The following is a 144,179-nucleotide window of genomic DNA, read 5'->3' on the forward strand; positions in this document are numbered from 1 at the left end:
CGTAACTTGCGCCGACCAATGATATCGTTTTACTGGAACATTAGCTTCCGCCTAGTTACTTTACGCTTTTTACGTTGTTATCGTTACGTCGAATCCAATTTCTTGCGTAAGAAATGCTGTGTATACATGTATAGGTAACACATGTATTACTTAATAAGCAGAACAAAATTGAAAGATAGATAATGATATTAGGGTAAATTAAGAAATAGTTTTATGTCAAATTTATTATTTATAATAGCTATTCTGTAATAACATTCTGTCATATCCAATTTTCTTGCGATATGTTGATACAAAATTTTAAGGTTATAGTTGTACATTCCCTAACAGCACAAAGTCGACTTTAAGTCGACTATGAGTCGGCCATAACTGCTAGACGTCTGGAAAATGGACGTCCATAAATCGACTTTAGACGACTTAAAGACGTCTATAAGTCATACAATGTCCCACTTTAATCGACAACTATAAGTCGACTTTTAAAGACGTCTTTAAGTCATACATTTGAAGACAACTATAAGCCGACTATAGTTAGCCATCCTACAGACATTCTATGCAGTTGTAAAGGAAGGAATATTGAAATTGGGAAAATATGTTATAACATTTTTTACTTGTTTGATTCGTTTTATTTAAAAAAAAAAAAGAAAATTGTTATAATATGTAAAGCAAATATAAATGTGTATATCTGTGTATATGTATTGTGCGCATTTGTTTAACTTTGTGTGTGTATATGTATATCACAATAACTTAATGTATATAAAATTATCTCGCATAATATTACTATTGTATACAGATGCATTTGTTAAGAAAAATAATAATAAAAATAATAAAAACTTTTAACTATATTATATTAATGGACGTCACATAAGAAAAAAAATCTTTATTTCTCACCTCTCGTTAAATATCCTGTATACATGTATAGATTCTAAATTTATACAATGTCAATGTAAAATGTTCTTTCTATATAAATTATAGAACTTAGCTAACTTTTTAAGAAATGGATCCTTTGTTGTAGATGCTGCAAAGATAAAATATTCTTTTTTATTTTGCATTCTGCAACTCGAATCTCTAGTGGATAAAGAATGTCACTTTGTTTTACTCAAGATATTGAGGGATAATTTGTTTATCTTGATTGCTGGTACATTCCTTGTGTTCTTTTCTGCAATTAGAATGCACAAATTGAAAGTGATATTATTAAAAAAACAATTGAATCAATCATTTAAAAAATAATTCAACTTAAATAAAAAAAAAATTAATTGAGCGTCAAAATCAAAATGTTAATATCTATAACAATATTTAATTAATATCAATTTTTAATTAATTTTAGTGCTGCAGTTGTAAAAACTAAACATCTTTAATTCTCTAAAAGTGAGAGTTGTTGACGTATGTTGTTTTTCAAATGAACAAATTAATTTTTGTTTTGAAGACAAAGCTCACTTGTAGTAAATATGTTCAGTTGTAGCTTCTTTTCTCCGTCACGTAAAGTTCTTTATGACTCTGCCAGTTTTCGTGCCACTCAACCTCGACACCGACATAAATACCATGGATTGGAAATGCTTTGGCAGAGAAATCTCGATACACATATCTCCAGTGTTTTTAACTGCTTCGGCACCACTGATCTCAAAACTAAAATATTCGCAATTGATCGTTTAAATATTCGGATTTATATCTAATTGATATGGTTTTACAAAAAAATACATACTATAGTCCTACTTCACGACTCGTCTGTCCCTCAACAACGGCTCACAATGGCAATCGCATATGACCGGTATGGCTGCACACGCTCCAATGGATAATAAAAAATAGCGGAGAGTACAAGAGAATTTTGTATGTCCGAACGGCTGCAGCTAATAGTCTTTATTCAATAAGCACAAGACCCGACAGACGGGTAGGATTACAACAACGCGGATTGACTCTTGCAAGAAACTTGATGACTCTCGCTTGGCGCTACATGCAGCAGCGGTGACAGCGGTGCTCGCTCACTACAGTGGCGCTCAGTCGAGTCGATTTCAAAAAGTCTTTTTCTAGACGTCTTAAAGTCAACTTTTGAAAGACGTCTGCAGACGTCTATGCAAAGTCGACTTGCAGTCAACTCTGAAAGCCTGACTTAGAAAAGTCGACTTATAGTCGACATATGAATGGTTTTGCTGTTAGGGTTAATAGATACTTCCGTGTTGCTTGAATTTCTTGCATGTAAAATGCTTTCATTTTCTTAAATGCCTAACATATATTTATTTTGTTTTACATATATAAATTTTTGAAAATTACAAGGAACAGGAATATATGCCCGCACAGGTTAGATTCGCACATAGATGATTCACACATACTAGTGTGCAGAGTATCAGTTCGGGCATGGTGGAAGTATAACATGGTGTGCTCAATTTGGCTAAACCACGCCCCTTTTCACGGCAAAGTGTCTCTTATTCCTGAAGGCTGCCAACTGTGAAAAAATGAAATATTTAATGTCGGAAAGTTGCTGAACCTAGATGGTCGCATCTTTGTCACACGTACGAGTGCGTGCATTGAGTCTTTTTCTGTCATACCAGCGCCGCCAGCGTCATTGCTCCAATTTCAGTGTCTTTGCTTCATAGCGTCCATAGTAACAACACGTGCTTTGAGGTTATTTTTTAAACTTTATTGTAAAATAAAGTGAAAATGGTACATTGTGTAGTGAAATCGTGTAAAAATTGCAACGAAACGTACTTGCCGGCGCAAGTAAGCTTTTTCCGATTTCCGGAAAATGCAGTAATGCGTGAAGGCTGAATTCAGAGAATCGGAGAGAGTTTTATGCCCAAAAATATTAAGAATGGTAAGTCTTATTAAATATTATTAGCCAATTTTTTGTAATGACATTATTTCCATTGCAATTTGTATTACACATACAGGCACACACACAACATTCCAATACTGTTCCAAAAGAAAATATTGTAAATATTTGTATCTTAATAGAGCAACCTAACCTAACACCAATTACTTGATATATATACTAACCAACAACTTTCTATTTAATTGTCTTAACTTTTGCAATAAATTTAAAGAATAGTATATTAAACTGATACAATATGTTTCAAGATAATTAAATGTACGTATCATGTATACATTTATACGTATTGTTGAAATTAAAATAATTTAATAGGAAGTTACATAGCACACATCAAGTGCTTGATGTAAACTAAGACAATTGTTAACTTATTAATTGTTAGTTAACTTAACTATTATTCTGTCATTTGAATTTTCAGCAAATATATGCTTAGCACACTTCACAGAAGATTTGTTTGTGAGAAGTAAAAAGATTCGACCTCCTATGGACATTCGAAGACAGTCGCTTTTGCCGAGTGCAGTTCCAACATTATTGTTACCAAAAACGGAAAATAGGTAAAAATGAATAAATAATAATTGATGTATTAATTACTGAAAAATACATTCCTTTTTTTGCATAACATTATCAAAGTAACATTTATATTTTCTATTTTAGTAACAATGAAAGTAATATGGACTTCAAAGTCATAGCCGAAGATTTTCCGCTTCCCGTCATCCACGAAAATGTACATGTAGTCTTCCGAGTTACTCGTCAGCCCTGATGATCCATCGAATATACAGGAATGTATGATAGATGCAGAATCACCGAAGGGTCTATTTAGAAGGTAAGAACAACATTGAACGATTACTGATGATAGTAATTTGCTATCTTAATTTACCACAAAATTCTTGGTATATACAATAAACAATGATGTTTTGTTTTATTATTACAGTAATCGAAGGCTGGAGGAAACATATGCAATGTGTTGAACGCCACCAAAAACAAGAAAAAAATGAAAAAAATCAAATAGAATTTTTAGCTCTTAGTTTTTTAACTTTGAAATGTATAAAATAATAAATAATTATGTGTATCTAAAAACTGTATAATATAAGAATTGTGTATAATAAATTATTATATTTATCATGAAACTTGCATAAAAAATAATGACTTATTTCTTCACATTTTGTCGGTAGAGATTGTCTTAGTCAGTTCATTCAAAAACACCAACACGTGGCTCAAGCATAAAATCAATGAATATTATTTAATTCAATTTAACTATCTTAACTATTTTTTTCTTTTCATTTTTAATGAAAAAATATCTTCAAATTTCAATAATTTTTTATTTACAAAAAATTAATATTCTGTAATGATTTGTGGACTTAATAATTCTATTTATTTCTTGTTTTGGAAAAAATTCTTGTATATCAATAGTTGTTTTTTAAATTTTTAAGAACTTTATTTTTTATTATTAAAATTACCGTAAAATTTATTACGATATTTATATTTGTAGTGTTATTTCAAATATTATTTTATTATTCAATACTATTAATCTTTATATTTTACACAAACTGTTTAATTTTTATTAATTTTTTACAATGAGCGCAATTAGTCTTTTGTGTCGTGTTGTATTTAATAACATTTATTTACAGCGGTAACTATCTGCAAGAAAAGAGATAGAGTGAAAATAGAAAACGTCCGACAAAGACAGTTATATCAGGTGTACAGACTTTAGAAAGTGAAATACTTCAACTTTTCACAGTTGGCAGCCCTCTGGAATAAGAAGCAGAAAAACGACGGAGAGCGCAGATTTTAGAGAAAGAAGGCTGCAAATTGAGCACACCATGCTATCCCTTCCACCATGAGTTCGGGTGACACTCTTTTGGACACAGCACGATTGGACACCAACCAATCATCTTGACTTATCTAACCAAACCAACGGAAAAACTCTAGGCATCGGCCGCTGTGAGTGGTGGTGTCCAATCGTGCGGTGTCCAATCGTGCGCACCCCTATCAGTTCCACATGAGACGTACCACACGCGTCTCGGAAAGTACGTCTCATGTGGAACTGATACTCTGCACAGTGTGCAGTGCACACTAGTATGTGTGAATCATCTATGTGCGAATCTAACCTGTGCGGGCATACATTCCTGTTACTTGTAATTTTTTAAAATTTATTTTTTTTAATTTAAAAATTTTAAAATTTATATTTAAAACAAAATAAATATATGTTAGGCATTTAAAAAAAAAAAAACATTTTACATGCAAGAAATTCAAGCAACACGGACATATCTATTAATGTACAACTATAACCTTAAAATTTTGTATCAACATATTGCAAGAAGGTTGGATATGACAGAATGTTATTACAGAATAGCTATTATAAATAATAAATTTGATATAAAACTGTTTCTTAATTTATCCTGATATCATTATCTATCTTTCAATTTTGTTCTGCTTATTTAAGTAATACATGTACCTATTACCAATACATGTATTATTACATGTATACAGCGTTTCTTACGCAGAAATTGGATTCGACGTAACGATAATAACGTAAAAAGCGTAAAGTAACTAGGCGGAAGCTAATGTTCCAGTAAAACGATATCATTGGTCGGCGCAAGTTACGCTTACGCAAGTTACGCCCCATGTGACGGCACCCTCAGCGGCTTTTGCGGATTGATGTCCGGTGAGTAGGTATTCTATACGATTCATAAAGAAAAGCGCGCAACAGCAGTTTAGAAACTGCTGGAGATTACATTAATTATTCATTTTAATGCCTTAGGTCAAGCTATCTCTGTTTTCTGCAAAAATTCTACCATGGCGTATTTCTGTGCGGCTGGAAGCTTTCTCATGCTATTAATGGTTAGCGATAAGTCGTCATCTGTTTTATGAAAATTGCTATTATACTTCAATTTAATATTGCTAAATAGTAACAAGTCGTATCAATTATTAAATTTATTAAATTTATTATTCTGAATTCAAATTCTTTTATCATACGTAGTGATACATTGCATTAATAATACAATAGCAACATAAAAAATTGTAACAAATGTTAGTGAAAATTAACATTAAGTACAGTTCGCTAAAGACGGTTTTACGTTAACCAAGTTTTTATTATATGTAGAGGAGAAGAGGGTATTATGGCCACTGTGGACATTATGGCTACCCCATTATCTCCGTTATTATTAAGAGGATGCTATAGTGACCGAAGAACTTCCTCGACGTCGGCATTGCAGATTATTTTTCGAGGGAGACCAGGCTATCGCTCTTTGTCCAACGCATAGATCTGTCTTTGTTTTTCGATTATTTCGCCATCTGCGAAAAGACCTATCAACTACAGCCACTGCTCTTCTTGCCATCGTTTACGGCCCAGTTTCACAACTTTGGGTTTAACCCGAGTTTAGTTGAACTACCGTCAAGTTTAACGCCACGGTTAAACTTCTATCGCGTTTCACAACCAGATTTTAACTCTAGGTTACGTAAACCTATAATCTATGCGAAGAAACTTCAACAGACTTATCTTTCTTCTAGAACAAGTAGTGTGATTGGTTGTTACCGAAAATAGGGAATGAGATATTACAGGTTCTATACACCAAGGCAAAAAATAATGAACAAATTTAAAAGTTTTAAAGTTTTCTTCTTACATGTTTTCAAATCAGTTTGAACTAAACAATTAAATTCAATTGTTACTGTAAAAATTTACACTTTATTAAGTACATTAAACATTGGAACACTAATTAGAAAAAAATTTCTCATAAAATAAAGAACAACAGATTAGAATAAAAGACAAAATTGAGTTTTGAAAAAAATAAATAAATCTAAAAGACAGCCACTCGAAATAAAAAAAAACTGTTCTTTGGAAAAACACATATATGGTCATCGTAATCATAGTATGTAATCTATAAGTACTAATTTAATAATATTACAAAACTATTTTTACTGTTCTGTTTTATGAGAAATTTTTTCTTTGATTTCTCTTAAGACTGCAGTAACAGATTCCTTGGTTAAGCGAAATCGAGCATAAAAATCAATGTCATCAAATTCTTCAAAATATGACGGTCGTCTTCTAATTATTCTCGGGCGTCGATTTATTATTTGCACAAAATCTTCATCGTCAGATGACGATAACATATATTCCAGAGCCATATCTTGCAACATAACCTTTTTACAATTTCGTGGAGATATCAGCCATGAAGTACAATACTCGAAAGATTATTGAAAGCAGTGGCGCTGCAGTATTAAACCTCGGTTATCTACTTTAAACGCCCGAATTTCGCCGTTCAACTTTAACCGCAGTTTAACAACGTTAACCGAGGTTTAAGACAGTTGTGGAACACAATATTTACCGTAAACCAAGTTTAAAGGTTTAAACTCCGGTTAAACTAAGTTGTGAAACTGGCCCTACGTGTGCTAAGCGAAATTTGGACACGTACAGCTGTTCACCTATTAAACTTTTTTGTTAGGTTGTTGACTGAAACGATACACAGTCAATGTTGTGTGTTACAGTTTTCTGAAGTTCGCCCTGGTCTCATTTTATACATACGAGCTACAGAACGTCAATAAATAACAAAAATTAACCTTGGTTGACAGATCCACGAGACGAAAATAAATGAATTTTTAACTTTTTGATCGATTTTCTCATAAAATTTACCAGAGCAGACTTTGTTTTGGTGCGTACTTTTATTTTGTAAAAGGATTTTGTGATCTGTAAAGCTAATTCAAAAATTAATGAACACTGTAATGGTCGGAAATTTCCGTCAGTATAGCATCCTCTTAAGTAATAAGTTCTAACAATTGTTTATGGAATAATTTAATTAGTAGCCCATGGCTTTTTTAGCATGGTGTTAATATGCCTATTGTGTATTCACAATAGCTAACAATTGTTATAAAGCATTTTTACTTTTGAGCATTTCTAAATTTTTTCAAGGTACACCCAGCGACTTTGATTCTGTCCATGGGGAAATTTTCCAAACTAAGAAGTCACCATCCTTCTACATACTCGCACTTCATGATTAACGTAACGTCAGGCTTACGATTGATCCCGGCCGCTTACGACTGCATTTGACACAATTTGACATGAGGTTAAGTAATTTGACATGAGGTTAAATAATTTGAGATTTGCGACTTGAATTCACTGGGCAAGAAGATACTGACGAAATCTCAGATCTGGCTGCAGTGCAACAAGTGTAAATACACCACGCATCATGATTCCTTTATGATGCATCGCATGAAAGATCATAACGATGAAAGGGCAGCTGACGAATACATCTTCGAGAGCTAGCAGAAAAGTGAAAGACATAGTTACAACAAAGTGAATGACTTGGAGAACAAGAAGAATGAAACAGATTGAGTAGCGCTAAATCCAAGAGAAATTGTTCAGATGCATTCTTGCTATCTGTTACAATTTTTATAATTATAGGTGACACTGTTGATATGTTACAGATAATTCTGACATTGTTATCAAGGATGATAAAGCGATGGAGGTAACACTTTTGAAGCCGATTCAGTCAGTTTTCCCTATTACTCAATCCACCCCACTACCACTGTTGGATTTATCAAATTGTAATCATTTATATGCTTCCGCTACATTACCAGCGAGTAGGTATTATTTACTGATTAGTTAATGCATTACTGTAAATCTATCTTAAAAAGGAATTTTTTCTTACGAAAGGTGTTTCCACGTTGTCCCAAGAACAAATGTATGTTCTGCAGCCGATTGACACGGCTGATATTGAAAACTTGAGGAAGATGATAAGATTGGACTTGTATACTGAGCAGAAAATGGAAATGAAGAGCGAAAGTAGAAAATGGATAACCTTGAAAAAAGATGGAAGTCTAGAACTGGTAGAGATGCCTTGGAACGAGACAGAAGGATCGAATATTGACGATGGTGTTTGATTAACTGTGCAAAAATCAAAGACACTTTAGTATTACATTTGGTTGCTTTAACTGTTGAAAAACTCAGTGTAATATACAGAAATTTATTATAATTCTAATGTTATAAATGAAGTAACTTTATTCGCCATACTTGAATTTCCGCATGACACTCGCAATGATGTTTATTTTGCTGATCAAAGCTGTGTCATGTTGACAATACATCGATGTCAATTGACTCACGGTTGGAAAAATCGCAGTTTCGCTCTTTCAATTTTATTTATATTGCTAATTGTTATTCCTCTTAATCGTATGTTACTTCGTAAACAACCGTCGTTGTTTGAATAATGCATACTTTCATTAATTGTAATTTAAAGAAAAGAATTATAATAAAAAAATTTATCCCACGGAAAAAACAATGTTTTTTTATTATTTCATACAAACTTCTTTTACAAATAAAAACATTAATTTGTTTAATGATCCATATTATAATTGTTTTGAATAATTTAACTTTAAAAACTTATGCACTAAACTTGCGCGCCAATTTCTTAGATTGTATATATTTCCAGCGTCCCAGAAAAAATGTACAAAATGTATAATATAAAAAAAAAGTATATATATATATATATATATATATATATATATATAAATTATACGTTATATTAAAATAAAAAATAAAAAGAAATTTTCTTAAATTAAATTTTATTACGTTTTTCTTTCTTTACCAATTTTGTTATATATTATTTATTCACTGTATTATAATAAATTACATTTATAATAATTTATATTAAATATTTTATTTGCATTTATTATTAAATTTTCTGAGTAGGTTTTCATAAATAAAAATAGTTAAAAATTAAGTTAAAAGTTAATTAAAAAAATATTATTTATTTTAAATTAGAAATTTATAAATTTTTAAAGTTAAATTACTCAAAACAATTATAATATGGATCATTAAACAAATTAACCTAATGTTTTTATTTGTAAAAGAAGTTTGTATGAAATAATAAAAAAACATTGTTTTTTCCGTGGGATAAATTTTTTTATTATAATTCTTTTCTTTAAATTACAATTAATGAAAGTATGCATTATTCAAACAACGACGGTTGTTTACGAAGTAACATACGATTAAGAGGAATAACAATTAGCAATATAAATAAAATTGAAAGAGCGAAACTGCGATTTTTCCAACCGTGAGTCAATTGACATCGATGTATTGTCAACATGACACAGCTTTGATCAGCAAAATAAACATCATTGCGAGTGTCATGCAGAAATTCAAGTATGGCGAATAAAGTTACTTCATTTATAACATTAGAATTATAATAAATTTCTGTATATTACATTGAGTTTTTCAACAGTTAAAGCAACCAAATGTAATACTAAAGTGTCTTTGATTTTTGCACAGTTAATCAAACACCATCGTCAATATTCGATCCTTCTGTCTCGTTCCAAGGCATCTCTACCAGTTCTAGACTTCCATCCTTTTTCAAGGTTATCCATTTTCTACTTTCGCTCTTCATTTCCATTTTCTGCTCAGTATACAAGTCCAATCTTATCATCTTCCTCAAGTTTTCAATATCAGCCGTGTCAATCGGCTGCAGAACATACATTTGTTCTTGGGACAACGTGGAAACACCTTTCGTAAGAAAAAATTCCTTTTTAAGATAGATTTACAGTAATGCATTAACTAATCAGTAAATAATACCTACTCGCTGGTAATGTAGCGGAAGCATATAAATGATTACAATTTGATAAATCCAACAGTGGTAGTGGGGTGGATTGAGTAATAGGGAAAACTGACTGAATCGGCTTCAAAAGTGTTACCTCCATCGCTTTATCATCCTTGATAACAATGTCAGAATTATCTGTAACATATCAACAGTGTCACCTATAATTATAAAAATTGTAACAGATAGCAAGAATGCATCTGAACAATTTCTCTTGGATTTAGCGCTACTCAATCTGTTTCATTCTTCTTGTTCTCCAAGTCATTCACTTTGTTGTAACTATGTCTTTCACTTTCCTGCTAGCTCTCGAAGATGTATTCGTCAGCTGCCCTTTCCTCGTTATGATCTTTCATGCGATGCATCATAAAGGAATCATGATGCGTGGTGTATTTACACTTGTTGCACTGCAGCCAGATCTGAGATTTCGTCAGTATCTTCTTGCCCAGTGAATTCAAGTCGCAAATCTCAAATTATTTAACCTCATGTCAAATTACTTAACCTCATGTCAAATTGTGTCAAATGCAGTCGTAAGCGGCCGGGATCGATCGTAAGCCTGACGTTACGTTAATCATGAAGTGCGAGTATGTAGAAGGATGGTGACTTCTTAGTTTGGAAAATTTCCCCATGGACAGAATCAAAGTCGCTGGGTGTACCTTGAAAAAATTTAGAAATGCTCAAAAGTAAAAATGCTTTATAACAATTGTTAGCTATTGTGAATACACAATAGGCATATTAACACCATGCTAAAAAAGCCATGGGCTACTAATTAAATTATTCCATAAACAATTGTTAGAACTTATTACTTAAGAGGATGCTATACTGACGGAAATTTCCGACCATTACAGTGTTCATTAATTTTTGAATTAGCTTTACAGATCACAAAATCCTTTTACAAAATAAAAGTACGCACCAAAACAAAGTCTGCTCTGGTAAATTTTATGAGAAAATCGATCAAAAAGTTAAAAATTCATTTATTTTCGTCTCGTGGATCTGTCAACCAAGGTTAATTTTTGTTATTTATTGACGTTCTGTAGCTCGTATGTATAAAATGAGACCAGGGCGAACTTCAGAAAACTGTAACACACAACATTGACTGTGTATCGTTTCAGTCAACAACCTAACAAAAAAGTTTAATAGGTGAACAGCTGTACGTGTCCAAATTTCGCTTAGCACACGTAGGGCCAGTTTCACAACTTAGTTTAACCGGAGTTTAAACCTTTAAACTTGGTTTACGGTAAATATTGTGTTCCACAACTGTCTTAAACCTCGGTTAACGTTGTTAAACTGCGGTTAAAGTTGAACGGCGAAATTCGGGCGTTTAAAGTAGATAACCGAGGTTTAATACTGCAGCGCCACTGCTTTCAATAATCTTTCGAGTATTGTACTTCATGGCTGATATCTCCACGAAATTGTAAAAAGGTTATGTTGCAAGATATGGCTCTGGAATATATGTTATCGTCATCTGACGATGAAGATTTTGTGCAAATAATAAATCGACGCCCGAGAATAATTAGAAGACGACCGTCATATTTTGAAGAATTTGATGACATTGATTTTTATGCTCGATTTCGCTTAACCAAGGAATCTGTTACTGCAGTCTTAAGAGAAATCAAAGAAAAAATTTCTCATAAAACAGAACAGTAAAAATAGTTTTGTAATATTATTAAATTAGTACTTATAGATTACATACTATGATTACGATGACCATATATGTGTTTTTCCAAAGAACAGTTTTTTTTTATTTCGAGTGGCTGTCTTTTAGATTTATTTATTTTTTTCAAAACTCAATTTTGTCTTTTATTCTAATCTGTTGTTCTTTATTTTATGAGAAATTTTTTTCTAATTAGTGTTCCAATGTTTAATGTACTTAATAAAGTGTAAATTTTTACAGTAACAATTGAATTTAATTGTTTAGTTCAAACTGATTTGAAAACATGTAAGAAGAAAACTTTAAAACTTTTAAATTTGTTCATTATTTTTTGCCTTGGTGTATAGAACCTGTAATATCTCATTCCCTATTTTCGGTAACAACCAATCACACTACTTGTTCTAGAAGAAAGATAAGTCTGTTGAAGTTTCTTCGCATAGATTATAGGTTTACGTAACCTAGAGTTAAAATCTGGTTGTGAAACGCGATAGAAGTTTAACCGTGGCGTTAAACTTGACGGTAGTTCAACTAAACTCGGGTTAAACCCAAAGTTGTGAAACTGGGCCGTAAACGATGGCAAGAAGAGCAGTGGCTGTAGTTGATAGGTCTTTTCGCAGATGGCGAAATAATCGAAAAACAAAGACAGATCTATGCGTTGGACAAAGAGCGATAGCCTGGTCTCCCTCGAAAAATAATCTGCAATGCCGACGTCGAGGAAGTTCTTCGGTCACTATAGCATCCTCTTAATAATAACGGAGATAATGGGGTAGCCATAATGTCCACAGTGGCCATAATACCCTCTTCTCCTCTACATATAATAAAAACTTGGTTAACGTAAAACCGTCTTTAGCGAACTGTACTTAATGTTAATTTTCACTAACATTTGTTACAATTTTTTATGTTGCTATTGTATTATTAATGCAATGTATCACTACGTATGATAAAAGAATTTGAATTCAGAATAATAAATTTAATAAATTTAATAATTGATACGACTTGTTACTATTTAGCAATATTAAATTGAAGTATAATAGCAATTTTCATAAAACAGATGACGACTTATCGCTAACCATTAATAGCATGAGAAAGCTTCCAGCCGCACAGAAATACGCCATGGTAGAATTTTTGCAGAAAACAGAGATAGCTTGACCTAAGGCATTAAAATGAATAATTAATGTAATCTCCAGCAGTTTCTAAACTGCTGTTGCGCGCTTTTCTTTATGAATCGTATAGAATACCTACTCACCGGACATCAATCCGCAAAAGCCGCTGAGGGTGCCGTCACATGGGGCGTAACTTGCGTAAGCGTAACTTGCGCCGACCAATGATATCGTTTTACTGGAACATTAGCTTCCGCCTAGTTACTTTACGCTTTTTACGTTATTATCGTTACGTCGAATCCAATTTCTGCGTAAGAAACGCTGTATACATGTAATAATACATGTATTGGTAATAGGTACATGTATTACTTAAATAAGCAGAACAAAATTGAAAGATAGATAATGATATCAGGATAAATTAAGAAACAGTTTTATATCAAATTTATTATTTATAATAGCTATTCTGTAATAACATTCTGTCATATCCAACCTTCTTGCAATATGTTGATACAAAATTTTAAGGTTATAGTTGTACATTAATAGATATGTCCGTGTTGCTTGAATTTCTTGCATGTAAAATGTTTTTTTTTTTTTAAATGCCTAACATATATTTATTTTGTTTTAAATATAAATTTTAAAATTTTTAAATTAAAAAAAATAAATTTTAAAAAATTACAAGTAACAGGAATGTATGCCCGCACAGGTTAGATTCGCACATAGATGATTCACACATACTAGTGTGCACTGCACACTGTGCAGAGTATCAGTTCCACATGAGACGTACTTTCCGAGACGCGTGTGGTACGTCTCATGTGGAACTGATAGGGGTGCGCACGATTGGACACCGCACGATTGGACACCACCACTCACAGCGGCCGATGCCTAGAGTTTTTCCGTTGGTTTGGTTAGATAAGTCAAGATGATTGGTTGGTGTCCAATCGTGCTGTGTCCAAAAGAGTGTCACCCGAACTCATGGTGGAAGGGATAGCATGGTGTGCTCAATTTGCAGCCTTCTTTCTCTAAAATCTGCGCTCTCCGTCGTTTTTCTGCTTCTTATTCCAGAGGGCTGCCAACTGTGAAAAGTTGAAGTATTTCACTTTCTAAAGTCTGTACACCTGATATAACTGTCTTTGTCGGACGTTTTCTATTTTCACTCTATCTCTTTTCTTGCAGATAGTTACCGCTGTAAATAAATGTTATTAAATACAACACGACACAAAAGACTAATTGCGCTCATTGTAAAAAATTAATAAAAATTAAACAGTTTGTGTAAAATATAAAGATTAATAGTATTGAATAATAAAATAATATTTGAAATAACACTACAAATATAAATATCGTAATAAATTTTACGGTAATTTTAATAATAAAAAATAAAGTTCTTAAAAATTTAAAAAACAACTATTGATATACAAGAATTTTTTCCAAAACAAGAAATAAATAGAATTATTAAGTCCACAAATCATTACAGAATATTAATTTTTTGTAAATAAAAAATTATTGAAATTTGAAGATATTTTTTCATTAAAAATGAAAAGAAAAAAATAGTTAAGATAGTTAAATTGAATTAAATAATATTCATTGATTTTATGCTTGAGCCACGTGTTGGTGTTTTTGAATGAACTGACTAAGACAATCTCTACCGACAAAATGTGAAGAAATAAGTCATTATTTTTTATGCAAGTTTCATGATAAATATAATAATTTATTATACACAATTCTTATATTATACAGTTTTTAGATACACATAATTATTTATTATTTTATACATTTCAAAGTTAAAAAACTAAGAGCTAAAAATTCTATTTGATTTTTTTCATTTTTTTCTTGTTTTTGGTGGCGTTCAACACATTGCATATGTTTCCTCCAGCCTTCGATTACTGTAATAATAAAACAAAACATCATTGTTTATTGTATATACCAAGAATTTTGTGGTAAATTAAGATAGCAAATTACTATCATCAGTAATCGTTCAATGTTGTTCTTACCTTCTAAATAGACCCTTCGGTGATTCTGCATCTATCATACATTCCTGTATATTCGATGGATCATCAGGGCTGACGAGTAACTCGGAAGACTACATGTACATTTTCGTGGATGACGGGAAGCGGAAAATCTTCGGCTATGACTTTGAAGTCCATATTACTTTCATTGTTACTAAAATAGAAAATATAAATGTTACTTTGATAATGTTATGCAAAAAAAGGAATGTATTTTTCAGTAATTAATACATCAATTATTATTTATTCATTTTTACCTATTTTCCGTTTTTGGTAACAATAATGTTGGAACTGCACTCGGCAAAAGCGACTGTCTTCGAATGTCCATAGGAGGTCGAATCTTTTTACTTCTCACAAACAAATCTTCTGTGAAGTGTGCTAAGCATATATTTGCTGAAAATTCAAATGACAGAATAATAGTTAAGTTAACTAACAATTAATAAGTTAACAATTGTCTTAGTTTACATCAAGCACTTGATGTGTGCTATGTAACTTCCTATTAAATTATTTTAATTTCAACAATACGTATAAATGTATACATGATACGTACATTTAATTATCTTGAAACATATTGTATCAGTTTAATATACTATTCTTTAAATTTATTGCAAAAGTTAAGACAATTAAATAGAAAGTTGTTGGTTAGTATATATATCAAGTAATTGGTGTTAGGTTAGGTTGCTCTATTAAGATACAAATATTTACAATATTTTCTTTTGGAACAGTATTGGAATGTTGTGTGTGTGCCTGTATGTGTAATACAAATTGCAATGGAAATAATGTCATTACAAAAAATTGGCTAATAATATTTAATAAGACTTACCATTCTTAATATTTTTGGGCATAAAACTCTCTCCGATTCTCTGAATTCAGCCTTCACGCATTACTGCATTTTCCGGAAATCGGAAAAAGCTTACTTGCGCCGGCAAGTACGTTTCGTTGCAATTTTTACACGATTTCACTACACAATGTACCATTTTCACTTTATTTTACAATAAAGTTTAAAAAATAACCTCAAAGCACGTGTTGTTACTATGGACGCTATGAAGCAAAGACACTGAAATTGGAGCAATGACGCTGGCGGCGCTGGTATGACAGAAAAAGACTCAATGCACGCACTCGTACGTGTGACAAAGATGCGACCATCTAGGTTCAGCAACTTTCCGACATTAAATATTTCATTTTTTCACAGTTGGCAGCCTTCAGGAATAAGAGACACTTTGCCGTGAAAAGGGGCGTGGTTTAGCCAAATTGAGCACACCATGTTATACTTCCACCATGGAAAATACTGATTTTATTACTATGTTTAAATTTGGATAAAATTAAAATCAGTATTATGTTCTGAGTATTAACACTTGTCAACTAAATGATCGACTTTAAATTTTAATTTAAAAACTGTTTATTTAACTGTAACAAACCGCTTCCGCGCGACCCCCCTCCCCCCCAACGGACCGGTCATCGTCCGTTAAACGCCGGCCGAACAACCGCCGAGCGTAGAACGTGGCGCTACGCGCCCACAAACAATTCCAAACGCGCCGACACGAGCAGTGAGGCATCCGCGCGCCGAGATATCTCTCCGCGCACGCGCACCGGCTCAAACCGGCACGCGCTAACGACGTGCTCGCTCGCCTCCATTTGCTCTCCGCGCAACCGATCTCGAGGTGGGGACGCTGGCGCCGAAACGAACCGAACCGCCACCGAGCGTTTCCGACGTCTTGAGATTCGGGTATAAAAGTACCGGAGCAGCGAGATGCTGAGCTTCTTCTCCGCCGACTTTTCGGACTGCTACTCCGCCGATTAGTCTTTGAAGAAGTCTCCCGAGGTAGTCCTGGGGTCAAGCGTCTTGGCCTCTGTCGAGCGTTATCGACGGCTACCGATCTCCCACCCGTCTCTCCTCGCCGAAGCTGGGCTCAAGCGTCTTGGGCTTTGACAAGCGTACTTGCCCGACCGGCGTCCTAGTACCGATCCGATCCTACCGCAACGGCTAAAGAAAAACGAGGTAAAGCGTCTTTGCCTCCGTCGAGCGTACTCGACATAGCCGTCGCATCCCGCCTGCGAACGATAGCGCTGTACGACCAGCGGATTTAAAGGGACGCTCAGCCGAGCGCCGCCCCGCGCTCCGCTACCGCACCGGCGACCGTGAAAGCCGCGCACGCGACCTCGCAAGGCCGATAAGCATAGGACCGGCCGTCGCGTCGAAAGAACGCCAGCGACGTCAACACGCACCTGCCGCACGAATAACGGCAACCGCGCCGACGACGATACGCGCACCGAATCCGGTGCACCCCTGTAACCGCGCCGTTCGATACCCGGATAATCGTCACCACGAGCGATACGGCCGACGACGTATCAACGGTGACGCTTTCAAAGAGCGACTCTGTATATAGTAGTAGTAGTAGTACATTGTATTTCGTCCTTTTCTCTCTACAATAAAACTGTACATATTTTACACGTCAAACCGCAGCCTAATTCTCTCTTAACCCGGATCGTGCCATGGAATTACCGACGAGCTACATCCATGCGCGATATCTAAACAAGAAATACAGGTTGTTACATAACGTTTTTAATTTTTGATGTAAAAGTCCAGTTTTCTTTTTAACAAAATTGTTAGAACGAAAGTAAGATTTATTATTGTATTATTAAAGTTAATTGTAATTATTTCACATAAACCTATCATATTTTTTCCGGAAATAATTTTTACTATCACGTCTTGCATTGAAAGAATATATACACTACTAAAAAAAAAATAAGGAACACTTTCCAGACACCAAAAATTAGGCTATTTTCAAATGACTGTAACTCGGTGAAAAATCATCGTAGATAAAAAATATAAAAAGCATTTTGAAGCTTGAAGATCGAGCTTTAACGATCTACCAGCAAATTTTCAAAATTCTTCTAACTTCCTTGTCTTATGCAGTAAAAAAGCACACCTTGTTTTGTTCGTTAAAATTTTGTCATTTTAACATTTTGCAGCTCGAACAACAAATTTTTTTTCAAATAATTCAAGTAAAGCTTCATAAACTACAACATTTTACCTACAAAATGCTTTTCTTAAAATTTCCCTACGATTTTTTTTTACCGAGTTACGCAACTTTAAAGCTAAACCTGCATTTTTTACAAATGATATCTGTACTCCGTGAAAAATCATCGTAGACAAAAAATCAAAAAATCATTTTAAAGCTCGAAGTTTCAGCTTTAACATGCTATTAATGGTTTTCAAAAATTTTCTCATTTTTTGGTATTATGCCCCAAAAAGATACACTGTCTTTCCCTTAAAATTACGTATTTTTAACAGCCTGTAGCTCAATAAAAAATTTTTTCTCGACAAATCCAATGCAAGTGCCATAAAGTATGACACTTTCTCTACAAAATGCTTTTTTTAAAATTTTTTCTACGATTTTCTTTGACCGAGTTACAAGACTTCGAAGAAATACATTTTTTACAGTACATTTTTCCGAAAAACGACGTCTATCGCCGACATTAGCATTACCCAATGTGCACCACGTGGAGGTCGCCGGTCGGATTTTCGCACATCGTGTGTGTGTGTGTGTGTGTGTGTGTGTGTGTGTGTGTCACAGCAGAGATAAGGACCCCACAGTTTGTCAATTCTGCAGTATTTAATGACTCCAAACCCTCTCTGCTGTGTGTGTGTATGCGCGCGCGCGCATGAGTGTTCAATAGTGTGTATTTCGTGTGTGTTCGTTATATCAACGATGTACTACGACCACACGTTTTGCTATTAAATCGAACCTGTCGAAACTTCATTTTCATGCAGAACAACGCTCGACCTCATACGGCGAATAAAACGCGACGTTTTTTTCAACGACACGCAATTAGACTGTTAAATCATCCCACTAATAGCCTGGAACTTAAATCCAATCGAGCACATTTGGGATGAAATGGAACGACGATTAAGGCGTCGCGAGGAACAGCCGCAAAATTTAGAAGATTTGGGAGAAATTTTAACGGAAATTTGGCACAACCTTCCGCAAGATCGTATTGCAAGATGTATAAATAAGCGAGAACGCTTGCAAGCAGTAATTGATCAGAGAGGAGGAAATACACACTATTGAACACTCCTGCGCGCGCGCGCATACACACACACAGCAGAGAGGGTTTGGAGTCATTAAATACCGCAGAAGTGACGAACTGTGGGGACCTTATCTCTGCTGTCATACACACATACACACACACGCGCACACACACACAAACACACACACGATGTGCAAAAATCCGACCGGCAACCTTCACGTGGTGCACATTGGCTAATGTCGGCGGTAGACGTCATTTTTCGGAAAAATGTACTGTAAAAAATGTATTTCTTTGAAGTCTTGTAACTCGGTCAAAAAAAATCGTAAAAAAAATTAAAAAAAACCATTTTGTAGATAAAATGTTATACTTTATGGCACTTGCATTGGATTTGTCGAGAAAAAATTTTTTGTCGAGCTACAGGCTGTTAAAAGTACGTAATTTTAAGGAAAAAAACAGTATATCCTTTTTCGGGTATAGTACTAAGAAATTGAGAAAATTTTTGAAAACCATTAATAGCATGTTAAAACTGAAACTTCGAGCTTTAAAATGGTTTTTTGATTTTTTGTCTACGATGATTTTTCACGGAGTACGGATATCATTTGTAAAACATGCAGGTTTAGCTTCAAAGTTGCGTATCTGGGTCAGAAAAAATCGTAGAGAAATTAAAAAAAAATCATTTTGTAGGTAAAATGTTGTAGTTTATGAAGCTTTACTTGAATTATTCGAGAAAAATTTGTTGGTCGAGATGCAAAGTGTCAAATATACGAAATTTTAACGAACAAAACAAGGTGTGCTTTTTTACTGTATAAGACAAGGAAGTTAAAAGAATTTTGAAAATCTACTGGTAGAGCGTTAAAACTCGATCTTCAAGCTTCAAAATGCTGTTTTTTTTTTATCTACGATGATTTTTCACCAAGTTACAGTCATTTGAAAATAGCCTAATTTTTGGTGTCTGGAAAGTGTTCCCTATTTTTTTTTTGAGTAGTGTATTATCAGACATATATGAAAAAATCTAAAAATTTCTGTGGTATACAATTAATTTCTTATAAAAAGGAAATCATTAAAAAAATGTAAAAGCTTAAAGACTTTAGAAATAAAAAATTGTGACTCTTATTTACATATTATATTAATTTAATAATTTTATTTTTAAAAAAAAGGTATATGTAAACCTTGAAGATGTTTGGAGAAAAAACGAGTTTCTCACATCTTTCATCTTTATGTAATTTAATTATTGTTTATTTTTGCAATAAATAGTCTGACATTTTTTGTTGCAATACGAAAGTCTACATTATTATTATAACATACCTTATTTCAACCGAATTTTGACCTTACTTCGACGTTGATTCAACTTCGAAACGATAGTTGAATAGCCGTTGATATTTGTTACGCTGTCGACGTCAAATCGACCGGAATTTCGACATAAGAATTTTGGTTCAACGTCGTATCAACTAAGCATTTCTGACTGGGAATGTAATATGTGACTGTAAAATAAACGTTGTGAACTTTGTTTTTCAGAGAAACTTAATTTTGTTATTATTTCAAAGAGAAATTTAATCGTACATTACATATATTAATCCAAATTGGGAGGAAACCCATATTTCTTAGGTGCAAGTAATAAAATAATGGGATGCGGGGGCCTACCGAAGGTATAACGTGTAACGACCGTACTTCGCGCACGGACGGTCGACGGTGCGGGGACGGGCGCGAAAGGTCGCCTGAAGAGGTTAGAAGGCGTTTTGGTTGGTGTGAACAAAATAACAGCGTTTATTGTGTATGCAGCGAGGCTAGCTTACGCCTCGTGAAAATATACAAATCTCTTATAAGACGGTCGGCGGTGCGGTTATCACAAACGTGCAATGATACGATCGGTCGGTGACAAATCACGGAACTTAGGCTAACGCGCGGACGGACGATATTTCGCGGACAGAAGCACGGAAATCTATATACACTTATTTACATGACGCACTTGCTACCCGAGACGCGTTTCGTGGAACGCTGTCGCGATATTTTCCCGGAAGCTGGGCGGCCTTGTTATGATGGCCGTGAAACCAGTGCGAGACGCGGTGCGTGGTGCGGTGAGACGGGGCGCGTACACACACGGATCCGTGCGGTCGGTGTCGGTGTTTCGCGCGGACAGTCGCGAGGCGGTTAATACCGCTGTCAAGATCGCCGGAGGACATTACCTCACGCCAAGTGCGCTTGGTAGAGGCACGGAGCACCGTACCCCCTTACGCGAGGCAGCGTCGAGCTTGGGCGGCGGAGAGGATCGCGCTGTCGTCAAGTAGCTTGACAGGGCCCAAGTTTCACTTGAGCCTAGGCAGCGAGTCGGAAAGCGGAAGCGGAATTGGAAGTGGAGTCGGCTGCGAGCCAAGTGTCTCAGCAGAGACCGAGGCGCTCGATCTCGGTCGCAACCTGGGGAGCTTTTGGTCGGTAAGCCGGCCAGGAGCGGACAAGGTGCTCGCCTCCGGCGAACGTCGCCTTATATACCCGAGGATCGAGGCACGGGGATGCGTGACGTGTCACGGCGGAGCGGTCCGGCGGCAGCATCCCCGCCATTCGATCTCGGGTCTTCCGTTTCGGGCCACGCGCACAGAGTGTGGCTGCGGACGGCGCGGGAACGAGAACGCGTGCGCGCGGAGATGCGAGCGCGGGAGCGATCGTGTATTTGTTCCGTTCTTAGAGTATTTATTAGGCGCTATGCGCCGTTAATTGCCGTCCGGCGGATGTTCGGCCGGACGGTTCGGACGGTTCGGCGGTCCGAGGAAGGGTCGGAAGGCAGTTCGTTACAAACGTATGGTCGATCCGGGGGCTCCCGTACATCCAGTGTAGATGCACATGCAGGGAAAGGTTTTTAGGGGGGTAGGCGATATTGGTAGAATCGTTGGCGATGTACCAACATCGAATCCTCCACATCCTGGAGTACGGACTCCAGGGAGTCTTCCACTTTTCGTGGGGGAAGGCCGTTACAGTCCCAGTCAGAAATGTCTAGTTGATACGATGTTGAATCAACGTCAAAAATCGAATGTCGCAATTCTGGTCGACTCGATGTCGAAAACGTAACAAATATCAATGACTATTCAACTATCACTTCGACGTCGATTCAACGTCGAAGTAATCCGATAAAAACGGGTACCTGAAATCCACGTTTTTTTATGTGCATAATCCAAGTAAAATCTACGTTAGCAAAATAATTATAATTTTTGTAATATTTAGAAAAACAATTTTCGCAAAAGATTCCATTCTTAGGAATTTTTTTTCAAAAATTCCTAATTTTTGGGGGCGGTCTCCCATCCAAGTCGCGACCCCGGTGCTTGTCCTGTGTGATCGCTGCGGACTGATCCCTTGTAATGACCTGTGAATACTTTGTGCTAATACATGTATGTAACTGGTAGATCAAGTCAATATATGTTATCGAAAAAAGAAAATATGTATAATTAAAGCACATTATTCATATTAACAAATATAAAATTATAGTTTTTTTTACTAATTTTACAAATGTGGAATAGCATCTAGAATAATTTTCTATAATTTTTTAAAAATAAGAATGCAATTAGAAAATATATGTCAATATAATACAATAATTAAATAAAATATAAAAAAAGTTTATTAAAAAAACATTGATAAAATTGTTAAAAAATAATAAAAAATGTTATTTGCTCATTGGGATGTTGATTGAGGTTTCTTCATTTATCGACCTATTTCATTTATCGATAATATTTATGTTTCTCAGCAGCACTATGTTCAAAAAAGAAATCTTAGACTTCAAAATTAAAAGAGCACAAGCATGGTTTCAAATAATCATTTCAACGTTGAATCAACCTTGAATCAATATGCTTCGAAAAGAAGCAATCGATATTGTAGGATTATCGACTTTTTTATCGACTTAACCAACTGTCAACCACACCGACGTCCAATCAACCTTGAATCAAGGTTACCATTCTGACTGGGAGTGATCTCCCAGGAGTGGGGTTGGTCTCGTCCGGGTTAATTCCGGTCGAGTCGGCCCTGCTTGGGGGGCCCGACGGTCAGTCTCTCCCCCCTTGTGTAGAGCAAGTTCTATGAAGATTTTCCTCTTCCTCGTGAAACACAAAAAATTAATTCTTATAATAGTATTTTAAATATTTATAAAATATTCAAATAATTATAAATATTTTGTAAATTTTTTATCAATATTGTATGCTATTGGATAGTCACCATATTAGCAAACAATTGCGAGAAGGTGAAAATTTTTCTTAAAACTTTTTATATAATTTTTCAGAATTTCTATATAATTTTATAACTTTCTCAAATTTTTTTTTATGAATTAGAACGCTTCTCAGAAATATTTAGAAAGCCTTTTTTCAAAATTTTTCATATATGTTAATTATAAAATACCTAAATATTTGTAAGATTTTTTTTTTAATTTCTAATTAAATGTTATAAAATTTAAAAGAATTAAAAGTTTTTTTTCAAAAATTATACAAAAAAAAATCTCAGAATATTTCAAAATTTACATGAAAAATTCTAAGAGCAGATGTAAACTTTGTGAGTATTTCTGAAAAATATTCCAATTTGCATAAATATGGTGAAAGAAAGTTTTTAGATTTTTGTAGGAGCAAATGTCACAGATCCATCACGGTGGACGCACATCAGAGCTGCATCTTATCCTCCTTAGAGAAGCCTTTAATGTAATTTTAATCGCAATATGTATCGTAATGTATACAGAGATTGAAGTGTACAGAAATATGTAGATTATGTACTTTTACATATAAGACAAAATGTACAGAATATTTAGTTTATAAAGTCGAAAAAGAAAGTTTACTGATTTCTTTCTTTACAAAAAGTATAAACTCTAAATTTTATTTCGATTTATAAATTCGTTAGCAATAGCATTTAGCAGTTTAAAAATTAAACTTAACTTTCTTCTTGTAGAATCTTATTTTAAGACAAAAGTCAATTAATTTATTTTGGTAGTGTTTCTGGAGAAACACCACCAATTTTTTGATAACATCCTGCTTAGTGATTTGCGGATTCTTCTTATTGATCATGTAATCAATCATGTACTCAAGTAGAGATGTTTTTCCAGTTCTTGGATCATTGAGGAAACCATTCTTTTGTAGAAATTCGTGCATTTCCTCCATTTTTTTAGAACAAAAGTCCAAAATTTATTAATGAATTAATGGACTTTTGTTCTAAAAAATGGACAAATCTCTACAAAAGAACGGTTTCCAAGAACAATAATCCAAGAACTGGAAAAACATCTCTACTTGAATACATGATTGAGTACATGATCAATAAGAAGAATCCGCAAATCACTAAGCAGGATGTTATCGAGAAATATTGCACCTTTATGTTGGCCATTACATGTACATATGAAAGAAACGATGAAATTAGATTTAAGTGCTATTGCTAACAAATTTATAAATCAAAATAAAGTTTAGCATTTTTCAGAGTTTGTCAGGTTTATAAAATTAATTTTAACAATTCTTATAACTATGTGTAGCAGAGACGGAGATTTCCTTATGGAGGGTGTGGAGTTTTCCACACTCAAAGCTCCCGTGGATGTGAAACTTCACACACAGAATTTGGGGTATTTTAAAAAAGTATTTTAATCTTTGATAAATTTTAAGAATTTTTGGTTTGACAAAAAACAATATTTGACTATGGTACCCACGCTGCATGCTACCGTCCTGCTTACCCAAAATTATAATACACAATTAGATAGTATAAGAGCTAGTTTTTGCGTGATATTAAGATAAAAGTAAAAGAAGGTTTATATTTGTAAAAAAATATATATGAAAAAAATTAAATGTAGAAAAAAATGTATACAAAAAATATATTTCATATATTGTCACGTCTAGCTATTATTGTTATGGTCGTTGGATAGATAGGAGGAAGGAAGCCTCGTAGCCTGGAGGATAGGTCGGCCTCCGCTGGTCGGCGTCGTCGGTGATTGGGCCAGATTTTTCTCGGTGGTTCACTGAGATTAATATTTTATTCTCGATATTGAAATTAACAATGAAATCGATGCTTGATCCGGCTGAATATCGCGAGGAGCTTATAACAAAAATAAAGAAAGAGATACGTGTTTCTGAATTTGAAACTTATTGTATAAGAATTGAATAATTCGATTGAAAAGAAAAGTTAACACGCGTATTAAAATGTTGTCGGATGATGACGACCGGACTTAATGAATTGCGGACAAAGAATGAATGAATCCGAATAGAAGAAAGGTACACCCAAGGACTTTGATTCTGTCCATGGGGAAATTTTCCAAACTGAGAAGTCGCTATCTTTCTACATACTTACAGTTCATGATTAAATTAATAACCAATAAACTCTAGTCGGTTCATTAATCATGAACTGCGAGTATGTAGAAAGTGGTGACTTCTCAGTTTAGAAAATTTTCCCATAGACAGAATCAAAGTCCTTGGGTGTACGTATGCCGCTCTTGGGCATAAGGGCGCTGTATCACTCCGCTGTGCGCGCTAACGTAAGACGTGCTGTGGCGCAGCCGCCCGGCGTTCTACGCACGATTTATCGCAGAAAGCGCTAACGCTCGGAAAGTCTTCCTTCGTTCCCTAACGCAACTTATTAATTAATCGCAGGTTAAAATTTACTCAACTTAAAATTAACGCAATTTAGAATTAGCGCAAATAGCAATATGTCTTAGTAATTAACGCACGCAGGGGGAGTTGAAAGAGAAATGAACAGATATATGATTTAGGAGTCGCGACTGACAGGGTCGGACGTATAACGAGCTGGATACAAAATGGTAACGGATTTCTAGAGAACAAGATTTAAAAGAATTGAATAATTGTCAGTACGAACAAAGGGTGTAAATTGTGAAGTTAATGTAAAATGTAGGTGTAGATTTCCCCCAACGCTCTTATATCTAATTAAGAAGTAACACATGCCCAAAAGAAAATGCGATCTAAGAACTTTTAAATCAACAAAAAAAAGGCTAGAAGTTATTTCTTAATTCTAATACACATTATCGAGTAATATAATATGCGTGTGAAGCCAAACGGCGAGCCATAGTTACTCACGGACATCCGATCGCCGGAGGCTTCTTAGAACTTTTATCGTGACTGTCGCGACTTGCAGACGGCACAGATTAACAGAAGTGACTTCTTTTCTTTGTTACGTTTAACGTTTGAAAAGTTGACGCTTAAAAGTATTCTATAAAGGTTTTGACGGTTTTGATTTAGGTTAAACAAAGATGTCCGACAATGGTACTCGCTGCTTGCTTCCTCACGCGTTAAATACAATTGTTAATTAATAAACTTATTGACTAATGAATAATATAGATGCGGTTGCGATTTACGTAATAAAAAAAAAGAAAGGGGAAGCGGGGTTGTGCTGGACGTTACAATATACAGGATGTCTGATGAAATTCGCCTGTGGTCTCAGGGGTTGATAAAGCAAACTGAACAGAACGGTCCTGTACCATTTTTCAATATTCGCAATAGTTAACCGAGGTAAAAATTAATAAAATTGGCGAATAAAGGCGTATCGACGAGTGGTCCCTGCGTGCGGTGGGTAGGGAAAGTACGCACTCTTTCGCCGACTTCAGTAATTTTTATCTCGGTAATTATTGCGAATATTGAAAAATACTACAGAACTTTTTTGCTCAGTTTAATTTGCTCTATCAACACACGTGAGAACATCTGACACCCTGTATAACAAAAGCAATGTTATTGAAACTGACTACACTCCCCCCCCCTTTGCTTTAATGAGGTACTCCACACTCAGAAAAATCAGAAGTCTCTGTCCCTGATGTGTAGGATTGCTTTGGTTTGTATTTATCATTCGCTTTTATTCTGATCCAAAGTCCGCCATGTGCTCTAATGGTTACGCGATATTGAGCTAAAAAGTTTTCCTTGCCAAGAACCGGTTCTAATTCACTATTCCTTAGAATAGCGCTGATGGTCGATTGCATCTGGTACATGGCAAATTGCTTTCCTAAAAAAGATACATAAATGGAACAATACATTTCTCAGATGTATTTTATATTCTATTGAATATTTGTTTTTCTCACCAATGCAGTTGCGACGTCCATAGCTGAATGGTATGTAGGCACATGGATGCATTTCTTTGGAGTTTTCAAGGCTAAATCGCTCTGGTTTGAAATCGTGAGGATCAGGAAAATGATGAGGTAATCGATGCGTACAATATGGCATTATAATTACATTGCAACCGGCCGGTATTACATGTTCTCCTGTATAATATAAAGATATTAAATAACAAAATGATAATAATTAAAAATTTTAAAAAATGCAAATAAAATAAAGTAATTATTGTGCAAAATTTTCTTCTTTAAATCTTACCTACTGTCATATCCTCCCCGAGTGTCCTCGCGAACAAAGGTACGGTAGGATATAATCTTAAAGACTCCTTAATGCACATTTCTAAATTTTTCATCTTTTTCAGATCTTCTATAGTTGGTAATCTTCTGTCTTCACCAAAGATCTCATTAAATTCCTCGATACATTTTTCTTGCCATTTCCGATTCTTTGCCAAATAAAAGAGAGTAATTGCAGTGGCTGTAGCGACTGATTCCTGGCCGGCCAACATAAAGGTGCAACATTGTTCGATAGCTTCTTGTTTAGTGATTGGCGGGTCGTTCATGTTGATCATGTACTTAATCATGAACTGAAGCAAAGATGTTTTTCCAGTTCGTGGGTCATTGAAAAAATCGTTTTTTTGTAAAGATCTGTGCATTTCCTCCATTTTTTTAGAACAATAGTCTATTAATTCATTTTGGTGTTGTTTCTCTGATTTGTTAGCTGCTGTCAATCGGTAAATCCAATTGATTAACAACCATGGACGCGCAAATCTATACGTCATCATAAACTGGTTCCTGTTTTTAAGATATTTGTAAGTGTTTACTGTAGTAATACCCAGTAAACACCAAGTTACATGTAATATAAATGTTAGTTGTAATTTTCCACTCAACAATGTACTGTTGTATAACTCGTTATATAACAATTACATTGTTGAGTGGAAAATTACAACTAACATTTGTATTACATGTAACTTTGTGTTTGTTGGGCAGTTTTCTAAAAAAAAAAAAACACATTATCACAGAAAACTTACTTTCTAAATTTATCCTCTCCGTCATTGTATGTTTGGCTTGCGGGGATGCCCAAAATCGTTTCTGAAATATTATTATGTTAGATGATTCTACGAGCAAACGCTATGGCGCGACGTACTATTAATATAGTACGTTTTACACTTTTATTACGTGATGTATTCATCTTCATTTTTACGTTTATCACGTACCTTTCACTATATCGTAGACCGAGTTGTTAACAAATGTAGTGATGTTTATATCTTCCCCATCTTTTTCGAGCAACTTGTCGACTAGGCGATCGGCGCACTCGCCAAACGTTTCAATAAATTTTTGTAACATATGGGACGTGAAGGCCGATTCTAAGATTTTCCGATGTACCGTCCATTTGTCGACATCTTGAGTGATGAGACCCTTGCCCAGAAAATCGTCGACCAGCTTGTAAAAAGATGCCTTTGCTATGTGTTTCTTGTTTTGCAATAGTATTTTGATATCCTCCGGCTCGATAAGCACAACGTGTGGCACAAACGTCATCCAAATGCGCATAATGCGACCATAATTCTGATGCTCGTCTGCTATTCTTTGAAGCACTAGGAAATCAAAGTTTTTTATATATGTTACATTACGTTACGAATAATTTATTACTTTCAATAAGATGGAAACCATTTTATTTACAGACCGATAGAACGTTTATAATCTCTTGCAAAAATAATATGTTTATAAGATGTTTGTTTAAGTGTGGATGTTTAATTAGAGTTTTGAAATTTTATTGATATATTCATGAGGTGGAAATTTAAACATGAAATTGTTTATGAGATTGTCACGTGCGGCGTAGGAGGTGTGTCTTTTGTTGTTTTTTTTTTCAACGAAATTTAACAGGAGGCCGAGCGGATGTCTCCTTGTTGAGTTTCCTGGCGCGAGAGTTTAATAGCGAAAAAGGAGGGCGCAATTACTGCTGCCCAATTCAAAGAAAATTTTTAATTGCTAATATCAATCTGCCAATTAACGTGGCAGCTCGCAGACAAATATCTCCGTTTTTTTTATACTTCTTTCTCTCTCTCCCTCTCTCTTGTCTCTACTCTACTAGTACGTTTATGAATATATATTTTTTCTCATTTTTTTTCTTCTTATTACTACATACGTTGAAGGCCACTGTGACGGGTTTAAAGGAAGGAAAAATGAGGGGAAAGGAGAATCCTCAGACAACAATTATAGAATCGTAGGAAACATTCAATACGATTTTACGCGTGGGATTTATCGACTCATTATTATTGAATTTGTTGAGAGAGAAATGGGAGAATTAATTGAAATTGTGGGAGGCACTGGAGTAAATTATTGATTAATGTTATTAGTTAACAGAAGGAACAGATATATCTGCCGAACAAGATTTACTGGTGGGTATATATATATATATATATAAAAAATATATTCTTACGACTTAGAGACTCCACTTTTTGAATGTTTATCAAATAGTTGTCTATCGAACATCTTATAAACAATTCTATGTTTAAATTTCTATCTCATAAACACTTCAATAAATATTTAATAAACTATTTTTGTCATGGGCATGATAATTAATTAACAATATTTATAACAATTGCAATTATTGTATAACTCACCATTTCCTTCAATAAAGAGGTTTGCATTGCCAAGAATGGGCACCGTTTTTGGCCCATCGAGAGTGAAAATAAACCTAATGATTCTGAAGTAATTCTTTTGATATGCGTGTAATATAGCCAAAATGACGGCTACAAGGACAATGTAGGCCCACATTTCTCCTGATGTGTGTGATGCAATTCAACTAATAAGAAATAAATAAGAAATATAATTCCATGTCAGTTTCATATAAGTAATAAATTATAGCGAAAGTAACAAAAAAGTTTTTGCCTAATAATAAATGCTATCAATCACTCGATTTATTTCTGCAATGTATATTTTTTGAAATGATAAAGACATTGAAATAAAATTTAATCTTTTACTACGTTTGTTAGACTAAATACTCTAAAAGTCTGTACAAATGAAAAAATTGGAATAATTTGTAATATCTGCTCCAACTATACGCGGATTCTGTACTTCTACTGTCTGCAATATTTTAATTCACTATTTTTAACACGTAAAAATACTTTTTTGATTTAATACTGTTTTCATATTGTACTAATTGCTGTTTATAATACCAGAAAAAAGTAAATTTTCAATTATCTTATAAGCGTACATAAATATGTGATGAATAGAAAGCTACGAATATAAAATAACACAATATAGCAAAAAAGAAATTAAGACAAATAGATTCGGTTTCCTCGCACATATCAAACTTTTATACGCTCGGTATAAAAAGACTATTTTCATTAAAGAATTTAAATGTAAGTGTGTGGTCAATTAAAGTGTATTCGTAGAAAACGATATGCCGGATATGTTTTGTTTAATTGAATATAGAATAAGATTGCCAAAATTACACCCTTGAAAACAAAGATTACGCATGTAATGAAAAAGTAAACGTATTATACATCGTACTATCTGGATATGTTTCAATCTCGACAGGCACGTGAGTAATACGAAAATTATGTTTAAAAAATTTAAAAATATATATCCACATATATCGTTGACGCAGAATTAATGAATTTCGGAATTTTTATCGACGTGACGGCATCTATTGGGTCTAGTTCTGATTTCTGTCATTACATAGAAGAAATTAGATCCCATATTTGTCGTTATTTATGTCGATAAAATTCCGAAATTTATTGATTCTGCGTTAACCATGTATGTGGATATATTTTTAAACACAATATTCGTGTTACTCACGTATCAAAATTAAAACTCATATCCAGATAAAGCACTGTTCATATGTTCACATTCTCGTTACATTTGTGAATTCTTGTTTCCAAACGTACAAAATACAGTTTAGTATTGGGGATAATATGTAACGCTGGTGCTTTTCGGCGGTGTCGGGAGAACTAGGACACGGTTACGGACGAGCTCGTCGGATTGCCGAGTTTGGTGAAATAATCGCACTCGGAGTTAAATAGAACAAAGTACTAGATATTTATTTAAGAGAGAGTTTAATAGTTATATGAAAAGATGTTTTGGTAATGACAAAAGCACCATAACAAAGAAACGGAAATGTGATTGGCTCTCGGTACTAAACTATAAAACGCCTCCGAGGAGCCGAAACACTAGTGTAACGACGCGAAATTCATATTGCGCACATGCGGATGCAATACGTGCATCATAACAAATAGGCGACGGTCGGACGGCGCGACATAATAAAGTATCAAAAAAGGAATACAAAAAAAACGAAAAAGCGAAGCTTGGACGGTCTCGAGCATTTCCGGGTTGCACGCGGTTATTACCCATCGATAAACATCATTCAGACAATGCGGCACCGATATTACAATTGCAAGGTGGTTGTAAATCACTGCCCTAAGACAATATCGGCGTCGCTAGTCCTGGGACCGTCGGCAATCGTTTGTCGGCCGATCGTTTTTATTCGCTGCGCTTGGAAACCGAAAATCCGAATCGCCCAATCGGAGCAAAGATTTCGGAAATTGGAACCAAGCGGGGTAAGAACGTGGCAATTCCTAAATTAATAAATAAGGATCCGGAAGGCTCTCCGGCATCTTTTTCTAGTCCGACTTCATCGCGGAACCGACGTTCAAGTATTCGCTCTCCCTGCCGCGCCTCTGCGAGCCGCAACACGAGCATACGCGAGTTTGCCTATTCGATATCTGCGAAGAGTCGTATCTCTGATACGAGCTTAGGCCGAAATATGCTCCTGAGCCGATAACTAAAGGGCAATCGTTGCACGGCGTTGTCGCCTCTCGCTCGGCAAGAATACTTGGCCCACACGACCGTTGTAACGCAATAGTGTAACGCGATAGCGTAACGCAAAAAATATATACTGTAAGTGACAATTATTAAAGTGAATAAACAAACGAAAACGCAGTGACAAAGATTAAGTTTTTCCCACTGAACAGCTAGTAAAAGCAAATATAAAGCGCTGCTCGAAGAAACAAAAAAAACGATATTCTAAATAGACACGATAAACGAGATAGTTGAGATAACGGAAAGTTAACAACAATTGTCTCTAGATACAGTGAACGCGCGGTTTAGACGGACGCGGTGTCCGTAGTGGTCAAGGATTCGCGAAACGCGTGGTCGGTGCGACGGTAATTGGATCTTTTTGGATTCGGCGATCCATCGAAATTGGCTTACGGTGTGTGCTTATATGCGGTCAGCAGTAATAAGCAAAAAAAGTAAACTTCACATTTGATATGTGCGAGATCAAGAATGGCGCCGCTCAAGGTCATTTCATTACCCAGATTGGAGCTATGCGCTGCCTTGTTACTGGCGGAATTGCTCAGGGTATTCAAGGAAGCCTGTCAAGAAAGTGTCGATCGTGTCTACTTTTGGAGTAACTCGACGATAGCACTAGAGTGGATAAAGACACAACCTAACTAGCTAAAGACATTTGTGGCCAATAGAGTTGCAAAAATTCAGGAGTTAACGTCGGAAGCGTGTTAGAATCATGTTCCATCATCAGAGAACCCCGCAGACCTCTTGTCGAGAGACATCACAGCGGAACAGCTGAAGGACAGCAAGTTATGGTGGGAAAGTCCAGGATGGATCACGTCTAAACAAGATTGGTCTCAGCAACCAAGTGCGTCTCAGGTGGAGCACCTCAGGAAAAAAAGGTGGTAGCGATGTCACGTCCCGGAGGTCAGACCTTCCGATCGCGCGTGTACCTCAGTCACGCGTGAAAGGGTTGCTGTCTTTTATTTAGGACTACCTGCTGGGCCGGCAATATCCTGGGATGCTGAGAGCTAGGTTTGGAGAAGTGTTTTGACTGCGGATAGATTTGGGACTTCTTAACGGACTTGTTCAGATGTGTTCCAACCGGTTCTAACCAATCTAGTTAGTATTACGTCGGTCTGTTGAAAGTAAGGTACTTTTCTAGAAAACTTTTAGGTGGGTGAAATGATTACGACGATGATTGTTTAATAGTGATGGTATTTGTATTTATTGGTTCCCACGATGGTTCCCACGATGAATAGTAATATTTGTGTTTAGTGATGCGTGATGCGCGCGTTGAAATGCCGGAATTCACTCCGAATAGAGTGTGAGCGAGAACTGCGTGAGCGATTAATTTTATCAACGCTCGAACTAGATACAGCCCTGAGCGCGCGATTCGAGAGCGAGTCCGACGCGAGAGCGCGAGCGACGACGATAGCGTAACTTCTGGTGTAATGAGAGAAATAGGAGGCGGGAAAGGAAGAAAAGGCGAATAGAGTGATCACTCGATATAGTTAAAGTTTCAATTAATCGTCTTTAATCTCAAAATGGTCGATAACATTTCTGTCTCGATGATTGACAAGAGCGTTCGCATAAGTTTATTCGATAAACGCGTGTCAAAAACAACCGCTCGCGCCTTATAACTCCCGACACTTTCCAAATTTTCGTCGCTCGGTTCCGGATATAGTGTGAACGTCTCGCGTCGCTTCTCGAATCTGAATCTGCGGATCTCTCGCAGAGAGAGCGAACTTACCTGCTCTGATTTAAGCGAAGAAAAGCCGGGAGAAGCAAATTCGGCGGGAAAATGTCTCATTGGCTCGGATAGCCTAATTACTGTATTGTCATCGACGATTTGAAACAGCAGCCGGACCGAACCGGTAAATTCGCTATTTGCTTGGGCCGACCTTTCCTTGCGTGTACGGACGACCACGACAAAAACTTATTTGCTTCGCATACAAAATATTATTATCTTTACCGTCGAAGTTTTTCGTATTCTTACTTTCGAATAACCAACGAGACAAAATATTCTCGACGAGATACAGCGCGTAGAACAAATGTTCTTAGGAATACAATAATATGATGATTTGCGCAATTTTCATAATTTTGAAGTTGATTAATAAAATAAATTGAAATTAATAAAATAAGAAAAAACAAAGTACAGTAACTTATAATTAATCTGACTCGACTATACGTGATTATTTTAACTTGAAACATCGCATAATTATTTGAACTCGAAACAATTTGAATAAATGCTTGTTTCCTTTTCTGAGGCGAAGAGAAGTTGGAGTAAATTCAATTCGATCTTAATTCACATGATTTAAACTAGCGTATGGATATTGTAATATCCATAACAAGAGATGAAACTCAGAGAATTATCAAGTTTAGTTACATTACTCAAGAAAAATCCGCGCAGGTGGACGTTTAGGGTAAAGGGCTTTCAAGAAATTTTCTGACAACTTAGTAGTCAGCAGAAAATTTATAAGTCATCTGTAATGAATAAAAATTTGGCCAGGGGGGCGTTTAGGGAGAAAGCAAAAATCCAAATTTCCTAATACTTTAGGAGGAAGAGAAATATGTAAGTATTTATCAGGCAAAAATCAACTGGCTAGGGATTCACCTTAGGGAAAAGCAAAAATCGAAATTTTCTAACACTTTATAAGGGAAAGGAAATTTTATTAGTGTTTATTAATTAAAAGTCGTCCGACCGAAGGGGACGTTGAGGGTAAAACAAAATCGAAATTCTCTACACTTTGCAAGAAAGGAAAAATTTATATTAATTATGCGAAAGGAAAATTAAGAATCAGTGGAAATTTATTTACAGGATTATTTAAAATTTAAAGTTATCAACAAACCTTAGTTGCAACAAGAAATTCAAGTTCAATTGCGACAAGATATTACAGCATGTAACGAAATTCAAGTATGTAATAATCTCTAACATTTAAATGAAAAATAGACTTCACGAAATCTGGCAAGTTAAAATTTTAAGTTGATTGCTTTTAGTTTAATATCGTTGGCGTCACCCAGGGGGGTATCTAGCCCTTAAAGGTCTAAAGGATTTAGAAGATTCAAGAAGAGAGACGTTTGGCATCACTCCGAAGAGTACCTAGCCCTTAAAGGTCTAAAGAGAATGTCAGATTTTAGGAGGAAAGTGTCTGGCGTCACTCCGAAGAGTACCTAGCCTCTTAAAGGTCTAAAAAGATTCAGAATTTAAGAGGGAAATGTCTGGCGTCACTCTGAAGAGTACCTAGCCTCTTAAAGGTCTAAAGAAAATATCAGATTTTAGGAGGGAAATGTCTGGCGTCACTTCGAAGAATACCTAGCTCTTAAAGGGCTAAAAAGATTCAGATTTAGGAAGGGAAATGTTTGGCAGCACTCCGAAGAGTACCTAGCCTCTTAAAGGTCTAAAAAGATTCAGAAAGAAAAGAGTGTGGTCTCAGGATTTACGAAACTGGATGCAAAATAATTCTAAGTTTTATTTGCAGAAAAAATTTTTGCCAGGGGTCTGTTTGTAGAGAAGCAAAATTAAAATTTCACTTGTCACTTCACTTGTCACTTCATTGCTTAATTACCTTCACATATCACTGATTCTATTCTTTCACGCAACTATTCAAAATTCAGAGTTAAATGTGATAAGAGTCAAGATAATTCAGATTATAAAGCAATGGATTCATCAAATTCAATAAATGATCAGAAATATAAGTAAAATGCGTAATACATGTATAACAATTCGATATACAGATCAATATAACATACACATTTTAAAAGAATATATCTTCATCGAAGCTTTCATAATTATTTTTATTTTTTTTCATTCATGCAATATATTTCATCAATTTATTTGGCTCGTCTCATTATAAAATATTTTAAATTTGCAAGAGTTATTGGAAAAGAGCGTTTTTTCTGGTATCACATATTCAAATTATTTTGTATTTTTTTATCAATATATATATATATATATATATATATATATATATATATATATATATATATATATCATCACATCCATTTAATTGTTATTGGCGAGTTTGAAATTTGAAAACCTTGTTAAAGTGTGTAAATTCAAGAGAAAAGAAGTATTTCGTTTTGATGTATATATTCTAAGGTTTCCGTTTAATTGCTTTCGCACAATAAAAGTATTGCGCGATTTCTCGATTATGACAGCTTCAATATAAATTCAATATTTCATGCACAATTTATAATTCGTACACAGTTAAATAAAATACATGGGCATAAATCAACATATGGTTAATTTATTTTGTTCAAGATTCAAAGTTCAAATTTCACAAAATTGTAATATTTTATTCTTAAATAAAATATTTTATTTAATATATTTTCTCTTTTTTTAGATCACCCGGTATATTATTCATCAAGTAAATCGTAACAATTACCGTATAATAAAGGTAAAATCGCATCAGATCAATTATTTGCATTTATTTCTTCAATTCGAAAAATTCAAAATTCTGTTTATTTAGAGACACCCTTTATAAATTGTTGAATTGGAAATTTCTTCTTTATTCAAATCACTAGTATAAGCAATTGTTGAAACAACTATTTGGTAATTATATTCAGCTTGGCTATTAATTTATTTTACTTTAAAGTTCAAGTGTTGATTTATTCAGCAGGAATTTGTATATTCAAATAAATCGTTAGATAGCTGTATTCACCTGTTAATTTCGGTCGATCCCTGTAATTAATAATCGTCAGATCCCCTATGTTGGAGAGGAGTGTATTCAGCAAGACCTTTGCTTTCAAAATTCTCAGCCGCAGAGGATATAGTATTCAGGCTCACGTAGTTCGTAGCAACGTACATGGGATGCAGGAAAAAGACGTATCACTAAAAAAAATTTCAGAGTTCAGTTTGCAAAATTTTGTCTTTTACTTCGATATTACAGCTAATAAGCAATTCAGAGATGGGCTCGAGAGTGCAAGACTCCACGGATCACCTCCAAAAAGCGTACAAATTTCTGCACTGAAGTTAACAGAGTTTGACGATACGCGTGAACGCACCGGATTGACGGGTAAAATACAATCGCACTGACTCTAATAAGATGTAACACCTTCGGAAGCTCACCCATCAATACGTTAATTAGATGTTAACTGTTCAAAACTAACCGCGCCAATAATACGCTAATTAGATGCTCAAAACCTACCGCGTCAATGAAGGAATGCTCCGCAAGCTTGCTAAAGTATGCTAGTTTATGGATAGCGGGGGGGGGGGTTACATCTTACATGTGTATCATATAATCTTGTAAAAATGTAGCTAGTAGTTTTCGAATAATTTAATGAAAAAGAAAATAAATTTTTACTATAGGTTTGCGCATAAGTGCGTCTCTCTCACTCTTACAGCGGAAGCGCAAAATAAAAGCTCAATTATTCGAAAATGGTTTGATATAGAGTTGCGAAATTTAAATAAATAAATAAATATATTATTGCGGTACAATTATGGTTGTTACGTTAGTATTATCTTGCTACCGGCGATTTATTATTTTAAAATTGGAGGTGCTTTCTCATGTGCCTTGTGCAAGTGAATTAAATCGCCAGGGCGCGGATGGTCTGACAATGTTCGGTTTGCAAGTCTCAAGAGAGTGAGTCTTCCCTGGGGATAGGACGGAGCTGATTGGCCAGGGATACCTAGCCTACGGTCTCGACGAGGATGCTCGTCGCGGGCGGTGATGTGATTCACCGAGGATGCTCACCGTGATTGGCTGAGGAGAAGGTGTTTGGTACGGAAGCTCGTGGTTAGCCGAGGATTCTCGGCTAGTCAGGACGACGAGGATTCTCGTCGAGGGTATGGGGCGAGGCGAGTATTCTCGTCCTCGAGGGAGTCGGAAGCGCGGTCGAGGATGCTCGACCCGTACGGTTCGGTGGACCGGGAAGATCTGCTCTCGGTGTTCCCATGATGTAAGAAGAAAGGTGAAACAAGTAACCAGATGCGCAGTAGACCATACTCTAGACCAATCAGAAGTGGGTCCAAATTTTAAGATTCAATATGGCTACGGCTCCGGTACTGAGACGTATTTATACTTGTATTTATACGTGAATTGGAAATAATCGGTGAATCGGAGAAATTCAAAGCTACTAAAAAAGGAAGAACGTGAAGATAAAGTTGAGACTTTGTACATTAATGAAAATTGTGATAATTGTTATTTCAAATTTTTTAAACTTGGATTAGAAGAAATTTGGAAAATTATAAGAATGAGCTTATGTCTATGGCTAAATTGTTGTATTTCATGTTTATAACAACAGTGTTTATTGAAACAGTAATTTGTGTTAAAGATAACAAATTTCAAGTATTTTTACATTTTTATATTTATTTTTTTTAACAACTACAATTATTATTTTTTTTAACAACTAACATCTACAATTTAAGTACGTGTGACTACATATAATTGTTTCGTATTCAAATTGCGCGGATATATTTGGACCCAAATTTCATTGGCTCACCACATCGAGCCACGCCTCTTACCGCGCATCGAGCCGCCGACGATGCGCGTTGTTTCATCTTGTTTCTTACATCATGGGTGTTCCCACTGCCGGCTTATATATTCAAACGCGCGGCTGGACGCACCAATCTGCGCGCTCGGTCGGCTGGCTCGAAGTGGGAACGTTGCGGAACGCCACGGACGGCGCGCGTGCTGCCGCATGATCGCGACGAGAGGTTAGCTGGGTGCGCGCACGTGGTTCTAGCTGTCGCGGTGCTCGGGTGTTCGGAACAGAGTGACGGCGCGCGCGAGGTGGAGGACAGACGAAACGCCAATTAAAAACAAGAGTTAGCGAACATAAAGCAGACATTAGGAAGGCCAGTTCTCCTTCAGTTATTTTGCTACACCGCATCGGAGAAAATCACGAATTCGATTGGGAGAACGTGGAAATTTTAGACAAGGAACCATCTTATGTCAAAAGATCTATATCTGAGATGCTACACATCAAAAATCAAATGCACGGACTCAATAAATAAAGCGACACGAAACTTCTCTCGGATGCGTAATGCGTATCTTCCGATCCTCGAGCGTATTCCCCCTTCTTAGGTTCATCACCCCTCCTCCTTCTATTCCTTTCGTTCTGGCCACCGAGGCTATCTCGTTTCGGTCCTTATTATTCGTATCTATTCTCACCAAGATGTAACATCCCATTTCAAGGCTATGACACGAGTTTTGGTGCTTAGAGGTATTTTGTATATAATTTTCGCTTATTTCCTTTTTTTCTCCCTTTTTTTGAATTTACATTAATTTATAAGGCGTTTTTTTTTTACAATTTCATATCTAATGACTTGTACAGTTTTCATTTTTATTCTTTTTTATTTATTTATTTAATTTTTTTTTATTGATCTTCTGTTTCTCCTTATTTAATTATTTAATTTTTATGGTTGTTTGCCGCAAGTTTTAAAGTCATCATTTTAATATCTTTCTCTTATTTATTTATTTATTTGTTAGCAACCAATCTATGTGGTTTCACAAAACTCTTGTCTCGGCACACGCTCTATGAGGTCTTTCATAATATTATTATTCTAAGACGTTTTAGTAAGATGTAATCTCTATCTATTCGGTAACTTGTTCTCGTTTCTTATTTTTGTTCTTTATTTGCTTGTTGTGACAAATTCATATCTTAATTAGTGCTATTGTTGTTTTATAGACTTGTATTATCACTGAGGAAAACCGTCATTAAAGGTCGAAACGTTTGCCTGACATTGGAGTTATTTGTTATTTATTTGCCCCAACATCCTGCGTGGCTCTTGAGCTCACTTTTCTCTAATTTAATTTAGTTATAAGAGCCTTAACTTTTGTTTTGTTTTGTTTATTTTTACTTTGTTTATAATTGATAGTAGTTAAAAGTTATATTTGATTTCTAGTCCTTATTTATACTTTTGAGCCATAAAATACTGTTTATAATAATTTATATCTTGCTTATCCTTTTTTATCTCTTTTATACATTGCTTACTAAGGAGATTTTATAGTTTTTTTATATTATATAAAAGTGAACCAAATTTTCAAAATAACTGTAATATGTTGGTTGTCCTGAAAAATATTGAATATCTTAAAATTTGTGTAAAGAGTATAGTTTTTGTAAATTTTCTAAAATAATGATTATATGATAGTAAATTTTTTGGAAATTTTTAAATATTTTAATTACAAATAAATTATAAATATTAAAAGTATTTATATAAAAGGATTATATTTATATAAAGGAATGTAATTTCAAGAACATTTTGGAATAATAAAAATCAAATTTTATATTTCTATATAAAAGTGTAAAATGCTCATTAATTATGCAGTTCTCTTTAAATATGTTACAATGAAAACTTGAGTATTAAAGTTTTATCAATAAAAGCATGTTTAATTTAAATTACTTCTTATTTGTTATTTAGAAAACGATGGTTAAGTTTCAATATTAAAGTTTTAGTATTAAAAGATATTAAAAATCAAATAGCTCGCCTTAGTCTTTTCAAGTTAAAGAATTTGTTTACAATAGGGTCGTTGCGTAAAAAAATTATATTTTATTATCTAAAAGACTTTTCCGTAACAAATTGTAGAAAACAAATTTTTTTCAAAAATATTAATAATTGACTGAGTTATAATAAAATGAAAATTAAGACCGTTTGAAACGGTACCTTCTTCGCGCGCTTGCTACGTGACGTCATATGCTGGTACGCACGCAGGCTACGACCGTACAGCACACACGAAGGATACATTTAGTTGGCCGAATATGGAAAATATTGCTACCAATTCAAAAAAAGAGTCGTATAAGTGGTGTTTTGTACCTAAGTGTACTAATACAAGTATCAAAACACCGAATAAAATATTTTTAACAGTGCCACGTGATATAAAACGTCGAAAAACATGGATGAGAATGGCTAGACGTGATGATGTGACGAATCCACCAACAAGTTGTTTGTTCTGCTGTGAAGATCATTTTAACGTAATTATGATATATTCATGATTTATATAGAATATACATAATAATAATATACATAATCAAAATTATATTTATAAAGAACATATTTTGTATATTCAATTAGTTGAACATTACATTTAATTTTTTGTGTTATATTAAATTAAATAAGAATGCCTTTAAATATTTACTTAAATGTATTCTTACTTTATTAAATCAATAAATATAAATAAATTTTAATTCAATATAAAAATACTTTTTTGTATTTTTTACATATTTATTACATATTAGTTACAGGAAGACATAGACAATTATTGTAGATTTAAAATAATGGGAGGACGAATTCAATTGAAAAAAGACACGGTTCCACATATTTTTGATTGTCAGGATAGACAGAATACAAGTGATAAAGCTGATATGAAACCGGGAGCTGCAAAACGGAAAAGAATACAAACTTTGCAGGATATGGAAAAGGAAGTATCAGAGAAAACAATGGCTAATGAAATAGATGCAGGATGTTCTATACAAACAGTGATGGATGCTACTGATGATGCTTTAATACAAGAAAGTATGGATATTGATGAGAGGGATAATTTCGAAATACGATTTAAAGATGTTGGTATACAAGCAAAGCCACGTTTCAGAAGTAAAGCTATTCTTTGCAAACCTATAAGTAAAGACATGGCCTGTTCTCCTATTAAACAAAATATAAATGCAGAAAAAAGTGGTATTGATAAATCCAGCAGTAATATTACTGATGATACTATCGATAATATTACATCGATAAGTGAGGATACTTTGAAGAGTACCGATGAATATTTTCCTTCGAAAGAATACACGAGTGAAGAATTAAAAACGCACAAAACAGAATCAGACAATATTACGAGAGAGTTGAAGCTTTCCATTATAAAAAAAAACCTAAAATGTATATAGGTATTCCAGAGCAGTTTTTATATGTCATAGATCTTTTGCACAACAAGACAGGTTTAATTTATACAGACATATATTTAACATTAACTAAAATTAAAATGAATGATACGTTTTCTCGTTTAGGCGATGAATTTGGCATGTCTGCTAGTCATGCAAATAGAATTTTTAATAAGTCTGTTCCATTAATAGCAAATTGTTTAAGGTCTCTTATTTTTTGGCCAAAAAAGGATACTATACAGTTTTTACTTCCTATACCATTTCGAGCAAGATATAGTAATGTACAGTCTATAATTGATTGTCTAGAAATAGAAATTCAAAAACCTTCTAATGCAGTATATCAAGCTCTAACGTGGTCAGATTACAAAAAATGCAATACTTTAAAATATTTAATATCTTCTACGCCAGATGGAATGATCAATTATATTTCTTGCGGTTATGGAAGAAGAACAACAGACGCGTTTATCGTGGAAAATTGTGGCTACTTAGATGTAATACCTCCGGGATGCGGAATTATGGCAGACCGTGGATTTAAACATATCGAGCATTTAATAACACAAAAGGAATGTGTATTGATTAGACCTCCCAGCGTTGCGAGTTCTGTTAAACTATCAAAAGCAGAAGTGATGCAAACTAAAAGGATTGCAAGTTTACGAATACATATTGAACGAGTAATAAGAAGATTGAGAGAATTTAATTTTCTTCAACCTCATTCCTGCATTCATCATGAAGCCATTAGTAAAACTGATAATATTATTATTATTGCAGCAGCACTTATTAATTTACAACAACCAATTATAAATCAGTAAGAAGAAAATATTAAAATGAGTTTTGTAACGCAATATTTTAATTATTTTATTCCCAACTAGCATATATCTTGCTCGAAATGATATTTTTCAATACATTCTTTTATATTTGATTACATGTTTTCTTTTCTATTTTTGTACAGATTCTAAAAGTAATGGAAAAATATTTTTTTCCCAGAATTTTGATGAATTGGATATTATATTTTTAGTGTAATCGGAATCATAATCCACCCATACAAGTTTCACTTCTTTGGATGTCTCAAAATCAAATTTCGCCACGCAAAATAAACCTTTAGTTCGATTGGCAAACATCATTTGAATTTGCATTTGGGAATAAAACTTCTTTGCTATTGATCCATTCTTACATATATATCTGTCTTCAGATTTTTCGGTTAACGGGCATTTAACCTCGACGATGTAATCTTTCGTATAAGAATCAGGAGACGCTCCAAATATAGGGTAATCAGGCAACAATATTAAACCAGTTGGGTAAAATTCCGTCCCCAACTTTTTCTCGACTACGTGTAAAACTTCTCGTTCAAGATTTCTTCCTCGTCTCATCGCTTCAGTCTCTATTAATTTTACTGCACCTATAACTCTTTCAACGTACGAACCGTTTGTAGTTTTACAGTTTGTAGCTTCATATATGGTCGAAGCTGTAATTCTTCCATAGCGTAGTTCATACCATAGCGAACAGGAACTTTGTTCTTTTGTAGCTTTCGCAGCTTCAATGCACAAATTTAAGCTCATGTGTTGCTTTGCAAAAAGTAAAAAGTCAGTAACATTTCTTTTATCTCGATCACTACAGCTACAATATTTTAAAAGAAGAAAATGTAATGATAATGATTTTAAAGAATTGTCGTAATTATGTATGAAATGACGCGTAATTTGACTGTCGAGTTTTCTTGCTTTAGCTATTTCGATGAAATCTTCCAAAAAATTTGTATTTAATACTGTAGATTCTTCATATTTGCTTCTACTCAACACCTTCGCAGTTACACATTTTAATGATGTTCCTATTGACGACATTGTGGGACGCTTCCAATAACATGCTATAGATGTTGGAGCAGGTTCTTCGCTTCTTCGATGTGCCCACATTAAAAATGCTATGGCGTGCTTGCAACCACCTAAAATTACCATATATTTGGAGCAACTTGTATAATAACATGAGTAAAATTTAAAATGATTGGTTCACTTCTTCATCGCCTGAAAAACTGTCAATAATTTCAAATAAAAAATATTAAAATTTATTTAACGTTATTTATTTAGTTATAATATAAAATAATTATTTATATATAGTTATAATTAACACGAAAATAATTAATAACAAATTTCTTTATTTTATTCAAATTATAGAAATGCCAAATGTTTCACTTCTATTTTAGTTAATATTTGTCGTTGGCTAGATCATTATTTATACTATTCAAAAAAATATCTCTTATTTATAATATTCATAAAAATATGTTATATTATCATAACTTGTTTCTAGCAAAAAGCAGTTATTATAATAAATTAATGCAGTAATAAAATCTACATTCTTTACACAGCCTAGCTAAAATCTTTTACGATGATGTTAGAGCAACAAACAAGTACTATGTTTTATATAGTTTTAATATAATATTTTTAGACAAATTTTGAGTAAAAGTAAATCTCACCTGAAGAAGCTGCACAATCAAAGCATTGTGCACTTTTAATTTCATTTTGTCTTTCATCAATTATTAATTCAACTGCGTATGCCTTGTTACGAACTTTGTGTTCAGGGCATATTTTAGCACGAATGGTACACATTCTTTTTTGACGACATATCTCCACATATCCAATTGCTTCGTCACCATACCTTTCCTGACTTGCTCTAACAAATAAAATAATACATATAATATTTAAACGTTTAAAAAATTATTGAGCACAATATGTCAGAGCTATTTGACAGGTGCAATAAAAAGTAAGGTTAGAATTCATTGTTCTAACAAAATAATCTATAGATTTTTCATTATACATTAATCTAAATATAAATCGAATAAGCTGGAGATTGTAAAAATTATTAGCACTAACCGTTTACATAATCTTATTAACCTATATTTTTGTCAGTTCGAATTCCTATTATTAATCTAAACATAGTTATAATTGATGAATGTTCATATAACAAATACTTAAAGATTCATATACCTATGCATTTTAACTCCTCGAGATTCAGCTATATTGAGTGTTGGGTTGTTAGCAAAGAAATTTGAAATCATTACTACATCCACACATGGTAAATTATCCGACTGAGCTTTAACGAAACCTGGCTGTGCCATAATTCACGATTACTGCAAATCACTGCAAATCACTTATTTTGTAATATGCCAAGAATTCCAAAAACTTGCGTACACAAGATGATATTTTGGTACGTTCACAGTCAGTCTCAAGGTCCGTGGATTGGCGTTGGAGGGGAAGGAAGGTCGTTGCATCCACTTCAACGATGTGGAACGAAAATGGCGGCGGCCATACTTTTACTGCACACTCGCTCACTCACACAACTAATAGCTGTAGTACCTTACTATCTACGTACATACACTAACACTGACTCGCTGTCTCGAAAATGGCGGCTATGCAACGACCTTCCTTCCCCTCCAACGCCAATCCACGGACCTTGGTCAGTCTCATACCGTTCGGCTCGATCGTCTACCAGCATTTGACGTCACGATGCAGCCGTCCAATCAGAACTTGTTTAAGTCACGTGGTTTAAATTCGTATTTTCCAGCGTTTTTAATAAATTATAATTAATTACCAAAGTATAAAATTTTGTTTTTAATGTCATATTCATATTTACCACCCCTAATTTAGTATAAAAAAAAAGTTTCAAAGAAAAAAAAAATTTGTGTAACGATCCTATTAATTATATTTGTTAACAGTTAATTATTTTTGTTATGATTTCTCTTGTATTTTTCTAGACATATCAGTCGTGGTGCTGTAACCTTATTCAAATTGAAATGTATGAGTGAAGAAGAAAATCCTGCAAATAAATGTTGATGGTTTGTTGTCCTATAATTGTACTGTTGATGATAATCACAATGGATCTTCATAATACTAAGCGAGTAAGTACTACTTTTTCAAGCTGTGTTATTTTGTTTTTTATATATTTGTCAGATAAATAAATTTGCACTTGAAATTTTTATTTAACATTTTATGAAAAGGTCTGTTTTATTTGTGTAAATATATCTACATATTTGCAGACTATGATTTTTATGCATAATTTTGTTATGGGTTATGACATAATTTTAGATACTTTAGCTTTCCCGATAGGACAACATTTATTAAATTAAATGTAATTTAATAAATATTGTCATATAAGGAAAGCTAAATTAGCTAAAATTATGTAAAATTTTCATTGCAAATGTATAAAGTATGATTTTATGTTTTGTACTGCTATATTTTACATAAATATTATGCTGCAGTATTATCTTACTTGCGCGCACCATCCATAAATATACACTACTCAAAAAAAAATAGGGAACACTTTCCAGACACCAAAAATTAGACTATCTTCAAATGACTGTAACTCGGTAAAAAATCGTAGATAAAAAATAAAAAAAGCATTTCGAAGCTTGAAGATCCAACTTTAACGCTCTGTCAGCAGATTTTCAAAATTCTTTTAACTTCCTTGTCTTATGCAGTAAAAAAACACACCCTGTTTTGTTCCTTAAAATTTTGTATTTTTGACACTTTGCAGCTCGACCAACAAATTTTTTTCGAAGAATTCAAGTAAAGTTTCATAAACTACAACATTTTGCCTACAAAATGTTTTTTTTTAAATTTCTCTACGATTTTTTTTGACCGAGTTACGCAACTTTGAAGCTAAACCTGCATTTTTTACAAATGATATCCGATACTCCGTGAAAAATTATCGTATACAAAAAATCAAAAAACCATTTTAAAGCTCGAAGTTTCAGCTTTAACATGTTATTAATGGTTTTCAAAAATTTTTTCAATTTCTTAGTACTATGCCCCAAAAAAGATACACTGTTTTTTCCTTGAAATTACGTATTTTTAACAGCCTGTAGCTCAATAAAAAATTTTTTCTCGACAAATCCAATGCAAGTGCCATAAAGTATGACATTTTTTCTACAAAATGCTTTTTTTAAAATTTTTTCTACGATTTTTTTTTACTGAGTTACAAGACTTCGAAGAAACACATTTTTTATAGTACATTTTTCTGAAAAATGACGTCTACCGCCGACATTAGCATTACCCAATATGCACTACGTGGAGATTACCGGTCGGATATTTAAACATCGTGTGTGTGTGTGTGTGTGTGTGTGTGTGTGTGCGCGCGCGCGCGCGCGCGTGTGTGTGTGTGTGTATCACAGCAGAGATAAGGACCCCACAGTTCGTCACTTCTGCGGTATTTAATGACTCCAAACCCTCTCTGCTGTGTGTGTGTGTGTGTACACGCGCGCGCGCATGAGTGTTCAATAGTGTGTATTTCCTCCTCTCTGATCAATTACTGCTTGCAAGCGTTCTCGCATATTTATACATCTTGCAATACGATCTTGCGGAATGTTGTGCCAAATTTTCGTTAAAATTTCTCCCAATTCTTCTAAATTTTGCGGCTGTTCTTCGCGACGCCTTAATCGTCGTTCTTGGCGTCGACGAAATAAACGCTATGATCAACGTTGCGTAATGCCAGTACGATCTTACAACGGTTCCGTGATGGTGTGGGGGTGTATATCACTTACAAGACAAAGTGATCTAGTGATCATGCCTCCACGTGCATATTGGGTAATGCTAATGTCGGCGATAGACGTCATTTTTCAGAAAAGTGTATTGTAAAAAATGTGTTTCTTCGAAGTCTTGTAACTCAGTCAAAAAAAATCGTAGAAAAAATTTTAAAAAAAGCATTTTGTAGAAAAAATGTCATACTTTATGGCACTTGCATTGGATTTGTCGAGAAAAAATTTTTTATTAGGCTACAGGCTGTTAAAAGTACGTAATTTCAAGGAAAAAACAGTGTATCTTTTTTGGAGCATAGTACTAAGAAATTGAGAAAATTTTTGAAAACCATTAATAGCATGTTAAAACTGAAACTTCGAGCTTTAAAATGGCTTTTTGATTTTTTGTCTACGATGATTTTTCACGGAGTACCGATATCATTTGTAAAACATGCAGGTTTAGCTTCAAAGTTGCGTATCTGGGTCAGAAAAAATCGTAGAGAAATTAAAGAAAAATCATTTTGTAGAATGTTGTAGTTTATGAAGCATTACTTGAATTATTCGAGAAAAATTTGTTGGTCGAGCTGCAAAGTGTCAAAAATATGAAATTTTAAGAAACAAAACAGGGCGTGCTTTTTTACTGCATAAGACAAGGAAGTTAAAAGAATTTTTAAAATCTGCTGATAGAGCGTTAAAGTTGGATCTTCAAGCTTCAAAATGCTTTTTTTATTTTTTATCTACGATAATTTTTCACTGAGTTACAGTCATTTGAAAATAGCCTAATTTTTGGTGTTTGGAAAATGTTGCCTATTTTTCTTTGAGTAGTGTATTTATATTTGATAATGAAATACAGTTTCCATATGAATCTTCTTTCAATTCCATATAAAGCAAAATTTTTTTATTGCACTTTGAAATTGCTTGAAACTAGGATTATTGCATCTACATCGCTGTCTTATAATACTAAACATAAGTTCTAAATGATCTTGACTTAATTCGTAAGTGCAAATATATTATAACAAAGAATTTGGTTTTTCGCAAAGCATAATTCCCATTAAATATTTAATTGAAATACAAGAACCTAAAAATCTAGCGCTTCTACGAGAATTAATGAGCATATTTCTATATGGAGTTTTTTTAAAATTGGAAATATATTCAAAACATTTATTTAATTTTGCATACATGGTGTTTCTACTTCTAAAATTAATTCGTGCCTTATAATCGTATTGTTTCATATTTCGACTATTCTACGCAGTCCACCGGTTGAGCACGAGGTTTAACTTAACTCAGGCAATACGATACAGCGTTGAGTTGTCATGAATCATGAAGGTACTAGAGAGAGTCACGCTTAATATTTTTCGGCCCTAGTGGAATCCAACTCAACTTGGGTTATCGTAAACACCCTGAGTCTTATGAATTGCGGTATTTTATTAATCTAGTGACTTTAGATGCAAGTAGGAACTAGCGCGTCTTGCGGATTTTCTGATCGTAAGGAGACATTCGAGGGACGCGTAAAAGCATAGCGAAGTATAAGTAATGTCACCGCCGTGGTTGCAACCTTTAGCTCATAACTGTATACCTGGTAAGTTTATGATTAGGGTGGGTTATGTTACTCTCAACATCGGCCCCCGGGCCCCGAGCTACTGCTGCTTTTCCCTCCTCACCGCGCCTCACGCTTGCTATGTGAAGACAGAATGAGATAGGAGGTTCGGACCAAGACGTAAAAAAAGTTTGAAATCTCCTCTTTCGATTGATATGATTGATCAACTTTTTTGGTCAACTAGAATTCGAACGGCACGGCAGCAAAGTTTTGTTAGGGTCAATGCGACCCATATAATGTGTAAGTGAAACTTTTTTTGTGAGTATTTTACATAAAATAGCCTGACAAAATACGTTTGAACAGGTCGGTTTGCAGATGTTACTCGCATATATTCTATCTAAAGTTGGAATACTATAAAATGCTGTAGAAAAAAAAGTTTTTCCGAAATATATCATGAAACACATCAATTTTCAATTTTAGACACGATTTAATGAAAAATACCTCATATTCGCCTTGTTACATAAGTACATTTTTTAATAAAAATGACAATGATATAATTTTTTGTTGAAAGTATGAATCTTTAGCTTTAAAACGCCGTATTGTAAAGTTTTTCAAAGTTTTTTGTTGCAAAGATATGATTTTTTTTTTAAGTAGATTTTTAGATGCCCAAAAATACCTCATATTCTCCATGTTACATAATTATACTTTTTAGAAGGAATGACTTTGCCAAATTTTATTTTGAAAGTGTGATTCTTTAGCTTTAAAACGCCGTATTTGAAAATCCTTAAACGTTTTTTGTTGAGAAAATATGATTTTTTGAAGGAAAAGTAGATTTTTAACCAATTTCTCATTTTTGCTTAATGGTTTTTTTTTATTACTTCACAAACTATCTTTCGGCAATGCCGATTGTGCAGTCACACTCCTGAGATTTTAAACTTTCGTTTTAAAAAGAAATTGTAGAAAAATATTGATTGTAATCAAAGTTATAGCTTCTCAAAGTTAGAAAAGTCTCCCAGACCCAAAAATGTGTTTTCGTATTTTACAGGATCGGTATGTTTGATTTGTCCCCCGGACAATATGGATTCCGAGAGGCGCGATCGACTGTCGATGCGATCAGACAGGTTCGGTCCCTCTCGGAGTCCATCACGGGGGACGGGGGGGGGGTGGCGTTGGCGATATCCCTGGATTCAATAGTATCCCTTGGGGCGAAGTAGTGGCGGCGCTTAGCGAGCATAACCGCCTGCCGCCCTACCTCGTCGCCATCGTTCGGGACTACTTCCGGGACAGGGTGCTGGAGTTCTGGGATAAAACCAGACTCCAGCAGCGGAGGGACATGTCGTGTGGCGTTCCGCAGGGGTCTGTGCTGGGCCCCCTGCTATGGAACGCCACGTACAGTCATGAGCTAAAAGGTTGCAACACATTTTCTTTGATGGTTTTTGGAATGTAGACTTGCTCATTGATCGGCGAACGTAATTGGTTGGATCCACAGGTAAGAACCAATTACGTTCGCCGTTTGATGAGCAAGTCTACATTTCAAAAACAATCGAAGAAAATGTGTTGCAACCTTTTAGCTCATGACTATACGACAAAGTGCTCCGTGTGGCCCTCCCCCTAGCTGCCACCTAGTCGGATATGCGGATGACACGCTCGTGGTGGCCAGGGGAGCCTCCTGGGGAAGGGCGGTTGCAATTGGCAACTGGGCAGTGGCCTGCGTCGTCGGCTCCATTAAGAGCCTGGGCCTGCGGGTGGCCCCGGAGAAGACGGAAGCCATATTCTTTCATGATGGCTTCTCCGGGGTACCGCGTGAGGCCTTCGTCCGGGTGGACAACACCCGAATCCGAGTGGGGGCAACCCTCAAGTATCTGGGGTTGCAACTGGACGGTCGCTGGGCCTTTGTCGAGCACTTCGACAAACTGGCCCAGCAATTGGGCAGGAGGACGGACGCCCTCCTGGGGTTGATGCCCAACCTCCGAGGTCCGGGAGTCGGTGCGAGGCGCGCGTACGCCTACGCGGCCATGGCCGGGGCCCTGTACAGAGTCCCGGTCTGGTTCCGCGAGGCGCTGGCCAGCCGCCGCATACGAGACGTGCTGCACGCAGAGCAGCGGCAGCTGGTGCGAAGGATTGTACGCTCGTATCGCACCGCCCCCAGCGCGGCGATCATGGTATTGGCGGGGCTCCCCCCGGCGGAATTTACGGCCGACGCTCTGGCATGGTCATATGCCAGATCGAAGACCGTCCGCCTGCAGGGGGGAGTGGTTACCCCCAGGGTCGCCGCGCTACTACGGGAGAGAGCACGTTGGCGGGGCATGAGAGCTTGGCGAGAGAGCCTCGTCAGCGACCCGCCGGCGGCAGGATCTCGGATCTTGGAGGCCGTCCTACCCCACTTGGACGAATGGGTGGGCCGCCCTTGGGGCGGCTTGTCCTCCCGGATGACACAGGTGCTCACCGGGCATGGCTACTTCGGTGAGTACCTGTGCAGGATACGGAAGGAGTCGACGACTCAGTGCCATCATTGCGACGCCGACAGGGACTCCGCGCAGCACACGCTAGAACACTGTCCAGCGTGGGAGGAGCTGCGCGGAGCCCTGAGAAGTGTAATCGGCGACGATCTCTCCCTGCGGGCCATCATTAACCAGATGGTCAGCAGGGAGAGCGCCTAGGTAGCGGTCTCCTCCTTCTGCGAGCAAGTAATGCGGCAGAAGGAGGAGGCCGAAACTATAAGAGAGCGGAGGCCGGGGGGGGACGAATGCCCTCCGGCGAAGATTACGATGACAGGGTCGGCGGGGACGGGGGTCATGACCAACCCTGGCTCCCTCCCCGACCGCCCAGAAGAAGAAGAAGGCCCGCCCCCCGGGCCGCAGCGAGCCCGTCTGCCAAAAGGTGGCGGGGGGGCGGACGACCAGTTGCTGTCGCCCCCTCCCTCCCCAAAATAGAGGAGGAGAGGGGGAACGGCAGCGCAAATATGGAGAGGAGGCGACCCTCCTCCCCTGCGGCTGATGGACCCGCCTTTGGGACACGCAGCCGTGGGAGGAGGGCTCCTCGCACTGACGAACCCGGCGAGGCAGACCCGACCTGACGGTCCAGGGGGGGCGACCCTGCGATGTAACGCGGAGTCGCCCCCCCACTGCCTCGACGGGCTGGTGGGAAGGATCTTCCTCCCCCTCCCTCAGGGTAGTAGGAGGACCGCGCCGCCATTTTAAAACGCGGCGCGAAGAGGCCCGTGGATACGGCGGGGGCCGGATCCCCCGTGCCTTACCCCCAAAATACCAGAGGAAGAGACGGGAGGGGGGATGGTGTCCCCCTCCCCCGACCTAGGGCAGACCAGGCCCTCAAGCCCAGCCAGGTGCGTCCATGGTTAGGAGTCGGCCTAGGCCGACCAGGTCCGGGGGGCTCCGGAAGCATGCTGCACGCGTTCCCGGAGCCCCCCAGTCGTGGACCAGGGCAGGACACCCGGAGAGGTTTTAGTGGGTAGGCCCTCGCCGGCACGTCGTCAGCGGGGGAGAGCCCCACATAACCACCAGGCCTCCCCCGGGGCCTGGGATATGCGGTAACGCATTTCCTCTTCGTGAACAAAAAAAAAACAAAAAAAAGATCGATGTGTTTAAGGGTTAAAATTCTGATCAAAAGTCAATAATATATTGTTTATTCTCTATAAAATGCATTTTCTTTATCTTACTTTTTAGTCATTTTAGATAACAAGCAGACGTAATTTGACGTTATTTTGATGTCAAAATAACGTTTTTGACATTTTATTAATGATATATTATTGACGTCAAATAACGTCAGTTTATTACCTGGGATATTAGAAAAAAAGTAGAGGTTTACTAACAAAGGATAGCAAATTTTTAAAATATGTCAAAATAAAAATATGCATTTTATCATAAACAATACATTTATGACTTATTAGAATTTTGAAAGTTATCTTTTTTTACACAAAAAAATTTAAATAATGTATATCATTGTTTGCACATTAAATCTTGATTATTTTGGAAATCGAACAATTGGCTTGAGGTGTTTTCAGTATCCAAAATTTTATATTGCGTGTACAACTTACCCAAGTAAAAATTTTATATATAATTATACCGGGTGTCCCAGACCACCCGTCCCACCCGATTTTTTCATAAACGCGACATTTTAAAGAAAAATGTTTCAGACAAAAGTTGTAGGGTTTTAAAAGATCTATTTACTGATTTTATCAGTTTGACCTTGGATGGCGTCGCCAAGGTCAGATCAAAATAACATTAACTTTTTTAAATAGGATACCTCATTTTTGGTTCCAGAATCTAATAGCTGGTGTCAAGACCTTTCCAAAACACTATAAGAAAGTTTATTTTTGTTGAGTACTTTCCGAGTTGTGAGGCTTGAAAGTTACGGTGTACTGTAACCTTCAAGCGTCATAACTCGGAAAGTCCTTAACCAAAATAAACTTATTTATAGTGTTTTGGAAAGCTCTCGAAATCGACTACAAGAAAATGCAATGAAAAATATAAGCAGAGGACACCGACTTCGCCCATGGTATCACGTCGAATAATGCTTTCTCTCTCGACCCAGCGTCGAGCGAGGAGGATGCACTATCGTAAAGCCCCCCACCACTTTCCGCCCGCACCCCGATCGTCGCCGCGCAGCCTAGACACACGTACGAGCGCGGCTCCGCGTGTGTGCGGCAGCCGAGCGCTAGCGTCGAGAGACACCATTTCTGCCGGTGCGTGTACCTATAGTCCTACGCGTAGAGTTTTGAAGATACCTAATTACCGAGATCTCTAACATTCGGTACAGCTCTATGATGCCGTTTATTCTTGATTTATTAATATTAATCTTCATTTAATGTTGATTATTGTAGCAATAAAGTAATTTTCACGAAAAAGCACCCTTACATACCACTCCTAAAAGTCATTGCTTAGAATTCATAATATTACGCAACTCGTCACCAATTCACGTTTTCTAATAAGCAACCCGGTCGTAAGCGTAATTTGTAGTTATGCCTTACCCGAACGAAGAAGCTGCGTTAATGATGTCAGTTTTGGGTAGAGCTGGAAGTTTTCGAGCAGCTGAAATAATGTGGCGAAATGAATATCCCGATCATACACCACATTCGCGCAAAGTTTTCAGTCGCTTACAACGTCGAATAATTGTAAAAGATATTGTTCAGCCGGATCATAATAAGGGAAGGCAAATTCATCGATCAATTCGTTCAGTAAGAGCACCTGATGTAATTGCATCTGCCTTTGTAACCCCGAATGATTCTTTAAAGCGACGAGCAAGAGATAGTGGAATAAGTCGAAGCACGATCAGTCGAATTTTTCGTGAAAATTCATTCCATCCATATCGAATGTCACTTCACCAGGCCATGACATTGAACGATCATAGACAAAGACTGATATTCTGTAATTGGATTACTCAACAATTACCTAATTTCCATAGAAGTATTTTATTTTCTGATGAGTGCACCTTTAAAAGTGACGGCGAAATAAACACACATAATTTTCGTTATTGGGCACAAGAGAATCCACATTGGTATCGAGAAATGGATCATCAACGTATCTGGAAAGTCAATGTTTGGTGCGGAATTGTTGATACGCATATCGTGGGACCATTTTTCTTTCAAGAGAATTTAAACCGTTTTTTATACGCCGATTTACTCGAAAACGAACTTCCACGTTTACTTGAAGATATTCCACTCCAATTACGTCTAAATATGTGGTTTCAACAGGATGGATGTCCCGCCCACACGTCTGTCATTGCTCGTCATCAACTGAACCGCATATTTCGCGGCCGATGGATAGGTAAACATGGTCCACATAATTGGCCACCACGATCACCGGACCTTACAATTTTAGATTATTATTTGTGGGGACGAATAAAAGACCTTGTATACCGCGAACGACCTACGACTGCAGAAGATATGAAAAACAGAATTCGACAAGTCATTCAGTCTCTAGATACTGACGAAATTCGTCGGGCGACGGATGATTTCCAAAGTAGGGTAACAGCCTGTATAAATGCACGTGGTGGACATTTTGAACATCGAGACTGAACAACATGCGTATGCACAAAGGTGACGGCAAGGGGAACCACCTTATGAAAGCACCCCGACAAAGGTGACGGCGAGGGGAACCACCTTAAAAAAGCACCCCGATAAGGTGTAAGTACGATCTTGTTACCTACACGTGGTACACCTCAGGTAACGCTAATACCTACAGGCGGCACCGATTATTTCGTTTTTACATTTTAAAAATGTTACTTTGACTTATACCTTTATGCCCAAGATCGATCTCAAGGTCGAATTCAAGATCATCATCAGGTTGATCCCTCGAAATCATGCAAATTTTGTCTGAGCCATTTTTTTGTACAAGCACATCCCTACGTTTTAAAAGGGTGGGACGGGTGGTCTGAAACAGGTATATTTTTCATTGCATTTTCTTGTAGTCGATTTCGAGAGCTTTCAAAACACTATAAATAAGTTTATTTTGGTTAAGGACTTTCCGAGTTATGACGCTTGAAGGTAACAGTACACCGTAACTTTCAAGCCTCACAACTCGGAAAGTACTCAACAAAAATAAACTTTCTTATAGTGTTTTGGAAAGGTCTTGACACCAGCTATTAGATTCTGGAACCAAAAATGAGGTGTCCTATTTAAAAAAGTTAATGTTATTTTGATCTGACCTTGGCGACGCCATCCAAGGTCAAACTGATAAAATCAGTAAATAGATCTTTTAAAACCCTACAACTTTTGTCTGAAACATTTTTCTTTAAAATGTCGCGTTTACGAAAAAATCGGGTGGGACGGGTGGTCTGGGACACCCGGTATATGATCATATCTAAATCATCACATATAATCATGTATAAAATTTGTCTCTATATGATCATGTATGAACATATACAAATATAATATAAAAAAATTTATTTATAAATATTTACTTTAATATTGTCAAAAACAGTTTTCTTAATGTCAAATCTTAAATAAACTAGAAATGTTAATTAAAGTAAAAAAAATCGGAAATCTTTTTCAAGAATTTTTTTTTGGTAATCTTCAAGCGGCTATTCATCCAAGTCGTAACCTCGCCCAATGTTGCTTGATCTGTAAGACTGCTGCGAACTGATGCCTGTTGACGATCTGTGAACATTTATTGTTAACACATGTATATCGAGTCAACGGCACCGGCTCACGATGTGGAGTTCCGCGCCTCCACCAAGCGATCTTGGCGTGAGTCGTTGCCACCGCCGCAACAACACCGCGATATTAATGGCAGCGCGTTGTGATCGCGCCGTAGTACAGCTGTACCGCGCGCGCGAATTGTCATTGGGCCCGTAGCCGCGGCAGCGGCCTTCGACAAGGCCACACCGGCTTGTAAACAGGGATTCCATATTTGGAGATATTTGGCTCGGAATCACCTACTTGTATATAGCTCGCGATTCTTCGTCCGTCCGTCCAAGCGTTATATTTTCTGTTTCATCCGTCCGCGCGTTATTTTTCCGTCTTGTCCGTCCGCGCGTAGAGATAAGTTTAACGTCACGTCCGTCCGCGCGCCGCGTCCGCAAACGCTATACTGTATCTTCGTTTCCGGGCTAAATAAACTGAGTTATTTGTCAACTTTCAAAACCAGTTTAGTTCTCTCGGCAACCTACCCGCGTCCTCGTCCACTGAGATAAGACCGCCCGTGCCCGGAACTCAGGTCGTTACATGGCGCTCGAACAGGGACCGTTTCCGTTTCCGTCTACGGAGAACTAGACCCGCACCGAACCGATGCTCCGGAGCTGGATATATCGTATCGGCCGCGCCAAACTCGTCCGTCAACTCCGACACGCCGATCTCACCACCGATGGAACCGTTGACAAACTCCACCGCCGCCTCAGCGAATATTACGTATTGCACCCCGAACACGGCCGATATCATATCCGATCCGCCCGTGATTCACATCGACGCACCGGAAACGGCCGCGCCGACTGCAAGCGCCCCCCTCCCTCCGCCAAAATAATGAATCAAATCCTGTACAATACCACGTATATATCTTTTTATTTAATTCAATAAGTTTCGCGCCGTCCAGTATTCGCGCCACATCTTTAGGCTCGTCCTGCGCCTTGCGAGCAGGCATCGTCATCTCCGCGACCTTTTCCGCGATTTTCGTTCGTTTTTAGCTGCGTCTTGTCGTCAAGAGTCGTCGTTGTGAGCCGCCACGGTGCGTGTCTGTAGACGACTATTCTTGTCATCCCTTGTGAACGTTTGTAATACGCGAAAGTCTCATAAAAGGTGCACGGAGTTTCTCCTTGTCCCCCACCCAGCGAGTACACCGTATCATAAGAGCAGCGGACATCCAGAAAATACTCAACGCAGAGAGACACATGTCTTTCGGCTACGGCCGCCGAACAAACTCTGGCGGCATTCGTGGAGAGGCACAGCCTCACGATACAATTAGTCCTTCGAGCTGGATCCGCGGCACATCTGCAATTTTGCCGCTGCTAGATATGCAAAAGGGCATCTGAAAGGTTAGCTGCACACTATACAAAGTCAGCCAGCAGGAACAAACATAGGCAGTCCATCCTTGTTCGTCTTCTGCGAGAAGCGTCGAGAGGTCGACAGCTCAGGCCGACTCTCCGAGACGAAACGGCGAAGTCTACGCCGACGAGAAATCGACGACGAGGTGGCATCGGCGAGGGGGTATCGGCGACAACGGCAGGATCCTGCGAGCATCAGACCATTTCTTGCATCGTCGTTTCCCGCCATAGAGAAAGAGAGAGAGAGAGAGTGAGCGAGACGGGAAAAGCGCGCACGCGAGAGAGAGAAGGAAGACCACGGCGCCGCGCGGTTCGACGTTCAGGTGTTCGAGTGGAGACTTCCAGCACGGGCAAGCCATCTCCCTCCCCCTCCCCCCTGCCACCAGCGAACGTGACAACAAACGACTGTAAGTAAGGTTAATCATTTACAAGGTTGTGCCGATCAATATCATTAATACGGTTCTCATCGCATTTCAATATGCCGAATGACGGCGATGATCTAACGTCGCTCAAGCGTCGACGCACTACGTTGGTAGGATCGTGCACGCGTATCAACGGGTCCCGATAGCACACAAACCACTCACAATGGCAGATGCCTAGAGATTTTCCGTAGGTTGGGTTAGATAAATCAAAATGATTAATTGGTGGGCTATCGGGATGTGCGCTATCGGAACCCTCCCCACCCGCATACGTGCTTTCGTGGACGCGGTCGAGTCAATTACACCGTCTACACTAGCTCAACTCGAGGAGCGCAAAAATAAAATAGACAGTTTCTGGGCAGAATACGACGTCGTGCAAACTAAGCTAGAGTTATTGGACATTGCGGAAGAGGATCATCGCATTTCGTTCAAGGATTTCTACTATACGATATCGGCCAAGTTGCGCTAATAAATCCCTCGATTGTACCGCGCTCTCAGTTCGCACCATCAACTTCGAATGCCTCCACCATGTCGGAACATTTCAACTAGAGAACCTCTAGGAGAGAGAATCGCCAAGGAAGGTCACGTGACCGACTCTGTGATTAGCTGGCGGAAATGTGCAGATTTTGCATTGCGACGTCAATGCGTTGACAGGCATCATCGCGAGGAACCATCGGTGATTTCGCGTGATGCGTGCCGGCCAATGCATTGACGTCGCAATGCAAAATCTGCACATTTCCGCTAGCCAATCACAGAGTCGGTCACATGACCCCCCTTGGCGATTCTCTCTCCCAGAAGTTCTCTAATTTCAACCATATAAAATTGTCCAAGTTAGATCTCCCAAAATTTATGGGAAAATACGACAAATGGTTTTCGTTCTTCGATACATTTAATTCTCTCATTTATGTAAAAGCGTCGTTAAGCAACATTCAGAAGTTGCAATATTTGAGAGCATCCGTCATCGGCGAGCAAAATAATCTGCGCGCTAGAAATTTTCGAAGCGAATTACGAGGTCGCGTGAAATTTATTAAAACAGCGCTACAACAATAAGTGAGTCATCGTACAAAGTCATGTGAAGGCCATAATGGATTTACCGTCCATGGCCAAGGAAAACATTGTTGAATTGCGGTAAATCGCGGACGATGCAACTAGACACATTCACGCCCTTCAGGCTTTAACACGTCCTACGTCTCACTGGGACGATCTATTAGTTCACGTTTTGAGCAACAAACTCGACGCGCTTACGTTACGAGAATGGCAACTGTCATTAACGGACTCCGAATTGCCCACTCTCAAACAGTTCATCGACTTCATCGCGCATCGATGTTTGGAAATGAGCTCCAAATAAATGCCTCCTCCTCAAAAAATGCAAACGTTTTGGCGCAATCTAACGCGAGGCGCCAATCTTCGTGTGTTGCAACGGTAAAAACAAAATGCGGCTTTTGTAAGGGAGAACACCTCATGTATTATTACCAAGATTTTCTAGCATTGCCGGTTTTTCAAAGAATCTCGGAAATTTGGAAAAGAAAGCTTTGCGCTAACTGCCTGGGATTTACAGAGCATGCGTCCAGCAAATGCTTATCAGGCGGTTGTAAAATTTGCAAATCAAAACATAATTCATTGCTTCATCTTGCGACCGTCGCGACAACAAAATCCGTTGTTCCGGGATCCGCCGCGGATGAGGCCGGAGGGAGAGTTCCGACAAATTCTCCGGCCACGCTTGTTTCACACCGCGTGAGCTCTCTCGATAACAAACATGTTATGCTGTCAACCGCCGTCGTTTATGCATACGATAATCAAGGTTCACGAAAATGTTGCCGCGTGTTGTTAGACAGCGGCTCTCAAACAAACTTCATTTCGCAAAGATTCCTGGCAATGCTCAGTCTCAAAACACGTTCTCTCGACATTTCGATTTCAGGAATTAACAAAACAGCAACGAGATCATTTGGGGCAGCAGAAGTCAAACTGCAATCGCGAACAAGTTCTTTCAGTATTTTATTGGGTTGTGTCGTCACTGATCATGTAACCGACAAAATTCCAGCAATTACATTGAAGCGGGGCGCATTCAAAATTCCTCAGAATCTCAAATTAGCCGACGCTCAATTTAACGTCTCGCCAGAGATCGATGTTTTGATTGGCGCCGAGCATTTCTGGAACTTGCTCTATGTGGGACATGTCAAATCTTTTCCAATGCATCCAATCTTGCACAAGACACGATTCGGATGGATTTTGGCAGGGCAATTGGACGCCTCACCGAACTCACCACGTAAAGCGCAATCTTTTCACGCATTGATAACCAACACGCAATTGCATAATCAGCTATTGCATTTTTGGCAGGTAGAGGATGTCTCTGAAATTTTAAACAACTATTCCAATGAGGAATCTCTATGCGAGCAACACTTCTTGCAAAACGTGTCGCGAGATAGTTAGGGAAGATTTATCGTCAAGCTTCCGTTCAAGGAGCGAGCATTCGACTGTCTCGGAGATTCGAAGGACATCGCGCTAAAACGATTTCGTAATCTAGAAAAGCGATTTATTCGTGATCCTAAATTAAAGAGTCAATATTCTTAGTTCATAAACGAGTATCTGGCACTGGGCCACATGAAACAAATTGACGAGCAGTGTGATGATAGCGCAGAATCATTCTATCTACCCTACCATTGCGTTTTCAAATATACAGCAAGTTCAAGCAAAATACGGGTAGTCTTCGACGCTTCGAGCAAAAGCTCAACTGGGGTGTCATTGAACGACGCGCTCATGGTAGGCCCTACGGTACAGCAAGACTTATTTTCGATTTTTCTGCGATTTCGTACCTTCCGCTTCGTCATGGCGGCGGACATTATTAAAATGTACCGTCAAATTATAGTGCACCCTTCACAAACGTGCTATCAACGCATTTTTTGGCGAGACAATCCTACCTCCGAAATTGAAACGTACGAACTCATCACTGTGACATACGACACATCTTCTGCCTCGTATTTAGCCACGAGATGCCTCAAATGGCTAGCTGAACAATATACAAACGATTTTCCCATACGTTCTACGTGTGTAGGACGAGATTTCTATGTAGATGACGTTTTAACTGGAGCAGATACAATTAGCGAGGCAAAAATACTGCGAGAGCAAACAATTCAGTTATTGCGTTCAGGAGCCTTCGAACTCAGCAAATGGGCATCTAATTGTCCGGACCTGTTGGCGGACATTAACGCGCAAAACGATGGTGTCTTCACAATTGACACAGGCATGGAGACGTCCATATTAGGAGTTCATTGGAATCAATTCCAAGATACTTTCCATTTCTCATACAAATCTGACCACAACCAATCAACCGTATCTAAGCGGATCATTCTATTTGAAGTCTCCAGACTCTTCGATCCACTCGGGTTATTGGGTCCAATTATCGTTCTAGCTAAATTGATTTTGCAAGAGCTCTGGCAATTAGGCATCCACTGGGACAAATCTGTCCCGCAGGATCTTCATTCGCGCTGGTTGAAACTCAAATCACAATTATCTAGCATCAATCAGATTTGCATCCCACGTTGCGTCAAGCTTGACACAAATCCGCAATCAACACAAATTCACGGTTTTTGTGACGCGAGCAAACATGCCTACGGAGCGTTAATATACCTGCGAACTAAGCTAAGAAACGATGCATATTACACCGAATTGTTATGTTCTAAATCTCGTGTCGCGCCCCTGAAGGCTTTTTCTCTACCGCGTCTTGAACTGTTGGCGGCGGTACTGTTAGCCAGGCTAGTAAAAAAGATCGATACAGCATTCAGCCTCTCTGATATACAAACCTTCTTATGGTCAGACTCCACAATAGTCCTGATTTGGATAGTTTTGCCATCGCGAAAATGGTCTACTTTCGTAGCCAACCGAATCAGCGAGATTCAAGGGGCTACAAATCTCAACAGTTGGCGTCACATCAGGGGGTCGATTGCGTATTCCAAAACCTAGTGAAAATGGTAAAAGTGAACTCTCACTCGATTGGCTACTTTTTACCATAGCGGAAATGCGACATTCTTCACGTGACATTGCTCGACAAGTATTTTGATGTCGAGTTCAATCAAATTGTGTCGAATTTGGTCGAGTTTCCAGAGTTTTGTATCGTTTCAGAATGGAGTATCTTTTGCTTTTTATGGAGCAAGAGGAAAATACGAATAAAATTAGAAAAAGAAATTTAAATTTATTAAGAAGGAGACTGAGAGATACTCAGGATCCATTTGATATTACCCTATCAGGAAACAATATTTTTGAAATGTTTTTTAAATATTTAAAAAAACGTTATAATGAAGAATAAATATTTAAAAAACATTTGAAAAACATTGTCTGCTGATGGGTTATAGATAATATATTTGTAAAATTGTATAGGTGAAGTATATAAATAAATTAATAATTATATAAGTATATAATAAATAAGCATATAAATAAGTATATATAACTAATAAATAATAATAAATAAATAATAAGATATAAATAATATAAGTATATAAGTAAATTTTGCAATTTTTACGCACCGTTCTTTTCTTTTAATTTGTATCTTACTCGGGACACGCGTCGTCAACGTGAGGGACTTTGAGATTATTGGAGATTATTTAACTCAGAGGCGACGCACTGTTTTCTGAAGGTTATGTGATGTATTCTACCATTGTTCGCACTCGCATTTTTTGTGATTTTCATTCACGTGAGTATAAGGATATTGCATTTTCACTATGCTCATAGCCAATCGCGCGTATTTTTTCATGTGAGATGAAAATACGAAAAGTGAGAAAAGTCGACAAAGATACACAATCGGCCCCCTGGTCGCCAGAAAATCCTGCAGACATCCTATCACGCGGTCTCAATCCGCAAGAGTTAACGAGTTCGTCGTTGTGGTGGCACGAACCCGCATTTCTTAAACTGAGCGAAGAATCTTGGCCCAAGTCCGAGTTCGCACGCGCACTAGAAGATATGCCAGAGCAAAGAAGGTGTACCACGGCCATTGCCGTCATCGAGCATTCAATCGTCAACGAATTATTAAACAAATTTTCAAATTTTAATAAGCGTGTCGCGTACTCGCACATTGTTTGAGAATTGCGAGGTTCTTCCGCCCAGCCGCATTCACTCACAAATCGGTTTGCATATATTCCGCTAACGGAACGACGTTTGTCACAGTGCAAAGGCAACTTAAAAAATTTTTCGACTTTTTGTCTCAAGATCAAACCAAGCTAACATCAATCATTTCCTACGTGATCACGAAACGGCGTGGAAATTTATTCCACCTAATGCGCCGCACTTCGACGGTCTTTGGGATGATGTTTCGCCGAAGTAAAGTCGGCGAAACATTATTTGTACCGGATAGCGGAAAGGTCGCTTTTGACCTTCGAAGAGCTTCAAACAATATTCTGCGAAATAGAAGCAATCTTAAATTCACGTCCTCTAACTCCGCTAAGCGACGATCCTAACGATCTGTCGTATTTGAGCCCCGGTCATTTTTTGATTAGCACCGCCTTAAATAGTTTTCCTTACACTGATATTACTGATGTAAGCAAGAATAAACTGGTTCGTTGGCAACGTGTCGAGCAAATCAGACAGCATTTTTGGCGCAGGTGGAGCCAAGAATATTTGCATACCCTACAGGAGCGCACGAAGTGGAAGGTCAAGAAGGGCGAACAATTAAAGCCTAAACAGATGGTCCTGCTTAAATCACAGGAATTGGCCCTCCTACAATGGCCAATCGGTCGAGTGGAGGAGGTGCATCCCGAATCAGACAACATGGTGCGAACTGCCACTGTTCGTACAGCGCGAGGTCTGTTTACCAGGCCATTGTCGAAAATTGCTATCCTACCTGTCAAGGAATAATAGCACGTCATGAGAGCTTTTTTGTAACCCGACTAAATAAACTCGCGTAATTTTAAGCTTATTTTGTAACCTGCGTCATTTCATTTCAGTAATCATTTCAAGTTTTCGAACAAGTTATTTGCGTTTTCAACAATTACTGTAACATGCTCCTCCAGCAATCGCCTTGTTAAATGATCGCTCACATTCATCCAAGCTGTAACATAATATTGAAAGTATGTCCTTATAACGAGGGGGGAGGGGCGGCGTTGTACGATACCACGTATATATCTTTTCATTTAATTCAATAAGTTTTGCGCCGTTCAGTATTTGCGCCACATCTTTAGGCTCGTCCTGCGCCTCGCGAGCAGGCATCGCCTTCTCTTGGGTCCCGCGACTTTTTCCGCAATTTTTGTTCGTTTTTAGCTGCGTCTTGTCGTCAAGCGTATATTCATTCCTCGTTGTGAGTCGCCACGGTGCGTGTCTGTAGACGACTATTCTTGTCATCCCTTGTAAACGTTTGTACTACGCGAAATATAGTTTCACAAAAGGTGCACGGAGTTTCTCCTTGTCCCCCACCAGCGAGTACACCGTATCATAAAAGCAGCGGACATCCAGAAAATACTCAACGCAGAGAGACACATGTCTTTCGGCCACGGCCGCCGAGCAAACTCTGGCGGCATTCGTGGAGAGGTACAGCCTCACGATTATACAGATCCGGAAATGGGGATGCCATTTTGACGGGAAGGACCCGGTGTCTTTCCTCGAGCGCATTGAACTACAAACCGAGTACGGCTATGATGACGCGTCCCTCCTCCGCGGTATACCAGAGATGCTACGCGGCGACGCTCTCTTCTGGTATTGAAACAACCGAACCGCGTGGGGAACGTGGCAAGATTTCCTCGGGAAGTTCCGTGAGTATTACCTGCCGCGCCGCTATTTCGCAAAGCTACGACGAGACATTCAAGTCCAAATGCAGGCTCCGGACGAGCCTTACCGGAAGTACGCGACCGACATGTTGACTATGATGCGTCGCGCCGGGGGATACGTAGAGGAAAAACAACTCGACCTTTTCTACGACAATGTGCACCCCAAATACAAGCTATATGTCCGCCGCGACGGCATCCGCTGCGTGACCGAGCTCTTGCAGCACGCGGAAAAAACGAGCACATAAATGCGCAATCCTGAGACTGCCAACCTATGCCAAAGCCGTCTGCGAGCTCCGCCGCCGCTGCCTACGACAAGAACGAGTGCTGCTGGCGCTGCAAGCAGCGCGGGCACACTCGATTCTAATGCCATCGCGTCGCGCGGAAATTCTGTTCGCAGTGCGGGGAAAGACGATGTCTTCACCCGCGACTGTCACCCGCCGCTGGGAAACGCGGTCGGGACCGGAAGCACTGCGAACGCACCCCTGTCCTCCGAATAGTTTACAATCCGCGTCCCCACATCAACGTCGGGGACGTCACACTCACGGCCCTGCTGGATTCGGGCTCCGAGGGCTTATTCGTGAGTGCGGACGCCGCCGAGCGCCTCCGCGGGAAGGGCTACACGACCGTACCTACTACCGGATGTATCTACCTCGCGGACGGCTCTAGCCCGATTGACAGGTGCCTCGTCCTGCCCGTCGCGTTCCCGGAACGTTCCTTGCGACATGAGTTTCGCATGCTACCCGGACTCGACGTCGACATGTTGATCGGCGTCGACAACATGGCCCGGGCGCAACTCACGATCCCACCGCCGCCGATCCGTGCGGAAGAAGAAAACCGCGCGCCCCGAGACACTTGCGCCCGATGCCTGTCGCAAGCATCGAGCCCGGGGACGACGCAAGGTTGCAGACGTTTTTTACCGAGGAACTGCCACTGTTCAATAACGTACAAGGGCCGACCGATCGCGCAGAACACGTCATCCGCGTCAAAAATCACTAGCCAATAAAGCAACGTTACCATCCTCGGAATCCGGCTATGCAGGCAATCATCGACCAATTAGTCGATGAGATGTTGTGCGCGGGCATTATTGAGCCGTCGCAAAGCGCGTAGAGCTCGCCGATCGTCATCGTACGCAAGAAAGACAGAAAGCCGCGGTTCTGCATAAACTTCCGGAGCGTTAACGAGGTAACGGAACGTGACGCCTATCCGTTGTCGCAGATACTAATCACGCTTGATAAACTGAAAGGTGCGTGTTTCCTATCGACGCTTGATCTAATGAGCGGTTACTGATAGATACCTCTGGCACCAGCAAGCCGACTCGTCACCACCTTCACCGTACCGGGCCGGGGGTTAATGCAGTTCAAGGTGATGCCATTCGGGCTTCACTCCGCGCCAGCCACTTTCCAGCGGCTACTGGATAACGTCCTCGGGCCCGAACTGAAATCGCGGGTTTTCGTCTACTTAGACGATATCATCGTCGTTACCGTGATGGGAATAGACATGGTGTGCCAGCAATTCGGAAGCCACGCCCTTTTTGTCATCGAGGTGGTTCTTTGGCAAATCAGGCTGGCAACTGCGAAAAACTAAATGTTTTATGATATGAGGTTACTACAACTGCTTTTATTATATCTTTAATTGTCACCGTATTATATGCGCGTTGTGTCCTTGTCTCTGCTCCTTTTTCCACTTCCTAATTTGGAGTTTGGAGTACGCGAAAAATCAAGGAGCTCGGAATTCACTATTTTTTATGTAAAATTTAACAACGATTTTTTGAACTCACTCTGTTTTTCAATAGATTAATTCATTAATATTACAACCATTTCTTGATTATCCAGTTTCACTCCATAGCCATTCAATATCTCATTTGCCAATAATCCATACCTAAAATTGAGCAATATAGTCACAGTGATGCTTTCAGAAAATGTAGAAAAAGTAATACAATCTGATGCAACAAATGTTCTGATGTTGGTCAAAACTCATTTCCAAATAAATTACACGAACGACGAATGAAAATCGACGTATTGTAACAAAAAATCGACGTATTGTAACGAAAGAATGTATATCAACGGCCACTCTTGCGCCGAGTGCGACCGCCGCAGCTTCCAATTGAAAAGACTTGTTCAAATAGCGACATCATAATATCAATATTTATATAAAATATTGCTTTGTTTTTAGAGAATAACGATTGTGATCGTATATTTTTTAAATTAACAATAATTTAATTCACGTTTTTATAAAATTTAACAAAAATTATTAAATAATGATTTTCAGTTGTGATTTTTCACTTCTATAAAATTGATTTCTTCATTTTCTAACATCAATTATTAGGTCTTGATAATTTTCATATATTGAAATTTACTTAGAATAAGAAAAAATTCTCTAAATTTGCTCTCAGTGTGTGTGATACTTCCTCTTTAACGCATACATTTATCTATGTATGTATATATGATTGATAAATCATTATTTGAGATTGACATATCATTTTGATAGAAATAATATGCAATGTGAATACTCAAACGTTTGTTTAATAAGACTATTATATTAAAATGTATATAACATAAAAATTTTGACATTTTCAGAAGTCTATTCTTGTACTGTAAATATAAAAGTTTTTTTTATATTATATAAAAGTTTTTTTCATATTAATAAAATTTGTTTATTATTATTCTTTATTATATCTTTTATTATTATTTATCCTTTATACATTTTATTTTATTACCTTAAATATTGCATTTGTTAAGTAAAATTGACCAGAAACAATCATGGTCGGTACTAAATCAGGAGATTGTGAAACTAGCTCTTATAAATTGTAATAACATTATGATACTCTAATTACAATAAAAAAAAGTTTATTTAAAGATCTGTGTTCGCAATGCTACATATCGATCCAAGTTCTTAGATCGAAAAGTGTGTAGCCAATCAACTTATAGCTTTTACGGAAAAGCGGCAAGCTGATTGATTATACAGTTCAGTTATAACAACTTTACGGAGTTAAACAAGGTTGATTAACTTGTTTTGTCGAACGAACAGAAAATAAGCGAGAGGGGAGAGAATTAGCAAGAGACACTCGACACGCTGTCACACCAGTAGCGAGATTCTGTGACTCTTAACGACAACTAGGGATATTGTTACGTGTCGTTGCGCAGCTTTTCTACCATGTATAATATCTGCGCAACGACTTTAACGATACCAAATTGTTGCTAAGGAGTTACAGAATCCCGCTACAGCTACTGTGCTTTCGACTCACGAGAAGATCCCTTCTGGCGTGGTCGCTTAGTGGTAGCGCCAGCATTTACTTCCCAATGAGCAATATGTTATCAAAAAAAGTTCTTAAAGTATTTATGTTTGAGAGGTGAACGTCTTCTAAGACCATTAAACCAAAACTACAATGAATAAAACCAAATATAATATCATGAAAAAGAAGTAAAATCAAAAATGTTGCGAGTATATTTATTATTTATTACTGATGAGGTGGAAGTCTTATGACCACGTTGCAATTGACCACCAACCACTTACAGTGTTAGACAACGGAAAAACTGTAGATACCAACTGCTCAAATGACTGTGATCAATCGCAACGTGATCAAATGGATCATTCCTGTCCGATGAGTAGCAAATTATGTGACAAATAAAATAAAAAATGGGTAAAATCTCTAGCAGCAGCGTACTTGGCGCGCCCATTTTTTTAAATATAATTTTTAGAGCACGCAGTCCTTCTATTGTTCATACTTTTACTTAAATCACTGACAAATCTCAAAATATTCTATTCACCTATTTATAAATTTCCATAATAATAATTACTTAGAAATTAGTAAGTACTTCTTCATTGTCTTTTGTAATGCCATAGTAAATAACAAAATTTTAAAATTACATTATTTGATGATTAGTATTAACATTAGTAATAAGTACTGTAAAAATTTAAAGTAAGTTGTTCGGTACATTCAACAAGCTTATCTTTATGTTAATCTTACCTAACAATTTTTCTAATTCTTTATCTTTTAGCATACTAGTTGTATTTTAAAACATCATTTTTATAAGAATTTAGATTAATTTTGTTAAATATTAATGTCATTATTAGAACTATATTTTAATCAATGTCAGTATTGAAAATTGATTTAAACATTATTTAAAAAATCTTGTAAATAATGATGATTAAAGTGTAGGTTACCCCCGTTGACTTCATCCCCGTACAGTTCCCCATTCGGATTGTGTATACTTGGATCAAGGGGGACAAATCTGAAATTTTGCGAAGTGGAGACGACGACGTATCTAAATTTTTTTATGACATAAATCGGGCTGAAAAATACATATATAATTCATATCTTAGCATCGAATGCACTTACAAACATCATTCTTGTGTCATTGTACTCGGAAAAATCGATATTTGTCCGCACTATATTCATTTTTTAATAAAATTAATTTGTTTAAGAGAAACAATCATTTATTTGTAAAAAATTGTGTTCCTTCCTGTAAATGATACACGGTAGCGTCTTTTACATGGAAAGATGAAAAAAAATATACATGGCGCGAGTCGCTACCGCGTCTTTTGATCTGATATGAAGTAATATTTCTCTATATACGATATGTAAATATATAACTCCACATTCAATCCTATATGATCAAATACATGGTGTCCCAGTATAAGTGGCCAACCCCCTTTATCTCGTAAACTAACAGAGATAGACCTAATAAATATAACATCAAATTAAATGGTTTGAACTAAACTTTATTGTGAGTACAGTGGTTACTTACAGAAATTATCTATGTTAAAGAACGAAGAGACATGCACAACTTTTGCATGGTAAAGTGAATATTTTTATACAATAAAAGTTGTAGCGTCTTTTTTAATGAATATAATGATGTATGATTTATCAAAATTATTTTACAAATTATAGAAGTTATATCGGTTTAAAGTTTCGCGGGCGACTAATACCATTTCAGTTTCGCCCCTGTGCAGTTAACTTCCGACTCCTGCTTTAGCGATTGACGTGTAACGTGTTGACGTGCAAAAAAACGTGCAAACACTAGCAAACTCGCAAACAAATGCCACCTTCAAGATTATTATATCTGTTAGGGCCATTTTCACCAACGCCGATTAACTTAATCGCTGATTAGTCTATCGGAATTGACCAATCGCATTTGTCGTTTTTACTTAACGACAAATACGATTGGTCAATTCCGATAGACTAATCAGCGATTAAGTTAATCAGCGTTGGTGAAAGTGGTCCTTAGTCCGACAGCTGGGGTCACAGAGGTCCTCGGTGGAAACTAGACCACTGACACGATAAAGGTCCAGCTTTGTTCACGGGACTCCATTAGTGTTAACTTAAAGCCTGCCTGCTTGGAACGCAGTGTGACAAACTTAAAGACGTGTTCTAGCAAAAGTACAGATAATTTTTTACTTACCCTAATATATTAAATTAGTATTGTTCGTTTTGTCTCTTGGGAGCTGCTCGGAGTCGCTCCGAACGAACCCAGCGACTTGATAGTGTTCTTTTAGACGGAAGTGATATAGAGGGCAATCGGGGTGAAAACTTGGTTCTGTTTTATTACCTGCCGTTAGAGCAGTTGAGAACCATTCAGGTCCACTCAGAGTTTCCCTGTAATGCTCCACCGCAAAACGACAGTTCAAGTCGGTTCCATTCAAGGGGTTGATCATGAAACTTTTTCTCTAGGGCGGAAACGTAAAAAGTGAAATTCTTTACCATTGAAGTTAATGGAGAAATTTTTCACTTTTCACGTTTACGCCTTTGGGAAAAAGTTTCATGATCGACCCCCAGGTTATACAATAAACAACCGCGTGTTTTGAAATATATAAACGTTTATTGCTGTGGCAAAAATGATAGCGTAAAGCAAGCGGGAGGAATTCCGGAAAATTGGGGCATCAGAACGTAAATAAAGCGTGTGAAAAGTGCAGGGTTGAGTAAGTTAATACATTTTTTAAACTAAATTAATTTAAAGTTAATGGTTTATATATAAAATTAATTTAGTTAGCGTTAAAAGTTACATAAACAAAAAACTAACTAGTTAAAAGTTACGTTAAGAGTAAATTAACTGGAGTTAAATTAAAAATTAATTTTAAAAAACATTCATATTAAATTACAAAATCATAATTTGTATAATAAATTCAAAAATAATTAGTTAAAATTAAAAATTAAATCATTAAATCATTAATTTCTGATTCTATAATTTTAAAAGAATACTTTTAACTTTGAGACTTTATAACATTTTATCAAAAATTATAAAACAAAAAATCTTTAGAAAAATTTTAGGATATTTTATAATTAGTATATATGAAAAATTCTGAGAAAATATCAATTTTCTAGTATTTCTAAAGTGTTCTAATTTGTATAAAAAATTTGAGAAAGTTATACAATTATACAAATATTCTGAAAAATTATATGAAAAATTTTGAAAAAATTTTCACGTGGATTATATTCAGTCAGATTGGGTTATACAATCGTGTTCTTTTTACAGCGTCCAAGTGAACCCGAGTTCAGAGTCGTTCAAAGTAATATCAGTAGTCCACTTTCTGTTCTACGATCCATTTCCGGAATTCCTCTATCTTAACCCAAACATACCCAGGTCTATTCAGATCTGCTCTGAACTAGACCCAAGACAGATAAAACGAACAATACTAATCACATGTAGTTTTAAGTAAATAAACAACAAATAAACATTTATAATAAATCTTCTCATAAATTCTCGTAAATTCTCATACTAACGGTATAATACGGTAATATTCTTTGTTAACTTCTCCGATTTTATTTTATCGAGAATTTTGAAACTCTAGGCGGCAGACCGCGCCAGACCGCACGCATTCCCTTCCCGCACCTAGAAATTCGCCCACGGTATTATCAGAGAGGAACCTAAGAGCGGTCACGCTTCGATTTTGGCTGAGATGCTCCAAAGTCCATTTTCGGTAAGGTCCATTTTTTTGTGGTTCTTAGCGGTACTATACGCCTAGGTAGAACACGGAATCATAATAAGATTATGATGACATCAAATATAAGTCATTTTGGGAAAAATCATCATGACGTCATTCGATACACTTTTTAGGATGATTTTGTGATGAATTCGTGATTTAGAAATGATTTTTAAGTGATTTTTAAGATTTTTTAACTACGTACATAATAAAGGAAATCACGATTTTATCCCTGCCACAAATTTACTTTACATACGTATGTTTATTACCATATTAAAAATTATAAAGTTGTATATAAGGAGAACCCTATGCAATGCTTGTTTTAAAAAACACATTTAGAAAACTATGGAGATTTTTTCTATAGTGTTCTAAAGAAAATTTGCGGCAGGGATACGTATGATAGCAACATAATAACAACTGTTGCCATCGGTTTGCTGTCCGCGTTTAACAGCATATTGACGGTATGTTGCAAAAATGTAAAATTTTATGTGAAACACCGTTCCACACAAACGTCACTTTTGAAAACAATGAGAGCAAGTATTCGTCTCGAGGTTACAACAATCAGCTCCTAATTAAGATTTTCATTGAAGTGTGAGCTGGTGAATAAGTCGCGGTGGCGCCTAGATATAACGCCTGTGGCTGCAATCGACTCGCGAGAAAATCCCCCGCGGCGTAGCCGCCTAGCGGTGGCGCCAGCACGTGTGGGGCCTTATACACATTAATTCGGTTGAATTATATACATTCACCAACTATAAGATTTGAATGAGGTATTCCACATTCATAACTGTATGTATTTTGAAATCAACATTCCCATATAGAAACACATTAGTCTATAATAAGCAAATCACTATAGGAACGTAATGACAGTGTCATATCTCATCCATCAGTCATAATAAAGTCAGATATTTTAATTTTCATTTATAATTGTATTTTTTATTGTTTACATTATTTTAACAATATATTAAAACAATATAAGTATTTTGGAAACTATAAAGAATGATTTTGTCTATAATATACTGTAAATTTCTTTTTCATTTTTAAATCATCTTATCTGTAACTTTTAAATGAGAAATAAAATCATGATTTTGCGTCATCTTATCTGTAACTTTTAAATGAGAAATAAAATCATGATGATATCCTGATGAGATCATTATGACCTTTGTGTTCTACCTGGGATACCACACCACGTTTTACCACCAGCCCGAGGATCGAACTCGTTGCAACTTGCTCGCGCGCGCATAGGTTAGGTTAGGTTAAAAATCAGTCCCCCTCGACGTGGACCACCTTGTCGTGGTGAGGGGGCTCCCGTTTCCCTAGCGGAAAGCGGGTCTAAAAACCCACTACATGTACCTTCAACGGGAGTGGCATGTTTTTCAGGAGGGTGCGCGTATCGGCGATGCGTCACAATGGACTTTAGACGGAGAGACTTGGCTGCGTCACGGGCGAGGCGCTCATAGTTCGAAAGGACGGGCGCAAAGCTTCCGGCAAGGGGCGCAAAGCCCCTATCGGAGGTGAGAAGCCCCCCGATTAGAGCCAGGGGTAAAGATACCCTTAAGCCGTCTCGTGACTGGGCAAGGCTGGGGTCTCCCTGAAGAAGTCACGCGGGGTGTTAGTTCACCCGGGCGTGCGATTTCCCGGAAGGGCTGGCCGGAGAAGGAGGGACCCATAATGTAGCGCTCAAGTCCCGAATCTGAAGGCAATCAGTCTTGGTGCCACCGCGTTGGCACCCGGGTGTGGGACTCTTGGGTGTAGCGGCTTTGGCCGGTCACCACCCCGCTACTGCACCCGAACGGTCACCACCCCGCTAGTTAGCAAATCCCACGATGGGAGCTATTCCACGTCGGGGTTACCGCGTAGGATTCCTGTCTTGCAAACCGTTGCGAGGCGGGTACTCAGAGACGGCATGGGGATTCTCTGAGGCACGGGCTAGGCGGGGGGATGGAAGATGGAGAGGTTACTACCGGGGTGGCCCGAAGCCTGACATCGCTCCAACAAGGCTCTGCATTCCCCCTCGTATAAAAACTCGGATGCAGGACACGGGTAGGTGGAGGTGGATTGCCGCGGGCCTCCCACGTGGAGCGCACGGGTCGCACCCTGGCCAGCAGGGGTCTGCTTTCCCCTAGTCTAAAACACGAAAGTAGGGACACGAGTAGGAGCGGTGGATAGACGTTGCGGTCTTCCGAGATCAAAGGGAGTCGCTGATGTCACACACCGCACATAGGTAACTTCCTCTGCCTGTATACATAACCGGAGGCATAGGGGGCGGGGTAGGGAGGAACGTAGCTTCGCGCGCATATTCGGGTAGGCGGAGGTGGATCGACGCGGTTCTCACACTGAAAGGGCTGTGAGTTCATGTGTCACACATCGGCCAGCAAGGGTCTGCTTTTCCCTAGTTTAAAACTCGGAGGCAGGGACACGGGTAGGGGCGGTGGATAGACACGGCGACACACAGTTATCAAAAGTATGCCGCTGATATCACACATCGCCACACAGGGATCGAAGCCTCCCCTGTATAAAACACGGAGGCGGAAAAACGGGTAGGGGTGCTGGGTGAAGAAGAGACCGGAATCCCGAACTCACGCAGCACCAACAGGGGCCCGCCAGTCCCCTGGATAAAAAATCGTCTGGTCGCGATCCGTCTCTTTAGGTTAAGATAGCTATGTCTCCACGATGGGAGACCCGGACAGGTACTTTCTCGCAACTCGCTGCGAGGAAAATGACTCGGAGTCGGCGGAGGTTTTCCAGAGTCGCGGTTTAGGCGGGGGACTGAAGGTAGAGGGACATAGTCCCGAAACCTTGCATCTCCAGGGGTTTGCATTCCCACTTGTATAAAAACTCGGATGCAGGGACACGGGTAGGTGGAGGTGGATTGACGCGGGCCTCCCACGTGGGAGCGCACGGGTCACACACCGGCCAGCAGGGGTCTGCTTTCCTTAGTTTAAAACACGAAGGCAGGGACACGGGTGGAAGCGATGGATCGACGCGGTGATTTTTACCAAACGGGGCCACCGGTGTCACACATCGCAAACAGGTATCGTCCTCTGCCTGTATAAAAACCGGAGGAAAAAGGGGGGACGGGGGGTTAATTTTGCGCGCGCGGAGAAAAAGTGATCACTTGTGATCAGTCTCTCTCCAAGACAGGAGTCTGTTTTCTCCTGTATAAAATGCGGAAGCAGGGAAACGGGTAGGAGGAAGTGTGTGCCGTTGTACTCGTAGCGAGAATTTTCGCTGCGTGTTCATGCGTCACACATTGGCCAGCAGGGGTCTGCCTTCCCCCTAGTCTAAAACTCGAAGGCAGGAACACGGGTAGGTGGAGGTGGATAGACAGCGTTTCACACGGAAGGGAGTCGTTTGTCACACACCGGCCAGCAGGGGTTTGCCTTCCCCTAGTCTAAAACTCGAAGCCAGGAACACGGGTAGGTGAAGGTGGATTGACGCAGGCCTTTCTCTAAGGGAAAGCGCGGGTGTCGCACACCGGCCAGCAGGGGTCTGCCTTTCCCCTAGCATAAAAACTCGAAGGCATGGAAACGGGTAGGAGTCATGGATGGTGGAGGGATCCGGATTTCAAAACCATTCATCGCTAGAAGAGGCTTGCCTTCCCCAATCGTCAGGCAATCGGATCCAGGGTGCTACTCGCCAATATCGAGAGCGTCCCTGGGAACTATGGCGTGGCCTGACCGATGGTTTGGAGTTTGTCTATCGCACGACTCGTCGTAGCACATGAAGGCTTGGGTCGGCCCACCCCATGCTGGATCGTGCTGACGATCCCGACCCTGTCCCAACCCGGGGTCGTGGTTTTCAGGTAAACGAGGACGGGCGCACCCATCTGGGTGTGCATTTGTGTATGCATCCATCCGGGTGCATACTTACTTTTTCTAGAAAAGTTGTGCGGTAGGTGCTTCAACTGCCAACACAGGCGTCCATCTAGTAGAGTTTTGCTCTAATCCTACTATAAAACAATCGCAGAGCACGCGCGTACGGTCTTTCATGGCCAGAAGAAGAGTACCGGAATCCTCCTTCTAGCGTAGATAGGGATCAACCGTCCTTAGGTTAAGTAGGGCGGCAGGAGGCCTGCCAAACGGGACGGCGGCGGGTGGTCTCGCTCGTGAGATCGCCTGCCCTTTCTTTTTTAGGCAGTGGGTAGGGAGAGGGTGAGTTTGTCGCCCTCTCCCCCTGCCCGAATTCAGAGATCGCCGGTGTCCCGGCGGCGACGGATTTGTCGTCGCCAGGGACAACCCACTGGCGCGGCTACATTTCCCTCTTTCGCCCTTCCTCAGGGAAGGTTAAAGGGGGGGGGGAGCCGGGAAAGAACAGTGTGGAGGGGGGACCCTCGCAGCGCCGGCTAGACCGGACAGAGGGCCCTACCCTTTCCCTTGTTGAGGAGGTACGCCTCGGGCGGAATCAGCGGCGGGGTAGTTGCCCGGTTGACCTGTCTCGGGGCTTGGGATGCGGTAGTGCGTACCTAAGGCCCTCTTCCACGGGGGCCCGACGCACACCCGGCATCTCGGTTCGGGCGGCTGGGGCTTGACTTCGATCGAACTCTGGCCGCTAACTCCGGAGAGGGGTTCCTGCTCTCGGGCGGGGACCCGTTTGGGCTAGGACGGATCGCGGTGCATGCTAGTTCGATCCCGTGATCCGTCCCGAGCCCAGACGCCGGAAAAAGTTCGGTTTTAGTGAGTATACCGGCCACGTCTAGGTCGGCGAGTCTCACATACGCCGCGTTCCTGTCCCCACAAGACCGGGGACCCATAAAGGCGTTTCCCAACTAAAAAAAAAAGAAAAAAGGTCAAGAATCAATGTGGCCAATATCTTTAGAACATATAGACATGGAATGAGAATGCCTATTGTTCTCGAAAGAAAAATATGTCCAGAGAAAGGGAGAAAAAAAACCATATTTGCTTTTCTCTCTTGTGAGTAACTGCTCAACAGTGCGCATGTGTGGCTTCTGTTTGCTTGACCGGTTTTATCCATGAAAATCGGTTAAGATTCTTTAAGGTTCCAAAGTTGTTAAACGTACTCTTTCGCGAACTGTCAAAAGTTAAACACTGGGCTTATATTGCATTCTATGTGGTAAAAAAGACATAAGTATTTACATATGTTTACATCTACAGATACGATGCTTGTATGCGTCAAATTGGCGCGAATGCGCATTTTCGAGCAGTTATTCACAAGAGAGACAACAATGATTTTTTTTCTCACTTCCTCCGGACACATTTTAGTCTGCTATTCTGCTTCCATGTCTATATGTTCTAAGCCAATATCTCATCCATCGGTCATAATGAAGTCACATATTTTAATTTTTATTTATAATTATATTTTATATTGTTTACATCATTTTAACAGTATATTAAAAGAATACAAGTATTTTGGAAACTATAAAGAATGATTTTATCTATAATATAGTGTATGTTTCCTTTTTCATTTTTAAATCATTTTTGCGTCATTTCTTATCAATGACTTTTAAATGATAAATAAAGTCATGATGATATCCTGATGATATCATTATGACTTTTGCGTTCTACCTGGGTTGGAGTGTCTTACTTAAAATCGAAGCGTGACCGCTCTCAGGTGAATGTATTACTTCGAGAGAGGTGTCTGCAACGGGGTGGAAGAGCGCATGCACGAATGAAGAAGCAAGTAAGAAAGCGCGCGTGGTCGTGAGCGCTAGCGGGTAGCTATGGGTAAATGGCGGCAGCGGCGGACTGCACCAGGCCCTCACGTCTCCCCGCAACCATGAAATTTGGCCGCGTTATCACCCGCAAGTATTCCAAAGATATAAACATATTCATGTTCTTTCCGGATGTTTATATAAACAAAATACGCATCGCCGTATCAAATGTTTATGTAAACAGGGTATACAGCATCGAATCAAATGCTTATGTAAACAAGTAATGATTATGACTGTTATGTAAACAGATAACGGTTATGATTGTTTATGTAAACGGATAACGTAAGTGACTCCTAGCGAGTGACATCATTACCCCTCTCACATACCAACCACGCCAACAAGTTACCCCCTCATATCCGACTCCCCTCATTTCCTCTTGGCTTAGAACTCTCGTATATACCCTACTGTCAGATATGAACAAAGAAAAGCCATTGTTGGAATTTATTAAACATATTGAACAACATTTACTAAATACAAGGAGAATATTCACAGAGCAACTAGAAACCAGTCAGTATCTTAAGTGATCTGTTCCGCAACAGCTGTTCTAAAATTTCTAACAAACAACTTATTAAAAACTGGTTGCGCACCACGGGGAAATTTGTTAGAGAGCATCCTGATATTTTTTACCAGAGCTGATAAGGGCAATATAGTTCGACATTTTTTCTCTAATTGGAAGAAAAATAAATATATCAAACAGTAGGCATACAGAGGAATTTTAACAACTGACGGTATTTTACCGAGAGTCTACGGTTTACCAAAGATACACAAGTAGGATAACCCTCTCAGAATAATATCTTCAATTAATAGTCTTTTACATTCGTTAGCTTATTTTTACACCAAGTTATTTACAATAACATACCGGAAGCCCCTAGTTTTATAAAAAATAGCTACCATCCCACATAGAAATTGACCACCAGTGGATGTCCATCGCCCTTCCATAGCTCCATAGGACGTCTATCTCCATGGTGGAAGTCAGATGGACGTCCATTAGAAGTCCACGAAACCTCCATAGTTCCATGGGATTTTACTTCCATCATGGAAGTTAGATGGACGTCCACTAGAAATCCATGAAACCTCCATAGCTCCATAGAATTTTACTTCCATCATGGAAGTCAAATAGATCTCCATTAGACATCCATGAAACCTCCATAGCTCCATGGGATTTTACTTCCATCATGGAAGTCAGATAGATCTCCATTAGACATCCATTCAACCTCCATAGCTCCATGGGATTTTATTTCCATCATAGAAGTCAGATGGACGTCCACTAGAAGTCCATTAAACCTCTATAGCTTCATAGTATTTTACTTCCATCATGGAAGTCAGATGGACGTCCATTAGAAGTCCATAAAATTTCTATAGCTTCATGAGGTTTTACTTTTGTCATAGAAGTCAGATAGATTCCGTAAAGCGTATAATGCGCATGACGTTATCCTTGTTGATCACCAGAAGTTAAATAAGGATAAAATGTTATATTACGTACATCATGCGCTCTCTTTACGGAATTTGGTCATTATCTCTTTATCAAAACAATTATGCAACTAATTTGTTTATAACAATTATAACAACTATGACAATTAAAAAAGCGTCATATATGTTTTTTTAGTAATTTTTCTCGGTGAATCGATTGGCGCAATCAGTTTTCCTTTATACTCAGTTTTGACAATTTGTTTATAACAATTAATTGCAAAATTAACTTTGGCAACGGGCTTTTTACGTCATTAATGTTTTTTCATGCTTCGATACTATTTCTAATTGTTGTTTTTTGACTGATTTGGCCATGGGCAGAAACAGGCTTTAATTATTTATAGAAATTATATTAAAAATATCTAAGGCTAAATAAACAAAAGGTTAATAAGAGTTTTCGCGCAATACCCAAGACGCCAGTTTCTTCTTGTTCAAATCAGCTTTACTTCAAATATAACTTTTTATTAACAATCTCACAAGTGTACGTTTAGTTCAGTGTTAAGATGCTAGGTTATCGTTCCGAAGATCTTAGGTTTGAATCCCGCCGGCACCGATGCGTTTCAAAAATTTATAAAATAATTCGTAATTGTAATTAGTGAATTAAAATGTTATATGTGAAACAGTGAATACAGATTAAGCTATAAAAATAATAAAATTTGTTAAAAAAAAATTTTTTTTACCGTCCATTAGATGTCCACTGAAGGTCCTAACCTCCACAGTACACGTCCATTAATAATCTAAATAACGTCTGCTGAGACTTCATGAAACCTCTAATAATCCACGTGACGTCGGTTTGTCATCCACTAAGGCTCTATGAACCCTTTATTAATAATCCACGTAACGTCTAATGGACATCCGTTGTTAACGTCTAATGGACGTCCAATGGACGTGCGCAATGCGGAACTGTGGATGCCTAGTGGCCGTCCATTGGATGTCCATGGAACGTCCACTGGAAGGTCCGAACTTCCACGGCAGACGTCCATTAGACGTCCATTGGAGGTTTTAGTTCTATGTGGGATTTGATTAACAAGCTTAATGGTTTCAATTTGGAATCGAATATTTACGTCGTGTCTCTTTTCACTAATGTTCCAAAAGACTTAGCGGTGGAAAGCGTCACGGCGAGATAGGATTTGATTTCAAAAAAGACTTTTATTCCCCTCAATGAATTTCTCAAAGCAATAATTTAATATTAGACTCCACTTTCTTTAAATTTAACAATATTGTCTATAAACAGATATTTGGTTTATTGATGAGATTCCCGTTGTCTCCGGTTTTAGCTGGTCATGCAAGATTTGGAGTGTACTGCGATAAAAAATCTTCCGTTCCATATACCGTTTTCTTACACATATGTAGATAATATTATATTAGCGACTGCCAAATACTCATTATCTTGTATTCTTGACACTTTCAATTCTGTGCTTGATCGTTTACAATTTACAATGGAGATGGAAAGAAAGGATAAAATTAGTTTTCTTGATGTGTTATTGACAGAATATAATAATGTGATTATTTTCGATCAGTAAACCCACCTTTTTGAAAAGATATCTCAATTTCTTTTCGCATCACTTGTTGAGTCATAAAAGAGGTATTATTTTTGGTATAGCGGATAAAATAATTTTATTATCACATTTGCAGTTTTATCAAAAAAATTTTACTCTTTTGGTTAACATTTTACTTGATAATAATTATCCATTAAATTTTATTTTTTTTACGATCAATTTTAGATTAAAATATCTTATATAAAAATGATACCGGAGCTAATAAGGATGTGACAAGGTACTTCATAATTCCTAACTTAATATCTGAGAAATTTTTGTCGTTCCCTTATAAATATGACTGTAATGTAACTTTTACAATTCCCTATAAACTTAAAAAAATTATAACTACAGGAAAAAATCGTATTGATCGATTATCATGTAACAATGTAGTTTAAAGAATCAATTGTAGACGTCTATTTAAGTTGATACAGCCACTTTAGTACAATTCAATAAAACATACAAAGAAATTTAATGCCCTTTGTTGTTAAATTGTTGATCATTTCCGGATTTTGTTGCTCCAGCCGATTCAAACAAATTAGTGGCTGTGCTGACTTAAGATTAAAGCTAGCATAGTCATATAAAAAAAATAAATAAAAAAGAAATACAAATTCTTTTTCTACTAATTTGTTGCTTAATTCTCAACTTTGTTGCGCCGCTCCCAACCCCTGAAAAACCACCCCAAACAGTCGCACGTTAGCAAAATACAATAAAATTGACAATTAATGAGATATATCAACTGATTACGATCCCCCAATATTGTTGCTCGCGATTTCCAACATTTTGGAATTGTTGAAAATTACAAGCAACAAAATCGGGGAGACGTAATCACTCAAAATATCTTATTAATTAAAAATTTTGTAGAATTTTGTTGGGGTAGTACTGTTAGTGATAGCATTTGGAGGGTCGAAGGTGGAGCAACAAAATCAAATATGTGGAAAATCGCCCAAAAATCATATTATCAAAGTCATTTTATTGTTTAACTTTGCATATATCAAAGTGTGTACAGTCCAATAAAAAGTTAAATAACAAAAAACAATTAAAAACAAATACGAAAGTTAGGGCTTTTGTGAATAATAATTCAAAATAGATAAAAACGAGCTTAAGGGCCTGTTAAATGTTATGCGCCAAAACGAAAACTAATAACGAACATAAATAAAGCAAACGTTTCGACTTTTAATAAACAATCTTCTTTAGTATAAATCTTAGAATCAATAACAAACAATTAAATATAAGTTTTGTCACAAACTTAACGCTACGAATTAACTAATAATTAGAATCTTACCGAGTATGAACGCGAAACCCGCTTACAAAACCGTAACAGATTAAAACAAGCTTTCAAGATGTATCGGAAACGTCTTAGTCCAAGAGATAGTCTCGAGGAACGTAACAAGAGATATTGTTTTCAGGATGTAAATCTAGTAAAATCGTACACAGTACAACAAAAAAACAATATGTAAGAATTTAAAATGCGACAACTATTAATAAATTAAACTAATTACATTTAAAGTTAAGATGTAAAAATAATAAAGAATAATAAAAGTAATAAATATAATAAATTGAAAATTGTACAAGTAATAAAATTGTGAAGAAGAATTAAATAGCATAAAAAAAATTGTAAAAAGAAAATACTATGGATTATACCTGTGAGTTCCAAAACTATATCTTCTCTCTTAAACAATATACTGATACCAATGTCACTACACAAATTCTTGAGACGAAGTGTTGAGTGATCTCCCAAGAGGCGATGAGAACGGAATGCCAAAGATATAGAATACTCTTACCACAGCACGAGTCTACCAATCACCGTGTACTTGCGCAAAGTACACGGTGATTGGTAGACTCGTGCTGTGGTAAGGGAAGTTTATAAAAGGAAAGGGTATGATATTAGTGTTTGTGAAAGTACGTGTGAAAAAATGCGAAGATTATAGAGTTCTACCCGTGTTTACAGGATTCTACCCCAATGTTCTACCCGTCAGTGCTCTCAGCAACTTTCGGCCGGATTTTTCGACGCACGCCTATTGATCTCCTCCCACCGCTCGCGCCTTAGCAACGGCGCTGCCGAACGGCGTAACTAAGGAGCGCGACACATCGTCTCAGGACCATGCGTAATACAAAAGATTATAAGATTATAAGATCATGAGTCATTAAATAGTCTAATTATTATAGTCTTATAATTCTACAAGTTATTGAAATTTTTTTTTGATATTTTAATAATTACATTTAAGTAATATTTTATTATTACATAATTAAATAATTATTATTATACTATTATTACGTATATTATAACGTATGTGTACTGTAAAATTAAAAATTTGTGCAATTTATTTATTATTTAAAATTCAAAGTTTTTAAAGTACCTTTTCAATTATATTGGTTTATTTAAAATCATTACATGTATATAAAATCAATTATAATATATAATGATACCAAACTAAATAATTATTATAAAGCGAAAATTGCTAAGGCGCGAGCGGTGGGAGAGGATCAATAGGCGTGCGTCGAAAAATCCGGCCGAAAGTTGCAAGTAGCTAACAGCACTGATATAAGTAACCCATACAGCACAAAGAGATTGCAGGAACATTGCAGAATGATTTCATTGAAACTTGGTAATATTGCATATTGATTGCGAAGCATTGCTGCAACACTGCTGGAAGATTGCAGCAACATTAAGATGTCCGCTTTTTGAAATATTGCATTGAAACATCCCAGCAACATTGCAATGTTATGAATTTTTCCAAAATATTCACATAAATATTATTACACCATATAATTCCAATCAACAAAACAATATATTTGTAATATTTTAAAAAACATTTTTCCCCCCAAAAAAATCTCGGAAATTTTTTTCAGAAATTTCCAAGTGGTCACCTATCCAAGTCGCGACTCCGATAAATGTTGCTTGACCTTCGTGATTGCTGCGAACTGATTCCTCATGATGATTCCTGTGAACATTTTATGCTGATATGTGTATATAAATGGTAGATCAGGTCAATATACGTTATCGAAAAAATGAAATATTTATAATGAAAGCACAGTATTTATATAAATAAATATAAAATTATACATTTTTTTTACTAATTACGCAAATGCAGACTAGCATCTAAAATAACTTTTCTGTTATTTGTTTAAATAAGAATGCAATTAAAAAATATGTATCAATGTAATGCAATAATTAAATGTATGAAAAAATTTTTATTAAAAAAACCATTAAAAAATATTGTTTGTTTATTGTAATGTAGATCGAGGTTTCTTCATATATGGACCTATTTCGTCTATTGATATGAATATTCATGTTTCTCAACAATACTATGATGCACATAGCACTACAGGACCGCATGCCTTTTTCTAGACGTCTTAGAGTCAACATTTGAAGGACGTCTGCAGATGTCTATGTAAAGTCGATTTACAGTCAACTCTGAAAGCCTGACTTGGATGAGTCGACTTACAGTCGACATATGGACAGTTGTGTTGTTAGGGAATGTAGAAATTCAGCGAAAAATTTAGTAACGTCGCCCAACCTTAGTTTGCTAAATGCAGATGAATAATTATGGATGAGTTAAATTAATATATTATTATACGCGAATATTCTGCTTTGGCTCTTTATTGCCGTTACTTTATTAAAAAATTATGATATTGCAATGTTTCCGAAATGTTACTAGCATATACCATGAGATGTTGCAGGCATATTGTTAATTTATGTTTCTGCAATGTCTCCGTAATATTGCATAGCAATCTGCAACATTGCAACAATTCTGCAATGTTGCTGCAATTTGCTGTGCTGTATGGGAAATATACCATACAACTCCATATTCAACCTTATATGATCATATATAATAGTAGGTTTTAAATATGAAGCTATATATAATTATATACAGGGTGTTTCAAAAATACCCAACACTGAATACGAGATACTTTACATAAAAATAAGACAAAAATCCTAATACGAAAATGTCGAGGCTATAATATCTTTCAAATGAGAAGTATTTATAGTAGGCGAATCATGTAGTCTAAAGATCGCGCGCTCAGTGACGGTACAATGACAGTGGGTGCTCTTGCACTTTTGTAACCTAGTTATTAAATTAAAATAATTACGATGATATTGAAATGCTTTATTAATTGAATCATATTTAAATATAAATTAGTACATGCATTATACATGTCATGATCATATAAAAATATTACATGATATTAAAAATAATTATAATAAATTGTCAAAATTCACGAGATGTCATTGATTGTTGGCACAAGACAGCCAACTTCAAAGAAGAGATACACGTATGTCATACAATACTTAATAAACCAGAACAGCACAAGCGCGCGCTACGCGCGCGCCATTTCTTTGATTTCATATTTACATATAACTAAATATAAATAATAAAAGTTTCAAAAATTATACATTCATGATTAAGAATAATAGAGTTCACGATGACAAATGACAGATCATGTTTTTGATGATTATGAATAAATAAAAATAAAATGTGATTTGATTTATCATTACCCTATCAGTAAACAATGTTTTTTAAATGTTTTTTAAATATTTATTCTTTATTATAACGTTTTTTTAAATATTTAAAAAATATTTAAAAGATATTATTTCCTGATAGGGTAAATGTCTGTAAAATTATCATTAACAGTATACGTTAATATCACATTCTTGTAATAGATACCCGTATGTACAACTCTTTCATGTTGTTTATATAACCAAAATCTACACAAAACAAAATTTAAACACGTTACAATTATTTATTTTATAATTATTTAATATACAATAACATTTATGCTTAGCACGTGATACAATTGCATTTTTGTATTAAAAACAAATATACACAAGTCATCAACTTCCAAGCACACGAGATTATCATATCTCAATAATTTCTGAATCGATCAAGTTCTAAATACTCTCAAACGATAGGTAAAGTTCTATAATGAAAATGTTTTTATTTTTTCTGTTTGTATTCTACGGACGGAGATATCATAATGAAAAGTTCACCTCTGAAATTTTATTTTCTGAAATATACCTGATCATTAAAAAAATCTTCAAACTCGTGTTCAATTGCATTCTTAATTTCTTTTGTCCTTTATTTAAAAATCTTTACATTCTTAGCCTTCTTTAAATCCTTTCTACTTTCTACTTTTTTCCTATTTTACACTCTCACAATTCTTCTTTCTTCTTCCTTACATTATATCACACATTTTTTTACATTTTTACTAAAACAGATAATGTTCGGTTAATGAAATAGTAATTCTTAAAACAAAATGTCAATATACCATAATATGCATTCATTACTAAAGAAACCTTCAAATTCGTGTACAATTACATTCCTAATTTCTTTCGTACTTTATTTAAAACTTTACATTCTCCACCTTCTTTGATTCCTTTCTGCTTTATATTTTTTATTTATTTTACACTCTCACAATTCTTCCTTCTTCCTTCTTACATTATTTCATGTCTCTCCGTTTCTCTACCCTCATTGCACATATTTTAAAATCTTTACTAAAAGAGATAATGTTCGATTAAAGAAATTTGTATTTCTATAACACAAACCTCATAACATGTGATATGATATTCATTCATTATTAAAAAAATCCTCAAACTTACGTTCAATTGTATTTTTAATTTCTTTTGTTTTTTATTTACAAATCTATACCTTTATTTAATATAGGTATTCAAAGATTATTTTATTTTACATATATTGAGTGTTGTACAAAAATTACAAATTTATAAAATTTTAATTGATTTAAGCAAGTTAAAATAGCATATTAATTTTTTCTAAGATACAGATAAAAATATTTGTCGTCTTTAAAGAGGTTGAACTTCTCTTTAATTAGATTTTATAAATTCGCTATTTATATCTTTGTGTTTTCGGAACTCATTGAGCTAAAATTTTTTAATACATTTGTGTGCTTGCATCTTATTATTTACAAACTTTTTTTAATAATTTCAGTATTTTAAAATATTAAATATTAATTATATCAATAAATATTTAAGAAGATAATTACTACAGAAATTTTAAAGAGATCTTTGTGTTGTTTATATAAACAGGCATAAATAATTTAAATTAAATGACTAATTTGACTATATGGGAATAATAACTGGTAATACGATCCACGTAACACATGTTAGATTAGAGTCTATATTGCAAGATCCGGGATACACGTAATAAATTAAACAATCTGTCGAAATAAAAGAAACAGATAACGTAGATAAAATTATATTAGAGAAATTTTTATTTTTATGACACAAAATATCAAAATATCATGTAATATTAGTACATTATTAGAAGAGAACCTTCAAACTGGTGTTCAATTGATGTCTTCATTTTTATTCATACTTTATTTAAAAATTTTAACCTTTTCAAACACGTTCAATTACTTTCTCCTTTCAATTTTATTTTCATTCTACACTCCTTCGATACTTCCTCCATCCTTCCATCCTTTTTCTATTATTCTATTAAAAAATCTTTACTTTCTCAAACACCTTTAATTACTTTCTCTTTTGAATTTTATTTCCATTCTGCATTCCTTCGATCCTTCCTCTTTCCTTTCTACTTTCTTTCTTATATTATTTTATTAAAAACCTTTATCTTCTCCAACACCTCTCCTTTCAATTTTATTTCAATTCTAAACTCCTTTGATCGTTCCTCCTATCTTTCTTCCTTCTTATAATATTCTATTAAAAAATCTTTACCTTCTCCAACACCTTCAATTCCTTTCTCCTTTTAATTTTATTTCCATTCTACACTTCTTCAATTCTTCCTCTTTTCTTCCTATCCTTTTTTATTATTCTATTCCTCTTCTTTTCTATATCTTCATTTCACATTTTTAAAAAACTTTACTAAAATACATAATAATCTATTGGAGAAATTTTTATTTTCATGACACAAAATATCAAAATATCATACTACTCGCTCGACACAAAATATCAAAATATCATAATACTCGCTCGTTATTAAAAAAAAAACCTTTAATCTGATGTTTAATTGATGTCTTTACTTTATTCATCCTTTATTTAAAAATCTTTACCTTCTCCAACACCTTCAATTCCTTTCTTCTCTCAGTTTTATTTCCATTTTACACTCCTTCGATCCTTCCTCCTCCCGCCCTTCTATTTTATGTTATTCTATTCCTTTATTTTCTTTATCATTTTACATTTTTAAAAAACTAAAATACATAATATTCCACTAAAAAAATTTTTATTTTTATGACACAAAATATAATATCATGTAATATTCGCCCATGTTAAAAAAAAAAACCTTTAATCTGGTGTTCAATTGATGTCTTAAACTCCATTTGTCCTTTATTTAAAAATCTTTACTTTCTCCAACACCTTCAGTTCTTTTCTCCATTTAATTTTATTTTCATTTTACACTTTTTTAATTCTTCCTTTTTATATTATTCAATTCCTCTTCTATTCTATATCTTCTCTTCACATTTTTAAAAAACTTTATTAACAGATAATATTTTATTGGAAAAGTTTTTATTTTTACGACACAAAATGTCAAAATATCCTAAGATATTCAGAATTTAAAAGTATTTACGTTCTCCACCTTCTTAAATTCCTTTCGCCTTTCTATTTTATTCCCATTTTATATTTCTTCGATTCTTTCCCCTCCCTCCCTACCTTCTTAAATTAATGAATTTTTCTTCTTTTTTTACTTTATTGCACAGTTTTGAAAATCCTTACCAAAAGAGATAAAGGAAAAATATTTTCATTTTTAGAACACAAAATGTGAAAATATCATGTGATATTTAACCATTATTTTAAAAAATCTTCAAACCTATATTTATTTACACGCTTAATTTCTTTCATCTTTTCTATTCTAAATTTCTAAACTCTTTACTAAAAAAAAATAAATGTTTTATTAAAAAAAATTTTTATTCCTAAGACACAAAATGTCAAAATGTCATGTGACATTTATCCATTATTTAAAAAGATCTTCAAACCCGTGTTCATTTGCACGCTTAATTACTTTCATCCTTTCTATTCTAAATTCCTAACTTCCTTCGCGTTCTTTAATTCCTGTCTACTTTCTATTTATTTCCTATTTTACACTCCTTCAATTCTTCCTCCTTTCTTTCTTCCTTCTTACATTTCTTCATTCCTCTTCTTTTCTTTACCTTTGTCGCGTTTTTTAAACTCTTTACTAAAAGAGATAAAGTTTTATTAAGAATGTACTGGCGGTGACGTCTAACATTGACAATGCCTTGAAAATTTTATAAATGGTTTCTATTTATTATCTAAATACATGTTTAAAATTTGAATTCGATCCTCTAACTGGTTCACGAGTTATTCAACTTTAAATTTTGCATGTATTCTTATGGTGTAGCAGTACATTTCCACTTATATCAACAAAATTATAAAGAAACAACATTGCCAATATTCTGAAACTTTGTTTATGAGTAAATAAAATATTTAGCAATATTTCAAAAAAAGTTTATATTGATTTACTAACTCATTGTTAAGATATCAATGATAAAACGACGCGAAATTTCAATAAATGTCAAATTTTCGAATGGGCTACATAACCATACCACATGACCACATTCTACTTTGACTTGTATAAAGTGATAGAAGAGCAAATATTATGTTAATGGTATTTATTTAAATATCTTATGAATTTTTAAGTTCCATTTGATATACATTAAATTGCATTAAATGTTATCAATATGCGTCTAGTTTTTTCATTTCTTACATTTGATTTCTGGTGAAATTCACGTGCAAAAGTTTTTTGTCAACGATCACAAAAATTGCAAAATATACAAATATATTTATTTGTAGTGCCAAGTATCACGTTAACTGACATTATTTAAGTCCTGTACATGATATGAGTACATATGGTGTACGTCTTAAGTTATCCAGATACTAATGCATTTTTTGCACAAAAAGAGAAATACTTGATAATTACAAGTTTTCTTTCGGTTGCAGTCACGTTGTTATATTGGAGACACTAATCTTTTTGTATAAGATTATCTAAAGGCAATAGGAAGGAAACTGTTTCTCAGGAACTGAAGGACAGTAGTGTCCGGAACTTATTAGTATAAAATTTTCAATTACTTGTTATAAATAGTTTTCAACAATTCTTTATTGTAATATTTCCTCCAAATATAAGGAAATTGTGTTAACATCATAATTGATTAAAATTATATTTTTATGTATTTTAATATATTTCAATGAAATATGTATGTTATACCCAGATAGTACACAATATTTATGATAAATATTAATAAATATTTTACATAATTTTTTTTAGAAATATTATAGAAATATTTTATACATATTTTATATACATGACAGAAAAGATTATAAAAATATTTATCCAAAATATTGTTAAAATATCTATTAAATATTTTCTAAAATATTTATGGTAAATGAAGAATATTTACAAAAATATTTATGTAAACATTTATAACAAATAAAAAAAAGTATTTGTAGTAATATTTTGTAAAGCCAGGATTGTATAGCCAGAACATCATTAAAGAAAATTTCATTTTAATAACAAAAAATCATAAATATCATATGATATTCACCCGTTATTAAAAAAAACCTTAAAACGCGTGTTCAATTACATTCTTAATTTCTTAAATCTTTATCTTCTTTAATTCTTTTGTCCTTTCTATTTTATTACCAATTTACACTCCTTTGATTCAACCTCCTTCCTTCTTTCCTTTTTACATTATTTCATTACTCTTCTTTTAATAACACTACACAAGACAAGCGCGCGCTACGTGCGCATTACAAAACTTTCGATGTTACATAATTTTATACAAATTTAATATGACATTATTAACCCCTCAATACACAAAGTCAAAATACACGATCTCCGCGATGACAACTGCTCACAAAATTAGCGCAGCGAGAGAACCAATCGGCATCGCGGAAAAGCAACAACAATAATTTCGATACATTCAATATATTTTTTACATGCCTTTTTTCAGAAAGGAAAATGTGTTGATAAGAATGCGAAATTCTTTGACACATAATTACATTTCCATTTATATGAAATAATGTTTTATATCATTATATCATACTACAATATTTATATTCCCCAATAGGCACAATGTGCGAATATTATTTTGTATAATGATATAACGAATTGACGAAAATTTTAAATACTTGTGCTAAGATGTTACGTTATAACGCAGCAGTTTTGTCGAAATAAAGTTTTTAAATAACATTCGTCAAAAATTAAATAAAGAAGTATACAAATTTTCAAGGATTTTGTCACCATTCTGTGATCGTTCCATTTCTACATTTTTTTGTGTATTTTTCTTCGTAGAAACCGACAATTATACTCAGAATAACGCCACACTTAATAAAAACTTGCTTAGAATGAATCATTATTTGCATTGTTATGAAATTGTCACTTATGTTTCAATAATTTAAAAATTAATTCAAAATTGGATCAAATCGATTGATAATGCATAATTTTTGGTTTTTATGAAGAAAAATACACAAATATATGAAGAAAAATACAAAAATAAACAGGAAATATACAAATACAGGAAATGTAGAAATGGAACGATCGAATGGTGACAAAATCCTTGAAAATTTGTATACTCTTTTATTGGATTTTTGATGAATAACATTTAAAAATTTTATTTCGGTTTTTCAGGGGTTAAGAGCGGAGCAACAAAGTTGGGAATTGTGCAACAGATTAGTTGGAAAAAGATCTGTATGTTTTTAAAACCTTTTTTATTTTTTTAAAATGGTTGTGTTAGCTTTAATCTCAAGTCAGCACGGCCACTATTTTCTCCGAATCAGTTAGAGCAACAAAATCCAGAATTGAACAACAATTTAACAACAAAAGAACACTAAATTTCTTTGTATGTTTTATTGAATTGTGCAGAAGTGGCTGTGTCAACTTAATAGACGTCAATTGTAGAGACTGTGAGTCTTCTTATGTAGGATAGACAAAACGTCAGTTAAAAACGAGAGTCACAGAACATAAAGCGGATATTTTTAAATCTAGCTCTTTTTCTGTCATTACGAAACATCGTATCGCGAATAACAACGATTTTGATTGAGAGAACGTAAAAACTTTAGATAAAGAACCATCTTTTGTAAAACAATCGATATCTGAGATGTTACATATCAAAAAACAACAAAAAGACTCAACAATCAAAGTAATACCGCCTATCTGCTATTCCCGAAAGTATTTCCCCTCCTTAGCATCCTATCCCTTCCTTTTTCTTACTCCTATTGATCTGTTCCGACAATTCGTTCGTTCCCTGTTACAGTAGAACCTTTTTAACATTGGCCACTATAATCTTCGCATTTTTTTCACACGTACTTTCACAAACACTGATATCATACCCCTTCTTTTTATTAACTTCCCTTATCACAGCACGAGTCTACCAATCACCGTGTGCTTTGCTTACGCAAGTAAATGCCTTCGTCACGCGAGGGGTGAACCGTTTATAGTCGGCCTTTTTCTCTTTCTCTCTTACCGCTCGCGCATCCGCGTGCGCGCGCGCACGTGCATCCCCCTGTACACGGCTTTTCGTTTTTTGGAGGCCACCGCCGCCGCCGCCGCCACCGAGAGGGGGTAGCTTGGTTCGCCCGCCCGCCAGCCAGCCAGCCTGCCAGTGCTGGGATTCTCTAACTCGTTATGACAATTCGGTATCGTTACAGTGTCGTTGCGCAGATATTATACATGATAGAAAAGCTGCGCAACGCAGTTTTTTGTCGTTATAGACACATAACGACACATAACGAGTTAGAGAATCGCACTACAACTCTCATGCATCGCAACTTTTCCTCTGCCGCCCGGCCTTACACGACGACGCCGTCGACGTCGTGAGAACGATAATCGTTTTATCCATGTGAGAGCAGCGAGACGTGTATCACCTATTTGTTTTCTCAAAGCTTTGCCCGGAAATGATCACTCGTTCCGCCCGGTGATATCGTACGCGAAAAATTCTACTTTATCGAGTCGAGAAGATATCAGGAGTTTTGTTTCAATATACTAACTTTCTTAAATAGAGTTGCAATGCCGAGGAACTAGAGAAGAGCGAAATGTCGAAAAGATACGCAGTTGGATTAACTGTATTAGTTTAATGAGAGAAAAAAAGAATGAAAGAGACAGAAAGAGAGAGAGAGAGAGAGAGAGAGAGAGAGAGAGAAAACAATCTCGTTTGAAGTCTTTGCTGAACACCCATTAATTTTTACAGAACATGAACACAGAAAATGAACGACTTCGCTAACATCAGCAAATCCTAAAGTGCGAATTTAAATTAAGTTTGCATGTACACAACTCTCGAAACTCGCAAAGTGCATGTATACCTTTATAAATCTATAATAAAGGTATAGTTGTTTCTTAGCGCTATATCGCCACTTCTACCACGAAAATCGAGAAATAGCGATCAAGGCAAAGGCAGAAAGAATCTCGAAGGAGATTTCGTTTATCGATCAAGGCGAGTTTTTTTCGGACACGCTACGAGAAACGAGAGCGATCTTTTCCCTCGTAACGTTCAATCAACGTCATCGTGGAATTGATTCGAGCCGAAATCGAGTCGAAATTGTTCATTTTTTAATCAATAATTCATCTAAAAGTGTGACATAATCGAATCGAAATCGACGAGTATTTCGATTAGTTTTCAATCACTATTTTTGATGTCGAATCGACATCGTTTCGATGAGTCATTTCTGGCTGGGTTACAGTTGTAAATTCGGTAACGCCGTGAGAAACTAATTACTTATTTTGTGTTTTTAACGGAGATACTTGGTGCGTTTAAGATTAAAGGGAAGATGGTAAAGAATGGAGAGAAAGATGGCAAGTCGTTCGGGTTTCGTAATTGGTGAGTTTTAGCGGCAAAATTCCCATCCATCCACAGGGGCGTATCGATCCGGCCTATGGCTTTTTAAGCGTCGGTCTACGATGTCCATTGGGGTAGTCGAGTTCGCTTCCCATCACATGCACACGAACACGCACACACAATCCTCTTTCTCGTTGTGTATAGAAGGGTGCAGGGTACGAGCTTTACTCGGCTGTTGGGATCCGTTAGGCTCCGGGAGTTTGAGGGTAAAAACGGTATGCTTAGCATTTGATGAGGGAACCAACGCCGCCCAGTGCCTAAAATCCCAAGCGGTTCTCATCCTCGTTCTCAAAAATTATCCTGTGGCATTAAATGTTACCAGATGCGAATTGTCGTTTTCCATCACGCGAAAGGAATATTATATTTTCTACTTTCTGTTCTTTTTTTAATTTTTAAATTAGCAAAGTGCTCGTACGATATAAAAATCATTTCGCAACATTAAACAAAATGGGCATTGCGTCAAAGTAAACGCCAATTTATTATTGCGTTCTGTTTTTGATTGTTATAGAAATTTATTGTTTTAACTGGGAAACTTGACTCCGAATTTCAGAAAGAATTCATTATTAAAACAAATGTGTCGGTCATTGTTGTTTAAGAATAATCAAAGATTTAGCGTTAAGGAGATATGGGGTTTGGGCGGGGGGTGGGGGGGGGAGAATAGCGATCGATAATAAATCATCTCTCGAAAGCGTGTTATCGTAATGCGACCAGCGCGTCCAAGGTGGCCACGTTATCGCCGCCGAGACTTTTTATTACTCGGCTGCTTTTATGGCCGCTTGTTCCCCCGTACGAGAAGAGGTGGGCGGTTGGAATGTGTCTTTGGTCTCCAAGAGCAAGATTGATCACCACTACCAACTGTTTCGGAGATGGTCGCAACACTCTTGTCACATACCCTAGGGAAGGAAGAGGGGAAGGGAGGGAGTCAACGAGTGTTCCCAGCACGAGTGACTCTCAGAAACTGCTCTTCTCTCTTTCTCTCTCTCCAACTATCGGAGCGTTAGTTTGTCGACGTGCCTTCTACTCGAGGTTGGGAAACCCTGGCGGGATCTTGTTCAACATTTACATTTACATTTATATGTCAAACGGGGATCGACCCTCGGCTAGCCTCGTTAAAGGACAAGCAAGCTGGAGAGAGAAGGAGAGACAGAGAGCGAGCGAGCGAGCGATCGTGAGAGAGCGAGAACGAGGGAGGGGGTGGGGTGAGAGACATCTGGGACGAAGGGCACCAGAGATACATAGACGCACTGAATGACTATCACTGCCGTCGATTCGTCGTATATCGCGAATCATGCCGATCGATCGAAAGAACGACCGAACGCTGTATATCGGAATACTAGCGGCTGCCTCATAGCGGAAATTTCGTTAGCTGCTTATTCGATCAGGTAGTTGCTGTAGGGTGAACGGTCAATCGGTAATTAACCGCTCGAATCGCAAACTTTGACTTTATACATTGTAATATCGAACGAGCATTATCAGCACACATGGTTACATCGTACTTCTGAAATGAGATACAAATAATTCAAAGAAATGCGCAACACACTTTAAGAGAGTTTTTTGCTTTGTCATTTTAAGAGAAAAGAAAATGTTTAATATGGAGCAATTAAAGAGTTTGTCGAAATTACTTAATTGATTTTAATCAAGTTAATTGTAATAATAATAAATAATTGTAAAAATTGTGTTTTGAAGCCGGATCTAAATTATATATCTTATTCTATATATATCGTATTCGCGTGTTTAATCAATTCCACGATGACGTTGATTGAACGTTACGAGGGAAAAGATTGCTCTCGTTTCTCGTAGCGTGTCCGAAAAAAACTCTCGCCTTGATCGATAAACGAAATCTTCTTCGAGATTCTTTCTGCCTTTGCCTTGATCGCTATTTCTCGATTTTCGTGGTAGAAGTGGCGATATAGCGCTAAGAAACAACTATACCTTTATTATAGATTTATAAAGGTATACATGCACTTTGCGAGTTTCGAGAGTTGTGTACATGCAAACTTAATTTAAATTCGCACTTTAGGATTTGCTGATGTTAGCGAAGTCGTTCATTTTCTGTGTTCATGTTCTGTAAAAATTAATGGGTGTTCAGCAAAGACTTCAAACGAGATTGTTTTCTCTCTCTCTCTCTCTCTCTCTCTCTCTCTCTCTCTCTCTTTCTGTCTCTTTCATTCTTTTTTTCTCTCATTAAACTAATACAGTTAATCCAACTGCGTATCTTTTCGACATTTCGCTCTTCTCTAGTTCCTCGGCATTGCAACTCTATTTAAGAAAGTTAGTATATTGAAACAAAACTCCTGATATCTTCTCGACTCGATAAAGTAGAATTTTTCGCGTACGATATCACCGGGCGGAACGAGTGATCATTTCCGGGCAAAGCTTTGAGAAAACAAATAGGTGATACACGTCTCGCTGCTCTCACATGGATAAAACGATTATCGTTCTCACGACGTCGACGGCGTCGTCGTGTAAGGCCGGGCGGCAGAGGAAAAGTTGCGATGCATGAGAGTTGTAGTGCGATTCTCTAACTCGTTATGTGTCGTTATGTGTCTATAACGACAAAAAACTGCGTTGCGCAGCTTTTCTATCATGTATAATATCTGCGCAACGACACTGTAACGATACCGAATTGTCATAACGAGTTAGAGAATCCCAGCACTGGCAGGCTGGCTGGCTGGCGGGCGGGCGAACCAAGCTACCCCCTCTCGGTGGCGGCGGCGGCGGCGGTGGCCTCCAAAAAACGAAAAGCCGTGTACAGGGGGATGCACGTGCGCGCGCGCACGCGGATGCGCGAGCGGTAAGAGAGAAAGAGAAAAAGGCCGACTATAAACGGTTCACCCCTCGCGTGACGAAGGCATTTACTTGCGTAAGCAAAGCACACGGTGATTGGTAGACTCGTGCTGTGATAAGGGAAGTTAATAAAAAGAAGGGGTATGATATCAGTGTTTGTGAAAGTACGTGTGAAAAAAATGCGAAGATTATAGTGGCCAATGTTAAAAAGGTTCTACTGTAACAGGGAACGAACGAATTGTCGGAACAGATCAATAGGAGTAAGAAAAAGGAAGGGATAGGATGCTAAGGAGGGGAAATACTTTCGGGAATAGCAGATAGGCGGTATTACTTTGATTGTTGAGTCTTTTTGTTGTTTTTTGATATGTAACATCTCAGATATCGATTGTTTTACAAAAGATGGTTCTTTATCTAAAGTTTTTACGTTCTCTCAATCAAAATCGTTGTTATTCGCGATACGATGTTTCGTAATGACAGAAAAAGAGCTAGATTTAAAAATATCCGCTTTATGTTCTGTGACTCTCGTTTTTAACTGACGTTTTGTCTATCCTACATAAGAAGACTCACAGTCTCTACAATTGACGTCTATTAAGTTGACACAGCCACTTCTGCACAATTCAATAAAATATACAAAGAAATTTAGTGTTCTTTTGTTGTTAAATTGTTGTTCAATTCTGGATTTTGTTGCTCTAACTGATTCGGAGAAAATAGTGGCCGTGCTGACTTGAGATTAAAGCTAACACAACCATTTTAAAAAAATAAAAAAGGTTTTAAAAACATACAGATCTTTTTCCAACTAATCTGTTGCACAATTCCCAACTTTGTTGCTCCGCTCTTAACCCCTGAAAAACCGAAATAAAATTTTTAAATGTTATTCATCAAAAATCCAATAAAAGAGTATACAAATTTTCAAGGATTTTGTCACCATTCGATCGTTCCATTTCTACATTTCCTGTATTTGTATATTTCCTGTTTATTTTTGTATTTTTCTTCATATATTTGTGTATTTTTCTTCATAAAAACCAAAAATTATGCATTATCAATCGATTTGATCCAATTTTGAATTAATTTTTAAATTATTGAAACATAAGTGACAATTTCATAACAATGCAAATAATGATTCATTCTAAGCAAGTTTTTATTAAGTGTGGCGTTATTCTGAGTATAATTGTCGGTTTCTACGAAGAAAAATACACAAAAAAATGTAGAAATGGAACGATCACAGAATGGTGACAAAATCCTTGAAAATTTGTATACTTCTTTATTTAATTTTTGACGAATGTTATTTAAAAACTTTATTTCGACAAAACTGCTGCGTTATAACGTAACATCTTAGCACAAGTATTTAAAATTTTCGTCAATTCGTTATATCATTATACAAAATAATATTCGCACATTGTGCCTATTGGGGAATATAAATATTGTAGTATGATATAATGATATAAAACATTATTTCATATAAATGGAAATGTAATTATGTGTCAAAGAATTTCGCATTCTTATCAACACATTTTCCTTTCTGAAAAAAGGCATGTAAAAAATATATTGAATGTATCGAAATTATTGTTGTTGCTTTTCCGCGATGCCGATTGGTTCTCTCGCTGCGCTAATTTTGTGAGCAGTTGTCATCGCGGAGATCGTGTATTTTGACTTTGTGTATTGAGGGGTTAATAATGTCATATTAAATTTGTATAAAATTATGTAACATCGAAAGTTTTGTAATGCGCACGTAGCGCGCGCTTGTCTTGTGTAGTGTTATTAAAAGAAGAGTAATGAAATAATGTAAAAAGGAAAGAAGGAAGGAGGTTGAATCAAAGGAGTGTAAATTGGTAATAAAATAGAAAGGACAAAAGAATTAAAGAAGATAAAGATTTAAGAAATTAAGAATGTAATTGAACACGCGTTTTAAGGTTTTTTTTAATAACGGGTGAATATCATATGATATTTATGATTTTTTGTTATTAAAATGAAATTTTCTTTAATGATGTTCTGGCTATACAATCCTGGCTTTACAAAATATTACTACAAATACTTTTTTTTATTTGTTATAAATGTTTACATAAATATTTTTGTAAATATTCTTCATTTACCATAAATATTTTAGAAAATATTTAATAGATATTTTAACAATATTTTGGATAAATATTTTTATAATCTTTTCTGTCATGTATATAAAATATGTATAAAATATTTCTATAATATTTCTAAAAAAAATTATGTAAAATATTTATTAATATTTATCATAAATATTGTGTACTATCTGGGTATAACATACATATTTCATTGAAATATATTAAAATACATAAAAATATAATTTTAATCAATTATGATGTTAACACAATTTCCTTATATTTGGAGGAAATATTACAATAAAGAATTGTTGAAAACTATTTATAACAAGTAATTGAAAGTTTTATACTAATAAGTTCCGGACACTACTGTCCTTCAGTTCCTGAGAAACAGTTTCCTTCCTATTGCCTTTAGATAATCTTATACAAAAAGATTAGTGTCTCCAATATAACAACGTGACTGCAACCGAAAGAAAACTTGTAATTATCAAGTATTTCTCTTTTTGTGCAAAAAATGCATTAGTATCTGGATAACTTAAGACGTACACCATATGTACTCATATCATGTACAGGACTTAAATAATGTCAGTTAACGTGATACTTGGCACTACAAATAAATATATTTGTATATTTTGCAATTTTTGTGATCGTTGACAAAAAACTTTTGCACGTGAATTTCACCAGAAATCAAATGTAAGAAATGAAAAAACTAGACGCATATTGATAACATTTAATGCAATTTAATGTATATCAAATGGAACTTAAAAATTCATAAGATATTTAAATAAATACCATTAACATAATATTTGCTCTTCTATCACTTTATACAAGTCAAAGTAGAATGTGGTCATGTGGTATGGTTATGTAGCCCATTCGAAAATTTGACATTTATTGAAATTTCGCGTCGTTTTATCATTGATATCTTAACAATGAGTTAGTAAATCAATATAAACTTTTTTTGAAATATTGCTCAATATTTTATTTACTCATAAACAAAGTTTCAGAATATTGGCAATGTTGTTTCTTTATAATTTTGTTGATATAAGTGGAAATGTACTGCTACACCATAAGAATACATGCAAAATTTAAAGTTGAATAACTCGTGAACCAGTTAGAGGATCGAATTCAAATTTTAAACATGTATTTAGATAATAAATAGAAACCATTTATAAAATTTTCAAGGCATTGTCAATGTTAGACGTCACCGCCAGTACATTCTTAATAAAACTTTATCTCTTTTAGTAAAGAGTTTAAAAAACGCGACAAAGGTAAAGAAAAGAAGAGGAATGAAGAAATGTAAGAAGGAAGAAAGAAAGGAGGAAGAATTGAAGGAGTGTAAAATAGGAAATAAATAGAAAGTAGACAGGAATTAAAGAACGCGAAGGAAGTTAGGAATTTAGAATAGAAAGGATGAAAGTAATTAAGCGTGCAAATGAACACGGGTTTGAAGATCTTTTTAAATAATGGATAAATGTCACATGACATTTTGACATTTTGTGTCTTAGGAATAAAAATTTTTTTTAATAAAACATTTATTTTTTTTTAGTAAAGAGTTTAGAAATTTAGAATAGAAAAGATGAAAGAAATTAAGCGTGTAAATAAATATAGGTTTGAAGATTTTTTAAAATAATGGTTAAATATCACATGACATTTTGACATTTTGTGTTCTAATAATGAAAATATCTTTCCTTTGAACATTATCTCGTTTGGTAAGGATTTTCAAAAATGTGCAATAAAGTAAAAAAAGAAGAAAAATTCATTAATTTAAGAAGGTAGGGAGGGAGGGGAAAGAATCGAAGAAATATAAAATGGGAATAAAATAGAAAGGCGAAAGGAATTTAAGAAGGTGGAGAACGTAAATACTTTTAAATTCTGAATATCTTAGGATATTTTGACATTTTGTGTCGTAAAAATAAAAACTTTTCCAATAAAATATTATCTGTTAATAAAGTTTTTTAAAAATGTGAAGTGAAGATATAGAATAAAAGAGGAATAGAATAATATAAAAAGGAAGGATTAAAGAAGTGTAGAATGGAAATAAAATTAAATGGAGAAAAGAACTGAAGGTGTTGGAGAAAGTAAAGATTTTTAAATAAAGGGTAAATGGAGTTAAGACATCAATTGAACACCAGATTAAAGGTTTTTTTTTTTAACATGGGCGAATATTACATGATATTATATTTTGTGTCATAAAAATAAAAATTTTTTTAGTGGAATATTATGTATTTTAGTTTTTTAAAAATGTAAAATGATAAAGAAAATAAAGGAATAGAATAACATAAAATAGAAGGGCGGGAGAAGGAAGGATCGAAGGAGTGTAAAATGGAAATAAAACTGAGAGAAGAAAGGAATTGAAGGTGTTGGAGAAGGTAAAGATTTTTAAATAAAGGATGAATAAAGTAAAGACATCAATTAAACATCAGATTAAAGGTTTTTTTTTTAATAACGAGCGAGTATTATGATATTTTGATATTTTGTGTCGAGCGAGTAGTATGATATTTTGATATTTTGTGTCATGAAAATAAAAATTTCTCCAATAGATTATTATGTATTTTAGTAAAGTTTTTTAAAAATGTGAAATGAAGATATAGAAAAGAAGAGGAATAGAATAATAAAAAAGGATAGGAAGAAAAGAAGAAGAATTGAAGAAGTGTAGAATGGAAATAAAATTAAAAGGAGAAAGGAATTGAAGGTGTTGGAGAAGGTAAAGATTTTTTAATAGAATATTATAAGAAGGAAGAAAGATAGGAGGAACGATCAAAGGAGTTTAGAATTGAAATAAAATTGAAAGGAGAGGTGTTGGAGAAGATAAAGGTTTTTAATAAAATAATATAAGAAAGAAAGTAGAAAGGAAAGAGGAAGGATCGAAGGAATGCAGAATGGAAATAAAATTCAAAAGAGAAAGTAATTAAAGGTGTTTGAGAAAGTAAAGATTTTTTAATAGAATAATAGAAAAAGGATGGAAGGATGGAGGAAGTATCGAAGGAGTGTAGAATGAAAATAAAATTGAAAGGAGAAAGTAATTGAACGTGTTTGAAAAGGTTAAAATTTTTAAATAAAGTATGAATAAAAATGAAGACATCAATTGAACACCAGTTTGAAGGTTCTCTTCTAATAATGTACTAATATTACATGATATTTTGATATTTTGTGTCATAAAAATAAAAATTTCTCTAATATAATTTTATCTACGTTATCTGTTTCTTTTATTTCGACAGATTGTTTAATTTATTACGTGTATCCCGGATCTTGCAATATAGACTCTAATCTAACATGTGTTACGTGGATCGTATTACCAGTTATTATTCCCATATAGTCAAATTAGTCATTTAATTTAAATTATTTATGCCTGTTTATATAAACAACACAAAGATCTCTTTAAAATTTCTGTAGTAATTATCTTCTTAAATATTTATTGATATAATTAATATTTAATATTTTAAAATACTGAAATTATTAAAAAAAGTTTGTAAATAATAAGATGCAAGCACACAAATGTATTAAAAAATTTTAGCTCAATGAGTTCCGAAAACACAAAGATATAAATAGCGAATTTATAAAATCTAATTAAAGAGAAGTTCAACCTCTTTAAAGACGACAAATATTTTTATCTGTATCTTAGAAAAAATTAATATGCTATTTTAACTTGCTTAAATCAATTAAAATTTTATAAATTTGTAATTTTTGTACAACACTCAATATATGTAAAATAAAATAATCTTTGAATACCTATATTAAATAAAGGTATAGATTTGTAAATAAAAAACAAAAGAAATTAAAAATACAATTGAACGTAAGTTTGAGGATTTTTTTAATAATGAATGAATATCATATCACATGTTATGAGGTTTGTGTTATAGAAATACAAATTTCTTTAATCGAACATTATCTCTTTTAGTAAAGATTTTAAAATATGTGCAATGAGGGTAGAGAAACGGAGAGACATGAAATAATGTAAGAAGGAAGAAGGAAGAATTGTGAGAGTGTAAAATAAATAAAAAATATAAAGCAGAAAGGAATCAAAGAAGGTGGAGAATGTAAAGTTTTAAATAAAGTACGAAAGAAATTAGGAATGTAATTGTACACGAATTTGAAGGTTTCTTTAGTAATGAATGCATATTATGGTATATTGACATTTTGTTTTAAGAATTACTATTTCATTAACCGAACATTATCTGTTTTAGTAAAAATGTAAAAAAATGTGTGATATAATGTAAGGAAGAAGAAAGAAGAATTGTGAGAGTGTAAAATAGGAAAAAAGTAGAAAGTAGAAAGGATTTAAAGAAGGCTAAGAATGTAAAGATTTTTAAATAAAGGACAAAAGAAATTAAGAATGCAATTGAACACGAGTTTGAAGATTTTTTTAATGATCAGGTATATTTCAGAAAATAAAATTTCAGAGGTGAACTTTTCATTATGATATCTCCGTCCGTAGAATACAAACAGAAAAAATAAAAACATTTTCATTATAGAACTTTACCTATCGTTTGAGAGTATTTAGAACTTGATCGATTCAGAAATTATTGAGATATGATAATCTCGTGTGCTTGGAAGTTGATGACTTGTGTATATTTGTTTTTAATACAAAAATGCAATTGTATCACGTGCTAAGCATAAATGTTATTGTATATTAAATAATTATAAAATAAATAATTGTAACGTGTTTAAATTTTGTTTTGTGTAGATTTTGGTTATATAAACAACATGAAAGAGTTGTACATACGGGTATCTATTACAAGAATGTGATATTAACGTATACTGTTAATGATAATTTTACAGACATTTACCCTATCAGGAAATAATATCTTTTAAATATTTTTTAAATATTTAAAAAAACGTTATAATAAAGAATAAATATTTAAAAAACATTTAAAAAACATTGTTTACTGATAGGGTAATGATAAATCAAATCACATTTTATTTTTATTTATTCATAATCATCAAAAACATGATCTGTCATTTGTCATCGTGAACTCTATTATTCTTAATCATGAATGTATAATTTTTGAAACTTTTATTATTTATATTTAGTTATATGTAAATATGAAATCAAAGAAATGGCGCGCGCGTAGCGCGCGCTTGTGCTGTTCTGGTTTATTAAGTATTGTATGACATACGTGTATCTCTTCTTTGAAGTTGGCTGTCTTGTGCCAACAATCAATGACATCTCGTGAATTTTGACAATTTATTATAATTATTTTTAATATCATGTAATATTTTTATATGATCATGACATGTATAATGCATGTACTAATTTATATTTAAATATGATTCAATTAATAAAGCATTTCAATATCATCGTAATTATTTTAATTTAATAACTAGGTTACAAAAGTGCAAGAGCACCCACTGTCATTGTACCGTCACTGAGCGCGCGATCTTTAGACTACATGATTCGCCTACTATAAATACTTCTCATTTGAAAGATATTATAGCCTCGACATTTTCGTATTAGGATTTTTGTCTTATTTTTATGTAAAGTATCTCGTATTCAGTGTTGGGTATTTTTGAAACACCCTGTATATAATTATATATAGCTTCATATTTAAAACCTACTATTATATATGATCATATAAGGTTGAATATGGAGTTGTATGGTATATTTCCCATACAGCACAGCAAATTGCAGCAACATTGCAGAATTGTTGCAATGTTGCAGATTGCTATGCAATATTACGGAGACATTGCAGAAACATAAATTAACAATATGCCTGCAACATCTCATGGTATATGCTAGTAACATTTCGGAAACATTGCAATATCATAATTTTTTAATAAAGTAACGGCAATAAAGAGCCAAAGCAGAATATTCGCGTATAATAATATATTAATTTAACTCATCCATAATTATTCATCTGCATTTAGCAAACTAAGGTTGGGCGACGTTACTAAATTTTTCGCTGAATTTCTACATTCCCTAACAACACAACTGTCCATATGTCGACTGTAAGTCGACTCATCCAAGTCAGGCTTTCAGAGTTGACTGTAAATCGACTTTACATAGACATCTGCAGACGTCCTTCAAATGTTGACTCTAAGACGTCTAGAAAAAGGCATGCGGTCCTGTAGTGCTATGTGCATCATAGTATTGTTGAGAAACATGAATATTCATATCAATAGACGAAATAGGTCCATATATGAAGAAACCTCGATCTACATTACAATAAACAAACAATATTTTTTAATGGTTTTTTTAATAAAAATTTTTTCATACATTTAATTATTGCATTACATTGATACATATTTTTTAATTGCATTCTTATTTAAACAAATAACAGAAAAGTTATTTTAGATGCTAGTCTGCATTTGCGTAATTAGTAAAAAAAATGTATAATTTTATATTTATTTATATAAATACTGTGCTTTCATTATAAATATTTCATTTTTTCGATAACGTATATTGACCTGATCTACCATTTATATACACATATCAGCATAAAATGTTCACAGGAATCATCATGAGGAATCAGTTCGCAGCAATCACGAAGGTCAAGCAACATTTATCGGAGTCGCGACTTGGATAGGTGACCACTTGGAAATTTCTGAAAAAAATTTCTGAGATTTTTTTGGGGGGAAAAATGTTTTTTAAAATATTACAAATATATTGTTTTGTTGATTGGAATTATATGGTGTAATAATATTTATGTGAATATTTTGGAAAAATTCATAACATTGCAATGTTGCTGGGATGTTTCAATGCAATATTTCAAAAAGCGGACATCTTAATGTTGCTGCAATCTTCCAGCAGTGTTGCAGCAATGCTTCGCAATCAATATGCAATATTACCAAGTTTCAATGAAATCATTCTGCAATGTTCCTGCAATCTCTTTGTGCTGTATGGGTTACTTATATCAGTGCTGTTAGCTACTTGCAACTTTCGGCCGGATTTTTCGACGCACGCCTATTGATCCTCTCCCACCGCTCGCGCCTTAGCAATTTTCGCTTTATAATAATTATTTAGTTTGGTATCATTATATATTATAATTGATTTTATATACATGTAATGATTTTAAATAAACCAATATAATTGAAAAGGTACTTTAAAAACTTTGAATTTTAAATAATAAATAAATTGCACAAATTTTTAATTTTACAGTACACATACGTTATAATATACGTAATAATAGTATAATAATAATTATTTAATTATGTAATAATAAAATATTACTTAAATGTAATTATTAAAATATCAAAAAAAAATTTCAATAACTTGTAGAATTATAAGACTATAATAATTAGACTATTTAATGACTCATGATCTTATAATCTTATAATCTTTTGTATTACGCATGGTCCTGAGACGATGTGTCGCGCTCCTTAGTTACGCCGTTCGGCAGCGCCGTTGCTAAGGCGCGAGCGGTGGGAGGAGATCAATAGGCGTGCGTCGAAAAATCCGGCCGAAAGTTGCTGAGAGCACTGACGGGTAGAACATTGGGGTAGAATCCTGTAAACACGGGTAGAACTCTATAATCTTCGCATTTTTTCACACGTACTTTCACAAACACTAATATCATACCCTTTCCTTTTATAAACTTCCCTTACCACAGCACGAGTCTACCAATCACCGTGTACTTTGCGCAAGTACACGGTGATTGGTAGACTCGTGCTGTGGTAAGAGTATTCTATATCTTTGGCATTCCGTTCTCATCGCCTCTTGGGAGATCACTCAACACTTCGTCTCAAGAATTTGTGTAGTGGCATTGGTATCAGTATATTGTTTAAGAGAGAAGATATAGTTTTGGAACTCACAGGTATAATCCATAGTATTTTCTTTTTACAATTTTTTTTATGCTATTTAATTCTTCTTCACAATTTTATTACTTGTACAATTTTCAATTTATTATATTTATTACTTTTATTATTCTTTATTATTTTTACATCTTAACTTTAAATGTAATTAGTTTAATTTATTAATAGTTGTCGCATTTTAAATTCTTACATATTGTTTTTTTGTTGTACTGTGTACGATTTTACTAGATTTACATCCTGAAAACAATATCTCTTGTTACGTTCCTCGAGACTATCTCTTGGACTAAGACGTTTCCGATACATCTTGAAAGCTTGTTTTAATCTGTTACGGTTTTGTAAGCGGGTTTCGCGTTCATACTCGGTAAGATTCTAATTATTAGTTAATTCGTAGCGTTAAGTTTGTGACAAAACTTATATTTAATTGTTTGTTATTGATTCTAAGATTTATACTAAAGAAGATTGTTTATTAAAAGTCGAAACGTTTGCTTTATTTATGTTCGTTATTAGTTTTCGTTTTGGCGCATAACATTTAACAGGCCCTTAAGCTCGTTTTTATCTATTTTGAATTATTATTCACAAAAGCCCTAACTTTCGTATTTGTTTTTAATTGTTTTTTGTTATTTAACTTTTTATTGGACTGTACACACTTTGATATATGCAAAGTTAAACAATAAAATGACTTTGATAATATGATTTTTGGGCGATTTTCCACATATTTGATTTTGTTGCTCCACCTTCGACCCTCCAAATGCTATCACTAACAGTACTACCCCAACAAAATTCTACAAAATTTTTAATTAATAAGATATTTTGAGTGATTACGTCTCCCCGATTTTGTTGCTTGTAATTTTCAACAATTCCAAAATGTTGGAAATCGCGAGCAACAATATTGGGGGATCGTAATCAGTTGATATATCTCATTAATTGTCAATTTTATTGTATTTTGCTAACGTGCGACTGTTTGGGGTGGTTTTTCAGGGGTTGGGAGCGGCGCAACAAAGTTGAGAATTAAGCAACAAATTAGTAGAAAAAGAATTTGTATTTCTTTTTTATTTATTTTTTTTATATGACTATGCTAGCTTTAATCTTAAGTCAGCACAGCCACTAATTTGTTTGAATCGGCTGGAGCAACAAAATCCGGAAATGATCAACAATTTAACAACAAAGGGCATTAAATTTCTTTGTATGTTTTATTGAATTGTACTAAAGTGGCTGTATCAACTTAAATAGACGTCTACAATTGATTCTTTAAACTACATTGTTACATGATAATCGATCAATACGATTTTTTCCTGTAGTTATAATTTTTTTAAGTTTATAGGGAATTGTAAAAGTTACATTACAGTCATATTTATAAGGGAACGACAAAAATTTCTCAGATATTAAGTTAGGAATTATGAAGTACCTTGTCACATCCTTATTAGCTCCGGTATCATTTTTATATAAGATATTTTAATCTAAAATTGATCGTAAAAAAAATAAAATTTAATGGATAATTATTATCAAGTAAAATGTTAACCAAAAGAGTAAAATTTTTTTGATAAAACTGCAAATGTGATAATAAAATTATTTTATCCGCTATACCAAAAATAATACCTCTTTTATGACTCAACAAGTGATGCGAAAAGAAATTGAGATATCTTTTCAAAAAGGTGGGTTTACTGATCGAAAATAATCACATTATTATATTCTGTCAATAACACATCAAGAAAACTAATTTTATCCTTTCTTTCCATCTCCATTGTAAATTGTAAACGATCAAGCACAGAATTGAAAGTGTCAAGAATACAAGATAATGAGTATTTGGCAGTCGCTAATATAATATTATCTACATATGTGTAAGAAAACGGTATATGGAACGGAAGATTTTTTATCGCAGTACACTCCAAATCTTGCATGACCAGCTAAAACCGGAGACAACGGGAATCTCATCAATAAACCAAATATCTGTTTATAGACAATATTGTTAAATTTAAAGAAAGTGGAGTCTAATATTAAATTATTGCTTTGAGAAATTCATTGAGGGGAATAAAAGTCTTTTTTGAAATCAAATCCTATCTCGCCGTGACGCTTTCCACCGCTAAGTCTTTTGGAACATTAGTGAAAAGAGACACGACGTAAATATTCGATTCCAAATTGAAACCATTAAGCTTGTTAATCAAATCCCACATAGAACTAAAACCTCCAATGGACGTCTAATGGACGTCTGCCGTGGAAGTTCGGACCTTCCAGTGGACGTTCCATGGACATCCAATGGACGGCCACTAGGCATCCACAGTTCCGCATTGCGCACGTCCATTGGACGTCCATTAGACGTTAACAACGGATGTCCATTAGACGTTACGTGGATTATTAATAAAGGGTTCATAGAGCCTTAGTGGATGACAAACCGACGTCACGTGGATTATTAGAGGTTTCATGAAGTCTCAGCAGACGTTATTTAGATTATTAATGGACGTGTACTGTGGAGGTTAGGACCTTCAGTGGACATCTAATGGACGGTAAAAAAAATTTTTTTTTAACAAATTTTATTATTTTTATAGCTTAATCTGTATTCACTGTTTCACATATAACATTTTAATTCACTAATTACAATTACGAATTATTTTATAAATTTTTGAAACGCATCGGCGCCGGCGGGATTCAAACCTAAGATCTTCGGAACGATAACCTAGCATCTTAACACTGAACTAAACGTACACTTGTGAGATTGTTAATAAAAAGTTATATTTGAAGTAAAGCTGATTTGAACAAGAAGAAACTGGCGTCTTGGGTATTGCGCGAAAACTCTTATTAACCTTTTGTTTATTTAGCCTTAGATATTTTTAATATAATTTCTATAAATAATTAAAGCCTGTTTCTGCCCATGGCCAAATCAGTCAAAAAACAACAATTAGAAATAGTATCGAAGCATGAAAAAACATTAATGACGTAAAAAGCCCGTTGCCAAAGTTAATTTTGCAATTAATTGTTATAAACAAATTGTCAAAACTGAGTATAAAGGAAAACTGATTGCGCCAATCGATTCACCGAGAAAAATTACTAAAAAAACATATATGACGCTTTTTTAATTGTCATAGTTGTTATAATTGTTATAAACAAATTAGTTGCATAATTGTTTTGATAAAGAGATAATGACCAAATTCCGTAAAGAGAGCGCATGATGTACGTAATATAACATTTTATCCTTATTTAACTTCTGGTGATCAACAAGGATAACGTCATGCGCATTATACGCTTTACGGAATCTATCTGACTTCTATGACAAAAGTAAAATCTCATGAAGCTATAGAAATTTTATGGACTTCTAATGGACGTCCATCTGACTTCCATGATGGAAGTAAAATACTATGAAGCTATAGAGGTTTAATGGACTTCTAGTGGACGTCCATCTGACTTCTATGATGGAAATAAAATCCCATGGAGCTATGGAGGTTGAATGGATGTCTAATGGAGATCTATCTGACTTCCATGATGGAAGTAAAATCCCATGGAGCTATGGAGGTTTCATGGATGTCTAATGGAGATCTATTTGACTTCCATGATGGAAGTAAAATCCCATGGAACTATGGAGGTTTCGTGGACTTCTAATGGACGTCCATCTGACTTCCACCATGGAGATAGACGTCCTATGGAGCTATGGAAGGGCGATGGACATCCACTGGAGGTCAATTTCTATGTGGGATGGTAGCTATTTTTTATAAAACTAGGGGCTTCCGGTATGTTATTGTAAATAACTTGGTGTAAAAATAAGCTAACGAATGTAAAAGACTATTAATTGAAGATATTATTCTGAGAGGGTTATCCTACTTGTGTATCTTTGGTAAACCGTAGACTCTCGGTAAAATACCGTCAGTTGTTAAAATTCCTCTGTATGCCTACTGTTTGATATATTTATTTTTCTTCCAATTAGAGAAAAAATGTCGAACTATATTGCCCTTATCAGCTCTGGTAAAAAATATCAGGATGCTCTCTAACAAATCTCCCCGTGGTGCGCAACCAGTTTTTAATAAGTTGTTTGTTAGAAATTTTAGAACAGCTGTTGCGGAACAGATCACTTAAGATACTGACTGGTTTCTAGTTGCTCTGTGAATATTCTCCTTGTATTTAGTAAATGTTGTTCAATATGTTTAATAAATTCCAACAATGGCTTTTCTTTGTTCATATCTGACAGTAGGGTATATACGAGAGTTCTAAGCCAAGAGGAAATGAGGGGAGTCGGATATGAGGGGGTAACTTGTTGGCGTGGTTGGTATGTGAGAGGGGTAATGATGTCACTCGCTAGGAGTCACTTACGTTATCCGTTTACATAAACAATCATAACCGTTATCTGTTTACATAACAGTCATAATCATTACTTGTTTACATAAGCATTTGATTCGATGCTGTATACCCTGTTTACATAAACATTTGATACGGCGATGCGTATTTTGTTTATATAAACATCCGGAAAGAACATGAATATGTTTATATCTTTGGAATACTTGCGGGTGATAACGCGGCCAAATTTCATGGTTGCGGGGAGACGTGAGGGCCTGGTGCAGTCCGCCGCTGCCGCCATTTACCCATAGCTACCCGCTAGCGCTCACGACCACGCGCGCTTTCTTACTTGCTTCTTCATTCGTGCATGCGCTCTTCCACCCCGTTGCAGACACCTCTCTCGAAGTAATACATTCACCTGAGAGCGGTCACGCTTCGATTTTAAGTAAGACACTCCAACCCAGGTAGAACGCAAAAGTCATAATGATATCATCAGGATATCATCATGACTTTATTTATCATTTAAAAGTCATTGATAAGAAATGACGCAAAAATGATTTAAAAATGAAAAAGGAAACATACACTATATTATAGATAAAATCATTCTTTATAGTTTCCAAAATACTTGTATTCTTTTAATATACTGTTAAAATGATGTAAACAATATAAAATATAATTATAAATAAAAATTAAAATATGTGACTTCATTATGACCGATGGATGAGATATTGGCTTAGAACATATAGACATGGAAGCAGAATAGCAGACTAAAATGTGTCCGGAGGAAGTGAGAAAAAAAATCATTGTTGTCTCTCTTGTGAATAACTGCTCGAAAATGCGCATTCGCGCCAATTTGACGCATACAAGCATCGTATCTGTAGATGTAAACATATGTAAATACTTATGTCTTTTTTACCACATAGAATGCAATATAAGCCCAGTGTTTAACTTTTGACAGTTCGCGAAAGAGTACGTTTAACAACTTTGGAACCTTAAAGAATCTTAACCGATTTTCATGGATAAAACCGGTCAAGCAAACAGAAGCCACACATGCGCACTGTTGAGCAGTTACTCACAAGAGAGAAAAGCAAATATGGTTTTTTTTCTCCCTTTCTCTGGACATATTTTTCTTTCGAGAACAATAGGCATTCTCATTCCATGTCTATATGTTCTAAAGATATTGGCCACATTGATTCTTGACCTTTTTTCTTTTTTTTTTAGTTGGGAAACGCCTTTATGGGTCCCCGGTCTTGTGGGGACAGGAACGCGGCGTATGTGAGACTCGCCGACCTAGACGTGGCCGGTATACTCACTAAAACCGAACTTTTTCCGGCGTCTGGGCTCGGGACGGATCACGGGATCGAACTAGCATGCACCGCGATCCGTCCTAGCCCAAACGGGTCCCCGCCCGAGAGCAGGAACCCCTCTCCGGAGTTAGCGGCCAGAGTTCGATCGAAGTCAAGCCCCAGCCGCCCGAACTGAGATGCCGGGTGTGCGTCGGGCCCCCGTGGAAGAGGGCCTTAGGTACGCACTACCGCATCCCAAGCCCCGAGACAGGTCAACCGGGCAACTACCCCGCCGCTGATTCCGCCCGAGGCGTACCTCCTCAACAAGGGAAAGGGTAGGGCCCTCTGTCCGGTCTAGCCGGCGCTGCGAGGGTCCCCCCTCCACACTGTTCTTTCCCGGCTCCCCCCCCCCTTTAACCTTCCCTGAGGAAGGGCGAAAGAGGGAAATGTAGCCGCGCCAGTGGGTTGTCCCTGGCGACGACAAATCCGTCGCCGCCGGGACACCGGCGATCTCTGAATTCGGGCAGGGGGAGAGGGCGACAAACTCACCCTCTCCCTACCCACTGCCTAAAAAAGAAAGGGCAGGCGATCTCACGAGCGAGACCACCCGCCGCCGTCCCGTTTGGCAGGCCTCCTGCCGCCCTACTTAACCTAAGGACGGTTGATCCCTATCTACGCTAGAAGGAGGATTCCGGTACTCTTCTTCTGGCCATGAAAGACCGTACGCGCGTGCTCTGCGATTGTTTTATAGTAGGATTAGAGCAAAACTCTACTAGATGGACGCCTGTGTTGGCAGTTGAAGCACCTACCGCACAACTTTTCTAGAAAAAGTAAGTATGCACCCGGATGGATGCATACACAAATGCACACCCAGATGGGTGCGCCCGTCCTCGTTTACCTGAAAACCACGACCCCGGGTTGGGACAGGGTCGGGATCGTCAGCACGATCCAGCATGGGGTGGGCCGACCCAAGCCTTCATGTGCTACGACGAGTCGTGCGATAGACAAACTCCAAACCATCGGTCAGGCCACGCCATAGTTCCCAGGGACGCTCTCGATATTGGCGAGTAGCACCCTGGATCCGATAGCCTGACGATTGGGGAAGGCAAGCCCCTTCTAGCGATGAATGGTTTTGAAATCCGGATCCCTCCACCATCCATGACTCCTACCCGTTTCCATGCCTTCGAGTTTTTATGCTAGGGGAAAGGCAGACCCCTGCTGGCCGGTGTGCGACACCCGCGCTTTCCCTTAGAGAAAGGCCTGCGTCAATCCACCTTCACCTACCCGTGTTCCTGGCTTCGAGTTTTAGACTAGGGGAAGGCAAACCCCTGCTGGCCGGTGTGTGACAAACGACTCCCTTCCGTGTGAAACGCTGTCTATCCACCTCCACCTACCCGTGTTCCTGCCTTCGAGTTTTAGACTAGGGGGAAGGCAGACCCCTGCTGGCCAATGTGTGACGCATGAACACGCAGCGAAAATTCTCGCTACGAGTACAACGGCACACACTTCCTCCTACTCGTTTCCCTGCTTCCGCATTTTATACAGGAGAAAACAGACTCCTGTCTTGGAGAGAGACTGATCACAAGTGATCACTTTTTCTCCGCGCGCGCAAAATTAACCCCCCGTCCCCCCTTTTTCCTCCGGTTTTTATACAGGCAGAGGACGATACCTGTTTGCGATGTGTGACACCGGTGGCCCCGTTTGGTAAAAATCACCGCGTCGATCCATCTCTTCCACCCGTGTCCCTGCCTTCGTGTTTTAAACTAAGGAAAGCAGACCCCTGCTGGCCGGTGTGTGACCCGTGCGCTCCCACGTGGGAGGCCCGCGTCAATCCACCTCCACCTACCCGTGTCCCTGCATCCGAGTTTTTATACAAGTGGGAATGCAAACCCCTGGAGATGCAAGGTTTCGGGACTATGTCCCTCTACCTTCAGTCCCCCGCCTAAACCGCGACTCTGGAAAACCTCCGCCGACTCCGAGTCATTTTCCTCGCAGCGAGTTGCGAGAAAGTACCTGTCCGGGTCTCCCATCGTGGAGACATAGCTATCTTAATCTAAAGAGACGGATCGCGACCAGACGATTTTTTATCCAGGGGACTGGCGGGCCCCTGTTGGTGCTGCGTGAGTTCGGGATTCCGGTCTCTTCTTCACCCAGCACCCCTACCCGTTTTTCCGCCTCCGTGTTTTATACAGGGGAGGCTTCGATCCCTGTGTGGCGATGTGTGATATCAGCGGCATACTTTTGATAACTGTGTGTCGCCGTGTCTATCCACCGCCCCTACCCGTGTCCCTGCCTCCGAGTTTTAAACTAGGGAAAAGCAGACCCTTGCTGGCCGATGTGTGACACATGAACTCACAGCCCTTTCAGTGTGAGAACCGCGTCGATCCACCTCCGCCTACCCGAATATGCGCGCGAAGCTACGTTCCTCCCTACCCCGCCCCCTATGCCTCCGGTTATGTATACAGGCAGAGGAAGTTACCTATGTGCGGTGTGTGACATCAGCGACTCCCTTTGATCTCGGAAGACCGCAACGTCTATCCACCGCTCCTACTCGTGTCCCTACTTTCGTGTTTTAGACTAGGGGAAAGCAGACCCCTGCTGGCCAGGGTGCGACCCGTGCGCTCCACGTGGGAGGCCCGCGGCAATCCACCTCCACCTACCCGTGTCCTGCATCCGAGTTTTTATACGAGGGGGAATGCAGAGCCTTGTTGGAGCGATGTCAGGCTTCGGGCCACCCCGGTAGTAACCTCTCCATCTTCCATCCCCCCGCCTAGCCCGTGCCTCAGAGAATCCCCATGCCGTCTCTGAGTACCCGCCTCGCAACGGTTTGCAAGACAGGAATCCTACGCGGTAACCCCGACGTGGAATAGCTCCCATCGTGGGATTTGCTAACTAGCGGGGTGGTGACCGTTCGGGTGCAGTAGCGGGGTGGTGACCGGCCAAAGCCGCTACACCCAAGAGTCCCACACCCGGGTGCCAACGCGGTGGCACCAAGACTGATTGCCTTCAGATTCGGGACTTGAGCGCTACATTATGGGTCCCTCCTTCTCCGGCCAGCCCTTCCGGGAAATCGCACGCCCGGGTGAACTAACACCCCGCGTGACTTCTTCAGGGAGACCCCAGCCTTGCCCAGTCACGAGACGGCTTAAGGGTATCTTTACCCCTGGCTCTAATCGGGGGGCTTCTCACCTCCGATAGGGGCTTTGCGCCCCTTGCCGGAAGCTTTGCGCCCGTCCTTTCGAACTATGAGCGCCTCGCCCGTGACGCAGCCAAGTCTCTCCGTCTAAAGTCCATTGTGACGCATCGCCGATACGCGCACCCTCCTGAAAAACATGCCACTCCCGTTGAAGGTACATGTGGTGGGTTTTTAGACCCGCTTTCCGCTAGGGAAACGGGAGCCCCCTCACCACGACAAGGTGGTCCACGTCGAGGGGGACTGATTTTTAACCTAACCTAACCTATGCGCGCGCGAGCAAGTTGCAACGAGTTCGATCCTCGGGCTGGTGGTAAAACGTGGTGTGGTATCCCAGGTAGAACACAAAGGTCATAATGATCTCATCAGGATATCATCATGATTTTATTTCTCATTTAAAAGTTACAGATAAGATGACGCAAAATCATGATTTTATTTCTCATTTAAAAGTTACAGATAAGATGATTTAAAAATGAAAAAGAAATTTACAGTATATTATAGACAAAATCATTCTTTATAGTTTCCAAAATACTTATATTGTTTTAATATATTGTTAAAATAATGTAAACAATAAAAAATACAATTATAAATGAAAATTAAAATATCTGACTTTATTATGACTGATGGATGAGATATGACACTGTCATTACGTTCCTATAGTGATTTGCTTATTATAGACTAATGTGTTTCTATATGGGAATGTTGATTTCAAAATACATACAGTTATGAATGTGGAATACCTCATTCAAATCTTATAGTTGGTGAATGTATATAATTCAACCGAATTAATGTGTATAAGGCCCCACACGTGCTGGCGCCACCGCTAGGCGGCTACGCCGCGGGGGATTTTCTCGCGAGTCGATTGCAGCCACAGGCGTTATATCTAGGCGCCACCGCGACTTATTCACCAGCTCACACTTCAATGAAAATCTTAATTAGGAGCTGATTGTTGTAACCTCGAGACGAATACTTGCTCTCATTGTTTTCAAAAGTGACGTTTGTGTGGAACGGTGTTTCACATAAAATTTTACATTTTTGCAACATACCGTCAATATGCTGTTAAACGCGGACAGCAAACCGATGGCAACAGTTGTTATTATGTTGCTATCATACGTATCCCTGCCGCAAATTTTCTTTAGAACACTATAGAAAAAATCTCCATAGTTTTCTAAATGTGTTTTTTAAAACAAGCATTGCATAGGGTTCTCCTTATATACAACTTTATAATTTTTAATATGGTAATAAACATACGTATGTAAAGTAAATTTGTGGCAGGGATAAAATCGTGATTTCCTTTATTATGTACGTAGTTAAAAAATCTTAAAAATCACTTAAAAATCATTTCTAAATCACGAATTCATCACAAAATCATCCTAAAAAGTGTATCGAATGACGTCATGATGATTTTTCCCAAAATGACTTATATTTGATGTCATCATAATCTTATTATGATTCCGTGTTCTACCTAGGCGTATAGTACCGCTAAGAACCACAAAAAAATGGACCTTACCGAAAATGGACTTTGGAGCATCTCAGCCAAAATCGAAGCGTGACCGCTCTTAGGTTCCTCTCTGATAATACCGTGGGCGAATTTCTAGGTGCGGGAAGGGAATGCGTGCGGTCTGGCGCGGTCTGCCGCCTAGAGTTTCAAAATTCTCGATAAAATAAAATCGGAGAAGTTAACAAAGAATATTACCGTATTATACCGTTAGTATGAGAATTTACGAGAATTTATGAGAAGATTTATTATAAATGTTTATTTGTTGTTTATTTACTTAAAACTACATGTGATTAGTATTGTTCGTTTTGTCTGTCTTGGGCCTAGTTCAGAGCAGATCTGAATAGAACTGGGTATATTTGGGTTAAGATAGAGGAATTCCGGAAATGGATCGTAGAACAGGAAGTGAACTACTGATATTACTCTGAACGACTCTGAACTCGGGTTCACTTGGACGCTGTAAAAAGAACACGATTGTATAACCCAATCTGACTGAATATAATCCCCGTGAAAATTTTTTTCAAAGTTTTTCATATAATTTTTCAGAATATTTGTATAATTGTATAACTTTCTCAAATTTTTTATACAAATTAGAACACTTTTTAGAAATACTAGAAAATTGATATTTTCTTAGAATTTTTCATATATACTAATTATAAAATATCCTAAAATTTTACTAAAGATTTTTTGTTTTATAATTTTTGATAAAATGTTATAAAGTCTCAAAGTTAAAAGTATTCTTTTAAAATTATAGAATCAGAAATTAATGATTTAATGATTTAATTTTTAATTTTAACTAATTATTTTTGAATTTATTATACAAATTATGATTTTGTAATTTAATATGAATGTTTTTTAAAATTAATTTTTAATTTAACTCAAGTTAATTTACTCTTAACATAACTTTTAACTAGTTAGTTTTTTGTTTATGTGACTCTTAACGCTAACTAAATTAATTTTATATATAAACCATTAACTTTAAATTAGTTTAGTTTAAAAAATGTATTAACTTACTCAACTCTACACTTTTCACACGCTTTATTTACGTTCTGATGCCCCAATTTACACTCCCGCTTGCTTTGCGCTATCATTTTTGCCACAGCAATAAACGTTTATATATTTCAAAACACGCTGTTGTTTATTGTATAACCTGAGGATCGATCATGAAACTTTTTCCCTACGGCGGAAACGTGAAAAGTGAAAAATTTCTCCATTAACTTCAATGATAAAGAATTTCACTTTTCACGTTTCCGCCCTAGGGAAAAAGTTTCATGATCAACCTCCTGAATGGAATCGACTTGAACTGTCGTTTCGCGGTGGGGACGTATCTTAGGCATTACAGGGAAACTCTGAGTGAACCTGAATGGTTCTCAACTGCTCTAACGGCAGGTAATAAAACAGAACCAAGTTTTCACCCCGATTGCCCTCTATATCACTTCCGTCTAAAAGAACACTATCAAGTCTCTGGGTTCGTTCGGATCGACTCCGAGCCGCTCCCAAGAAACAAAACGAACAATACTAATTTAATATACTAGGGTAAGTAAAAAATTATCTGTACTTTTGCTAGAACACGTCTTTAAGTTTGTCATACTGCGTTCCAAGCAGGCAGGCTTTAAGTTAACATTACTGGAGTCCCGTGATCAAAGCTGGACCTTTATCGTGTCAGTGGTCTAGTTTCCACCGAGGACCTCCGTGACCCCAGCTGTCGGACTAAGGACCACTTTCACCAATGCTGATTAACTTAATTGCTGATTAGTCTATCGGAATTGACCAATTGTATTTGTCGTTAAGTAAAAACGACAAATGCGATTGGTCAATTCCGATAGACTATTCAGCGATTAAGTTAATCGGCGTTGGTGAAAATGGCCCTAACAGATATAATAATCTTGAAGGTGCCATTTGTTTGCTAGTTGTTTGCTAGTGTTTGCACGTTTTTTTGTACGTCAACATGTTACACGTCAATCGCCAAAGCAGGAGTCGGAAGTTAGCCGCACCGCAGGGGCGAAACTGAAATGGTATTAGTCGCCCGCGAAACTTTAAACCGACATAACTTCTATAATATGTAAAATAATTTTGATAAATCATACATCATTATATTCATTAAAAAAGACGCTACAACTTTTATTGTATAAAAATATTTACTTTACCATGCAAAAGTTGTGCATGTCTCTTCGTTCTTTAACATAGATAATTTCTGTAAGTAACCACTGTACTCACAATAAAGTTTAGTTCAAACCATTTAATTTGATGTTATATTTATTAGGTCTATCTCTGTTAGTTTACGAGATAAAGAGGGGTGGCCACTTATACTGGGACACCATGTATTTGATCATATAGGATTGAATGTGAAGTTATATGTATATTTACATATCGTATATAGAGAAATATTACTTCATATCAGATCAAAAGACGCGGTAGCGACTCGCGCCATGTATATTTTTTTTCATCTTTCCATGTAAAAGACGCTACCGTGTATCATTTACAGGAAGGAACACAATTTTTTACAAATAAATGATTGTTTTTCTTAAACAAATTAATTTTATTAAAAAATGAATATAGTGCGGACAAATATCGATTTTTCCGAGTACAATGACACAAGAATGATGTTTATAAATGCATTCGATGCTAAGATATGAATTATGTATGTATTTTTCAGCCCGATTTATGTCATAAAAAAATTTAGATACGTCCCCACTTCGCGAAATTTTAGATTTGTCCCCCTTGATCAAAGTATACACAACCCGAATGGAGAACTGTACGGGGATAAAGTCAACGGGGGTAAATAGTGTTCTTCGAGTACTCTAACAGTGATCTTTAATACCAACCTTCTATCACCAACCCCTATAAAGTTATTCGATGATATCTACAAAAAATTTTAGATTTGTCCTCTTTGGCGGTAATTTTAAAAAGATATACGAATATATATAAAAAATATTTTAGACTTGGTCTCTCTCTCCTTCTGTTTTTCATTCTCTCCTTTGCTTACTCTTGTTCTCCGTCTCTCTCCCCCGCTCTCTCTCTCGCTCTCTACCGTTCTCCTTCGCTCTCTATTGCTCTTCCACGCTCTCCCTCGTTCTTTACCTCTCTCTTTCACTGTTTCACGCTCTTTTTTGTTCTCTACCATTCTCTTTCGTTTTCTCTCACACTCTACAGCTCTTCTTCGCCCTCTCTCACTCTCCCCTGCTCAACCTCGTTCTCTTCCGCTGTCTCTCGCTCTCTACCGCTCTCTCGCTTTCCTTCACTTTCTCTCGTTCTTCTTTGCTCTCTATCACTCTTCCACGCTCACTTTCGCTCTCCATCTTTCTCCTTTGCTCTCCCACGCTCTTTCTCGTTCTCTATGGCTCTCCCACGCTCTCCCTCGCTCTTTACCAAACTCATTTGCTTTCTCTCTTTCTCTCTCTTTGTGTCCAAATATTTACTTTCGTGATTAAAACATACATTTTCTTTTGTGTCTATATAACCTTACTATGCCTATGATATATTGTTACTGTTCCAACATTATGTGACAAATAAAATCAAAGATGTGCAAAATCTCTAGTAGCAGCTTACTTAGCGCGCCCGTTTTTTTTATATAATTAATACCGTTAAATTTATCTTTCATACACACACACACACACACACACACACACATACACATATCAATTTAAAATATAACCTACACTTTAATCATCATTATTTACAAGATTTTTTAAATAATATTTAAATCAATTTTCAATACTGGCATTGATTAAAATATAGTTCTAATAATGAAATTAATATTTAACAAAATTAATCTAAATTCTGATAAAAATGATGTTTTAAAATACAGCTAGTATGCTAAAAAAATAATGAATTAGAAAAATTGTTAGGTAAAATTAACATAAAGATAAGCTTGTTGAATGTACCAAACAACTTACTTTAAATTTTTACAGTACTTATTACTAATGTTAATACTAATCATCAAATAATGTAATTTTAAAATTTTGTTATTTACTATGGCATTACAAAAGACAATGAAGAAGTACTTACTAATTTCTAAGTAATTATTATTATGGAAATTTATAAATAGGTGAATAGAATATTTTGAGATTTGTCAGTGATTTAAGTAAAAGTATGAACAATAGAAGGACTGCGTGCTCTAAATTTATACTTAAAACAATGGGCGCGCCAAGTACGCTGCTGCTAGAGATTTTACCCATTTTTGATTTTATTTGTCACATAATTTGCTACTCATCGGACAAGAATAACTCATTTGATCACGTTGCGATTGATCTCAGTTATTTGAGCAGTTGGTATCTACAGTTATTCCGTTGTCTAACACTATAAGTGGCTGGTGGTCAATTGCAACGTGGTCATAAGACTTCCACCTCATCAGTAATAAATAATAAATATACTCGCAACATTTTTGATTTTACTTCTTTTTCATGATATTATATTTGGTTTTATTCATTGTAGTTTATATTGGTTTATATTTGGTTTTATTCATTGTAGTTTTGGTTTAATGGTCTTAAAAGACGTTCATCTCTCAAACATGAATACTTTAAGAACTTTTTTTGATAACATATTGCTCATTGGGAAGTAAATGCTGGCGCTACCACTAAGCGACCACGCCAGAAGGGATCTTCTCCTTAGAGTCTAGAGTCCTATATAAAGAGAGAAGCGACATCAAACCCCCACCACAACCTTCAGTATCTTATTGAGTCCTCCACCGCCATTTTGGGACCGCTTTAACGTCATCAAACACCATTTGTATCATTCTGCAAACAGCTGTGGTCACAATATGGCTGCTCGCTTAGCCAATCAAGTATCAATCATTTTACCAATCAGAGCTTCGGACATCAATGTCGCTTCTCTCTTTATATAGGACTCTATATAGGACCCTAGTCGACATGGTCGACACTTAGGTTAGAATCAAAAAGTCAAGCAAAGTTAAGTAAAAAAAAATAAGAATAATAATAATTAAGGCCAAAATATTTAGACACGATCCCAAATATTTAGACGCGCACGGAAAATCGATACGTGCAAGATGTATGCATGCGCGCGTGTGCGTATACTTTTGGCAGCTACGTGCCAGACGAGAATTGATTATCACATACACAACTCGCACAAGCGGTTCTCCGAGTCTGAGATCGTGCCAAAACGTTCGGACCTTAATTATAAAATTAAAATTATTATTGTAAATAAAGGGTTATGTAACTTTGATTTATATTTGTTTCTTATTTTTTTGTTTATAGTGTTTATAATTAATATTAATATTATAAATACGGTACGAAAATGCGAAGTTTTTGGCTGCCCTGTTATGGGGTTATGTGATAGGGGTTACGATTATTTTACTTTCCAAAATGTGAAAAACAACGTTTATCTTGGCTATCTTGGATAAAAGTCAAACGACCTGGATGGATCCCTAAAACGAATAGTTGTATATGTGAAGTAATTATCTTATCGACTAATCATTTTTATGTATAGCCGGTATATTGATAGTTGATTCTTATATTTAAGACAGTTTTAAAATAAGTACCGACTATGAATATCGACTCATATGACATTCTAATGTAATATGATTTTACTTTTTACATGATATAACATATATCTGTTATTTTGTATATATATTTTCAGTTGTACTTTGCTCTAAATTGTTATGCGAAGCGACAGGATGGCAAGAAAATATTAAAAAATACAGCTATACTCAGTTTGCAACAAAAGTCATTAGAAAACCAGTCATTTGAATATCCAGAGCTACAAAGAGAAACATTAAAATACATAGAAAATGCAGAGCATTTAAAGGCATCATTGGAAAGATTTCAAACTTCTAAAACTATAGTTTATTTATCGGATATTACTAATGCTTTTCATGCGAAAAAATTAATTGTTTTACATGATTCAGATTGTTCAACATCTGTTTTATCAAAGAAATTGCTATCTCAAGTGTCTTCTGTTAGAGACTCTACAGTAGATAAAGGAATTACTGAATCATCTGAATCAAGTAATAATATTTCTTTGAACCATCCTGATTATTCTTTTTTAAATGACTCTATACCAATAAAAGTTACACAGTCATTCTTATTTTGTCCAGTTAACAAATCTGATATACCTATAGAAAATGACAAAAATTTTATACAATCTAATCTAACAGAAAATGTCAGCACTCAAACAAATATATTTGAATATAATAATGTCAGTACTCAAACTAATAAATTTGAACGTCATAATATCAGCACTCAAACAGATATGTTTGATATCAGTATTCAAACAAATAAATTTGAATATAACAACATTTCTGCTGATAATTTTGTAACAATCGTTGAGGCATTAAAGAAAGAGACAGCTGAGAAACAAAAGAGAATTGAAAGCCTTAAAAAGCAGCATAATACAGGGTTGGGCAGAAAAACCTGACACATTTTAAAAAATCGTTATTCCCCTCCAAGTGAAAAGAGGGCGCTGTAACTCCGGGAGCGAAAAATAGATGGTTGAAGGTTTATGTTTCAATATCAGTACAGTTCCAGTATGGAGAAGTGGCCGCCGCAACAACGCGCGTTCGTTTGCGAGCGTTTTTTCATAACTCAGTCCTACGTTCAAGCAATTCGCGATTTTCGTATTGAATATTCTCTTCGTCCACGAGATCCGGTTCCCTCTCGTAATTCTGTGAATCTGTGGGTCAAAAACTTCCGACAAATAGCCACAGCCACGAAACAAAAGCCTCCAGGGCAACCAAGAATGGTAAGAACCCCTGAAAATAAGACACGCGTTCGCACCTCTTTGCAACGAAGTCCACGCCGTTCTGCCGTTCTTAATACCGGAGTTGAAGAAGAAACGCAAGTTTCGTCGCACCTTCTTCCAACAAGATGGCGCCACGTGCCATACGGCGAAAAAGAAGTTGGATTTCCTATACGAAGAATTCGGCACCCGTCTGCTGTCTCGCAACACTGAGTTTCCATGGCCACCACGTTCGCCTGATCTCTCAGTGTGCGACTTCTTTTTGTGGGGCTATTTGAAGCAACGTGTCTACGCTAACAAACCTCGAACCTTGGACCAGCTGAGAGCCAATATTCGGAGAGAAATTGCAGAAATAAAGCCAGCGATGTTGAAAAAAGTGTATGATAATTTCGAAAAACGCCTCGAAAATTGTATTGCTTGTAACGGCCATCATTTAGCCGATATAATTTTTGGTAAATAAACAAAAAAAAACCTTCAAGTGTCTAGTTTATTCTCCCGGAGTTTCAACCTCTTCCGATTAATAGCGGCCGCGCAAGTGGTTATTAAAATGTGTCAGGTTCCTCTGCCCAACCCTGTATTATTAAAAAAAGTAGTAATAAAGTTTATAAAATGTATTCTGACACTAAACACAAGTATGCAGCTCATTACAAACAAGTAAAACGCTTGAAAGAAAATAAAAACAAGATTTATGGTATTCTTGACGTATTCAAGAAGTTGGATCCAGATCAAATAGAAGCTTTAAATAGAAAATCAAATAATGAATTAAAGTGGAGCTTTGTTACTATAAAAAATGCTCTCGTTTTTTAAAATTAAATGGGGAACACAAGGTTACATCGATTTTGTTAAGCGTCTTCCTATTTATCCTAGCATTCGGACATTGCAAAGATAATTATTTCATTTAAAATTTAATAGTAGTATTCTACTAGAAGTGTTTGACATAATAAAGACTGAAGTACCTTGTATGATCACAGAAGAAAGAGAATGTGTAATGGTACTTGATGAAATGTCAATAAAACCTGGCAAAGTGTTTAATCCATTAATACAAAGAATGATTGGATACTGCACTTTTCCTGCACACTCAGGAATTGCAACAAAAGTTTTAATTGTTTTATTGGCAGGAATTTCTCGTAGATGGAAGATTACTGTTGCTTATTATTTTAATGGTAAGGCAGATTCCGAATGCAGAATACAAGATGTAAATGCTACAGGAAATGCAGTGAAAACAATCATTCTCACTTTAATTGAAAAGGCAGAAAATATTGGTCTGCGTATCAACTCAGTGATCAGCGATATGGGCAGTGACAACAAAACCATGTGGAATGCATTCGGAGTTGGTTGTACCAAAGAATAGGTAAAAACAAGCATTATACATCCTGTTAGACCAGCAAATAGATTATATTTTATTCCTGATCCAGTACATTTGTTTAAGAATATTAAACATATGTTGGAAAATAATAAAATTATTCGTTTTTTTGCAGATATCTGTGCCGCAAATAATTTATCTAATTCTTTAGTAGATATTCAACATATTGAAACATTACTGCATCATGAGAACAAGCATGAATTGAAAATAGCTTATAGACTCAAAGATACTAATTTACACTGCAAAAATCAATATAACAAGATGAGAGTGTCTACCGCTAGTTCAGTTTTAAATAGAAGAACAAAAACAGCATTAAAAACTTGCCAATTATACAAGTGATAATTCATTTGAAACTACAGCTTTTTTTATTAATCTTGTGGATCGTTGGTTTAACATCATGACAAATAGATCTCGTATCTTTGCTCTCAGTAAATCCAATATTAAGATGTATAATGATGTTATTGCTCATCTAAGGAAAACTCAGCAAATATTTTATTCCATGTTAATAGGGAAAAAAGGACACTGGAAGCCAGTACAATCTGGAGTAATAATGGCAACAGAAAGCATTATCGAGTTGCAGCAATATTTTTTAAATGAAAAGGGGTATAATATACTTTTTTTAACAGGCCGTTTTACTCAAGATTGCCTCGAAAATCTATTTTCTCTCTTAAGATTTAAGCAACCTATTCCAAACCCTCTTCTTGTTAAGCAAAATTTAAAAGTTATTACAATCACTCAAATTTGCTCATGCTCTAAAATTACAAATTATAATGATGAGAAAGATGATAATGTTGAACAAGTAAAGTTAAATTTCTTAAAAACGTCACAGGAAATAGCAGCAGCTAGACAAAAAGCAGAAGAAGTAGATGTTTTCATGGAAGGTGTTGCCATTAATATTCCAGAATTACAAGATAGTCACATGAATTTAATTGATTCTTGGGAATGGCCCATTATATATGATATTGCTGGAGCAGTTGTACATTGCGTTAAAAATAGCATGAAAATATGTGATACATGTTACAAATCCGTTCTGTGGCAAGGCTCATCAAATAGATTCTCATCCATTTTCGATTGTTGTAGATTTTCGAAGTTATAGAGACAATAGCTTGTGCAAGGTATCAGATTCTTGTTTCAAAGCTATCATAAAAGCTGAAATTATATTTCAAGAACTGAGAGACTCATTTGAAAAAATAGAAAAGATTAAAATTATTGACTATCTTATTGAGAAGTTACTATATGTTTGGGAAATCAATATTCCACAATGTCACAATATTACTGTAAAGATTTTGACTAAGTTTCTTCGTATGCAATTTAGAATGTTTAATCTCCAACGTAAAGAATACATAGAGAAGGAAAATAAAAGCCGCACACACAGTAGCAAGATAATGAATATGCATATGATTGTTGAAAATCTTTAAAAGTTTATTTCTTTCCTTTTGTGTTTTGATTGAAAATATTAAAACACAAAGGAAAAGAAAATCCAAATAAATGTGTGTTATATCAAAAGTACAAATTAATTCTTACCTGTGATTCTACATATGTGATATTATAAGATTTAAGAATTAAACATTTTTTTGTTTATCTAATATTATATAAATTCTAAATATTATGTAATGTTATGAAATTTAAGAGTTAAAATTTTTTTGTTTATGTAATGCTACATAATATATATTATTAGAAGAATACCGTTTAACTACGTTGTAATTAGATATAGGCAATTTCAATCGCTCAAATAGTTATATTAATCGGGAAATTTCCGCAATTATTTGTAAAAATTTGTTTTTATTTCTTGCGAGGAGTGTTTACTTCTGTTATATTAAAGTGAAATATTAATAAAGGTTTGTATGAGGAAATGGTATTATAAAAAATTAATATCAAAAATAAAAATGTAAGATATAATTATTTTAATGTTTTAATGTACAATAAACTATTTAATGTACAGTATTAAAAATAAAAATTATAAACTTTCATTAAAAATTACAAGGTCCCATCTTTCGTACTTTGGCATAATAGTTTTTCCATCGTCGTCCACTTGAACTTCTACTAGTTTTCATGAATTGCTTCATACAATATATCTTACTCTCCATTTGTTCAATAGCAGAAAGCATCATTGTCACTTTATTTAGGTTTGCATTATGCTCATGTTCCAGATGGATGATTAATTGTGAAGCTTCATCATTTTGAGTTTTTAGCTGATCGATGAGCAATGTATTATTTGTAATATCAGCAGTTTCAGAAATAGATTGATTTACAAAAATGTCTGAAGCTTTATCAATAATTGTGCACTGTAAGGAAAAATGATTATATTAAAGAAAACTACGCATAAAAGATACAACTATTTAAAACACATATACATACACAAATATGATATAATTAACTCTCCTCAAACTAACCTATTTTTCATTTCTTGAATTATCTGGATCTTGGTGACTTTTATCTGATAAAAAACGACGTGACTTGATAGATAAGTCCTCATATTAGCAATTTTTTTTAGAAAAGGGAGGTCAATCCCGTCTATTTACTGTCTATCCAATAAATTTAAATTGAAAAATCTGAGTCAATAATATGATCCAGGTAATTTAACCTCTCTGCAAAAATTAATAAGACTACTAAACTAACCCGATCAATATAATCCAGTTTCCTTTTACCATCATTACACATTTGGCTCACTTTCTAACAAAACAGAAAAATAGTCATGTTCAAACATTATAACCTTACTGCAATTAATAAACTCAGAACCGATTATACAAGTATTACTTCTTGCTGTGACATTTTTAATGTTTGGACATAACGCGCACAAAAAAAAACGTGAAAATTGCTATGTGTATAATGGCTCTGGCAGACCAGCGCGATTTGCGACACGCGACGCGCGATTATCCAATAGGTGTACGTCTTTTCAAAAAACTGTAAACGCCTATTGGATAATCGCGCGTCGCGTGTCGCAAATCGCGCTGGTCTGCCAGAGCCATTAGAGTTCTATATAGAGTCCTATATAAAGAGAGAAGCGACATCGAATCCCCACCACAACCTTCAGTATCCAATTGAGTCCTCCACCGCCATATTGGGACCGCTCTAACGTCATCAAACACCATTCGTATCATTCTGCAACAACTGTGTTCACAATATGGCTGCTCGCTTGGCCAATCAAGTATCAATCAGATTACCAATCAGAGCTTCGGACATCAATGTCGCTTCTCTCTTTATATAGGACTCTAGTTCTATATAAAGAGAGAAGCGACATTGATGTCCGAAGCTCTGATTGGTAATCTGATTGATACTTGGTTGGCTAAGCGAGCAGCCATATTGTGACCACAGCTGTTTGCAGAATGATACGAATGGTGTTTGATGACGTTAGAGCGGTCCCAAAATGAAGGACTCAATTGGACACTGAAGGTTGTGGTGGGGGTTCGATGTCGCTTCTCTCTTTATATAGGACTCTAGTAAAACTTAATTTCACGCTGACGGAGTATCAATCATGACGTTTATTAAGTGGAGTTTGTTGACATGGAGCGGTCACAATATGGCAGTGTTGAAAATGATGGTGGAGATTCGAAGAATATATAGGGTGTATTCCGAAAGTTCTATTGAAAATAGTCGTTTTAATCATAAAGTTGGTAGCACTGTAACTAACTACGCTGTGTTCCGTAATGTAATAGCGTTTTTCATTGGGAAAACTAGTGCGCACTGAATGTGCACTTGCTGCAGGTAATTGGGCGTTTCCGTTGGCACCGTCATCGCGCGAACCGAAACGTCCAATTGCCAGCGGCGAGTGCACACTCAGTGCGCACTAGTTTTCCTAATGAAAAACGCTATAAGTTTAATTTGTGATTATTGTTGGTATGCAAAATATTATTTACTGATAATAATTTTGATTTTAAAATAGAAATTGAAGAACACAAGAACTTCCAAAAATTGAAAATTAACTGCAAAGTTTGTTTGTAAGGATAAATTTCTTTATATTGCCAATATTGATATTATTGTTTTATAATCACTTACACTTATTTGATTTTGTTTGAAATAAGTATGAAATTATATTATAATAATATTTAATAAAAGTCTATCATTTATAAGCATGCCAGCTAAGCTACTGTAGCCTCTTCAACTATTTAAAAAGTATCAATTTTATCATACACTATTAGAACACACAAACGGATATAATCTAATTTACTTACAATTAATAATTTAAAATTAATCAGAATTTGCGATTTTTAGCTTCACGGAATTTTTGGAAGTTCATCTTTTGCTTAATTCTTATTTTAAAATAAAAATTATTGTTAGTAAATATTATTTTAATAATACATGATTATAATTATTTTAATAAATAATACATTAAAGTTATTTTATAAATAATTAAATTACAAGAAATTAAATTAAAATCTCCGATGGTCTCTGCAAGTTAACGAAATCACAAACTCAACTTTTATTACGGAACACAGCAAAGTTAATTACAGTGTTACCAACTTTATTATTAAAAGAGATCTTTTTAATAGAACTTTTGGAACACACCCATAGAACACTATTGGAGATAGTGGTGGGGGTTTGATGTCGCTTCTCTCTTTGGCTGTGTTCCGTTTTTACTGGCAGTACTGAAAATTTATAGTTCACGTCACATATACTATACATTTTCAGTACTGGCAGTTAATATCGGAACACAGCCTTTATATAGGTCTCTACATGTAACTAGAGTCGGGTGACACTCTTTTGGACACAGCACGATTGGACACCAACCAATCATCTTGACTTATCTAACCAAACCAACGGAAAAACTCTAGGCATCGGCCGCTGTGAGTGGTGGTGTCCAATCGTGCGGTGTCCAATCGTGCGCACCCCACTAGAGTCCTATATAAAGAGAGAAGCGACATTGATGTCCGAAGCTCTGATTGGTAATCTGATTGATACTTGATTGGCTAAGCGAGCAATCATATTGTGAACACAGCTGTTGCAGAATGATACGAATGGTGTTTGATGACGTTAGAGCGGTCCCAAAATGGCGGTGGAGGACTCAATTGGATACTGAAGGTTGTGGTGGGGGTTCGATGTCGCTTCTCTCTTTATATAGGACTCTACATGTAACTAAAGAGAAAATTACAAAAGTGAGCAAATTCACTAGGTGTTGACCAATGAAATTATAAATACTCTAGTAAATTTGTTCACTTTTGTCATTTTTACTCTAGTTGCATGATACACAATTAACCCCCTGTACACCCAAGGACTATGGGTGTGTACGATAACTAATCGGATCTCGGATTGGATTAAACAATGGTACTCAACGTAGGTATAGAAAATTTTCCTAGGCTAATCGGATTGACGATTGCTGTCTCAAATGTAATCCGATTGATGACGAAAGCGTGGAGACCGAGAAGCATGCTTGAAAAGTAAGTCTCTTTAGTTTTTTAAATAATAACACAAAAAATCAAAGATAAAGTTAAAAAGAATGATTTGAATTTAGATTTATTGTAATTTTTTTGTCTAAACACTGGATTTCGTTTAAATTTCTGTTTGTAAAAATTAATTAATCTATTCTAAAGTTTGTGGTTATATCGGAAACAAATCAAAATTAATAAAACAATTATTAATTATTAGGTACATGTTAAAGCATATAATATTTCAAGCATATCATATAGAATTCCTGTTTATTATAAACTTAGTAAAAATAACTTTGAAATTATTCAACTACGTTATACATTAATCAATATTAATTTATATGTTAAAAATCAATAATGTCTCTGAAAATGTTTTTTTTATTTTTTTCCAGATCGTAAATAAACTTCAATTCCAAGAATAAATAAAAATTACTGGAAAATGGATTAACATGAAAAGGGCATTATTGAACAATATCAATTTGTGCTAACTTAAAATTTGTAAAATCTGCTATTCTTTGTTAGTTGTTCATTAGAGAGTAATAATATAAGATCGGAATATACATAAATAAAATTAAAATAATTGTATGCTTATATGATGCGTATATTTCATTTTTATATTATTACTCTCTAATAAACAACTAATAAAGAAAAATTTTACAATTTTAAGTTAGCATAAATTGATATTGTTCAATAATGCCCTCTTCATATAAATCCATTTTCCAGTAATTTTTATTTATTCATGGAATTGAAGTTTATTTACAATCTGGAAAAGAATAAAAAGAACATTTTTAGAAACATTATTGATTTTTAACATATAAATTAATATTGATTAATGTGTAATGTAGTTGAATGATTTCAAAGTTATTTTTACTAAGTTTATAATAAACAGGAATTTTATGATATGCTTAAAATATTATATGCTTTAATTTGTACCTAACAATTAATAATTGTTTTATTAATTTTGATTTGTTTCCGATATAACCACAAACTTTAGAATAGATTAATTAATTTTTACAAATAGAAATTTAAACGAAATTTAGTGTTTAGACAAAAAATATTACAATAAATCTAAATTCAAATCATTCTTTTTAACTTTATCTTTGATTTTTTGTGTGAATATTTAAAAAAATAAAGAGACTTACTTTTCAAGCATGCTTCTGCGTCTCCACGATTTCGTCATCAATCGGATCACATTTGAGACAGAGATCGTCAATCCGATTAGCCTAGAGAAATTTTCTATACTTACGTTGAGTACCATTGTTCAATCCAATCCGAGTTCCGATTAGTTATCGTAAACACCCATTTGATTCTGTCCATGGGGAAGTTTTCCAAACTGAGAAGTCACCACTTTCTACATACTCGCAGTTCATGATTAATAAAACGACTAGAGCTTATTGGTCGTTACGTTAATCATGAACTCCAAGTATGTAGAAAGACAGCGGGTTCTCAGGTTGGAAAATTTCCCCATGGATAGAATAAATGTCATTGGGTGTACAGACCTAGAGTCCTATATAAAGAGAGAAGCGACATCGAACCCCCATCATAACCCAGTATCCAATTGAGTCCTCTACCGCCATTTTGGGACTGCTCTAAGATCATCAAACACCATTCGTATCATTCTGCAAACAGCTGTCGTCACAATATAGGTGCTCACTTAGCCAATCAAGTATCAATCAGATTGCCAATCAGAGCTTCGGACATCAATGTCGCTTCTCTCTTTATATAGGACTCTATACAGACCGTGCCATTAATGCCTGGGTCACCCATTTTAGGGGCCTTGTTTTTTTCTTGGTTATTTTTACGTTTATGACCGAATGCCGCGCGCGACCACGAATGTATCGTCACAGTATAACCAGTAGCGGCACTTCATGTCGGTCCTTTTGATGTTGGTGTCCAATATCACGTGACATGAAGCCATGTTCTTGGCTGCGTTCAGATTCTCCACCCGGTGAGTGATCTCTGGGTGACTGGGTAAATGGGCGGAGCTAATGAAAAGCTCCCTAGTGGTTTATGGAATCTGAACGCACTCTCAAACATTGGGTGTGTTTAGCAAATAACGCTGAGAAATAGTAACATAAATATCTCAGATTCAGAATAAATTACATAATAAATTAAGATAAACGATAAAGATAATACATAAATATTTTACTATGAATATTTTTATCAATATAACTAAAGTAGATGAAAATTAAATGTTAGTAGAATAGGACGAATCAATTTAAACAATAAAAATAAATTTTTATTTTAACAAATTAGATGAAGATATATATTGCGCATATCATCTATTATATGTATAGGCTTGTTTTCTATTCCTGCACTAGACTGCACTGGAACGTTCCTTCTTGTTTTCACTAACTTTCAAATATATATCTATTTCACTTTAAGTGCACACTAATTCAGGGAGTTCAGGAACAGAAAACAAACAGTATATTTTATTAGTATCAGAAAATATTTAATAATACTAAAAATCTTTAACATACTAATCTCAAATATAAATATTTATATAACGATTTTGTGAGACTGTAGACCAAGAAACCTTACATTAATAGAATAAAAGATTAATATTTATTAATCTGTAATTACATAAACAGAATAATAAACAAAACGTTTAAACTTTACTTGGTTATTAACGTTTTTCTTTATTATATTTATACATTTTAATTTTTATTTACTGTAATATTTTAAATTAAATTTATTTTTTTATTTTAAATTTGTTTTAAATATACGAGCTTTATCACAAATATATAGAAATTTTTATAGCGATACATTTTGGAACGCACCTTTACGTCACCCACCCGTTTCACCCGGCTCAAGGACCCATGTGGTTTTTCCACTCTCTCGGGATAGACAGAGTGATAAAGTGAACAACCCATCTAATGTCCGGTAGGGGCACTCTAAAGGAATCTGAACGCTCTTTAGGTGCCTGGGTGCACTCGGGTGGGGAATCTGAACGCAGCCATACGCATACTATAAAGGTTGGTTTATGCAGGCCATAACCGCTAACTTATGCTGTAATCTATAAAAAATTGACCAATCATAGTCGATTATTCTTTTATAACTCGATTATGATTGGCCAATTTCTTACAGATTCCGGCATAAGTTAGCAGTTACGGCCTGCATAAACCAACCTTAACTCGTAACTTTCTATTAAATTCTTTCTATTAAATCTTACTTTCGACGATGCGTGTATACATTCCAAGCAGAACAACAAGTCAAAATGACATCAAAATAAATCGTAATTGATTGAAAAGTGACTTTTAATAATCATTTTGCAGTCACTTTGACATCATTTTGACGTGATGACTCTCTGTTCTGCTTGGGATGATACATATATTTATTAATCTCGATTCATATTGTACCAGTTTAATATACTATTCTTTAAATTTATTACCGAAATTAAAATAATTTAATAGAAAATTACTATAATAGTTAGTAACCGTATCAAGTGGTGTAAACTAGGACAGTAAAGAGAAACCGATAGTAAATACATACATCGAAACAGAATAAAAAAGAATAAGAAAAGCTATGCAACGGTACCACTAATTATTTTATTTGTGTGTGTATCAGCACATGTATATACATAGGTTAAATACACGGCCAAAAGTACTATTTTGCATTTTATTATAAGAATTAATATGTGACAATCAAAACAACAAATCATTAAATTATCAACATATTATTAAAATGGAATAAATTTTTATATTTATTATAAATGAATAAAATATTTATAAAAATGTTTACAAAATATTACTATAAATATTTATTTTTTATTTATCATAAATATTTACATAAATATTTTGAATAATATTTAATAAATATTTTAACAATATTTTAGATAAAGATTTTTATAATCTTTTCCGTCATATATATAAAATATTTATAAAATATTTCTATAATATTTATAAAAAATATTTATGATAAATGTTTATTAATATTTATCATATATGTATATTGTGTGCTATTTGGGAACATACGTATGTACATACATACGTATAATGGACAAATTACAGCTTGACGATTGATATTTAAAGAAAGAACCTACTAAACACAACGTTACATGTAACTTAAATGTTAGTTGTAATTTCCCACTCAACAATGTAACTGTTATATAACAAGTGTGTTATATAATAGTTACACTGTTGAGTGGGAAATTATAACTAACATTTACGTTACATGTAACGTGATGTTTGCTGGGAATAAGCATAGAAAACAAACTATTCCCGAGTTGCGTACTTTTCATTTTTGTGACTGTTTACGACTTTACAAATTTATGTAAACAGTATTTATAATACGATTGTGCCTCCGTCTATGCGACTTAAAACTGCGACCGCCTCTACGACCTTAACATCTTCTATTGTAGATGATTCTTAAGGATACACATTCAAAATCAAACAACCTCCTATAAAACTAATTTTTATTTAAAAGTATACTCTCTTAAGAATACACCCCTAAATTTTTGTTGAATTATCTCTAAAATTAAAAATTTTATGAATATTTTTGTAAAAAAGTCAAATTTTGCAGTTTCTTCTATTTGAATTTTTTTCATTATGTTAAATTCTAATTTTAAAAAATTATTGAATAATAAAGAACAGACCTCAAGGTATGTTCAGTAAAATTTTTACGACAAAATATCAAAAAATTGGCAAATGGCGATTGATTTTGTGCAGAGAAATTTAGTGGATCCCATGTAACCATTATATTATTATTTGAAAGTGTGACCATCATGGGTTAATAGTGATTTTAAATAAAAATAGAATAATGTTTACTTGAAAATCTTATTCTTATATACAAGTAACATTTTTGCAAATTAAAAACATTTTAAATTAATGCTTAATATTTCGTTAAAAATTTAAAAAGTTTTTACATTTAGATTTCGTTCTTTTAATTAAAACTATTTATATTAAAAATATAATTAATTCAAAATATATTTTTTACTTGAAACTATTTATATTAAAAATATAAATAGTTTCAAGTAAAAAATATATTTTGAATTAAAAACAAATTTTCCTTTAAAACCTGCCGCAGACGATACGTTTTCTCTTACTGGATTTCTAACTGGATTTTCTTGCTACCGTACGGGCAATGGTACTGGCAGTGCTACTGGCCGTGACTTCACACGGTGTGAGTTTTCGTACAGGTTGAGCAACTGAAATTTGTTTCATAGAAGCGGTACGCTTAAATATGGATGAGATAGATGAGATGGATGAAATTATTGCAACAGTTGTACATTGTCGTAAAATTGCTATTGCATTATTTTTAATTATTGAAAAATTGCGACAACAAAATAAATATCGCCGACGTTTATGGAGTCGACAGTCAATACATTCTTTAATGCCTTATTTTTACTGTGCTTATTATGGTAATTTGGTGTGTTTATCGCATATAAACATGGTTCCTATTAGTAAGCCTCTATTAAACATAAAATACTTTTTTTGGACTATTTTAAAGTCTTTTCATTTTTGCACGACGTCATGTTTGCGAAGTGAATTCACGTTTGAACTTTGACAACACTTCGACAGTATAACATGGTATAACCCAGTATAACCTATACAGACTGCGTCCTGATTGGCTTTCACAATAAACCAGTACAGAATCACGTAAGAAAAATAGGACATGATCTATTACGAAAATCCAGTTACGCGAGCCAGTAGCGTAGCCCGTAAGCTACCCATTTCCAGCACGTAAGACTGCCAGTATAGGAGCACGTAAGCAATCCCGTAAGAAAAAACGTATCGTCTGCGGCAGGCTTAACTTAAATATATTTTTTTTAGAAAATTTATCCTTTACTAATTGTAAATTGTTGAATCTCGACTAAATATTGCGGGAATGATAATTCAGAATACCGAATGTCAACAGTTTCTTGATCCAAGCCGACCGCAGACGCGTTGCAACCGAAGGCTATGAAAATGTCAGGATCATCGAAGAGCGAGAACGAGTTGGAAACGATCTACGAATCACTCCTGAACATAATGTTAGTCGCTAGTCTCTTGTTAGTGGCGGCAAGGTGGCTCTTCAAGACGACCAAGCGGGAGGATCTCATGCCAGCGACAAAATCCTACTCTATCCAACCGACGTCATTCGCCGCGGTGCCACCGCCTAAGAATTCCTTCATTAAGAAATTAAAGGCCTCCGGACAAAGTTTAGTAGTATTCTATGGCAGCCAGACGGGTACTGCTGAAAAATTCGCAAATATCCTTGCTAAGGAGAGCATCAGATACAAGATGAAGGGTATGGTGGCCGATCCCGAGAAATGCGATATGGAAGAACTGGTACACCTGAAGACTATCCGCAACAATTTAGCAGTGTTTTGTTTGGCTACTTATGGCGAGGGTAATCCCACTGATAATGCAATGGAGTTCATTGATTGGCTCAAGAACAGTGACGACGATCTCACAGGACTAAATTACGCGGTATTTGGACTGGGTAACAAGATTTACAATTATTATAATGAAATAGGCGTATATGTGGATAATAGATTGGAGCAACTGGGTGCTACGCGCGTTATCAAGCTGGGTCTTGGGGATGATAACGCAAACATAGAGGATGATTTTATCACGTGGAAAGATAAATTTTGGCCGGCCGTCTGTGAATTCTTTGGCATCAAGGAAACTGGCGAGAATGTTAGTATTCGACACTACAAGCTCACAGAGCACGCGAATCTGCCGACCGATTGCATCTACACCGGAGAGATCGCGCGTCTTCATTCCTTCACAAATCAGAAACCGCCGTATGATGCGGCAAACCCATTTTTGGCTCCTATGATAATGAATCGCCAATTACATGGTCCAGCGTCAAACAGATCGTGCATGCATATAGAGTTCAACATCGACGGTTCTAAGATGCATTACGAGACTGGCGATCACTTAGCCGTGTATCCTGTGAACAATCCAGAGCTAGTAAACAAAATTGGCAAACAAATCGGTGTGAATCTGAATAATGTTTTTTCCCTCACAAATACAGATGAAGAATTTACGAAGAAGCCATTCCCTTGCCCTTGTAGCTACAGGACTGCTTTGACACATTATTTAGACATTACAAGTAACCCGCGCACCTACGTTCTTAAAGAGTTGGCGGAGTACGCCGCTGATCCCACAGAAAAGGAAAAGCTGAAACTGATGGCGTCGACCAGCGTGGAAGGCAAAGCGGCTTATCAACAATGGATAATTCAAGAGAATCGCAACATTGTGCATATACTGGAGGATATTCACAGTTTAAAGCCACCATTAGATCATTTGTGCGAAATTTTGCCACGATTACAGTGTCGATACTATTCAATATCCTCGTCTCCGAAGATTTATCCAACTTCAGTTCATATTACGGCACTGGTGGTGGAATATAAAACTCCGACCGGCAGAATAAACAAGGGTGTGACGACCACCTGGTTGAAGAAGAAACATCCCTCCGATCCGCCCTGTCTTATACCAATTTTTGTAAGAAAGTCCGAGTTCCGTTTGCCGACATGCCCGAGTACTCCTATCGTCATGATTGGTCCGGGCACTGGTCTAGCGCCATTCAGAGGTTTTATACAAGAACGGGATTTTGCGAGAAAAGAAGGTAAAGAGGTGGGCGATACGATACTGTACTTCGGATGCAGAAAAAGTCAAGAGGATTTTATTTATTGTGATGAGTTAGAAGAATATGTGAAAAGTGGCTTATTAACGTTACATTCTGCGTTCAGCAGAGAGCAAGCGCAAAAAATCTACGTCACACATTTGCTCGAAAACAACAAGGAAGAATTGTGGCGTGTCATGGGTGAACAAAATGGACATGTTTACGTTTGTGGAGATGCGAAAAATATGGCTCAAGACGTGCACAACATATTACTCAAAATAGTTAAGGAACGTGGCAATATGTCAGAAGTTAATGCCGCAAATTACATTAAGAAGATGGAATTGCAGAAGCGATACTGTCGTGATGTTTGGAGTTAGGCCATATTAATGCTATCATAAAGAAATATCCCGGGGTAACGGGTAGATACTTCCTGCGAACCCGGCAGAGAACAGATTTACCTCAGGATGAAGCGCTCCTGCCCACGTAAGCTCCTGATCTTCCTCCACTCCCTAACCGGAGGGGGCAGGTCCTCTCAACCTAGATTCCATCCATTCCCAAACTATTCTTTTACATTTCCTAACCCTGACGGAGGACAGCAGTAGCCATCGGTACTCGTCGAGGGCAACAAAGAAGGACTTTGTCAATGACCTTAAAAGAGATGCAAAAAGACGGGGATCCCGCTCTACCTTACAATACTGAGATGCAGAAAGGCAGGAGAATCCATTGCATCATATAGGGAAGACCGGGGCAAATCGTTAGACGGGTAATTCGATAATTGGAAACATTTTTTTATGTGTACATATTAAACATTTACTTTAAACACTGTAAACATGTCCTAACCCAAGGAACACAACATAGTCAAAATGACGTCATTTTGACGTCAAAATTACATCACAGCAGTGTTACGTCCTGCGGAGTAACGATTCTTTCCTTCGCAACCAGCGGATATTCTAATTAACGGGCGAGCGACGGTGATCTCACCCCGGTCCCAAGAATACGGTGACTCTCACGGCAATAACCGGATGTCACGAATTAAGTATCTATAAATTCATCATTTAAGGAGATCTGAGGTGACACCGTTGCTCGATACCGGAAACACCCAAGATAGTAAAATCAGGGAGCTGGAAGACGCACGTGTGCATCCCTTTGAGTTCTGATGCCCGACACCCGCATAGCAACAAATCAAATAATTTTTTGACATTAATGCTTCTGAGAGTTCAATTGTCAAACCTGCCGCTTTCTCGGATAACAATTACCGAGGAATGTAAAAAAGTCGTAAAAGTAAATATTGCACGTGGGTGTATTAATGAATAAAGTGGTGCACACGGCCCTCGAAGGGACAAAGGGAATCATAGATGAAAAATAGTATAAATAGGTGCGTCTTCCAGCGGAGGGCGCAGTACGCAGTTCGTAGTTCGTAGTATACAGTTCACAGTCCGAATCGCAGTTCCGTGGTACCTTGCATGCCCGAGTTCTGCGATTCTCGGATCCGCGGCCTCTAAGCTCGTGCGGAGCACAAATCTCGGTTGGGAAGGTGCTATAGCGAAAACCGGCATATCCGGGATCTGGCGACCGTTCCCCATCGCACTCGCAATTTTGGCTGACTGGAAAGTGCTATAGTGAGAGCGGGCATATTTGGGATCTGCCAACCATTCTCCATCGCACCTGCTATTCTTTTGGCTGAATTGTTCGTCTCCCGCTGAGTCCGGCCCCAGTTTGGAGGTCTGCGGCCCGAGAGTACCACATTTGTCAACTCTAATAGTTTAACCAACAAGTAGTAAGTTTCAATCATAAGTTTATCTTTCCTGACGGGCTTTTCTCTCTTACGGGTGATTTATACATATTCACATTACAATTTCCCCTCCAAATCGAATCAAACTCTGTTGATTCGATTCAATTTTGATTTCCATTCTGGATTAAATCGAGTCACGGCTCGTTTGATTCAAAGGAAATTATACTCTTATTCTTCTGGATTGAATCAAACTCTGTTTGATTTGATTCAATTTTGATTTCCATTCTGGATTAAATCGAGTCACGGCTCGTTTGATTCAAAGGAAATTATACCCTTATTATTCTGGATTGAATCAAACTCTGTTTGATTTGATTCAATTTTGATTTCCATTCTGGATTAAATCGAGTTTCGGTTCGATTTGATTCAAAGAAATTTAGACTTTCTGGATTCGAATCGCTATCCTCCGATTCGATTCAGACTCACATTATTTTCTAATTCAACTACCTTCCCCTCTCCTCTCCCCAGCTAAAAACCTTTTTTTTCTATTATTTTTATTTATTTATTTCCTTTTTTTTCTTCTCTTTTTTCTCTTTCGTATATTAGAGAGAAAAGCGGGTCAAACATTTTTGTTATTTCGTTCTAGTAAATAACCATATTCCACTCAAAATACACAAAAATAAGTCTCGCGCCGGAGCCCGCCACCGTCGGAATCGCAGAAACCGGAGAGCAAGAAAGCTTGCTGCGTCGCTCAATCTCCCTTCTGAAGCAACACCGTTTATCGCTAACTTATTGAAATTAGGAACATTACACAACAAACAATTCAACATCTCAATAACTTCCGGTGACACGCCTACCAATTCTTTCTCTGAACCAGTCGCTCTCGATGAAGAGGAACCGTCGACCCCCTCTGAACACGTAAATTTACTCGCTGAACCCTCTTACTCTCCAGTCGCTCTCGACGAAGAGGAACCGCCAACCCTCTCCGAACAAGCAAACTCCCCCGCCTCTATTTCGAGTCAACTCACGTATAGGATCTTCCCCGATTCTCCTATCTCCCTGTCTCCACCTCCAAACCCCGAGGTTCCGGACTTCGGGGAGGACGGATTTCTGCGGAGATCTCCGAGCCCCGGGTTCCTCGATCTCGAGGAGAAGGAAGAAGCTCCCTTAGAGCCTCCGATCTTCGGATCCCACGATCTCGAGGATGGGCCTCCTCCCCCTTCTCCTGTCCCCAGCGTGGAATATCTAGACGACCTTCCACCACTTCCACCTCGTTTGTTTTTCGCTCCTGGCCCCTTCCAGTCTTTAAACGACATCCTGTCTGTCCTCCCTTTGTGTTCCAATCCCCTCCCTCCTGGCGCATTTTCAGTCGGGCCCGACCAGTTCGATCTGGAAACTGTTCGCGCTTACCTTCCCCACCTCTCTCCAGACGGAACTGTTCCCGTCTTCTTTCCCCACACGTACCCAAGTTATTACTTAGTCCCGAAATTAATGTTCCTTAATCATTTTCGCCCCAATTTCGCTACGGTAACTGAAATTAGCGAATAATATTTCTAGATAAATATGGACACGATTACACATAGACACGTCCGAATACTCTGTTTGTTACACTAATATACAATATTATAAGTGTAAATATATATATATATATATAATATATAAAGTGTAAATATATATATAAATGTGTATACTCGTAATTGCTAACCTCGAGCTTTCTATCACGAGTCTGTGGATTTTTTCTGTATTATCAAATTGTGTTCCTTAACTCTAATCTGTAATAAATTACTTCTACATAGAATTAATCCTTTTTTTTATACATATTTATCTTTCACATTTTCTTTTAATAAATCAATGACTGATTATAAGGAGTTTAATTAATTTCACCACCTCACTCATCATCTCTTGCTCTATTAAGCCAAGCACTAGGTCCGATCCCGAGATAAAGCAATTAAATTTGCTGCCTCAAAACAAGACCGAGGGACGCGAGACACTCTGAATGTTGTCATTGGGCCCCCCGCTGTGGACCCATTGACCCATATATTCTGGGTTGTCGACGCGGCCCTGCCTGTGCCTCGTGGGCACATTCTCAAGCTGTTACGTTCCTCCTTTCTCCCTCCATGTCTTACCTATCCTACTTCAACTCTGGACGTAACAGCAGCTACAACTGCAATTCCAAATTCATTTACAATAGAAGCATTCGATGCGAATGGCACCACGTGGCGCAGGTGGTTGCAGAGATTACTCGGGGCATTCAAGATTTTTAACATTACGGGAGATGCACGAGTGCCATATTTATTACATTATGTGGGCTCTGCAGCGTTCGATATCCTATGCGATCGGCTAGATCCGGAGAATCCATTCGATCAATCATTCGAGCTGCTGACGGCAAAGCTGGAGGAATTCTACGCCCCACCCTCGTTGGAAATTGCAGAAAATTTTAAATTCCACCAACGAAGGCAAGTGGAAGGTGAGATGGTGCAACAGTTTGCAGCAGCCTTGCACAAATTTAGCATACACTGCAAGTTTAGAGATTACTTAAAAACGGCTTTACGCAACCAGTTGGTATTCGGCCTGGCAAGCAAAAAGACGCAAACCCGGTTACTGGAGAAGAAGGACCTGACGTACGATGAAGCCCTCAAAATTGTAACAACGATGGAGCTATCAGAAAAAGGTTCGGAATCGTTACAGGAGGCGTTGGTAAGGAACGCCACTTCCGTGGAACTCCTACAATCGGGTAAGAAGTCGACGCGGAAGGCGCCTGGTGGGAAGTACACAAAGCCGGGTAGCAAGAAAACTGCGTTTAATAATAATAATAATAATTACTCTAAGAATGCGACAAATACGGGAAAAAAATTTAATGCTAATGTTAAGGCGAATATACAAAATATACAATGTTACAGATGCGGCAAAGCTCATTTAGCTTCACAATGTACCCTCAACCGGGAGATACGCTGTACGTAGTGGTGTGAAGTTGTGGTGTGAAGGGACATTTGAAACGTGTTTGCTTTAAAGAAAAAGAGCAAACGAACCAACTGGAGAAGGTTCTCTCTTTAGAACAACAGCAATACAGGGACAAATTTACAAGTACGTTGAACGTGGATGGAAAACTAGTCCAATTCGAAGAGATAGCGGTTCGGGAGTCACCGTAATGAGTGAAGGTGATGTACACCCAAGGACTTTGATTCTGTCCACGGGGAAATTTTTCATACTGAGAAGTCGTTATCTTTCTACATACTTACAGTTCATGATTAACGTAACGACCAATAAGCTCTAGTCGTTTCATTAATCATGAACTGCGAGTATGTAGAAAGTGGTGACTTCTCAGTTTGGAAAATTTCCCCATGGACAGAATCAAAGTCCTTGGGTGTACTTGCCCTGTTTCCAAACTCAGTCATACATCCAACCGATTTAAATCTACTTGAGTAGAATGTATAGGCGGATTCAAACCCAGGGGTCTCAGGGGGGTGCGGGGAAGGGGGGGAATATTTCGGGTCGCGCGGGGGGGCCTAACCGGCGATAAGGTCCCGCGGGTGGACCAAACCGGGTGGAGGAGGGGGGAGGAGGGCTTAAAACGAGGTCACACGTGTAAACCTAACCTAACCGGTAGTTCTGCGTAATCAATGTTTATATAAACAGAGATAACGATTCGAGGACCATGTTCTTGGCCAATGTTTAAATAAATTTGACACCTTTGAAATGTGTCGCGTGGAGGCAACTGGCCATTTAATGTAAACATGGACCATGTACTTGTCACTCTGTTTACATAAACATAATAAATCACACCGCGAGGAGGTGGGTATGACAGTACTTTGAAATCGGAAATGGTTCTGCGTAATCAATGTTTATGTAAACAGAGATAACGATTCGAGGACCATGTTCTTGATCGACACCTTTGAAATGTGCCGCGTGGAGGCAACTACTGACCATTTAATGTAAACATGGACCATGTACCTGTCACTCTGTTTACATAAACATAATAAATCACACCGCGAGGAGGTGTGTATGACTGTACATTTGAAATCGGAAATGTCTGTCGTCACGAGGGGGATAAGCGATACGATAGGAAGGGGTGTGCGCGGCTATTTCCGCGAGGCCCGCCGCCGCCGCCGCGTACGCGGAGGGGATGCCCGCTGTCTAACGCGAGGCCGCCGCCGCCGCCGCCGCCGCCGCCGCCGCCGCCGCGTACGCGGAGGGGATGCGCGCTGTCTAACGCAAGGCCCGCCGCCGCCGCCGCCGCCGCCCCCCAACGCTCGCTATCCTTTAATAATTTTTTGGTCAAGATGGATGCAAGAGAGAGAGAGAAAAGCGCTGAACAGCTCTTTCAGCTGTGCTAATAACGCGTTGAAATATTATTTAGATTTGTTTACGTGAGCTCTCTTTCATGCGCGGTTGTCGCCCAGTGGCATGTCTAATCGTGCAAGGTATCTTTCTTAGCAAAGAGAAGCGCCGATAATCCGGCTTCTAATGACACGTGTAAATAATATTTAGATTTGTTTACATGAGCTCTTTTTCGTGTGCGGTTGCCACCCAGTGGCATGTCTAATCGTGCAAGGTATCTTTCTTAGTAAAGATAAGCGCCGATAATTCGGCTGCTGCACGTTGAAACAATATTTAGATTTGTCTACGTGAGCTCTTTTTCGTGTGCGGTTGCCACCCAGTGTCATGTCTAATCGTGCAAGGTATCTTTCTCAGTAAAGATAAGCGCCGATAATTCGGCTGCTGCACGTTGAAACAATATTTAGATTTGTCTACGTGAGCTCTTTTTCGTGTGCGGTTGCCACCCAGTGTCATGTCTAATCGTGCAAGGTATCTTTCTCAGTAAAGATAAGCGCCGATAATCCAGCTGCTGCACGTTGAAACAATATTTAGTTGATGCAAGAGGGAAGCGTTAATATTTCGATCGATTAAACAAAACTCCTGTTTCGGTTATAAGTTTGACGAATGTATTATACGGTCAGTCTCGATGTGGACACCGAATCAGTCGTAATAGTTACTCTCTAAAAATGGTTGATAATATTGCAGACGACGAGTTTATGGACATAGTGGATGATGCATTTGAAAATGCAGAAATAAATTTTGAAGATTTAATAGACGAAGAAAGTGACGAAGAGATGTCAAACGATAGCGGATGTGACAGTGATATAAGTGAGCATCCTGAGATTCGTGTTGTATCAGTTACTGAACTACGCGCTTTGAATCGCACGAAACATTGCATGATACAATTTTACTACTCGACGGGTGGTGCCCTTGCCGTTTGCGCATCGTGCATGATTGAACTTTCTGACATCGAATTGGACTCAATGGACGCCGTTCAAATCCACGAAACAGATTTTCTTGAACGACTTGACGGACGTATCTGCTCCAAATGCCACCAGCCCATGTTTATGTATATTCCAGCTAACATGTGCAGAGTGTGCTTACATTGAACAATTATTATTTTTAATACGCTCAGTGAAAAAAAGAGCATGGAAACCACTAATCAATCTTGTTTGTTAGTGCATCTCTTTCGTGGTCAAGAACTTGGATTTGATAACGCGCTTGCCTCTGATACAAGTAAATACTGTGCTACCTTAACACATCAACACGAAAATAGATTGTTTCGTTGTTCTCTACATGGCAGATACCATTATCGTACATTTATTGATATATCAAATTATAATGGTAATTGTAATGAAGAAATAATTTCAAAGCTTTATACGTG

General features: G+C 36.4%; 9 protein-coding genes and 4 long non-coding RNA genes across 21 annotated transcripts; 7 read left to right on the plus strand and 6 right to left on the minus strand.

Annotated features, from left to right (window-relative positions):
- Positions 1 to 859: 859 nt before the first annotated feature.
- LOC120358510 lies at positions 860 to 2,014 on the minus strand. Its single transcript, XR_005575454.1, has 3 exons — positions 1,697 to 2,014; positions 1,432 to 1,620; positions 860 to 1,153 (listed from the first exon to the last, which is right to left on the minus strand). It is a non-coding gene; the product is annotated as an uncharacterized LOC120358510 (long non-coding RNA).
- Positions 2,015 to 3,348: 1,334 nt separating this feature from the next.
- On the plus strand, positions 3,349 to 3,820 carry LOC120358494. The gene is made up of 3 exons (XR_005575440.1): positions 3,349 to 3,369; positions 3,470 to 3,638; positions 3,747 to 3,820. It is a non-coding gene; the product is annotated as an uncharacterized LOC120358494 (long non-coding RNA).
- A 3,965-nt stretch (positions 3,821 to 7,785) lies between these two features.
- On the plus strand, positions 7,786 to 9,084 carry LOC105206123. Of its 2 annotated transcripts, XM_039452685.1 has the most exons (3): positions 7,786 to 8,144; positions 8,237 to 8,392; positions 8,466 to 9,084. In XM_039452685.1, the coding sequence occupies exons 2-3, from the start codon at positions 8,272 to 8,274 to the stop codon at positions 8,690 to 8,692; spliced, it is 348 nt and encodes a 115-aa protein (XP_039308619.1). In that variant the 5' UTR covers positions 7,786 to 8,144; positions 8,237 to 8,271; the 3' UTR covers positions 8,693 to 9,084. The 2 variants fall into 2 exon arrangements, with proteins under 2 accessions (XP_039308619.1, XP_011173947.1); XM_011175645.3 differs by having other exon boundaries at positions 7,790 to 8,392.
- Positions 9,085 to 9,685: 601 nt separating this feature from the next.
- On the minus strand, positions 9,686 to 10,989 carry LOC120358420. Of its 2 annotated transcripts, none has more exons than XM_039452684.1 (3): positions 10,695 to 10,989; positions 10,381 to 10,536; positions 9,686 to 10,307 (listed from the first exon to the last, which is right to left on the minus strand). In XM_039452684.1, exons 2-3 carry the CDS (start codon positions 10,499 to 10,501, stop codon positions 10,081 to 10,083), a joined length of 348 nt encoding a protein of 115 aa, XP_039308618.1. In that variant the 5' UTR covers positions 10,502 to 10,536; positions 10,695 to 10,989; the 3' UTR covers positions 9,686 to 10,080. The 2 variants fall into 2 exon arrangements, with proteins under 2 accessions (XP_039308618.1, XP_039308616.1); XM_039452682.1 differs by having other exon boundaries at positions 10,629 to 10,989.
- Positions 10,990 to 14,952: 3,963 nt separating this feature from the next.
- On the minus strand, positions 14,953 to 15,422 carry LOC120358491. The gene is made up of 3 exons (XR_005575435.1): positions 15,404 to 15,422; positions 15,135 to 15,303; positions 14,953 to 15,026 (listed from the first exon to the last, which is right to left on the minus strand). It is a non-coding gene; the product is annotated as an uncharacterized LOC120358491 (long non-coding RNA).
- Positions 15,423 to 23,816: 8,394 nt separating this feature from the next.
- On the minus strand, positions 23,817 to 82,356 carry LOC105203134 (probable cytochrome P450 4aa1). 4 transcript variants are annotated; one of them, XM_039452346.1, is made up of 8 exons: positions 81,763 to 82,356; positions 36,681 to 36,850; positions 29,850 to 30,031; positions 28,443 to 28,820; positions 28,257 to 28,317; positions 27,488 to 28,020; positions 27,199 to 27,378; positions 23,817 to 27,122 (listed from the first exon to the last, which is right to left on the minus strand). In XM_039452346.1, the coding sequence occupies exons 3-8, from the start codon at positions 30,001 to 30,003 to the stop codon at positions 26,890 to 26,892; spliced, it is 1,539 nt and encodes a 512-aa protein (XP_039308280.1). In that variant the 5' UTR covers positions 30,004 to 30,031; positions 36,681 to 36,850; positions 81,763 to 82,356; the 3' UTR covers positions 23,817 to 26,889. The 4 variants fall into 4 exon arrangements, with proteins under 4 accessions (XP_039308280.1, XP_039308281.1, XP_039308282.1 ...); XM_039452347.1 differs by lacking the exon at positions 81,763 to 82,356 and adding an exon at positions 79,264 to 79,473; XM_039452348.1 differs by lacking the exon at positions 81,763 to 82,356 and adding an exon at positions 65,822 to 65,922.
- LOC120358355 lies at positions 40,505 to 41,928 on the plus strand. The gene is made up of 2 exons (XM_039452351.1): positions 40,505 to 40,932; positions 41,197 to 41,928. Exons 1-2 carry the CDS (start codon positions 40,720 to 40,722, stop codon positions 41,836 to 41,838), a joined length of 855 nt encoding a protein of 284 aa, XP_039308285.1. The 5' UTR covers positions 40,505 to 40,719; the 3' UTR covers positions 41,839 to 41,928.
- LOC105199588 lies at positions 41,891 to 46,171 on the minus strand. Of its 2 annotated transcripts, XM_039452350.1 has the most exons (4): positions 45,287 to 46,171; positions 44,805 to 44,957; positions 44,294 to 44,490; positions 41,891 to 43,765 (listed from the first exon to the last, which is right to left on the minus strand). In XM_039452350.1, the coding sequence occupies exons 2-4, from the start codon at positions 44,933 to 44,935 to the stop codon at positions 42,768 to 42,770; spliced, it is 1,326 nt and encodes a 441-aa protein (XP_039308284.1). In that variant the 5' UTR covers positions 44,936 to 44,957; positions 45,287 to 46,171; the 3' UTR covers positions 41,891 to 42,767. The 2 variants fall into 2 exon arrangements, with proteins under 2 accessions (XP_039308284.1, XP_011165047.1); XM_011166745.3 differs by lacking the exon at positions 45,287 to 46,171 and having other exon boundaries at positions 44,805 to 45,124.
- On the plus strand, positions 59,033 to 60,208 carry LOC105199599. The gene has a single exon (XM_011166756.1). The coding sequence runs from the start codon at positions 59,033 to 59,035 to the stop codon at positions 60,206 to 60,208; it is 1,176 nt and encodes a 391-aa protein (XP_011165058.1).
- LOC113005694 lies at positions 60,380 to 61,738 on the plus strand. Its single transcript, XM_026141540.1, has one exon. The coding sequence runs from the start codon at positions 60,380 to 60,382 to the stop codon at positions 61,736 to 61,738; it is 1,359 nt and encodes a 452-aa protein (XP_025997325.1).
- A 22,588-nt stretch (positions 82,357 to 104,944) lies between the features above and the next one.
- On the plus strand, positions 104,945 to 124,543 carry LOC105197622. Of its 3 annotated transcripts, none has more exons than XR_005575343.1 (3): positions 104,945 to 105,544; positions 123,591 to 123,823; positions 123,951 to 124,543. It is a non-coding gene; the product is annotated as an uncharacterized LOC105197622 (long non-coding RNA). The 3 variants fall into 3 exon arrangements; XR_005575342.1 differs by lacking the exon at positions 104,945 to 105,544 and adding an exon at positions 120,533 to 121,188 and having other exon boundaries at positions 121,375 to 123,823; XR_005575341.1 differs by lacking the exon at positions 104,945 to 105,544 and having other exon boundaries at positions 120,535 to 123,823.
- Positions 124,544 to 125,724: 1,181 nt separating this feature from the next.
- Positions 125,725 to 126,692, minus strand: LOC105197621. The gene is made up of 2 exons (XM_011164085.3): positions 126,455 to 126,692; positions 125,725 to 126,120 (listed from the first exon to the last, which is right to left on the minus strand). The coding sequence occupies exons 1-2, from the start codon at positions 126,494 to 126,496 to the stop codon at positions 125,806 to 125,808; spliced, it is 357 nt and encodes a 118-aa protein (XP_011162387.1). The 5' UTR covers positions 126,497 to 126,692; the 3' UTR covers positions 125,725 to 125,805.
- An 8,293-nt stretch (positions 126,693 to 134,985) lies between these two features.
- Positions 134,986 to 137,688, plus strand: LOC105203462 (NADPH--cytochrome P450 reductase-like). The gene has a single exon (XM_011172261.3). It carries the CDS (start codon positions 135,099 to 135,101, stop codon positions 137,124 to 137,126), a length of 2,028 nt encoding a protein of 675 aa, XP_011170563.2. The 5' UTR covers positions 134,986 to 135,098; the 3' UTR covers positions 137,127 to 137,688.
- Positions 137,689 to 144,179: the final 6,491 nt, after the last annotated feature.

Source organism: Solenopsis invicta, chromosome 8 (genome assembly GCF_016802725.1).
Source record: "Solenopsis invicta isolate M01_SB chromosome 8, UNIL_Sinv_3.0, whole genome shotgun sequence".
Classification (NCBI taxonomy): domain Eukaryota; kingdom Metazoa; phylum Arthropoda; class Insecta; order Hymenoptera; family Formicidae; genus Solenopsis; species Solenopsis invicta.

Excerpts from the sequence above, each read along its gene's own strand:
- LOC120358420 (XM_039452684.1), bottom strand. The coding sequence starts at position 10,501 with ATGGAGGTAACACTTTTGAAGCCGATTCAGTCAGTTTTCCCTATTACT. Across the intron at positions 10,308-10,380 it reads TTCCGCTACATTACCAGCGA|GTGTTTCCACGTTGTCCCAA; the intron begins GTAGGTATTATT and ends TTCTTACGAAAG.
- LOC120358355 (XM_039452351.1), top strand. The coding sequence starts at position 40,720 with ATGGAAAATATTGCTACCAATTCAAAAAAAGAGTCGTATAAGTGGTGT. Across the intron at positions 40,933-41,196 it reads GCTGTGAAGATCATTTTAAC|TTACAGGAAGACATAGACAA; the intron begins GTAATTATGATA and ends ATTACATATTAG.
- LOC105197621 (XM_011164085.3), bottom strand. The coding sequence starts at position 126,496 with ATGTGTAATGATGGTAAAAGGAAACTGGATTATATTGATCGG. Across the intron at positions 126,121-126,454 it reads AACTGGATTATATTGATCGG|TGCACAATTATTGATAAAGC; the intron begins GTTAGTTTAGTA and ends TTTTCCTTACAG.
- LOC105206123 (XM_039452685.1), top strand. The coding sequence starts at position 8,272 with ATGGAGGTAACACTTTTGAAGCCGATTCAGTCAGTTTTCCCTATTACT. Across the intron at positions 8,393-8,465 it reads TTCCGCTACATTACCAGCGA|GTGTTTCCACGTTGTCCCAA; the intron begins GTAGGTATTATT and ends TTCTTACGAAAG.
- LOC105203462 (XM_011172261.3), top strand. The coding sequence starts at position 135,099 with ATGAAAATGTCAGGATCATCGAAGAGCGAGAACGAGTTGGAAACGATC.
- LOC105199599 (XM_011166756.1), top strand. The coding sequence starts at position 59,033 with ATGGCAACTGTCATTAACGGACTCCGAATTGCCCACTCTCAAACAGTT.
- LOC105199588 (XM_039452350.1), bottom strand. The coding sequence starts at position 44,935 with ATGGCACAGCCAGGTTTCGTTAAAGCTCAGTCGGATAATTTACCATGT. Across the intron at positions 44,491-44,804 it reads CGAGGAGTTAAAATGCATAG|AGCAAGTCAGGAAAGGTATG; the intron begins GTATATGAATCT and ends TTTATTTGTTAG. Across the intron at positions 43,766-44,293 it reads TGATTGTGCAGCTTCTTCAG|GTGGTTGCAAGCACGCCATA; the intron begins GTGAGATTTACT and ends TGGTAATTTTAG.
- LOC113005694 (XM_026141540.1), top strand. The coding sequence starts at position 60,380 with ATGAAACAAATTGACGAGCAGTGTGATGATAGCGCAGAATCATTCTAT.
- LOC105203134 (XM_039452346.1), bottom strand. The coding sequence starts at position 30,003 with ATGTGGGCCTACATTGTCCTTGTAGCCGTCATTTTGGCTATATTACAC. Across the intron at positions 28,821-29,849 it reads CCTCTTTATTGAAGGAAATG|TGCTTCAAAGAATAGCAGAC; the intron begins GTGAGTTATACA and ends TTGATTTCCTAG. Across the intron at positions 27,379-27,487 it reads CGGGGAGGATATGACAGTAG|GAGAACATGTAATACCGGCC; the intron begins GTAAGATTTAAA and ends TATATTATACAG.